Here is a 144,179-nt window from a genome sequence, read left to right on the forward strand (position 1 = left end):
AGGCTAGTAAGTGCCCAAAAAGGCAGGGTTCTGTGGTGTACTTGGGACACTTGCTGGGGAGTGGCCAGGAGGCATCCCTACAGCCAGAAATAGAAACTATTCTGGCTTGAGAGCCTCCCAAGACCTAGACAGAGGTGAGGGCCTTTTTAGGCCTCACTGGCTATTATAGGAGGTTTATAAAGGGGTATGGCACCATTGTTGCTCCCTTGAATGAGTTGACTTCCAAGAAGCAACCAAAGAAGGTGATCTAGATGGTCATTATGACATTGGCGGTGACTGTTAAAGTGGCGGTAATACCGTCTACAGGCTGGCAGTAATTACCGCCAAATTATGACCATGGTGGTGATAACTCCCATAGACAGCCAATGTACCACATCAATCGCCAGGGTGTTAACACCACTGACCACGGCGGTAGCTATCAACATCCAGGCAGATGACAAAGTACCACCCACCATATTAAGACATTGCAAACTGAGATAATTTCTGGGACAGTACCAACGCCATCAAAAGCCTGCCAGAAACAGAACACAGAAGCTGAAAGACTCATCATCAGAGACACAGAGAAGATCAATGCCACCATGGAACCGGAACTTCAAGTCTTCCTGATGCTCTTCTACGCCATGCTCCACCTGGAATACCAACACAGACGAAGATGATGACGGTGAATACAGCCGCCTAGCACACAAGGGAGGGAGGGAGGAAAAGGTGAGTGACACACACACACACAGCACACACCATTCACACACACACACACCATACACACAACCAGTATGTAGAGGAAAAACAATGTCACAGGACACATGTCACAATAATGCAAGGACAACAGTTAGGCAGTACTGATATTGTAATTGTATGCCTACAGCCGTCATATTGTCCATATGACAAAAATACTTGATTCACTGTTCCAAAAGGGCCAACGGCCAGTCCAAAGTACAAGAGGCCCACATGGCACAGTCAAAGGCCCACCTCGTTCCCTGCCATAATCCGCACTACACTGTGCAGGGGCATCATGTTGTGAATGGCCAGGCATCTAAGGAGGGAGGGGGGTGGAGGGCAACTCAGCTGAAATGGGGGACTTGCTCACTGGTTCTGGAGGGGGCTCCATGTCCATCACAATTAGCTGGGGAGTTCAGGGTCACAGTCTCTGAGTTGGGGGATTTGCCCACTGGTTCTGGAGGGGGCTCCATGCCCATTACAACAGTCCCTGGAGGGTGACCTACATGCCCTCTGCTGGTGGTGAGGGCTGCCGTTTTCCAGCTCGAGGTGAGGTCTGCTGTGTCCCTACTGGAGCGGAGGACTGCTGTTTTCCAGCTGGAGGTGAGGACTGCTGTGTCCCAGCTGGAGGTGAGGGCTGCTGTGTCCTAGCTGGAGGTGAGGGCTGCTGTGTCACAACAGGAGGCGAGGGCTGCTGTTTTTCAGCTGGTGGTGAGGGCTGCTGTGTCCCAACTGGAGGTGAGGGCTGCTGTTTACCAGCTGGAGGTGAGAGCTGCTGTGTCCCAACTGGAGGCGATGGCTGCTGTGTCCCAGCTGGAGGTGAGGGCTGCTGTGTCCCAACTGGAGGTGAGGGCTGCAGTTTTCGAGCTGGAGGTGAGGGCTGCTGTGTCCCAGCTGGAAGTGAGGTCTCCTTGCCCACTGCTGTTGGAGGGGGCCTCTTGCCTCTCTTAGTTGGTGGAGTGGGAACCTTCCCTTTCCTGGGTGGTGTAGTGGGATTCTTCCCTCTCTTGGGTGGTGGAGTAGGATCCTTCCCTCGCTTGTGTGGTGGAGTAGGATCCTTCCCTCTCTTGGGTGGTGGAGTAGAATCCTTCCCTCTTTCGGGTGGTGGAGTGGGATCCTTCCCTCTATTGGGTGGTGAAGTGGGATTCTTCCCCCTCTTGGATGGTGGAGTGGGATCCTTTCCTTCCCTGCCTCCATGACTAAACGGTGCCTCCACTGTCCCCGTGGACTGTTTGGCTGAGGTGCTGGGCTGGGTTGTTGTGACCCTGCCCTTACGGGCAGGACGGGGAGGGGGAGATGGAGTGGGAGGGAAGAAGTCAAGTTGGGCAAGGAAAAGCTTCTTAGGGACGGTGGGGTGGGATGAGGGAAGAGGGATGGGAGTGGAGGTTGAGGGAGTCCTTTTGGAGGTGTATGTCCGTGACTTTGGGTGCAGGTGCATGGGCAGTGTGCTGATGTGAGGTGGATGGCTGTTGGGTGTCTGAGTGTGTGCATTTGTGTCTCTTAGGAGGGGGGCAGACAGGGTGGGAGAGGACACAGGGGACACGTGGATGCATGTTGTGGAGGTGACTGCAAGTGAGGTGTGGGTGTCGCTTGGTGTGGTGATGGTGGTGGTGGCTGTTGATGCACTGCATTCAGGTGGGAGTGCGGATGTGACAGTGAGGGAGGCGGAGCAGGAGGGGGAGACAGTGGAAGCAGTGGATGTTGTTATGTGTGCAACTGCCGGTTGTTTGTGTGAGTGCTTGTGGCATGACGTGTGCTGCCTGTGTTTGTCTGTGACACTTTTGTGTGATGTTTTGTGTGAATGCTTGTCTCTATGTGTGCATGAGATCGGTTGTGGTTGAGGAGATTGGGACTGGGAAGTGATAGTTGGAGGGAGGACAGTAGGAACAGGGACAATGGCTGCCATCAGAGAGTAGGCCAGAGCCTGGAACGATCTCTGTTGGACCGCCAATACACAGTGAATGCCCTCCAGGAATGTATTGTATTGCTGCAGCTGGGATGCCAGCCCCTGGATGGCATTCACAATGGTTGACTGCCCTACAGAGATGGATCTCAGGAGGTCAATAGCCTCCTCACTCAAGGCAGCCGGGCTGACTGGGGCAGGGCCGGTAGTGGCTGAGGCGAAGGAGATGCCTACCCTCCTGGGTGAGCAGGCACGGACTACTCGGTGAGGGGCTACTGGGGGTGGTGGCTGTACCTGTAGCTGGGGTGGTTCCAGAGGTGTCCAACACTATCAGGGAGCTTCCATCGGAAGAGGTATCTGATTCAGTGTTGTCAACTCCTGTCTCCGCCATGGTGCTCCCCTCGCCCTCCGTCCCATTGGTCCCCTCGGCATTGGCGGACTCTGCCTCCTGGGACCTTTGGGATGCAGCTCCCTCTGTTGCTGGTACCCCTGCTCCTCCGCCAGATGATGCTAATGCAGACATGGACAGTATGACAGAAGAAAAAAGGGGGGAGAGAGAGAAAGGGAGCACTGGGTCAATTACAACACCAACACACAGATGGCGTACACATTACCGTCACACACAGGGATCAGGTTTGAGACCATGCATCGCACTGGCATTACATTTGCTAGGTACCACAGCAAGATGAGAACAAAACACTGCCAACTGCACCCCTCCTGGGAGTCCCTAAGCCCTGTCTGACATGGAATGCAACCTAGCTAGGTTACCAGATTTAGCAATACAACCATTACCCTTGAGCTGGATCACGCTGAGTTCTCTGAGTTGGCATTAAGGGGCACCCACTAACTGACACCAACCAGCAGGTTCCCATGCCACCTACCAATCATAGTTGTAACACACACTGTACCTACTCCCTTGTGGCTGCTGTGATGCCCTCAAGCGCCCATCCAGCTCTGGGTAGGCCACTGCCAGTATGCAGGCCATCAGGGGGCTCAGGTTCCAACGGGCACCCCACCTTTGTTGGGAGGCAAATCTGTCTTGACCTGTTCCCCTTGGGAAACAGTCCAGCCCAAACTGCCAAGCCAGGCCCTCCCTGGACTGGAAACAAGCATACTAGGACCAGTTTCACGGTATCACCTTTCATCAGCCAGAATAACTTGACTCATGTGGTATGGGGGAGCGAGGGACCCACGTATAGGCATACCCTACCCAATTGGGGCGACAAATGCAAAAAAGAAGAAGTGTTGGATGGAATGCTGAACAATGTCAAACATTCACCCCAGTACAGAGACCTGGGCCTAAATCCATCGTTTTTTTGCCACCCATGCCATTCCAGTTTGGACCCAGCCATATGCAAATCAGTCTTGACCCTGTTCCCCTTGGGAAACAGTCAAGCCCGAACTGCCAAGCCAGACACAGATCACAGCAGCACACGCAGTGTATGTGTTGTCCGGTGGAAAGTCAGGAAACAAGTGAGGTTATAGGCAGAAAATGGCAGGCACATATGCAACGGTGTACACCGTTACCGCTGCCGGTGATCCCCATTAGTCACTGTGCTCCATAGAGCCCCATGTCATCCAATGAGGAATAGCATGGGAGTGCAAGACCACCTTCCGCCATGAAGCGCAACACCTGTGGAGTTAGCTCACTTCCACCTGTCCCTACATACAGGACAGGAGGTCGCCATTTTATGGTGGTGGACAATATTCAGAAAATCGAGAGCTGCGTCATATCTATAATTTGCACATACATTGCCATTACCAATGTCCCATCACAGATCTGCTCTATGTACATTGAGGTGGTGGTTCCATTGTCCAAATTTTGACAGCCTGCTTACTCTTGTGTCCCTTAGATTCCTACCACTGTGGAGGAATCGGAGGAGTAGGCAAGACCTTGTGTACAGAACCATTGTGGACTTGGCTACACTGGAAGACAGGCATATAGTACTCACTAAACACTGGACAGAGCCACAATCACAGACCTGTGTGCTCAGTTGGAGCCTGATCTGATATCTGCTATCCGTCATCCCACTTTGATTGCCCCTTTTGTGCAGGTTCTATCTGTGCTTCATTTACTGGCAACTGGCTCTTTCAAATTGACAGTGGGCTTGGCAGCAGGAATGTCACAGCCAATGTTCTCAATCGTGTTGACAAGGGTTTTGTCTGCCCGGGTGAAACACGTGCAGCTACATTGCTTTCCCCCAAGTGGAAGATTTGGCCACTGTGAAGGCAGGAATCTATGCAATGGGACATATACCTAACATTATTGGGGCGAATGACGGTACACATGTTGTGTTTGTCCCCCCCTGCCAGAATGAACTAGTGTTCAGGAATCGGAAGAGTTTCCACTCACTCAATGTGCAAATGGTATGCCTGGCTGACCAGTACATCTCCCACGTCACTGCCAAGTATCCTGGGTCGGTGCATGACACCTTCGTCCTGAGGAATAGCAGCATCCCAAATGTGATGGCACAACTACAGAAGCACAGGGTGTGGCTAATTGGTGAGCCTGACTCCCCACTCAAGGTATGTCAGTGTATGCCTTCTGGTGTTGACCCTATACCATTGTGCAAGGTTAATATTTGTCCCTCAATACTTGCAGGTGGCTCTGGCTACCCAAACCCATCGTGGCTCCTGACCCCTGTGAGGAATGCCAGGACAGGGGCTGAGAATCATTCTACTGATGCACATGGGCGAACCAGGAGAATTATTGAAAGGACCTTCGGCCTCCTGAAGGCCAGGTTCAGATGCCTCCATCTGACAGGTGGATCTGTGTGCTACTCACCAGAGAAGGTGTTCCAGATAGTAGTGGCATGCTGCATGTTGCACAACCTGGCCCTCAGACAACATGTGCCTTACCTGCAGGAGGAGGAGACTGGGAATGTCCCTGTGGCAGCAGTGGATCCTGAGGACAGTGAGGATGAGGAAGCAGAGGATGAGGATGTGGACAACAGAACATCAGTTATACATTAATACTTCCAATGACACACAGGTGAGACAGTGAAACTGACCATTCCTCTGATTAATGATGTTTTCTGTGTGGCTGTAGCAGGATGGCATTCACTTCCTTTGCATATCTACTTACTGTCCCCTATGGCTTCTCATTTTACAGATGTTGGTGATATGACAACAGTGTACTGATGTGATGAGTACAGACAGATACAGATACAGGTCATACAATGTATGCTATCACAGTGTTCAGATCATTTGCACATGATGTGACTGTTTCCATATATGCACATTTTCATCACATAAAACACTGCCTCTTAGGTTGTGTTCAAGGGTGTTTATTGTAGTGCAAATTATTGATGGAAAAGTGCAATGGAATGGGGTGATGGTTGAGGAAAGTCCAGGGTATTGTTCCGGTCTGTATGTAGCACAGGTCCAATGTCCAAGGGGCCATAGGAAGGGGAGCAATGGCAGTTCAAAATGGACAAGATGACAGAGTGGAACACAAGGGGGCATTCAGGAGGGTATCATTTCCTGACGGTGGTCTTGGCCTTGGCAGGTGTCTCCGGCTTCTGTCTGGGTCACAGGGAACATTTGCAGGGTGGTTCACCTTCTGCAGGAGGAGGGGTGCTGGTGGCCTGTGGGTCCTGTGGCAGGGCCTCCTACCCATTAGCTACAGCGGAAGTGGTGGTCTGGTCAGTAGACTGGCTAGTGGTAGGGGCCCACTGGTGTGCTGTCCATTCCCTCATGATGTTGGCCATATCTGCCAGCACCCCTGCTATGAACACCATGGTGGTGTTGAGGGCCTGCAAATCCTCCCTGATTTCCTGATGGTATACCTTCTGCAGCCACTTATTTTCCTGCATGTTGGTAAGGATCTGGCCCATCTTGTCCTGGGTTTGTTGGTAAGACCCCAGGACATTAAGCAGTGCCTCCTAGAGAGTCGGTTCCCTGGGCCTGTCCTCCCCCTGGTGCACAGTGGTCCTCCCAGTGTCCCTGTTCCCCTGCGCCTGTCACCTGAACGGTGTGCCCACTGCCACTGACCCCAGGTCCCTGATTGTCTTGGGGGTGAACTGTGGACTGGTGTCCCTGTATAGGTGGGCACACTGCTGATTGACGTGTCCTGGGGACAGAGGTGTGGGGATGTTGGATGGGTGCTGTGGTGTTGGATATTGATGGGAGAGGCTCTGTAGTGGACTGTGAGTGGGCTGGGGTGGCCGACTGACGAGTGGTACTTGATGGACCAGGTAATTCATTCAGATCTTGAAGTCCATAGTTACTGTCATCACAAGGGGCATATTGTGTTGGGGGACTGGTTAGTAGTGGCACCTCCTCACCACTGGGATTGGCTTGGGCACCTGTGGGGATGTAAGTGATGTGTTATCCTTCATGTCTATGACATATTGTACATCCTTTGCTTCCCCTCTATTGTTGCTTTTGCCCTGCCACCGTTGTTTGTGTATGATGATGGAGTGTGGGATTGTTAGTTCTCCATGCTGTGCATGCTTTGGTGATGGGTGTGCATGGACGGCTGGGAGGGCTGTTCATGCATTGGTATAGCATGCAGGGCTTGGCATTGGGGTTAGTCGGATGTGTAGGTGTAGTGTGTGGGATGGAGTGGAGTGATGGGAATGAGGGTGAGGGGGTGTGATGCCATGCAGGCATGGCTGGGGATATGTAATATATCTTGACTCACCAGTGTCCAGTCCTGCGGTAACTCCAGTGAGTCCCTCAGGAAGCAGTATTGCCAAGACTTGCTTCACCCATGGTGTGGGATGTGGGGGAGGAGGTGGGGGTCCACCGACAGTCCTATGGATGGCAAGCTGCTGCCCTGCTGCCACAGAATGTACCTTCACCCGTAGGTCGTTCCACCTCTTCCTGATGTCATCCCTTGTTCTTGGATGCTATCCCACAGCATTCACCATGTCCACGATTCGCCGTCACAGCTCCATTTTCCTGGCAATGGATATTTTCTGTACCTGTGCTCCAAACAGCTGTGGCTCTATCCTAACTATTTCCTCAACCATGACCCGTAACTCCTCATCAGTGAAACAGAGGTGCCTTAGTGGAGACATGGGTGTTGTGTGGTGTGTGCTGTGCAGAGGGTGTTAAGTGATGTGGTGGGGTGTGGGAAGTGGGGTGCGTGACGGATAGATGGGTGTTCGTGGTGGATGTGCGTGGTTGTCTCAGTGGTTTTCGTGTTAGTCTTGTGGCGCATTTTGGTATTTGTAAAGGGTGGTGTGTAATGTGGGTGTGTATTTTAAAGTGCTGTTGGTGTATTGGTGTGGTGTGTGTATGAGTGTCAGGTGTGTGTTTCTGGTATTGGCCAATGTTGTGTTGTTTTGTATTTGGGTGGCCATTCTGAGTGCATCAGTGTGTACCACCAATGGTTTACCGCCATTGAATGTCCACTGTGGTGATTCGTGGATCATAATGTGGTTGGCGTTGTTTTGTTGGCGTAACTGTATGGGTATTCGTACTGCCACTTTGGAACTGACTTTTGGGCTTTCGGATTTGTCTATGTGGCAGTATTCTGTTGGTTTAGTGTGTGTGTGTGTCATAATATGGCGAACAGATATTCGCCACCACGCCGGTATATTGGCAGCCGTCACCGCGGCGGTAAGAGACATTTACCGCCAATGTCATAATAAGGGCCATAGTCTTGCCAGACAGCTTTTGATGCCCTGAAGGCTGCCATGTGCACAGCACCTGTGCTGAGGGCACCTGATTTCTCCAAGGAGTTTGTTGTGCAAACAGATGCTTCAGAGCATGGTATAGGAGCAGTGTTATCACAGCTAAATGAAGAGGGCCTAGATGAACCTGTAGCCTTCATTAGCAGGGGGTTACTTTCCAAGGAACGTAGGTAGATTCCAATTAAGCGTGCAGCTTTTGCTGTGGTCTGGGCATGGAAGAAGCTAAGACCCTACTTGTTTGGGGCACACTTCTGGGGTCAGACAGAACACAGGCCCCTCAGATGGTTAATGCAGATGTGGGGTGAGAATCCAAAAGTGTTAAGGTGGTACATTTCCCTACAGGAGAAGGACTTAACTATGGAACAACACCCTGGCACAGAACACGCCAATGCTGATGGTCTGGCCAGATTCTTCCGCCTTAGTTGTGAGAACTCCCATGAGTTTGAGTAGTTTCTCCACACTTTCAGATGGGGGAGACACATGTTAGACTTGGTATCCTTGGCATTGTCTCCCCTAACATTTTGCCTCTGCTTCCCAGGTTGTTGATTTGTGCTGGCCTCTGTTTTTGCTGTTTTTGACTGCTAACCAGTGCTAAAGTGCAAGAGCTCCTATGTAAAATGTATGTGTAATTTGCTTATCCATGATTGGCATATTTTATTTACTAGTAAGTCCCTAGTAAAGTGCACTAGAGGTGCACAGGGACTATAAATACATGCTACTAGTGGGCCTGCAGCACTGGTTGTGCTACCCACATTAGTAGCCCTGTAAACATGGTACAGACCTGCCACTGCAATGTCTGTAGGTGCAGTTTTAAACTGCCAATTTGACTTGGCAAGTGTACCCACTTGCCAGGCATAAACCTTCCCTTTCTATACATTTAGGGCACCCCTAAGATAGGCCCTAGGTAGCCCCATGGCTAGGGTGCAGTGTAAGTTAGGGGTGGGACATGTACTGATATGTGTTTTATGTCCTAACAATGAAATACTGCTAAATTCAGTCTTTGCTGTTGCAAGACCTATCTCTCGCATAGGTTAAGATAGGGGCTGTCTTAAATACTATTAAAGTGCAGATTCCCTTTGAGAGCAGATGGACATTTGGAGTTTGGTGTCTCTGAACTCACAATTTAAAAATACATCTGTTAGTGAAGTTGGTTTTTAGATTGTTTGGTTGAAAATGCCACTTTTAGAAAATAGGCATTTTCTTGCTTAAGCCATTCTGTGACTCTGCCTGTTTGTGGCTTTCCTGTCTGGGTCAGTTTGATAGTTGGGCTGTTTGTGAATCCCTTCTAGACAGTGGGACTAAGGGAGCTGAGGTATAGCATGCATATCCCGATGAACCATCTGTGCTAGAGTGGAGGGAGGAGTGGCCACCTACACCTGAATGGACTGTGCCTGCCCTCTCACAATGCAGTCGCCAATCCCTGGTGTGTGTCTGGGGCCTGGGCACGGCAGGATCTTGCAAACAAGAGAGACTCCCCTTTGAAGTTTGCCAACTTCAAAGGCAGAAAGGGGCATAAGTAGTGGACCCAAAACTCCAGAATTTAGATCATTTCTGGATTCAAGAGGAACCTCTGCCAAGGAGAAGAGCTGAAGAGCTGAGGAGGACTACTGCCCCTGCCTGTGACTGTGCTTTGTTGGGCTATCCTGTAGTTGCTGCTTCTGCCTGTGAAAAGGGACAAAGACTGGACTTTGTTGTGCATTCCTGCTTGAGAAGAACCTCCAAGGGCTTGAACTGAACTTGCTTCCTGTTTTGAAGTCTCAGGGCCATCAAAGACTTCCTCTGGCAGCAGCTAGACTCTCTGCTGAGACTCCTACCCTGCGAAGTGGTGTCATATCCAGTCCATGGGCCCTTGAAAGTTGAAGTTGGCAGAACAAGAGCTGAAAATCCACGCACAGAATGCCGTGTGACAAAAGAAAACAGACGTTGATTGATTGAAGTCACTTCAGTTACTTGTACTTGTTTTTTAGCATTCTTTGAGTTTCTGTCAGGCAGTTCAGACCTGTGTTGGTTTACTCCAATTTTGGTATTTTTTGTCTAGCGTTTCTGCTTTTTCCTATTGACAAGATGATGACAGATGGTTCTCCAATGAACAACAACTTGCCTAGCAGTTACTCTGAAGATCAGGTACCTCACAGGAAAAAGAAGGAAAGTATAGTATGGACCTTCTTCACTATTCATGAAGGGGGGGAGAAGGTGAATGTAAAGAAGGTGACTTGAAGTCTATGTAACAAGGTGTGCCTTGGTACTCAGATCGAAAGTACTCTTGTGGTCCCTCTCCTATGAAGAAACGCCTTCTGAGTGTGCACAGTGCTAGACTAGCTTGACTACAAAGAGAAAGAGACCTTGCCCTTGGAAGTCATACAAGCCAGGATCCTCAACTGGGAACATCTGCAGGATCTGATATGCCAACTACTTTGACTAGACTGTGCCGGAGTTTGCTGGTATAGAGCAGTATTGTATAAAGTACAAATGCACATTGTGCGTAGGTGAAGAGTCTAGTCAAACAATTTTGAATGCCATCAATGCACACAAGTGCTAGATTTTTGTTTTGCTTTAAAAACAACGTTTGCGTTATTTTTGTTTATAACACTACAGCTTATTTTGTTTTTGTTAAAAAAATAATCACAAAATTAACCAAAATTATTGTAAAAAAAACACAACAAAAAATAAAAACCTTATAACCCCTCACCCCCCCGCCCCCCCCCCCAAAAAATGGTTCTTTTCAGAACTCCTATACCTGTGAAAAAAATAATAATTATATGTTATGTTTTTATTTGTTATTTCTATCTATTAGAGTGTATGTGTGGGTTAGTGAGAGTTTACATGAGTGACTGTATGGGTGAATTACTTTGTGCATAAGTGTTTGAATGGGTGTCTGAGTAGCCGCATGGGTGACTCAATGGATGTGTGAGTACTTGTATAGGTGAGTGAATAAATGCATGATTGACTGTATCGGTAAGTGACTGGTTGTGTAAGTGGGTGTGTAGGTGAGTGAATGGGTAAGTAGTGATGGCATAGCTGAGTGAATAGATATGTTAGTGTCTGTATAGCTTACTAAATGGGTGTATGAGTGACTATCTGGTTGAGTGGCTGGATGCGTCAGTGGCTGTATGTGTTAGTAAATGGCTGCATGAGTGATTGTACATGTGAGTGATTTGGTGTATAAGTGGCTCTATGGCGGAGTGAATGGGTGCATGAGTGGTTGTATAGGTGAGGGAATGAGTGCACGAGTGACTGTATAGTTGAGTGACTAGATGCATCAGTGGCTGTATTGGTGAATGAATGGCTTCATGAGTGACTGTATGGGTAAACAACAGTGCATAATTGGCTGCATGGCTGAGTCAATGTGTGCTTTGGTGGTTGTATAGGTGAGTGGATGGTTGCACAAGTGAGTGTATTGTTCAGTGATTGGGTGCATCAGTAAATGTGTGAATGAGTGAATGGGAGCATGAGTGACTCTATGGGGGAGTGATAGGCTGTGACAGTGTCTATGGGTGAGTGAATGGCTGCATGAGTGACTGTATAGGTGAGTGGTCCTGTGCAAAAGTGGCTGTATGGCTGACTAAATGGGTGCATGAGTGGCTTTTCAGGTGAGTGAATGTGTGCATGAGTGACTGTATAGTTGAGTGACTAGATGCATCAGTGGCTGTATGGGTGAGTGTATGGCTGCATGTGTGACTGTATGGATGAGTGACTTGGTGCATACGTTGCTGCATGGCTGAGTGAATGTGTGCTTGAGTGGTTGTGTAGGTAAGTGAATGGGTGCATAAGTGACTATATGGGTCTGGGACTGTGTGTGTCAGTGTCTGTATGGATGAGGGAATGGCTACATGAGTGACTGCATAGGTGAGTGACGGTGCATAAGTGGCTGTGTGGCGGACTGAATAGGGTCATGAGTGGCTTTATGGGTGAGTGAATTTGTGTATGAATGACTGTATAGCTGAGTGACAATGCATCAGTGGCTGTATGGGTGAGTGGATGGCTGCATGAGTGACTGTACGGTTGAGTGACTGGATGCATCACTGGCTGTATGGGTTACTTAATGGGTCATTAGTAAGTGTATGGGTATCTTAGTGGGTACGGAAGCAGTTGTACAGGTGAGTGAATGGGTGCATGAGAGGCTGAATGAGAGCATGAATGGGTGCATAAGTGTCTGTAGGGTGGGTGACTGCCTGCATTATAATATGTATGGATTATCTATTAAAAAATAACACTTAATTACTTACTTGCCAAAAAAGTCTTTCGATCTGTATTTGAAGAGAAAGAAGAGAAATAATAGATCAAGTTTGATATAATTATTATATCTATTAAAAACATTTAGGCCCTGATTCTAAGCTTGGCGGGCGGCGGTCATTCTGGGTTTCCCACTGGGCTGGCGGGCGACCGCTGAAAGTCCGCCCGCCAGCCCAGCGGGAAACACCCTTCCCACGAGGAAGCCGGCTCAGAATGGAGCCGGCGGAGTGGGAAGGTGCGACGGGTGCAGTTGCACCCGTCGCAAATTTCAGTGTCTGCAAAGCAGACACTGAAATTCTTTGTGGGGCCCTCTTACGGGGGCCCCTGCAGTGCCCATGCCATTGGCATGGGCACTGCAGGGGCCCCCAGGGGCCCCACGACACCCCATACCGCCATCCTGTTCCTGGCGGGTGAACCGCCAGGAACAGGATGGCGGTATGGGGTGTCAGAATCCCCATGGCGGCACAGCAAGCTGCGCCGCCATGGCAGATTCCCATGGGCAGCGGAGAGTCGGCGGTACACCGCCGGCTTTCCGCTTCTGGCCGCGGCTGTACCGCTGCGGTCAGAATGCCCGGCGGAGCACCGCCAGCCTGTTGCCGGTGCTACCGCCAACCTCCGCCATGGCGGTATTTACCGCCAGGGTCAGAATGACCCCCTTAATCTGCAATATAAAATATATTTTTAATAACAAAGCACAAGCAACCTTTGTTGTTTTATATAGCAAGTATGCATATTATATAGACATATTATGTTCCCTTGTCCACTATCCTCAGCTGCTATACTTTTTCACTATAAAAGATGTGTGTATAGCTGCTCATCACTGAACAGGGGGGGAAAAACACTCATATAGACTTGAAAATAACCCATAAGCACATAGCACAGTATATAAGATTAACTTTACTATGTATCTTAGTTGTAACTTCACAGTATTTCACTCCAAATATGTGTGACTGTGAATTACACTCACTAAAATTTCTGCATAAATGTACTTAAGCACAATTACTAGCCTAAAAAAAAGTATGGATGCTAACAACTTGTTGCTTATTTATATACCTGGTACAAAAGTATGAAGAGATATAATCAACCATTAAAATATTTCATTTACTTTTGTACACAAGTCCCAGTAGGCTGAATATTCTGTTAAAGAGTTACTCTCTATGTACACAGAAGACTGTATAGGTATTTTTACTTAGAAATAGTATCACCATATTCATCCACAGTTTATTTGTCCACAGTTTTTATTAATATCAACCTTGATAGGCTGAATGAAGTTTTAAGCAGTGATGATTGATGTACAGAGAAGGCTGAACACCCCTTTTGTTCCTTAAAACTATTTGAACACAACACTTTTGACATCCTATTTTAGACACCACCCTTGTTAATGAATAATGTCTTAAGTAGTAATAATCCATAGATAGAAGACTGTATCTAATATTTTGCCATTCATCCACCTTAGAACTTTGGTTAAAGAAATAATAAATAAGAATTAGGAAACTTGAAAGGTAGTTTTCTCTTGAATTGCAGACTGCTATCATTACATTCTCGCCAGCCAGTTTGCGACTTTAAATATACAGTATAATGTCCAAATGTAATATTAACGCCATTATGGAAGATGATAGCCAACTTTTAGTATGTTTTCCCAAAAATAGATGTTTGTTCTGCTTAAAATTTGTAATCTCAGTGTTCAATTTTGATCTATCTGCTGTACATCATTAAAACATTTCTATAATGTATTTGCTACTCCATTGTATAAGCAATGTAGACAACACATTTGATTTACAAGTTGGGCACGTCATGTTTTGATCACTTCTTTTTATTAGTTTATCAAAAGAGATACTTTTACAATCTGGCAGAGTTAAGCAGAGAAATCGCTCAGAGTCGATTTCAGTTGTAGACGAGAAAGAGCAATCTTCACACGCATGGTTCCATATATAACTAAGTCCAAATATATCATTAGTATTTACATTTTCTTCTTCTAAAATTCCAAGTATCACCATAATAATTTCCTGTGTGTCTTGTTGAGCATTTAGAGTAAATACTATAGATCCACTATATTTGTCTACTAATTCTCGAAATCCTGGTGCTGATTGTATTGCAGTTCTGTTACGAGATAAGTGTTGAAGGCAATTAAAAAGTGCTGTACACAGTGTGTTCTGTGTTTTTTCTTGGATTGTATTTACAACATATGGTAGATAGACGAGAACATCGAGAACATAAGCATAGCAGCTAACATCAGTAGTGTTATCCAAGTGTTTTCCAACAATATCTCCATCTTTTCCCAGTTTTCTTTTCTTCACACCTTCTTCTTTAGCTTTAGTTGCTGCCTTTTCTGTTATCTTTTTCGACTCCTTTGTCAATTTTCACTTAGGACATGGTTTTCATAAACAAAGTACTGTCCCAAAACAGGAGCATATGTACTTCTTAATCAGTTGTACTCTCTCGCACATTATACATCTGCATTCAGCTTCTTCTCATCAAAATCAATTAGAAACAAACCAGCTAATGTTCAAACTTGTGACAATGCAACATATGACATTACTTCTTTAAAAACTGTACTTCCAATATTAATAAACTCAGCATCAACACTCAAGCTCTGAGGCTTGTGGATCATTATGGCATATGCAAGATAATTTGGAAACTGTTTTATTACGACATGCAAATTTTCACAAGCAAAAATTGTGCAGCGCATCTTCCAATTTGCTTCACGTCATCGACCTGATCAAACTTTACAGCTACCAATTCAACCTCATCATGGTTAGGGAAATTAACAAAATCAAACTAGAAAAATCAACAATTTTACCCATGGAACTATTTAAAAATCTTTCTTCAACATTTAAATTATGTCTTAAAATTATTCTACAGTTCTTGCAGAAATGTAAAGACTTTTCTAGTCCAACAGTCCTAGAAAGAGATTTCTCCAAAGACTTCAACTTATCTTGTAATTATTCTCTGAGTAGTATAGTGACTCCTTGATGTTCTATTTTGTCAACAACAGTAATCTCCAACATGTTTTCATTTTCTAGCTTTAGTAATTATTCATAAAGGGCAGCACACTCTTGAATTGTAAGCATCAAATAAACTACATGCTTTCCCTCTTTACAAAAGTTATACATTAGGGCCCTCATTCTGACCTTGGCGGTCTTTTCGCAAGACCGCCGAGTTACCGCCGCGGTGAAGACCGCCGACCGCGGCGGTATGCCGCTGTGCGCATTCTGACCGCTGGGAGCGTTCCGCCGGAAAACCGCCAGCAGCCACACTGGCGGTCGGCGGGAAAGTGGAGACTGGTCAACCTCCACCGCCACGCCAGCAGAACACCGCCCACAGAATTACGACCCACATTTCTGTGTGGCGGTCTTCTGTTGGCGGTCTTCTGTTGGCGGTCACCTCCCCATGGCTCCCGTCGCCTCCCGGAGGACCAACGCACAAGGTAAGTTGACCGTCCGTGAGGGGAGGGGGTGGGGGGGTGTTGTGTGATGTGGGCGTGCATGGGGGTGTGCGTGTGAGTGTGTAGAGGGGGTGTGTGAGTGCGTGTATGCGGGCGGGGGGTGCTGCTGTGTCTATGGGTAATGTGTGCTGTTCGGCAGGTGCGCATGTCTGCATGTATGTGTGCGGGTATGTGTCCCCGTTGTGTATGTGTGTGTAGGGGGTGTGTATATGTGCATGTTGGGGGTGTGTGCATGTCGGGGTGCATGTATGTGCATGTCGGGGTGGGGGTGGGGAGGGGGTTCGTACCACCTCTGGGGGGTGGCAGGGGGGTGGAGGGTGTGGGGGGAGGACTCGGGTGGGTAGTGGGGGGTGGGGGAGACCCCTATCAGTGCCAGGGAAGGAATTCCCTGGCCCCGATAGTGCTTACCGCCATGGTTCGCACGGCGGTTCCCGCCCGCAAGAAACCGCGGCGGTAGGCAGGGTCATAATACCCTTGGCGGTCTTGGGACGACCGCCGGGCCGGAGTGCGCAAACTCCAGCCCGGCGGTCATGACCGCCGTGGCGGTCGGAGTGGAGAAGTGGCGGTCGGTCGCGGCGGGGACCGCCGCAGTCAGAATGCCATTTTTAATACCGCCGGTCTGTTCGCGGTCCGACCGCCGTCTCTCCGCCGACCGCCAGGGTCAGAATGAGGGCCTAGGTCTGCTGCTGTCTTCTTAGAGGGAAACAGTTTTTTTTAATAAGTCAACTTCCCAACATCAATTTTCCCTCCTGTGTCAGAGCTCCCATTATGATGTCCTTTGGAATCTTTCCATAGTCTATGTCAGAAGGTTGATGCATATTTTTCAAAAGTTCCTTTTTTTGAAAATATTGCAAAATGTTGACACAGCCAATACTTCCTAGTGAGGTTCAAGCCTCATCTGTGAAAGAGTTTTAAAAACATAGGCCCTCATTCTGACCCTGGCGGTCGGCGGAGAGACGGCGGTCGGACCGCGAACAGACCGGCGGTATTAAAAATGGCATTCTGACCGCGGCGGTCCCCGCCGCGACCGACCGCCACTTCTCCACTCCGACCGCCACGGCGGTCATGACCGCCGGGCTGGAGTTTGCGCACTCCGGCCCGGCGGTCGTCCCAAGACCGCCAAGGGTATTATGACCCTGCCTACCGCCGCGGTTTCTTGCGGGCGGGAACCGCCGTGCGAACCATGGCGGTAAGCACTATCGGGGCCAGGGAATTCCTTCCCTGGCACTGATAGGGGTCTCCCCCACCCCCCACTACCCACCCGAGTCCTCCCCCCACACCCTCCACCCTCCTGCCACCCCCCAGAGGTGGTACGAACCCCCTCCCCACCCCCACCCCGACATGCACATACATGCACCCCGACATGCACACACCCCCAACATGCACATATACACACCCCCTACACACACATACACAACGGGGACACATACCCGCACACATACATGCAGACATGCGCACCTGCCGAACAGCACACATTACCCATAGACACAGCAGCACCCCCCGCCCGCATACACGCACTCACACACCCCCTCTACACACTCACACGCACACCCCCATGCACGCCCACATCACACAACACCCCCCCACCCCCTCCCCTCACGGACGGTCAACTTACCTTGTGCGTTGGTCCTCCGGGAGGCGACGGGAGCCATGGGGAGGTGACCGCCAACAGAAGACCGCCAACAGAAGACCGCCACACAGAAATGTGGGTCGTAATTCTGTGGGCGGTGTTCTGCTGGCGTGGCGGTGGAGGTTGACCAGTCTCCACTTTCCCGCCGACCGCCAGTGTGGCTGCTGGCGGTTTTCCGGCGGAACGCTCCCAGCGGTCAGAATGCGCACAGCGGCATACCGCCGCGGTCGGCGGTCTTCACCGCGGCGGTAACTCGGCGGTCTTGCGAAAAGACCGCCAAGGTCAGAATGAGGGCCCTAATGTCCTATTAAAGGAGTAAGTTGTAGTATGTCTCCAAAAACAAATACGTTTCTCCAAACAAGATGTCATATTCAGACTTAAAATATCTTGCATTCGGAGTTGGACAAAGGCAATCATTAGATTCGAAACCTAGCTTACCTCATCAATAATCAAAAGCTTCATTTTCTTCAAAACTCTTGCTACCTGATGACAAGCTTCTCCAGGTAACTTCTGGTTTCCAATTTAATGGCTTGTTCTACCGATAGCATTGGTAGTCTATGTAATGTTATTCCCTTCATATTGAGTGCAGCTCATCTAGTAGGTGCTGTTATGATACACAGTAAGTTTGAATCTGTAGTTTTTTGTAAATAAGTAATTATAACTTAGATTAAAAAGTTTTTTCCAGTACCAGCCTGACCACTAATATGTAATAGTATTTGCTTGAATGATGAGCAATAGCATCCCGTTTTCTCATGTCATAATCCATGTTCTATTTTATCTTTCACTTCAACGTAAATCTCTTTCTGCTCATTGTTTAGTTGTCCAACTAACTTACCTAGGTCTACTGATTCCAGTCTAGCTTGTTCCATGGTGGTTTCCACTTCATGCACAGCTATTGCAGTTTCATTTTCAATAATATTTTTTCAACAGGATCCTGATTTGAAGGTGCTGAACTTTTTGAGAAGTATCCTTCGCTACCTCAAGAGCAATCATTGCTTCTTGCTGTATCTCATCGTTTCACATTTATAAGTAGTTTTTGAACATGGGACACTGAATAATATCTTTTACAGCATTAACAAATTCTTCATAGCAGTCACTGTATCCAAATAATTCCAATTCAGTGTTTCAAGGTTTGAACAGTTGAAGAAGTACTAAATAGAAACATTTTCTGTTATCATGAGTTTGACAGCTAGGTTTGCAGTGGGTAATTACATTTCGTTTTACATGTTTGACTAAGCATCCATCACATCCACAAAGTGCACATTTTCCTTCTTCTATATTTTAATAACATTACTTTTATATCTGTAGTTTTGAAGAATTTCATAAAGGCATTTGTCTTCTAGATGTGGACTTCTTCTTGGATAGTATGTATCGAAAATGTTTGATTTTACAATGTCTGTACTTGATCAATCTCTGCTAGGTACTGAATTTCAGTTAAATAATTCAATATTCTGTTTCTTGTACTAGATAAACCAAGACTTACCAAGGCAATTCCTTTTGATTTTGAGAGCTACTTTGCTGAATTGAGTCTGTCACATGCCTCATAGGACCCCATTTTCCTACGGGAAAGCATTTTAAAACTAAAATCATACAATTTCTTGCTAAGTGTCTTCTCTGCCAAAATCCCCTCCCACATCTCCTTCATCTCAGTTTTTTCAGATTTGACATACTCAGCCACAGCAGTGGAGTTGTCTGCAACAAATTGAATGCCCATGTAAGCATTCAACATTTTTATAATGACTGGATTGTAGTTATTGGTGTATTTGTATTCTTCTGTTCTTCTTAAGTTATTTGTGTTCTTTTGTGATTTCCTTGTCAGTGTATGTCTTACAGATGACAAAAAGCTGTTTACTTTTCCTTTTGAAATGGCAGGTCATGGAAATCCAAATCAACATCTTGTGTAAAAATTTCCTTTGGACCTGTATGTACAACAACAATACTTTCCACTTCTATGTGTTTGGAAATGCAATACTTGCTCTCTGAGACCTTTTCCACCAGTCTGTTTTGGTATGCTACATGTCACGTTGTGTTCCATAAAAGACAACACAGACTCATCACTTTCTGAACCAAATTTTGGTGCGCCTTTTATCCACAGTAGCATGTGAATGTGTGGTGCACCTCTTGCTTGGTACTCTTTCTGCCCAAAAAAATCACTTACTTCTCCAAGAGGAGGATTGCTCTTGATGCAGATAAAAGCAAGCATAGCTTGGAACCAGTGGTTTAAATATCCACAGACATTAGCAGGATCTAATGACGGCAGTTCTCCAGCTGTTATTACATTGATGTCTTGTATATTAGAATTTGCTGCTCTGAAACATTGAATCAGGTCATCACCCCTATACTTTTCACACCTCAATGTCAAAAACCAGGTTGGTGGTGCTAGGTCTCTCAGTATACACTATAGGTCCCCATGACCCCGGAACCAATATTTGTTGGTACCCCGTTGGCACATCATAAACATTAAATTAATCAAGTTGTATCCTAAGTTCTCATCCTGTTCATGAACTTTGTTAACAAAATCTCTTGCAGATATATTTTGTAGATTAACTCCTGTTTTTAAAATGTGATTTACTGCATACGGAATTCCAGACAAATCACTCTCAAAGAGATGGTGAAATATGTATGGAATACACTGTCTGAACCTTGGATCCTCTGAATATAATCGGGTTGATCGGTATTCAGCTGCTGGTATTTGTATGAGCTGGTCATCATACCGACCTTCTACTCCAGTGGGAAACAAGTATGGAAAACACCAAGCCTCTAAATTGTTTCCCACAAACTCGTGGGGGCTCCTTTAGCTTGCTACATTTGGAAAAGGGCAATAGCATCTTCAGTGACCTCTTTGGAATGTAATGAATGGATGCAGTAATGCTCATAAATTTGTTCTGATCAGCATGGATCTACTTTTTCTATTTGCCCACTTCCTGGCAAACTGTCATCATCAATGTTTGGTAATTCAGGTTCTACATTGAGATTCTTACAATAAAAAATATTTTGTAACAGGTGTAGCATTGCTTGTTTAACTTTATTAACATCTACTAACTCTTGCCAAATTTATTCTTAGTTGGTACACCATTTAATAGGATAATATGCAGCTCTTCTTTATCTTTCTCTGTTCCTATAGCTTCAACATTTTTTTTAATTCTAGTGGCAAATATACTATTCTTCCTTTAAGGCCTTTCAATAACTCTGTTGGATGCAATTGACCTGTTTTTGGTTCCAACCATATGATCACTTGAAATAAATGTGCAGATTGTATAAGGATTGATTCATATACATATATGTCTCATAGTTGTTCTGGAATTGTCTCAAGTTCTAACCTGTTGCACACTGCTCTAGATGGTGTTTTCTGATCCTCTAACTTATCATAGCAGGACTTACTTATAGTCTGCTGAGTGGACAAGTCAAAACGTTCCTCTAAAAATAAATAAGCAGGAAAACCTTACCACTTTTCTCTGTTTTCCACTTCAGTTTTGGAAAACACATCTACATTTCGTGTTTGACTTTTACAGTGAGCGCGTCTACAGCAAATGCAAACATAGTTTGGCTTTTCAGAACATAGGTCCTGATTATGACTTCAGCGGACGGAAAAGCCTGTCTGCCGAGATTCTGATGGGTAGGTTGCGCCAGTGTGGCAGCCTCCTCGCCTGGGCCATTACGAGTTTCCTGCTGGGTCAGAGGGCGGAAACTCAGTTTCTGCCTGCTGGCCCATAGGGAAACAGCCTACAGCATTATCTCCGACTCATAATAAAACCAGCAGCAATGCTGTAGTGCGTAGGGTGCACCAGCAATGTTCACTGTCTGCAAGGACCCCCTGCACCCTGTCTCTGTCAGCCTTTTCATGGCGGTGTTACTGCCATAAAATTGCTGGCGGAGAAGGGGTCGTAATCCCCAGGGCAGATCTGCTTGCAGCACTGCCCTGGCAGATTAGGACCGCCAGCACTGTAAGACCATTGTGTAGTCAAAATCTGGCAGTGCTGGCGGCCCAATGGCGATGCTACAGCCGCAGTCATAATATGGCACCCGGACCGCTGCAGTGGCATAATGAGGCCCATTGTGTAAAAAACTTTATAATCTCTTGTTCAAAATTGTCAGTAGCAACAGCTGTGCTCTGTTCCTTAATAGCTATACCTACAAATTCCTCATCCCCCTAAATTCCTCTTCAGGGCCAAACAACCAAAACTACACAACATCCCAAACTTTTTCTACCTCTTCTATGGCACCATGCCAAAGTACTGTATTCATTTCTTCTAAACATAATGCTGGACTCTTCACAAAGTAAAGACTTCTACTAAACTTCCGATTTTTGAATGATGAGCAGCCAACATCCTAAAATGCTGAAAGGTGCTTTAGCACACTTTTTTCGAGAAACTTGCTAATGATCATCCTTTTAAATTGGTATTCTTCAAGGTCATGGTTGTATAAATTGGGTGCCTTTCAGGTAATCCCCAGTGGCTTTAGTGATCATAATCCACTGGCCATAACAATTTATAATAGCTTTAAGGAAAATGTTTTCAGAAAATGGGAGGTTTCATCAAACAGCAAAGGAATAAAGGTGTGCTATGCAAATGGCACCAGGTGGATACAAAGGTTCTCTTATCATCCATAGTGGCCAATAATTTGACACGTTTTGAAGTCTGTTTAAATATTGAAGTACCTCCAGCCCAGGTCTAAAGTGCTTTTGCAGATATCTGTGTGCCAGAAAGAGCGCATCTAATCCTCCAAATTTACTCTAATAAAGTCAAACCAGTAAAGTGGTTTGACAGAACATGCACACATGCTCATGCTAACCTCATACGAGCGATAAATGCTATCCCGAGGGATCAGACAGACATTATAAGATGTAGAGCATAATATAAGAAGGCAGTTGCACTAAGGAAAAAGGTGATTAGAGAAGAGGCATGGGAGCAGCTAGTAGATGCATCAGCTGCAAATGTTGGGGCTCAGTTTTGGAAAGTAGTTAATACTACTTTCGTCACCCCTGATACAAATGAGGGAGTTGAGGAGCACATTCCAGAGGATAGCTGGATCACTCACTTTACAAAGATGTATGCAAGTAACGTGGAACAGTGTGATAACACTGCTGTAAATGGTCTCAATAACCCCAGTTCTGAGAAACTGGACATACAATTAAGTGAGGTGATAGCAGCAATTAATGGATCACCCTCTAATAAGACCCTGGGACCAGATGGTGTCACAGTTGATCTCTTTAAAAATAATTTAGAGCTGTCCTTAGCTCTGCCACTCCTCTAACATGGTCCAAAGCTATCATTGTCCCAATCTTTATAAAAGGGGAATCGGAATGACCACACATGCTATCGCCCCATTTCCCTAATTGACGCCACTGCAAAAATATTTTTGAGGGTCCTTTTGGACCACCTGGAAATGTGGGCTTTTGATAACAATATAATTTCAGAGTCCCAGTATGGTTTCCGGAAGGCAGTGAGGACAGTTGATCAATGTTTTTATATCTTCATTTGCTTGGAGAAAAGTATGTGGGGGGTAAACAAGGTTGTTTATATTTGGGATTTATGGACCTCTCAGTGGCGTTTGATAATGTTGTGAGAAGCAAATTATAGGTAATGCTGATTAACAAAGGGGCAAACCCAAAGATAGTATCTCTGCTGGCCCAACATCACAGTAACGTGGAAGCTAAGGTTAGATTTGGACAACAGGGAGAATGTACCAGCTCATTTAAGGTTGGTAAAGGGGTTAAACAAGGATGTGTCTTAGCCCCCTTTTTGTTCACACTTTATAGAAATGGCCTTGAGGAAGGCCTGATAGATGAAAAAGCAGACCCCCCTAAGATTGCTGGTAGACCTCAACCAGTCTCATTGTATGCTGATGATTGTGTCCTTATGGCCAGAACAAGGAGGGTCCTTCAAAAATTGCTAAAAAAATGTGTGGAGTTTATGACTTCGCTAGGTTTAACTACTAACAAAGCAAAATCGTACTCTATGGTTTGAGGCTGCCCGGAAAGTAGAGTGCCCCCAGTTCTGCTTTTCAGGCTCCTGTCATTCACATACTTGGAGATCCCCTATGATAATTAGAATAAATGGAACCATCTCAGAGAGATTAAGAACATGCAATACAATCATGCGGTTGTACCTCTGCGTAAATGTATTTAAAAACTTGGCTGTTCTCCATTAAAGCCTATTACTACCATCTACTGTATTAGGCAAGGTCGACATTAATTACAGATATGGTGCCAGGGTGTGGTGTTACGTGGGTACACCTGCGTTGCAAATCAAAGAAAATAAATTCTTGAGAAGTTTACTCTCACTTCCCTCCAGTGTACCTGCCATTCTTCCACATGAAGAATTGGGACTTCTTTTTATTGGGGATTTGATTAGGTTGGCCCCTTTATCCCTTTGGATGTCCGTTTGGATTAGACCCAAACCAGCCCTTACTCAGTCATTGCACACGGAGTGCATGAGACTGAATGGAGTACAGAGGTGCACGTGGGTCATGTATGTTAAAGATAGCCTGGGCAATGTTAACAGAATAAATCTATTTCTTAACCTTAGGTGTATAACTAAACAGGACATTATAGTGCTTAAAAATACATTTCATGAAAAAATGATGGATGATAGATGGAGGCGAGAGCTGGGGAAAGGTATGGTGGCAGCCTATGTTCCCCTTTGCACTACGCCAACGATTGAACCCTGTCTCTTAGTTGTTCCACGCCATTATAGATTTTATTTGATGAGGTTTTGTTTGGGGCTGGCTCACTTCTTGGTGGCTTATCCACCTAAGGTATATCGCCCAACAGATTTAATGCTCTGCCCATGTGATAGACGTTCAGAGCAATCACAACTGCATATGCTTCTATTTTGTAAGTTTTATTAAGAGCAGAGAAGGGATTTTTTAATTCCAACACTTAGGCTTTTAAATATCAGGATGTGTGAGAAAGCAATTTTTTACCTGCAGTTACTGCAATCTGATACGGTGTGTACGGTTGTTTACCATTTTATTGTTGCAGTGATAAAAGAAAGGAAAACGAGGGGATCTAATTTGTAGATTTTGGTATTTCTGCTGGCTATGTGCACACTGTGCTATGATATTTATGATACTCAAATCTGACATTGTGACTTTTTAAATAGATAGAGAAAGAGTTTTTGATGGCTTTCAAATGCTTTTAAATTTTGAGTATGTACTAAAAAATGTTTTAAAATGGTTCTTATGTCTTCTGTATGTTTCTTTTATGGATATCTTAAAAGATCTGAATAAAGATTATGACCGACTGAATGATTAGTATTCTTCTCACTTTGCATGGATCTAATCCCTGCAAAATATTTATCTTCTGCTTGAGACTTCTACATGGCAAGTCACATACATTCTTAATAAATCTATGGATTCCTGCAGAATTCTGCAAACACTGCTACAATTCCATTTATAAACAAGGCCTTTTTTATGCCTTGCCTGAAACTCTTCAGCTATTATCTCTTCTATATCTCTAGGAACAATCTCCTCTTTTTCAATGGGACTCCCGCCATGCTTCTCAGAACATTGAACAGTTGAATCAACTGCATGCACTAATGTGTTCTTCTGCAAATATCCTTTTTCATTAAACAATGGTTCTGTTTTGGGGGTGGAGCTAACTGCAGAAGATGGCAGCAGCATAGAGGAGTATCTCAGGACCGGCCCTCAATGAATCCTGAAACCCCTGGTGCCACTCTCGGCAGAGCAATGCAGCAGAAGCGATAGAGGAAGCTGGAGGCCTGAGCTGACCGGGGAGTGTTGGCGGCAACCCCCCAACCGGGGCACAGAAGCAATAGAGACACGCTGAGCTGAGGCGGTGCCGCCACCCAATATGGCGGATGCACAGTGGCACTAATCAGATGCGGGCACTGGACACGGACAACAGATTCGGCCGTGGTGCTGGCACCCCAACACTTGCAGCCCCACAGAGCGGAGGATGCCGGGGCCCCCACCACTCGTTGGCGAGGTGGCGAGAGATTGATGAGTGGTGAAGGAGGCGGAATGGACCTGGGGAGTAGTGACCTCTCAACCACCCCATTCCCCATAGCAGCCACACTGAAAGCAAGTCACGTGGTGGTGAGAGACACTCAACATACAGGAAGTGAGGCATGCCAGAAGCAGTGCATGACCGGTGTGGCCTACTAGGAGTGGCCTTAATGCAAAACACTATCAATAGAATAAACTACACCTCTCAGATCTCTCAGGGGAGGACACGGCAACCAGAGGGGGGGTGATGCTGGACGACAATATTCCCTGGAGCAGGGGGCAGCATAATGAGAGAGTGCCCCAACCACAGGAGTGAAATAAGGGGTGGCAGGCGCACCCACGGGAGCCCGGTAATGCAGAGACGGGCGATGTTAGGTGTGGATGCCTCCTATGAGATGGGAATTATATGCTGAGGGACCCTACTTCACCAGGCCGCATCCAGATGCTGGCCGGAGAGTCAGGGTGAGGCAGCGCCAAGCAACAGACTAGGCAAGTGTTGGCATAACTAGGAGGAACTCCCCCTAGGAGAATTAACTGAGACTGGCGAAGACAAAGGGATGAGCAAGGGCTACCACCTGTCTAGAGTACCACAAGGCTAGTAATAGCAACCAGAGACGTCTGCAAGGACACTTGGGCAGTGGGTTCAGAAAGTCAGAGCCCCACAGTGTAGGGGAGCTCAAAGAACTGCTGGGTCATTGGGAACCCCTAACGGCAGAGAGGGGGCTAACATTGGTGGCAAGAGGTCCCCCTCAAACCTGCACATGAGTACGCAGACTAGAACCAGTCAAACACTGCAGAGTGATCCTAATGGGGAAGCTGCGCCCTAAACCTCAGGGGTCAATAGCGGTTAGCCCAGAAAACGGGCAGAGTGCCAGAACAATGACGCTGCACAACTTGTAGGAACTGTCATGGAGGCATGTAAAAAGTGAGAATTGCCCTGCTCTACTAGGGAGGCATTGGTGATACCCCTTCCAAAAGGTAAACAGCACGGGACGATGGTTGCCGACTTCCGCCCACTCTCAATGCTAAACATTGACTTCGAAGTGCTTAGCAAAGTGCTTGCAGACCAATTGCTCCCACAGATGCGAGACCTCATTCATGAAGACCAAAATGGGTTAATCCCTGCACGGAGCACATCACGCAATCTACGGCAGCTCTACATGCAACTCTATAACGACCGACACCCTCCTGACCCAACAGCAATGATAGTATCAGTAGACTTGGAAAAGGCCTTTGAGACAGTACGGTGGGACTACCTGGAGTCTGTGATGTTGCACATGGCCCTGGGACCTGATTGGGGAGATGGATTAATTTACTCTACACCCGCCCACAGCAGAAGGTCAAGACCGGGAGCGCAATATCCAACAGTTACGATATCTACAGGGGGACCGGACAGGGCTGCCCACTCTCACCCTTGCTGTTTGCTATGGCCATTGACCACTAGCGGAGAGTTTCAGGGCAAAGGGACGGTAAGTGAGGCTTATTTAGTGGAGGGGTCGCACACATCATCCCCTTTTACACAGATGACCTCCTTATATATGTAGAAAATGGGACTGCTGTGCTACCCCATGTACTCCAGATGCTGGAGGACTTTGATAGGCACATGGGCCTACGACTCAACAGAAGGAAGACCGTGTGTTTTCGATGATCGAAGGAGTGGCACACTCACTTTTGTGCCCAGAAGACGCACTCTGGGCTCCCCATACATTTCGATATCTGGGAATTCAGATCTATCACGATCGAAGGGACCTTAGAGAAGGCTACCTGGGTGGGGTGTTTTACGCACTGAAAGCTGTGGTGGCTTTCTGGCACTCGTTAAAGTTATCTGCCATGGCAAGAGTCACACTTTCCAAGATTGTGATGCTCCCAGACTCCTTTACTATTTTACCAACCTGCCACTACACATCCTGGCATCATGATTGCCAACCCTATAAGCATTACAGTGTTAATTGATCTGGGATGGGAGACAACACGGGTAGCGCTGGGAACTGTCCGCCTGTCACCAGAGAGAGAGTGGGACCTGGAGTCCCTGACTTTGAGCTATGCTACCTGGCGGCTCAACATCAGTGGTCGGTGTGATGGCTAAATGGGATAGACTTATTAGAGACCACCCTGGACAAAGAAGCTGAGTGGGGAAAGAATTCTTGACACAAATGGTCCGAGGATGCAAGCACCCCCAGACCAAACATATTGCTAAATTGTCCACATATTCTCCCTTTTGTTTCTCTCTTCCAAGTGGATATGTTTTCCTCAGTTTCTTACACCTTTCTGTTTTTTGGCATTGTAGATGCATGTTTTTATTGCAAATAGATGACTAAAAAAATATAGATATTACAATTTCTGCATTTGGATGTATTACTGTTCAGTAATATGAAATAACCATGCACATGTTACTTTTTATGTTTGAAGCAAACTATACAAGCCTCTGCTCTTAATGGAATCAGTGTCAAATTCACTGTTTCAGTGTATGCATCAGTATGTGCTTGAGTATGTCACTATGTCGATGAATGGGTGCCTCTAACTCACATCATATCCATCACTATATCTGCAGGCAAATTAGTGCATGCAGAACTGTGGTTCTTGGTATTTCACCATATGAGTACATATGTTCCTGGTTGTGCCAGTTAACACATAATAATTGTGTATGTTACTGTTTTACTGTATGGATCACTATGTCCTGAGTTTATGACTGTATGTATAATTCTGCCATTATGTATGCTACTGCAAACATGACTTTATCAGTGATGTCTCCGTTTAGTCGTCAATATCTGCTTATATGTATTATAGTAGATAGGAGTGTCTATGTCTGTATCTTATAGTACAGTTTCTAATTGTATGCATCAATGTGTGTCTGAATGTCTCAGTTAGTATTTCCTGCATAAATAAATCTGTACTTCAGGGTGTAACTGCATGGATCAGTGAGTCCCTGAACACTTTATCACATGCATCACTGTCTGTCTGAGTACATTTCTATGTTCATAAGTGACATTGTGTGTCTCTGTGTATCTTAGTCTTAGGCCCATATTAATACTTTTTTTAAGCGCTGCATTTGGGTAATTTTCTTACACAAAAGTGGTGCAAACTTACAAAATACAATTATATTTTGTACATTTGCGCTGCTTTTGCATCAAAAAATGATGCAAATTCTGCACAAAAAAAGTATTAATGTGTACCTTGGATAAGTGTTTGCCTGGCCGTCTTAGTGTTGGAATCAATATGTACATATATATCCTAGTGCAGACAAGACTGTATGCATGCCTTGTAAAGGCCTAAAATACATAGATACCTCTCATGCATAATATTGTAAAAAAGTTTATTTCATTTTTGTTTCTTGGGGTATTCACACTCAACAGATATAGAATATATCACAAGTTGGTGTATTCCCAGTTTAACAGACATAGAAATGTAACCTTTAAAGTGTGGTGGAACAGTGTCTACATTTCTGCTAGGTGCCAGTTTCTGTACAAAACAGGGTAAAATAATAAGTATACATCATGCCTTCTTCGTATACAGCAAACCTAATATTTTCATTGGACACAATGCATTGCTGAAAAACGATGTGCAGAACTACCCTTTGCAAAAAATTACAAATGAGGTCTCACACTGCAGAACTGAGAAAATATTAAATCAAACTTTACCTCTTACCTCATATACCATATACCCTCCACAAACCATAATTTAAATTTTACTAATTGTATCTAAAAAATAATATAGGTGTTCAAAACTGTTTAGACTTATACATTTAAGTTGCCATTGAAAACAAGTTAAAGTATGAAAAAATCATAGTTTGCAATTAACTAACATTCTTTATTTTGTCATGCTGTAAATGTATTACTATACATTTAAATTACAAGTGCAAAACACGTCACTTTCTCTCTCAAGCACTATACATTTCTGTGTCTTTTACAAGTTATTGCCCATCTTATTTATGCAGACATGTATGTTTATACATACAGTATAAAATATTTACTCTAATTTGCATACCTCTTAAGCAGCTTTTGTTGATAGTTAAAATAGTCTCACAATATCTTTTGTACTCTTTTCTTTGCGTCATCTTCATATCTCTTCATAAGAACAGTACTCTACTCTCACACCAAGGGAACCTTAATGGCAACCTTTTCGACAATGCTCTGACTGGTATTGAGGTGGTTGACACATCAAAAACTGTTTCATATTTATTTTCTTTTAACAACATGTGAATGGTTACTGTTTGTTAAACTCTCCCATAAAGAAGCCCAATATGCTATTTCATACTAATCGAGTTGAGACTCCGTCACGTCTCTCAGCGCGGCCCCCCGGTGTAAATTCATGATGAATTTACGACTCTAGGCGGGGGTTCAAAAACATACTAACAATTCTTTTAGAATGATTTTGTATACGCATATAGTATATAGTTATAATAGAGTTGGAAAAAATCTTCTTTTCCAACTCATAATCTGCTAAAAACAAGTTGTTTTCTGCTATTGCACTATCCTTCAATGCACCTCCCTTTCCCCATAGTCTTCTGCTTCTGCTGCCATAGCAACCTTCTTAACAACACTCTACTGTGCCAGATGTTCAAAAGCTCACAGCACTGTCTGTAAGCAGCATGCTAGCTTTTAATTTCTTCTGTAGCAGGTGTGGTTGACTGTTACTTCAAACAAAAGGAGGGGATAGGAGGATTAATGGTCCAGTGTATGTCCTCCAAAGAGCCTAATAATAGAATATGATACACTGTTCCAAAAGAATAGGGAGAAGGAGTAAAAGAGTCCTGATCATCAGGAGCAAGAGTCCTCACACACCATACTTGGTGTCATGCTTCATCATCGGACAGCTCCTCGTCAGACCAGCGCTGCAATGTCTGACGGGCTCCCCCCGAAGGGGGGCTCTTTGCCGGAGGTCTTTTGTTTTGCCGATGATGCCGCGGAGCCAAGTGTGGGTCCGTGTTGAAAGGAAATACAAGAGTAAAGGATAAAATTGGCTCAGGACCCTCACTAATTATTTTTATTCTTTGATGTTGGGAGATGGCCAAGATTAAAAAATGGCAAGGGAGTGCAAATCGAGGTAATGCTCAAGCACTCACACAAGACAATACAATAGAGGAAGTCGGTAATTATCCGAAATTCCTTAATATGCGGTCGACATGTTTCGCGTCTTCTTATGGTCCCAAAAGGATCCTATGACGCTTCTTCAGGACCTATTAAATGATTGGACTTCTTCAATTGAAACCAAGGTGAAAAAATGTATATGTATAGACTCCTGCAATCTATCGTTTACAGTCAAGACGTCATCAGTCACTTACTAGGATGAAACAGGACTGGCTTTTTCCTATCAATCACCCATCTCCACTAGAGAAGGGGCTTCATGGGATCACGTAGGCCTGATGCCCGATACACAACAATTTTGTGTATGTGTCGGTGTCCTAACGCAGCACCTACCCTCAGGCTCCGTTCCTGGTTGACTGCTAGCAATTCTAAGCTTAGCCAAAACTCCATAAGGTTTCTGTGAAATAATGTCACCCAAACAGAGATCTACTAACTTAATACTCTAAATGACTACTTTCAATCACTAACCAATTTTCAACATCCAATCAATTTTGTACTTTTTTCTTAAACCTAGTGCTTCCCTCCATTTTAACCAGCTCACATTTTGAAAACTCTTTCCGTCAGCTGCAGCCCTCTCCTTAGGGCTACTGCTCCTACTATTCAAAATGCTGAGTGTGGGTGGTGGATCACAGCTATGTTTTTTGAGCAAGTGAGTATGCTAGGAAGGGTGGCATTAACAGGGGCCTGCGGTTGCCTAATGTGGATATAACTTGGGTTGGCCAGAGAGGGTTAAAGTGACAGCAATTGCCTCCATTGCTTGAAAACATTAGAGATTGCCAACCAACCAACCTCATGATTGTGCACTGTGGTGGTAATGACCTAGGCACACTGACTGAGTTAGGACTGGAAATGCTAATGAAGGATACCTTTAATCAGTTAATGAGACATTTCCCTCACAGAACATTTGTGTTCTCAAACATATACCAGAGACAGAAATGGAACTGGTCAACTACATTCTGGCCACAGATTGACATAGCCAGGAAATATGTTCATAAAACTGTTTCAGTATATCTCAGAGACCATAACATGGGTTGTATTTACAATAATAACCTGCACATTCACATGCCATGAATGTATAGAAGAGATAATGTTCACTTTACAGATGAAGGCAACAGGGTACTTCTGAGCAACTTCAAACTCTGCATCCGCTCTTATCTGTATCAATCATGTGCACACATTTAAGACAGAGGCTCTTTTTAGAGCCACCTTAGTTTGTAAACTCTACTTAATTATGTTTAAAACCTTAGTTTTTTTCCCCCCAAACTTTTGGGTTGCAAACTCCATCGCGGCTTAACACTGGGGGCCAAGCTGAGCGCCACAACAGAGTTGCGACTCCAAGATCATGACCAAAAAGAGGCTTCAATCTTTTTAAAACAAACAAGGGGTCCTTCAGACACCCTTTAATAACCCCATTTCCACACCTCATGACCATGCCCTGCTTCATAAGATGGTGGCCACAACTTTCACAACAGGTAATGGCCAACCAATTACAGCATATATATGTATACCTCACTGTGTCTGACTAGGCCTGAGAGTGGCTGCATGAGTGTATGAGTGTGGCTATGGAGTGGGTGACTGAGTGCATGGATCTGAGAGTGCCTGCATGTCTAAATGTGTGTGTGAGTGAGTCTCTGAATGTGTTTGTATGTGGGTGTGTGAGTCTCTGAGTGGGTCTGTCAATGAGTCCGTGAGTGTCTACGTGGGTCTGTTAGTTGGTGTGGCTGAGTGGGTCTGTTAGTTTTGCGTTAGTGTATAAGTGGGTGTGTGATAGGTGTGTGACTGTCTGAGTGGGTCTGTAAGTCTATAAGTGGGTATGAGAGTGAGTGCATGACTTTGAGTGGGTCTGTGAGTCAGTGAACAAGTCTTGCAGTGGGTGCATGAGTGTCTGAGTGGATCTTTGAGTGTATGCATGAGTGTTTAGATGGGTCTGTAAATAAGTGAGGAGGTCTCTGAGTGGATCAATGAGTAGGTGCATCAGTGGCTGAAAGGGTCTGTGTTTTCTTTTAATTTTTGTCACAAATTTGCAACCCCATTGTGAATTTGTGACAATAATTTTTTTTTATAGGGATATTTTGCCCTGGGGTTTCCCTCTTGGACCCCAGCACGAGAGCTAAGGGGTCAGGATGTCCCTACACTGGCTTCTTTTCTTTTTTTATTATTTTTTTCTGGGCAGCCAATCAGACCTCAGCACAAGATTGAGAGGATTCACAAAGCCTTCATGCTGCTAGATATCTATATATTTTTTTCTTTCAATATCTCAAAAACTACTAAATGAATTTACACCAAATAACATAAACTGTAATCTGCATACAGAATCCTTCCTTTCTGACAGATTTGGTGTGATTCTGTCAAGTGGTTTGGGCTGTAGTTGTGTTCAAAGCTCCAATAGGAAGTAACATGGGAAATGCACTGTTTTGACCCCCCCTTTTTCTCTGCCCCCGCTTAATGGATCACCTCAAAACTTCTCATACACAACAAGATTCATTGATACACTTTTTTTTAAAGAAAATTTGGTGAAGACTCATCAAACAGTGCCAAAAATATAGGCAAGTCAGAAAGCCTTTGACTCCCTGAAGGAAGCCATCTGCACGCCCGTGCTCAAGGAGCCTGACTACTCCCAGGAATTTATTGTGCCAACAGATGCCTCAGAGAATGGCATAGGGGCAGTTCTAGCACAGCCAATGAGGTGGGCCTAGACCAAACAGTAGTCTTGTATTAGCTGAAGACTGTTACCACGGGAACCGAGGTGGAGTGCTATTGAGAGAGAAGCATTTGCTGTGGTCTTGGCACTGAAGAAGCTGAGACCATACCTCTTTGGGACTCAATTCCGGGTTCAGACAGACCAAAGGCCCCTCAGATGGCTCACGCAGATGAGGGGTGAGAATCCTAAACTCTTGAGTTGGTCCATTTCCCTACAGGGGATGGACCTGTGGTGGAGCACCTCCCGGGGATTGACCATGCGAACAGTGATGGGGTCTCCAGATACTTCCGCCTTAGCAATGAGAGCTCCCAGTAGGTTGAGTAGCTCTCCCCATTTTCAGCTGGGGTGGTCACATGTTAGACCTGACAGCCTTAGGGTGGTCACGCCTAACTTTTTGCCTGCCTCACTCCACTTTTTGGACACAGTTTTTGCTGGTTTTAGGACTCTGCTCACTTTACCACTGCTAACCAGTGCTAAAGTGCATATGCTCTCCCTCTTAAAACATGTTGACATTGGTTTATACCCAATTGGCTTATTCAATCTACTTGTAAGACCCAAGTAAAGTGCACTACACGTACCCAGGGCCTGTAGATTAAATGCTACTAGTGGGCCTGCAGCAATGATTGTGCCACCCACATAAGTAGCCTCTTAACCATGCCTCAGGCCTGCCATTGCAAGGCCTGTGTGTGCAATTTCTCTATCACTTCAACTTGGCATTTAAAAGTACTTGCCAAGCCTTAAACTCCCCTTTTCCTACATATAAGTCACCCCTAATTAGGCCCTAGATAGCCCATAGGGCAGGGTGCTTCGTAGATAAAAAACAGGTCATGTACCTGTGCAGTTTATATGTCCTGGTAGTGTAAAACTCCTAAATTTGTTTTTACACTGCTGTGAGGCCTGCTCCTTTCATAGGCTAACATTATGGCTACCCTCATATACTGTTTGAGAGATAGATTCTGATCTGAAAGGAGTAACAACGTCATATATAGTATGGCCAGAATGGTAATACAAAATCCTGGTGACTGATGAAGTTGGATTTAATATTACTATTTTGGAAATGCCACTTTTAGAAAGTGAACATTTCTCTGCACTTAAATCCTTCTGTGCCTTACTATCCACATCTGGCTGGGTTAGTTGACAGCTCCCTTATGCATTCCACTCAGACAAACCCCAAACACAGGATGCTTAGTCACACTTGCACACATCTGCATGTTGAATGGGTCTTCCTGGGCTGGGAGGGTGGAGGACCTGACACTTACATGACAAAGGACAGTAGCCTGCCCTCACACAAAGGACTGCCACACCCCCTATTGGGACCCTGGCAGACAGGATGGAACTGAAAGGGGACCTTGTGCACTTCTAAGCCTCTCTTCGAAGTCTCCTCCACTTCAGAAGCACATTTGGGTATTCAAGCAGGGTCTTCGCACAACCTGCAAGAACCAACGCACAGCCTGCATCGCGGTGAGTAAATCATCGCACGCCGTACGGTTCGACACAGCCTGACTCCCCAAAGAGGAGAATGACGCAGCGCCGGCGTGGTGAACGGAAATTTGACGTACAGCCCACTGGATCAACAGAAATCCGTACCAGAAGGACGCAGCCTGACTTCCTGAGAGGAATCAACACAGCAACTGCTGTGCAGTAGAAATTTCCACATGTCACCCACCGGATCATCGCAGCCTCTGTGACCTTGTCCTGCATGCTCAGAATTTTAACGCATCGCCCCCGGGCAACCGAGAAACCCGCAACCCAAAGAGGATCCCAGTCCACATGCCAGAAATTGATGCAAAGCCTGCCCTCTGTGAAAACTCACTGACCCATCATTTGTGTGCGCCGGGAAAATCGACGCACACCTCCCCGTTTTCCATACATCTCATCCTCTGTGGTCCCTTGCGGAGAATTTGAGCGCAAGCTAGGTACTTTGTGCTTGCAAGAGACACTTGTTGCTTTTTAAAGACTACAGACTCATTATATACATTTTTACTGTTATATTTCAACATATACTTATTGATTCCTGATCGTTTTGACCTGCATTTATCCAGATAAATATTATATATTTTTCTAAACACTGTGTGGTGTATTTTTGTGGTGTTATACTGTGTTATTGCACGATTTATTGCACAAATACTTTACACATTGCCTTCTAAGGTAAGCCTGACTGCTCAGTGCCAAGCTACTAGAGGGACATAGTTAGGACCTCCTATTTTCTATAGATAAAATGTTTTTTGTTTTGCCAATAACTTTGGTGCCGTTTGATGAATCTTCATCAAATTTTCTAAACTTATACTTTTCGAAGTTCAGCTTCTGTCTTAAAGGTTTCAGGGTGATCTGTCAAGTGGGGGCTGAGAAAAAGGGGGTCCGGTCCCAAAATACATTTTCCCCATCCATTTTTTTCATTGGAACTTTAGACACACATACAGCCCAAACCACTGAACGGAATTACGCCAAATTTGGCACAAATGTAGATTCTGTTGCACAGATCACGCATTTTGTGATTTGGTGTAAATCTGTTCAGTAGTTTCAGAGTGATTTAAGGCCAACAAATATAGATAAATAGGGGCACAGATCCTCCACTGATCCACTGCATATCCACACTCCACTAGAAGAATCTGATTGTCCGCAACGTAACAGAAATGTTGTGGCCACCATTTTCATTGGTCACACCGGCTTGGGGTGGGTTAAGAAGAGAGAAAAAACACATAAGAGGTCAGGATACAGGTATCCTGACTCCATAGGACACATAGAGTGGTCCCTCAGAGCCCCTTAATGGGTAAAAATTGCCCATTGTTTTTATTTCGAGTTTTGGACACATAGAGGGGTCGCTTAGGGCCCCCTCATGGTTCACAAATTGGCCAATTATTTTTTTTGTCCGATTTGTGGATCTGTGGATCCATTGATGGATGCACGGATCCTGGAATTGCGAATCCAGAGAAAAAATTGAAAAAAACCCAGCACCCATTGTATCCAAATTCATGCTGCACATGGCCGCTCTTCCTATTATCGGGACGGGTTGCGAATCCTTAACCTCCCTATAAATAAAATTTTTTATACTCTTTAATTTCTCAAAAACCACTGAACCGATTTACACCAAAAAAAAAAAAAAGCTTGCTTTTTGGACCAGGACCTACCTTTCTGCCAAATTTGATTTAATTCCGTCCAGTAGTTTCAGCCCTATCGCTGTTGAAAATCCCCATGGAAAAATAAATGGGTAAAAAGCGTTTTGGGACCCTCTGTTTTTCTCAGTCCACCCCCCACCCCCTCCCCCGGTTGGATCACCCCAAAACTTTCCAGGCAGCTGCTCAAGTGAGGGTTGCATTTTCTCAGAGAATTTTGTGAAGATTAGTCAAGCGGGACCAAAGTTAATAGCAAAACAAGAACACTCTTTCTATAGAAACTTGGTCTTAACTATAACTACCTAGTGGCGACCGCCACTAGGTGATATATATATATATATATATATATATATATATAATCCAACAAGAATTGCTGCACTCCCAGAGGTATGGATTAGCAGATTCCATTTAATCACAGAGCAGCACATCAAACACCACAACGCATTTCAACATTTCTTCTTCCTCAGGTGGTTTCAGTTTGCATGCATACATGATTCTCATTTATCTGTCTGATGTTTGTCTGATTAGCCACAGTGAAATAAGGACTCTGAAAGCGGCACTTTGAACTTTAGCTCCCAGAATGCCCTAGTGATTGCAATAGACAGATAAATTAGTGCATTCTTTGGGAGCATGGCAAACTGACCTATTTTTAGGTTGCTGGGTTTCTTTAGTTGGTACACGTTGTCCTATGATCTGAAAGGTGGACTCTAAAACTCAAAAGCTTCCAAATGCACCAAATTCATGCTTCCTTTTAGCATGTTGACAATTTGTAAGTAATTCAGAGATGAGGGTGAACCTAGGCAGAGTAGCACAAACCATTTATAAGTAAGGTTTATGTCATATGTGGATGATGTAACTTTAATCTCTTGCTTTGTCTTCTGTATTTTGCCCACACACAATTTTAGTGAACTGCTGACATGTCCCAAGTCAAATTTGAGTGTGTCATTCGTGCAGCACAGATTCAAGCTAGCCTGGCTGATGAAGGGTGAAACCCTGAAACCGGTCCTGGCAGTTCCCTGAGCCCAAGGAGTCCAAAGAGCGGTAAGAGGACCAGGGCTGGGACTGGGAACAACTGAGCCAGCCTAGAGAGCACCCGGATTACAGCACGGATGCTCTGACTGCAGGTGGCCGCAGGAGCGAGGTGGGGGCAGGGGGAGAGCGAAGTGGAAGTTCGCAGTAGCGGCGGCAGCAGCGGCGGGCTGCCGGAGCTCCGGAGGACCGGAGGACCGGGGGCATCTGTCTCCCCCCAGTGCGTCAAGGGGAAAAACAGAGCAGCAAGCAGCAGTGAAGGACGCCGCGAACCACTGAGGTCCCGTGGAGGTGCAGTGAAAAAGACACCGTCACAGGGCACAACAATGCGAGAAAGATCACAGAGGAGCAGGGTGGTGGGGACCCGCCAGTTTCGCTGCATCCTTCTGTGGGGGTACAAAGCGCAGCCGCACTAGAGAAGAAATCCACAAACTGCTGCCAGCAATTAGCAGAAGGTCCCTTTCTTCTCTGGACCTTCCCGTTAGATTGGAGCTGCCTTACTCCAGGACAAAGAACACACAATAAACACAGCAAAACTCAGAGACTGTTTGGGAACTGGCAAACTAGCAGCAAGCCAGTGATCACGAATCACCTAAAGCACTTGGCTGCACGCCACCCTTCCAGCGCTGAAACAGCCAGAAATAGTCCATCAGGACTAGCACGCACCCAACTTTAAATCAATCACCAGTCGAAATCACCCAGACATTGCCTGTAGACCCAGGGGTTGCAGCAAGGATGACATTAACGCGTAGAAGGAAAAAAGTAGTAAAGAGGCAAAGGCAAGGCTCCCCAGGGGAAGGCCAGCACGAGTCAATAAACAAATCAACAGAAAGGGAAGTACCCCTAAATCCAGCACAAACAAAGAAACCGCCTTGCAAATCTCCAAGCAAGGGAAAAAAAGCAGAACATAAAATCACAGACTTTTTGCTTACTAAAAAGGAATTGAATCCCACCAGCGCCCTAACGGGTATAGCTCCTGCCAACGACTCCGAGACAACATGTACAGCTGAAGTGAAGACTGCACAGGACACTGAAAAGACCTGTGCGGACCTGGGAAAAATCAACATGCCAATTCCCCAGCCAAATAAAACCGGCTTAACGATCAGCGCAGACATCCACAGATGTTACCTAGATGACACTTTTTCTACTTTAAACCTCAGTAACTGGAACAACTAGGGTGAGAGCCTGTGCAGTACTCCTTTTTCCAAACAACCCTCAAAAGTAGAGAATGACACAGACTGTATCATAATTGAGGAATTTCCGCTGATAGACCTCTCAGATACTCAGATGCACCTCGGGGCACTCAGACTGCAAACAATAAAATACAAATGAGAACTACCTGTAGTACTAGCTCACCACGAACAGATCTCTCACCTTGTAATATAACAACCACAACAACACTTGACACGCATGTATCCCCAGCTGTCATGGCAATGGAGCAACCAGAGCAATTAGAGGAATTTGAAGACTCACTAGACCACACAATGGGGGCTAAAGCAAATGTAGTACCATCAACACCTGGAGACTCGTGGAAGGCCTTGTTAGCAACAATGGATGCGATATCAGCAGCCATCCAATTTCAAGAAGACAAGCAAGACACTCAGGTAGATTTACTTAACATCCTGGCCATCCACATTGTGAGCATTGACAATAAGCTACAATCCTTGAACGATCCGATAAAGAGGGCTCAAACCCACTCATACACCCAGCAGGTGACATGTCAGTGCTCCATCACAGGTGATAACTCACAAAGATCCCTGGACATCCTTAACAACATCTTGAAAGAGGTAAAAACCCAGACCCTTAGAACTGAACTGAACTGAACTGAACTGAAGAGCATTTTAGCAGTACAGGCGAGAAGATCCCCAAAAACCTAACGAATAGGGAACACCCACAAAATGCAAAGAAATCCTATGAGGAAAGCAATAATATCAAGGATATTCATTCACCCTGACAGGGAATGCCTCAGAGCAACACAGAGGGCAGATCATGCCTTAGTATGCAAGAAACTTAACTCTCAACAACTCAATAGCGGAGGAGACATCTCTCACGAAACGGGAAGAGAAACGAAAAAGGAAGGCACGGAAAAAAACAAAGGGGATCCAGCAAAGCTGCATATGGAAATCATTTGCTAAATTAAATGGTACGCAGTCTAAGAAAACAGAATGCACTGAAAACAGAAACAAGAGCTGCCAATCAAGACAGATCAGGTCAGAACAGCCTGCCAGCGAGGACAATTCTACGGGCGAACCAAGTGCTTTAGCTAATGAATCAACATCACAGCAACAGTCTCCAAAAACCCCCTGTTCCAGTAATAAGCCGGGTAGCAGCCTTTTGCACGGAGAGATGGCCTTAAGAGAACTCCAGGGAAATAGAACAACCACCAGGCAGTGCCCAGAACAGGCAATTCAGCGGTTTACTGACAGACAGGAAACTGACAAACATAAGCTCCGCACATAACATGATCATAACAAATCAACCTGCAGGCAACAACAAACAAATTCTAGATCATGGTTACCATCTTTGGTCAGATGACTGAACAAACAGTGCGGCACAAAAAAGAATCCCAGGACACCAGATAACGCAGGACAATGCGGCCTCAGAGGAAAACAAATTACTTTTAATTCCTTGCTATAATTCGAAGGGGGCTTTTGACATTCTAAATAGAGGCACCATACTGAACTGAATAAATGCGATTTTGCCTCTGGTTCACATTTCAACAACAGAATTGATGACTGTGGAGTTCACTCCACATCCAAATAATAAAGAAAAGGAGGCAACGCTGACATCCTGGGCCACGTCCGCCATTATTGATCAAATTCTAGTACATCAAGATACGTTTAGCGCATGGGGCATCGTCCTGCAAAAACTAGAACCGCCCAGATACCCTAACCTTCTGGTACCGCAACAAAAGAAGGGTGGCTCAATCTTAAAAGGGGCCGTGGGAGTAGAAACCTCCCCAAGCAGTTGGGACCGCATAACAATTGTAAAGCACCAAAGCATGCTCCATCCTGGCACGCGCCAACAGATCTTCATTGGTACTTCCACAACAAACAGGCTGGAAGGCAAAATCTAACAGACAACAATCACAAATGGTCCTGACGAAAAGCCAGAATATATCCATATTTGCTCTTGGAACACTTACGGCTTAAAAAATTTGGTTACCGACAGGGCGGCTCTGAGTTTCCTTCAGCAGTTTGAAATCGTCATGCGGCAGGAAACATGGTGCATGGAGCCAATACAAATTTCAGGCTATTCTGGGATAGACATCTCTGCTAAACAACCTCAAAAACATGGACACCCCAAGGGGGGCCTCACAACGTATTGCTCCACAAAAATCACCTGGGTGATCAAACAGATCGACCTGTGAATCGACTGGCTGCTACCAATAATACTGGAACACCGGGCGCCACTAGGCAACAACAGAACTCTGCTGTTGATCAACATATACATACACCCTAATAAAACCCAAAACAGTGGAAACATTGAAACATTGACCAGTATTTTAAAAATGCTGCAGAAACAAAACAAGGACGCAACCCTCATTTTGTCTGGCGATTTCAACCTTGATTTGAGAGAAGGCAGCACAAAATACCCTAACAGGACATGCACAAATACAAAGCTGGAAACCCTGGGTTTGCGCTGCCTGGCGCCTCTCCCTGAGGATGCCTCATCCGCACAAGTAACCTTTTCAAGTGGCACAAAAAAATCCAACATTGACTTTACAATAATAAACTAAATCGCATTACCACTGGTCTCAGCATATAGGATCCAACAACGCACAGAGAGCGATCACTTTCCACAACTTATCAAGATCCGGAATGAATGGAATCGGCTCCCCACCACCAATATCATAATTTCAGCCCCAGTGACTTATGATACAAAAAACTGAAATGGAAGGGGCCGGGACTCGATAAAGTAATGGAAGAAGAGTACCGCTGTGCAGGTACAAATAAAGAGCTCAAAGAATTGCTAAGAGTGCAGGAACTAGAAGCCCACCCCCAAGGAGAACGAGTGATCGCTTGGAGGTACTTGTGTGACTCCTTAATAAATACATTTTCCATCAAAAAACGTCTCCCAATTTTGATCATAGAGCCAAAAAACAAAGTCAAGAGTCGCACAGAAGGAAAGCCATGGTTCAACAGGACATTGCGCCATCAGAAAAATCAAGTCTCTAGAGAATAAATAAAAGTCCTAAAGGATGTACACTGAGGGAGGAAACCTGACAACACAAGGCTTTCTGAACTAAGAGCCAAATATAAGAAAAACTGCTGGATGGCAAAACAGAGTCATCACGAGGACCTGTGGACCAAGCTGCTTAAGTCCAACAAATAGAAAAATAACAAAAAGTTCTGGGAACTAATAAATGCACTAACTAAGGGAAAAAATTGACACACGAATGCAGGTATCGATGCAGCCACATGGGAAGCCCACGTACAGACAATGTTCTCACTTCCAGAGCACCATGTGAAGGAGGAGGCCACACAGATAGCCAACGACTTTAGCAAGATTAATTTTGCCTTTAGAGTTACAACGCAAACAGACTCATCTCCAAACAGAAACGAAGGAAAGCACGCATTAATGACCATTGACGTAGAAATGCTGATAAACCTTATAAAGAAACAAAAAATGGAAGGGGCAGCTGGTCAGAACGGTATTCCGAATGCCTTGTTTAGAGGAGACCCTTCATTCTGGGCGCACTATTTGGCGTTGCTTTATAACAACCTCCAAGGCACCACTGGTCTTCCAGATGCATGGAAAGGCAGCATTATTCACCCTATATACAAAGCAGGTAACCCCGCAAATCCTTCAAACTACAGGCTAATTGCATTGATAGACGTGGAAGCAAAACCCTACGCATCCTGTCTACTGCAACAACTAGCAGAATGGATTCATGACAGACAATTAATTCCACAATGCCAGACAGGCTTCAGAGCTGGTATGGGTGCTTCCACCAACCTGGCAACCCTGGCCCTGCTGGGAAACAAAGCCAGGCTTAAGAAAAAAGGTTACTTGCATGCTTTATTGATCTAAGGGCAGCTTTTGATTGCGTACCAAGATCCCGCCTATGGGAGAAACTGAAAGGTTGGGGCCTAACATGCAGCCTTCTTGGCGCAATGATGGACTTGTACACAGGTACTTGGGCGTAAGTAAAAATCGGAGAGGGCAGCTACCTCACCAACAGAACATTAACAGCAAAAGGACTTAAACAGGGGTGTGTATTGGCTCCCACGCTGTTCAACTACTTGCAGACCTAGCCGAGGCTCTAGCTCCCGTAAATAGCCACCCGCCAGTGTTGGCCAAGAAAGGAATTGCATGGCTACAGTACGCAGACGACATAGTTCTACTCAGTCAAACACCTGTTGGGCTACAGCATAGTATCAATGCATTTTACACATATAAAACAATACAAGGCCTAGAATTGAATTTGAGTAAAGCTAAGGTTGTTCGCCTAGTTGACAGGAAGTTTAAATCTGCTTCATGGTTCATAAATGGATCCCGGGTGGAGGTTGCACCCACATACAAGTACTTGGGATTCACTATGGACCGTCTCTTGACTTTCAAGCCGCAGCTTGCTGTCGCTCAAGCAAAAGCCCTCTCATTGACCTACGGTTTTAAAGTTCTAAAACAAAAACTGAGCTGCCCCTCATACACTCACCTGCTTTCAGTCACGGCAGCGCGGCTAATGCCCACCATCACTTAAGGTGCCGAAATCATGCTGGGGAAGGAGGCAGTTTTTATCAATCAAGTCCAGACAAAGGTTTACAAAACAGTTTTACGGATACCACGACCGGTATCTCCAGCTCAGGTACGTTTAGAATTGGGTCTGAAAAACTATGAATTTCAGAGTAGATATGCCTTCATTAAACTATGCTGGAGGATGCGTACAGCTGAGGCTGGTACACTAAACAACTTATGTTGGATGGAAATTGAGGAGCAACAGCGTCACAATGATAAAAGCACCTGGGGTCATCACTTAAATAACTGCATTACAGCACTAGGTTTGCTAGAAACCTGGGTCCTGAACTCGGACAAAAAGGAGTTTTTTCGGATGGTAAACCCTGTCACTAAGAAGAAATTTTTAAATTCCGACAAACAAAAACTGGCAAGCAGACAGCATGCCTGGACTATAAAAACATCATACAAAACCTTACGGGCACAAGAATACCTAGCAGCAACCTTCAACCAGTCGCTGAAACATCGGTTCATGCTTTTCCGCTTTGGGTTGATGGAAACAAAGGATATGGTCCCTTCATGGAAACAGAAGGACCTGACACATTCCTGTTGATTGTGTGGGTACAGTCAAGAGTCATTAGAACATATTTTTGGTGTGTGCCCGGCTTTGCTAAGCCACAGGACATTTTATCTGAAAAACACTTTTAAGACACTGAACATACGCTCATTTAGACCGGCCATTATTAGCTGGCTTAGCGGACTTTCAATCCCATTTTCTTGTTTAGGGACCAAATTCATGGTACAGGCCCAGAAAGAATTAGTGAATAAAGCTGAAGCCGAGTGTGCAAGGGCCATCATCTTATGATTAGTTCCAAGCCAGGAAACAGCCCTAGGTACTATTTAGGATGCCCGCTCAGCTTCACTCATCTACTATTATCGTGTTCATAAGGGAGCAAGAAAATCCTAAGGTTAAGTTTAAGACTAAGGTGGTCATTACAACCCTGGCGGACGGTGTTAAAGCTGCAGTAATACCGCAAACAGGCCGGCCGGACAAAAAAAGGGAATTATGACCGTGGTGGAAACGGCTAACATAGACAGCCACTTTAACACTCTGACCGCCATGGCGGTACAGACAAGCAGCGCGGCGGTCACCGCCAACAGACAGACGGGAGACAATGTACCACCCACAGTATCACAACCCGCCAATCCGCCACCTTTTCTGGGGCGGATTCACCGTGGATAAAAACACGGCGGAAACAGCTTTTGCAATGGGAAAACGCTCACCTTAACACACTCCACGATGAAGGAGCCCACCATGGAGCCCGAACTACAAATACTCCCTGCGCTTGTTTTCCTGCTCCTCTACGATCACCAGCAACGTACGTGCCGAAGACAACGGTGAGTACTGCACCTACGACATAGGGGAGGGGGAGGCAAAAGTCAGGGGGACACACACGCAACACCCCCACCCCCAACCCGACCCTCACCCACTACAACACACACACCAATGCATGTCTGAACATCACAGTAACAACCCCCAACCCCTCTGGATAAATGCTAAGACAAAAGGAAATGATTTCAAACATTGTAATGTATCAAAAATCAGTAAGCACATAGATACATCAATATATACACATTCCAAATATATACATCACGAATAGTAGTACAGGTATGTACATTTCAATGTCCGTGGACCACTGGGCCCAAAATGCATGGGTGAGGCCCACACACAATACCTGTCCTGGAACGGAGAGAACACTGCAGGGGCATCAGATAGAAATACAACAGGCACCTCAGGGGGAAGGGAAGGGGGGGCACATCAGCCGGATGACAGCACCACGCCAGATCCACGACGGGGCTCCATGCCCATTGATGTATCCTGGGGAGTGCAAAGCCACAGTCTCTCAAGTCTCTACAGTGGGTGGCTTGCCCACTGTACCATCCTGGGGAGTGCAAAGCCACAGTCTCTCAAGTCTCTACAGTGGGTGGATTGCCCACTGTACCATCCTGGGGAGTGCAAAGCCACAGTCTCTCAAGTGGATGCAGGTCTCCCCTGGTTCTGGAGAGGGACTGGTGCCCAGAGTGCTTCATCCTGTGAAGGACAGACAGAGTGGACGCAGGTCTCCACTGGTTCTGGAGGGGGACTGGTGTCCAGAGTGCTTCATCCTGTGAAGGACAGACAGAGTGGATGCAGGTCTCCACTGGTTCTGGAGGGGGACTGGTGCCCAGAGTGCTTCATCCTGTGAAGGACAGACAGAGTGGATGCAGGTCTCCACTGGTTCTGGAGGGGGAATGGTGCCCAGAGTGCATCACGCTCCCCGTGACGGTCCCAGTTCCGTCACTGTCCCAGCTGCACATGGGCTAATGATGCTTGATTTGGCGGTGCTTTGCCCTGTTCAGCGGTCTTCACCATGGCGGTGCTTTGCCCTGTTCAGCGGTGCTTGCCTTTGCTGTCTCGGACCTGTTCAGCGGTGCTTTGCCCTGTTCAGCGGTCTTCACCATGGCGGTGCTTTGCCCTGTTCAGCGGTCTTCACCATGGCGGTCTTTGCCCTGTTCAGCGGTCTTCACCATGGCGGTCTTTGCCCTGTTCAGTGGTGCTTGCCTTTGCTGTCTCTGACCTGTGCAGCGGTGCTTTGCCATGGCGGTCTTTGGCCTGTTCAGCGGTGCTTTGCCCTGTTCAGCAGTCTTCACCATGGCGGTGCTTTGCGCTGTTCAGCGGTGTTTAGCCCTGTTCAGCGGTCTTCACCATGGCGGTCTTTGCCCTGTTCAGCGGTGCTTGTCTTTGCTGTCTCTGACCTGTGCAGCGGTACTTTGCCATGGCGGTCTTTGCCCTGTTCAGCGGTGCTTGCCTTTGCTGTCTCTGACCTGTTCAGCGGTGCTTTGCCCTGTTCAGCGGTCTTCACCATGGCGGTCTTTGCCCTGTTCAGCGGTGTGTGGCATTACAGTCCCTCAGTGCCCAGCGGGGCTGTGGCTGCCCGGGCCCTCCAGGGCACTGACTCTGGCGTTGGTCTCCGGACCAGTGACGATACTGCTGCCCTCCAGGGCACTGACGCTGGCGGTTGTCTCCGGACCAGTGACGATACTGCTGCCCTCCAGGGCACTGACTCTGGCGGTGGTGTCCTGACCAGTGACGATACTGCTGTCCTCCAGGGCACTGACTCTGGCGGTGGTCTCCGGACCAGTGACGATACAGCTGGCGGTGGCTTCCCGGCCGGCGGGGAGGATGGAGGCCTTCTCCGCCGTGCTGCTCTTCCCAGACTTTGGAGACTTCTTCTGCCCCTTCACCACCTTGGGAGGAGTCACAGCTGACTCGGCACTCCCCCCGGGACCCTTGTGAGCTGTTTTGCCGGCAGGAGTCTTCACCCTCTCCCGTCGGCCACTTTCCAACTTAAGGTGCTTTACAGGGGTGGACTGGCAGTGCTTTGGCTCCGTGTCACACTGGCTGCCCTGGTGGCCGGTGCATTCCACACACCTTTAACACGCACCACTGGTACCAAACTTTTTTTGGCTGAGGTGCTATTACGGGACCTATGAATTGAAGGGGTGGGGGTGGTGGGAAAGAGGTCAACGTTGCTAAGGGAGAGTTTTTGACGAACACTGGGATGGGTAGCTGGAGGGGGTCTGGGAGTGGAGGAAGAGGAGGTGGTTGTAGGAGGTGTAACTTTAGGTGATTTGGGTGCAGGTACTGGAGGCTGTCGTGAGGTGGATGGATGTTGGGTGTGTGGGTGCCCGCGTTTGTGTACTTTGGGAGGGGGCGTCACAGACACACTGGGAGTGGACACAGGGGACGTGTAAATGGTAGTGGGGGTGGTGAGTGCAGGTGAGAGGGGTGTGGTGCTGGATGTTCTGATGCGAGTCCTAGTGCCTGTAGATGTAGTGCATGCAGGTGAGAGTGTAGACGAGACTGGGAGGGAGGAGGGAGACGACGAGGAGGGGGACACAGTGGAAGCAGTGGATGTTGCTGTGTCTGTATGTGGGTGATGCTTGTGTGAGTGCCTGTGGGTTGTGTGGTGCCTATGTTTGCCTGAGCTACTTTTGTGTTTTGAGGTGTGTGCATGCTTGTCTGATGGTGTGCTTGGGATAGGCTGGGGTACAGGGGACTGGGTCTGGGTGGAGGAAGTTTGAGGGGGGAGGCTAGACACAGGGACAATGGCTGCCATCAGTGCTGAGGCCAGAGATTGCAGGGTTCGATGAAGGGCAGCCTGACCAGAATGAATGCCCTTCAGGAATGCATTACCGTGTTGCATCTCCCTTTCTACACCCTGGATGGCATTCACAATGGTAGACTGCCCAACAGTGAGTGACCTGAGGAGGTCAATGGCCTCCTCACTGAGGTCAGCAGGGGTGACAGGGGCAGGGGCTGAGGTGCCTGGGGCGAAGGTGATGCCCACCCTCCTGGGTGAGTGGACACAGGCGAAGGCTGAGGGGCTGCTGGGAGGGTGGTGCTGGTAGGGGGGGTGGCGGCTGTACCTGTAGAAGTGGGGGGCACAGATGGTGCCGCCACCACAAGGGAGCTCCCATTGGCGGACGAGTCTGTGTCGCTGTTTGGTGATCCGGTGACCGACGTGAAGCTCCCCTCGCCCTCCGTCCCACTGGTGTATTCAGAGTCCGTGGTGTGGCCCTCCACGGCCATTTGGGATGCAGCTCCCTCATGCTCCGGTGCCACTGTACCTCCGCCTGATGATGCTGATGCACAAAAGAACAGGGAGAGCACAAAAAGGGGGAGGGGCGACAGAAGAAAGACAGGTTGAGTGCATGGCTTACCGCTACCGTTGGCGGACAATACAGACACAGCAGCCCCCTGGAAGGCACGGAAAAAAACAAAGGGGATCCAGCAAAGCTGCATATGGAAATCATTTGCTAAATTAAATGGTACGCAGTCTAAGAAAACAGAATGCACTGAAAACAGAAACAAGAGCTGCCAATCAAGACAGATCAGGTCAGAACGGCCTGCCAGCGAGGACAATTCTACAGGCGAACCAAGTGCTTTAGCTAAAGATTCAACATCACAGCAACAGTCTCCAAAAACCCCCTGTTCCAGTAATAAGCCGGGTAGCAGCCTTTTGCACGGAGAGATGGCCTTAAGAGAACTCCAGGGAAATAGAACAACCACCAGGCAGTGCCCAGAACAGGCAATTCAGCGGTTTACTGACAGACAGGAAACTGACAAACATAAGCTCTGCACATAACATGATCATAACAAATCAACCTGCAGGCAACAACAAACAAATTCTAGATCATGGTTACCATCTTTGGTCAGATGACTGAACAAACAGTGCGGCACAAAAAAGAATCCCAGGACACCAGATAACGCAGGACAATGCGGCCTCAGAGGAAAACAAATTACTTTTAATTCCTTGCTATAATTCGAAGGGGGTTTTGACATTCTAAATAGAGGCACCATACTGAAGTTAATAAATGCGATTTTGCCTCTGGTTCACATTTCAACAACAGAATTGATGACTGTGGAGTTCACTCCACATCCAAATAATAAAGAAAAGGAGGCAACGCTGACATCCTGGGCCACGTCCGCCATTACTGATCAAATTCTAGTACATCAAGATACGTTTAGCGCATGGGGCATCGTCCTGCAAAAACTAGAACCGCCCAGATACCCTAACCTTCTGGTACTGCAACAAAAGAAGGGTGGCTCAATCTTAAAAGGGGCCGTGGGAGTAGAAACCTCCCCAAGCAGTTGGGACCGCATAACAATTGTAAAGCACCAAAGCATGCTCCATCCTGGCACGCGCCAACAGATCTTCATTGGTACTTCCACAACAAACAGGCTGGAAGGCAAAATCTAAAAGACAACAATCACAAATGGTCCTGACGAAAAGCCAGAATATATCCATATTTGCTCTTGGAACACTCACGGCTTAAAAAATTTGGTTACCGACAGGGCGGCTCTGAGTTTCCTTCAGCAGTTTGAAATCGTCATGCTGCAGGAAACATGGTGCATGGAGCCGATACAAATTTCAGGCTATTCTGGGATAGACATCTCTGCTAAACAACCTGAAAAACATGGACACCCCAAGGGGGGCCTCACAACGTATTGCTCCACAAAAATCACCTGGGTGATCAAACAGATCGACCTGTGAATCGACTGGCTGCTACCAATAATACTGGAACACCGGGCGCCACTAGGCAACAACAGAACTCTGCTGTTGATCAACGTATACATACACCCTAACAAAACCCAAAACAGTGGAAACATTGAAACATTGACCAGTATTTTAAAAATGCTGCAGAAACAAAACAAGGACGCAACCCTCATTTTGTCTGGCGATTTCAACCTTGATTTGAGAGAAGGCAGCACAAAATACCCTAACAGGACATGCACAAATACAAAGCTGGAAACCCTGGGTTTGCGCTGCCTGGCGCCTCTCCCTGAGGATGCCTCATCCGCACAAGTAACCTTTTCAAGTGGCACAAAAAAATCCAACATTGACTTTACTATAATAAACTAAATCGCATTACCACTGGTCTCAGCATATAGGATCCAACAACGCACAGAGAGCGATCACTTTCCACAACTTATCAAGATCCGGAATGAATGGAATCGGCTCCCCACCACCAATATCATAATTTCAGCCCCAGTGACTTATGATACAAAAAACTGAAATGGAAGGGGCCGGGACTCGATAAAGTAATGGAAGAAGAGTACCACTGTGCAGGTACAAATAAAGAGCTCAAAGAGTTGCTAAGAGTGCAGGAACTAGAAGCCCATCCCCAAGGAGAACGAGTGATCGCTTGGAGGTACTTGTGTGACTCCTTAATAAATACATTTTCCATCAAAAAACGTCTCCCAATTTTGATCATAGAGCCAAAAAACAAAGTCAAGAGTCGCACAGAAGGAAAGCCATGGTTCAACAGGACATTGCGCCATCAGAAAAATATAGGCCCTCATTCTGACCTTGGCGGGCGGCGGAGGCCGCCCGCCAAAGTCCCGCCGTCAGGTTACCGTTCCGCGGTCGAAAGACCGCGGCGGTAATTCTGACTTTCCCGCTGGGCTGGCGGGCGGTCGCCTTCAGACCGCCCGCCAGCCCAGCGGGAAAGAGGCTTCCACGATGAAGCCGGCTCGGAATCGAGCCGGCGGAGTGGAAGCTGTGCGACGGGTGCAGTTGCACCCGTCGCGTATTTCACTGTCTGCGCAGCAGACAGTGAAATACATGTAGGGGCCCTCTTACGGGGGCCCCTGCAATGCCCATGCCAGTGGCATGGGCACTGCAGGGGCCCCCAGGGGCCCCGCAACCCCCCCTACCGCCATCCGGATCCCGGCGGTCGGACCGCCGGGATCTGGATGGCGGTAGGGGGGGGTCGGAATCCCCGCGGCGGTGCAGCAAGCTGCGCCGCCGTGGAGGATTCAATGGGGCGGCGGTACACTGGCGGGAGCCCGCCAGTGGTGCCGGTCCGACCGCGGCTTTACCGCCGCGGTCGGAATCCCCATTGGAGCACCGCCGGCCTGTCGGCGGTGCTCCCGCGGTCCTCCGCCCTGGCGGTCTTTGACCGCCAGGGTCAGAATGAGGGCCATAGTCTCTAGAGAATTAAAAAAAAGTCCTAAAGGATGTACACTGAGGGAGGAAACCTGACAACACAAGGCTTTCTGAACTAAGAGCCAAATATAAGAAAAACTGCTGGATGGCAAAACAGAGTCATCACGAGGACCTGTGGACCAAGCTGCTTAAGTCCAACAAATAGAAAAATAACAAAAAGTTCTGGGAACTAATAAATGCACTAACTAAGGGAAATAATTGACACACAAATGCAGGTATCGATGCAGCCACATGGGAAGCCCACGTACAGACAATGTTCTCACTTCCAGAGCACCATGTGAAGGAGGAGGCCACACAGATAGCCAACGACTTTAGCAAGATTAATTTTGCCTTTAGAGTTACAACGCAAACAGACTCATCTCCAAACAGAAACGAAGGAAAGCACGCATTAATGACCATTGACGTAGAAATGCTGATAAACCTTATAAAGAAACAAAAAATGGAAGGGGCAGCTGGTCAGAACGGTATTCCGAACGCCTTGTTTAGAGGAGACCCTTCATTCTGGGCGCACTATTTGGCGTTGCTTTATAACAACCTCCAAGGCACCACTGGTCTTCCAGATGCATGGAAAGGCAGCATTATTCACCCTATATACAAAGCAGGTAACCCCGCAAATCCTTCAAACTACAGGCTAATTGCATTGATAGACGTGGAAGCAAAACCCTACGCATCCTGTCTACTGCAACAACTAGCAGAATGGATTCATGACAGACAATTAATTCCACAATGCCAGACAGGCTTCAGAGCTGGTATGGGTGCTTCCACCAACCTGGCAACCCTGGCCCTGCTGGGAAACAAAGCCAGGCTTAAGAAAAAAGGTTACTTGCATGCTTTATTGATCTAAGGGCAGCTTTTGATTGCGTACCAAGATCCCGCCTATGGGAGAAACTGAAAGGTTGGGACCTAACATGCAGCCTTCTTGGCGCAATGATGGACTTGTACACAGGTACTTGGGCGTAAGTAAAAATCGGAGAGGGCAGCCACCTCACCAACAGAACATTAACAGCAAAAGGACTTAAACAGGGGTGTGTATTGGCTCCCACGCTGTTCAACTACTTGCAGACCTAGCCGAGGCTCTAGCTCCCGTAAATAGCCACCCGCCAGTGTTGGCCAAGAAAGGAATTGCATGGCTACAGTACGCAGACGACATAGTTCTACTCAGTCAAACACCTGTTGGGCTACAGCATAGTATCAATGCATTTTACACATGTATAACAATACAAGGCCTAGAATTGAATTTGAGTAAAGCTAAGGTTGTTCGCCTAGTTGATAGGAAGTTTAAATCTGCTTCATGGTTCATAAATGGATCCCGGGTGGAGGTTGCACCCACATACAAGTACTTGGGATTCACTATGGACCGTCTCTTGACTTTCAAGCCGCAGCTTGCTGTCGCTCAAGCAAAAGCCCTCTCATTGACCGACGGTTTTAAAGTTCTAAAACAAAAACTGAGCTGCCCCTCATACACTCACCTGCTTTCAGTCACGGCAGCGCGGCTAATGCCCACCATCACTTAAGGTGCCGAAATCATGCTGGGGAAGGAGGCAGTTTTTATCAATCAAGTCCAGACGAAGGTTTACAAAACAGTTTTACGGATACCACGACCGGTATCTCCAGCTCAGGTACGTTTAGAATTGGGTCTGAAAAACTATGAATTTCAGAGTAGATATGCCTTCATTAAACTATGCTGGAGGATGCGTACAGCTGAGGCTGGTACACTAAACAACTTATGTTGGATGGAAATTGAGGAGCAACAGCGTCACAATGATAAAAGCACCTGGGGTCATCACTTAAATAACTGCATTACAGCACTAGGTTTGCTAGAAGCCTGGGTCCTGAACTCGGACAAAAAGGAGTTTTTTCGGATGGTAAACGCTGTCACTAAGAAGAAATCTTTAAATTCCGAAAACAAAAACTGGCAAGCAGACAGCATGCCTGGACTATAAAAACATCATACAAAACCTTACGGGCACAAGAATACCTAGCAGCAACCTTCAACCAGTCGCTGAAACATCGGTTCATGCTTTTCCGCTTTGGGTTGATGGAAACAAAGGATATGGGGCCAGATGTAGCAAAAATAAAAATTGCGACTCGCATTTTGCGAGTTGATGCGACTCGCAAAATGCGAGTCGCAAATTGGAATGCCAGAAAAAAAAGCGATCCGATTTTGCGACTCGCAGCCGGACTCGCAATGCTGTGTGCGAGTCCGCAGTTTGCGAGGTCGCTGTTTGCGAGTGTGCAAAAACGAACTCGCAATTAGCGAGTGGGTGTCGCAAATTGCGAATACATTCAAAATTGCTTGCAGATGCAGCAGAACACTCCAGAAAGCATACCAGAACACCCTGGAAACACTTCCTGGCACATGATGTTGACATCACAGCCAGGAAGTTAACAAATACACCTGGGAGGAGGGCTCAACAGTGAGCAGTGTCTCTGCCACTCACAGTAGGGTGCTGAGGAGTGGTAGGCACAGCACCATGGACGCAGCAGGGACCAGCCAGGCTGGCAGGAGGGGCAGGAGATCATAGATAACAGCCAGGACAGATTCATGTGGCACATGGCGTTAATGTGCCACATGACTGTTTGGCATTTTCCTGCCCATGGACAATTTCAACTTGTATATAGTTTCTTCATGACATTAATAAAACAGTTATTTTTGTTCCACTTAACAAATGGTTAATAGGTGAGTATGGTGGGAGTTGACACGTACCGTCCAGAATATTGCGTTGCAATGTGGTCCCGTCTCAGTCTTCTTTGATTAGCTAGACTCCAATCCCCATGATGGCGATGTGGTTGTTCTTGCTCTTCATCATCAGGATCTGGGTCTGCAGGGGTGAGAGGTAGCCCACGTCGGGTGGCTATGTTGTGGAGGATGGCGCATGCGACCACAATTTTGAAAGCGGTAATGGGGGTGTATTGGAGGGCGCCTCCGCTGCGGTGGAGGCATCGGAATCTTGCCTTCAGGAGTCCGAAGGTGCGCTCTATAGGGTCCTGGTCCTCTTATGCGCACTATTTGTATTGCCTCTCTGAATCATTGCTGGGTGTTAAGAATGGAGTCATGATCCATGGCCTTAGAGCATATGCACTGTCACCTGTCGGGCACAAAAGTACACTGTTAGTAAGTCCAGATAGTCGTGCACAGTGACCTGTGTGTATGTCTGCAAGGTGTATGCAGCTCTACCTAGGAGGTATCCGTCTCCAAACTCCCCACGTTCCAGGCGTTGATGTATCCCACTATGTCTAAAAATGTATGAGTCATGGGTACTGCCTGGAAACTTAGCTACGATGTCCGTGATGACGTAATGGGCATCACAAACAACCTGTATGTTGAGTGAGTGGGTACACTTTCTGTTGCGGAAAATATGTTCCAGATTAGCGGGGGGCATATTTGAATGTGTGTCCCATCTACACATCCAATGACATGGGGGAAGTGGGCAATGCGGTAAAAGTCCAGCTTCGTGCTGTTAATTTCTGCCTCATTCCTTGGTAAGTATATGAACTGAGACCTGTGCGCTACTAAGGCATCTAGGAATGCCCTGAGGAACCTTGACACTGCACTTTGGGATACCCCACCTGCCACGGCAATGACCCCCTGATAGCTCCCTGAGGCCAAGAGGTGCAGTGCGCATAGTACTTGCACATGCGTAGGGATGGCGCAGCCACGCAGAGTCTTGTGTTCTAGCTGTGGTTTTAGTAAATCTATTAATTCTAGAATGGCAGCGCTGCTAAGGCGGTATTTATCATAGATCTCCTCTTCAGTTTGCTGGAAAAGGGTCTGCCTTGTTCTATATATCTTCTCCTGTCTGTGGCCCCTCCTCCTCCTCTGCTGGGCTGCGTAGACTCTCCTCCTCACTGCTATCAGGTATATGACCGCCATCTTGAGTGACCCAGATGCCTTCTGGGTCTCCTTTTATACTTTGATAATGGTTACCACCTGCTCTGAGTTAGTGGTAAATGCGACTTGCAAACTGGGCTTTTTGCGACTAGTCGCAATTTGCGAGTTGCAATTGCATAAGGTTTGCGACTCGCAAATTGCGACTTGCAATTTGCGGGTCGCAAAATGGGGTCGCAACGGATGCGACTCGCAAACGGGTCCCATCGCTTTTTGCGAGTCGGAAATGGGCTTTTTGCATCCCATTTCCGATTTTGCACTGTCGCAAATTGCGAATCGGCCCGTTTGCGAGTCGCAAACGTTTGCTACATCTGTCCCATGGTCCCTTCATGGAAACAGCAGGACCTGACACATTCCTGTTGATTGTGTGGGTACAGTCAAGAGTCATTAGAACATATTTTTTGTGTGTGCCCGGCTTTGCTAAGCCACAGGACATTTTATCTGAAAAACACTTTTAAGACACTGAACATACGCTCATTTAGACCGGCCATTATTAGCTGGCTTAGCGGACTTTCAATCCCATTTTCTTGTTTAGGGACCAAATTCATGGTACAGGCCCAGAAAGAATTAGTGAATAAAGCTGAAGCCGAGTGTGCAAGGGCCATCATCTTATGATTAGTTCCAAGCCAGGAAACAGCCCTAGGTACTATTTAGGATGCCCGCTCAGCTTCACTCATCTACTATTATCGTGTTCGTAAGGGAGCAAGAAAATCCTAAGGTTAAGTTTAAGACTAAGGTGGTCATTACAACCCTGGCGGACGGTGTTAAAGCTGCAGTAATACCGCAAACAGGCCGGCGGACAAAAAAAGGGAATTATGACCGTGGTGGAAACGGCCAACATAGACAGCCACTTTAACACTCTGACCGCCATGGCGGTACAGACAAGCAGCGCGGCGGTCACCGCCAACAGACAGACGGGAGACAATGTACCACCCACAGTATCACAACCCGCCAATCCGCCACCTTTTCTGGGGCGGATTCACCGTGGATAAAAACACGGCGGAAACAGCTTTTGCAATGGGAAAACGCTCACCTTAACACACTCCACGATGAAGGAGCCCACCATGGAGCCCGAACTACAAATACTCCCTGCGCTTGTTTTCCTGCTCCTCTACGATCACCAGCAACGTAGGTGCCGAAGACAACGGTGAGTACTGCACCTACGACATAGGGGAGGGGGAGGCAAAAGTCAGGGGGACACACACGCAACACCCCCACCCCCAACCCGACCCTCACCCACTACAACACACACACCAATGCATGTCTGAACATCACAGTAACAACCCCCAACCCCTCTGGATAAATGCTAAGACAAAAGGAAATGATTTCAAACATTGTAATGTATCAAAAATCAGTAAGCACATAGATACATCAATATATACACATTCCAAATATATACATCATGAATAGTAGTACAGGTATGTACATTTCAATGTCCGTGGACCACTGGGCCCAAAATGCATGGGTGAGGCCCACACACAATACCTGTCCTGGAACGGAGAGAACACTGCAGGGGCATCAGATAGAAATACAACAGGCACCTCAGGGGGAAGGGGAGGGGGGCACCTCAGCCGGATGACAGCACCACGCCAGATCCACGACGGGGCTCCATGCCCATTGATGTATCCTGGGGAGTGCAAAGCCACAGTCTCTCAAGTCTCTACAGTGGGTGACTTGCCCACTGTACCATCCTGGGGAGTGCAAAGCCACAGTCTCTCAAGTCTCTACAGTGGGTGGATTGCCCACTGTACCATCCTGGGGAGTGCAAAGCCACAGTCTCTCAAGTGGATGCAGGTCTCCCCTGGTTCTGGAGAGGGACTGGTGCCCAGAGTGCTTCATCCTGTGAAGGACAGACAGAGTGGACGCAGGTCTCCACTGGTTCTGGAGGGGGACTGGTGTCCAGAGTGCTTCATCCTGTGAAGGACAGACAGAGTGGATGCAGGTCTCCACTGGTTCTGGAGGGGGACTGGTGCCCAGAGTGCTTCATCCTGTGAAGGACAGACAGAGTGGATGCAGGTCTCCACTGGTTCTGGAGGGGGAATGGTGCCCAGAGTGCATCACGCTCCCCGTGACGGTCCCAGTTCCGTCACTGTCCCAGCTGCACATGGGCTAATGATGCTTGATTTGGCGGTGCTTTACCCTGTTCAGCGGTGCTTTGCCCTGTTCAGCGGTCTTCACCATGGCGGTGCTTTGCCCTGTTCAGCGGTGCTTGCCTTTGCTGTCTCGGACCTGTTCAGCGGTGCTTTGCCCTGTTCAGCGGTCTTCACCATGGCGGTGCTTTGCCCTGTTCAGCGGTGCTTTGCCCTGTTCAGCGGTCTTCACCATGGCAGTCTTTGCCCTGTTCAGCGGTCTTCACCATGGCGGTCTTTGCCCTGTTCAGCGGTGCTTGCCTTTGCTGTCTCTGACCTGTGCAGCGGTGCTTTGCCATGGCGGTCTTTGGCCTGTTCAGCGGTGCTTTGCCCTGTTCAGCGGTCTTCACCATGGCGGTGCTTTGCGCTGTTCAGCGGTGTTTTGCCCTGTTCAGCGGTCTTCACCATGGCGGTCTTTGCCCTGTTCAGCGGTGCTTGTCTTTGCTGTCTCTGACCTGTGCAGCGGTGCTTTGCCATGGCGGTCTTTGCCCTGTTCAGCGGTGCTTGCCTTTGCTGTCTCTGACCTGTTCAGCGCTGCTTTGCCCTGTTCAGCGGTCTTCACCATGGCGGTCTTTGCCCTGTTCAGCGGTGTGTGGCATTACGGTCCCTCAGTGCCCAGCGGGGCTGTGGCTGCCCGGGCCCTCCAGGGCACTGACTCTGGCGGTGGTCTCCGGACCAGTGACGATACTGCTGCCCTCCAGGGCACTGACTCTGGCGGTGGTGTCCTGACCAGTGACGATACTGCTGTCCTCCAGGGCACTGACTCTGGCTGTGGTCTCCGGACCAGTGACGATACTGCTGGCGGTGGCTTCCCGGCCAGCGGGGAGGATGGCGGCCTTCTCCGCCGTGCTGTTCTTCCCTGAATTTGGAGACTTCTCCTGCCCCTTCACCACCTTGGGAGGAGTCACAGCTGACTCGGCACTCCCCCCGGGACCCTTGTGAGCTGTTTTGCCGGCAGGAGTCTTCACCCTCTCCCGTCGGCCACTTTCCAACTTAAGGTGCTTTACAGGGGTGGACTGGCAGTGCTTTGGCTCCGTGTCACACTGGCTGCCCTGGTGGCCGGTGCATTCCACACACCTTTAACACGCACCACTGGTACCAAACCTTTTTTGGCTGAGGTGCTACTACGGGACCTATGAATTGGAGGGGTGGGGGTGGTGGGAAAGAGGTCAACGTTGCTAAGGGAGAGTTTCTGACGAACACTGGGATGGGTAGCTGGAGGGGGTATGGGAGTGGAGGAAGAGGAGGTGGTTGTAGGAGGTGTAACTTTAGGTGATTTGGGTGCAGGTACTGGAGGCTGTCGTGAGGTGGATGGATGTTGGGTGTGTGGGTGCCCGCGTTTGTGTACTTTGGGAGGGGGCGTCACAGACACACTGGGAGTGGACACAGGGGACGTGTAAATGGTAGTGGGGTGGTGAGTGCAGGTGAGAGGGGTGTGGTGCTGGATGTTCTGGTGCGAGTCCTAGTGCCTGTAGATGTAGTGCATGCAGGTGAGAGTGTAGACGAGACTGGGAGGGAGACGAGGAGGAGGGGGACACAGTGGAAGCAGTGGATGTTGCTGTGTCTGTATGTGGGTGATGCTTGTGTGAGTGCCTGTGGGTTGTGTGGTGCCTATGTTTGCCTGAGCTACTTTTGTGTTTTGAGGTGTGTGCATGCTTGTCTGATGGTGTGCTTGGGATAGGCTGGGGTACAGGGGACTGGGTCTGGGTGGAGGAAGTTTGAGGGGGGAGGCTAGACACAGGGACAATGGCTGCCATCAGTGCTGAGGCCAGAGATTGCAGGGTTCGATGAAGGGCAGCCTGACCAGAATGAATGCCCTTCAGGAATGCATTACCGTGTTGCATCTCCCTTTCTACACCCTGGATGGCATTCACAATGGTAGACTGCCCAACAGTGAGTGACCTGAGGAGGTCAATGGCCTCCTCACTGAGGTCAGCAGGAGTGACAGGGGCAGGGGCTGAGGTGCCTGGGGCGAAGGTGATGCCCACCCTCCTGGGTGAGTGGGCACGGGGCGAAGGCTGAGGGGCTGCGGGGAGGGTGGTGCTGGTAGGGGGGGTGGCGGCTGTACCTGTAGAAGTGGGGGGCACAGATGGTGCCGCCACCACAACGGAGCTCCCATTGGCGGACGAGTCCGTGTCGCTGTTTGGTGATCCGGTGACCGACGTGAAGCTCCCCTCACCCTCCGTCCCACTGGTGTATTCAGAGTCTGTGGTGTGGCCCTCCACGGCCATTTGGGATGCAGCTCCCTCGTGCTCCGGTGCCACTGTACCTCCGCCTGATGATGCTGATGCACAAAAGAACAGGGAGAGCACAAAAAGGGGGAGGGGCGACAGAAGAAAGACAGGTTGAGTGCATGGCTTACCGCTACCGTTGGCGGACAATACAGACACAGCAGCCCCCTGCACTACGCCGTGCTCTTGGCCTCTACAGATGCAATTCCTGGAATCTGGCCTACATGGCTATGGTGGACATCTGCACACATAGATGACTCAGGGGCATGTATACCTGTACTTGGCACTCTACAGAGGTGGGGTGGAGTGCCACAAGGCCTGCATTCCGGAGGGGCCAAGCCTACGGAACTCGCCCTGGCCTAGGGACACCCACAGCCCTCCTCCCCCACCCAGACCCCTCCACTGCGCGCAAAGTCTGCTGAATGATGTTGTACTCACCCCCTTGTGTCTGCTGTGATGCAATCAAGTGCCCATCCAACTCCGGGTAGGCCACCACCAGGATCCGGAACATCAGGGTGGTCATGGTGCGACGGGCACCCCTCCCATGTTGGGAGGCTATCCCCAGCTGAGCCTCCGCCGTCTTCTTGCTCCAGTGGCGAATGTCCTCCCATCTTTTACGGTAGTGGGTGCCCCGTCTCTGGTGGACCCCCAGGGTCCGGACGTCCTTGGCGATGGCACGCCAAATGTCCTTCTTCTGTTGATCACTGACCTACATGACATGTACAGGGGAAGAAGAGAAGTCATTACCAACTGCACCGTCGAAGTGAGTGGCCCCCATCCCTACCCTTGCCATGTGGCACATGCATTCACACTCCTTCATGCTCGCTGAAGTCTGCCCCCATCCTTCTCACAACCAGCCCTCTCCACACAGGCATAGCCCATACAAGGTGCTCCCTGTGTACTTACCTGTTGGTCTGGAGGACCGTAGAGTAGCGTGTACTGGGGGAGGACCCCGTCGACTAGCATCTCCAACTCCTGAGCAGTGAAGGCAGGGGCCCTTTCCCCAGACGCAGCAGCCATTGTCTCTTCCAGACCGAGGCCAATGCAGCACTTGCAGTGTAGGTCCTCTCCTGTCGAAGATCAGGTATCGAGTGATTGAACAGATAGAAAATGGCGGTTAAGTCCGCGGCGGTGACGTCCGCGGCAGTGCGTATCATCCCTGCTGGCGCACTTCATCATTGGCTCCTGGGACCGATAGGGTCCACTGTTAACCAATGCAGCATTGCACCGCGGTCTACGACCGCCTACCGCGATGGTGTACAACGCCAGCGCAAATACCTCACGTCCCATTGTCCCAGTTTAGAGGTCAGGCAGTGCCATTTCAGGGGCCCACATGGCTTCATTTACTACTGCGTCACACATACCTAGGCCTACACTCAACACACATACAGGAAGAGTTTTGTATTTGGTGTCGTGTTCTGTGTAGCTGTGGGTACATACCTGGGAATTTGTTGACTCTGGGGTCGCTGTTGTCCTTCTTAGGCACCGTCAGCTGGGACATTTGAGGAGATGGTGGAATCCTCCGGTGTACCGACCGCTGGTGGACCTATTAACAATGGAGGAGCGACATTTGATCATCACCTACAGGTTTGACCGTGCCACAATCCAGGAACTGTGTACCCAGTGGAGCCAGACCTGATCTCACCAATCCGCCATCCCACAGGAATACCCCCTGAAGTGCAGGTGCTATCAGTGCTCCATTTCCTTGCAAGTGGGTAGTTTCAGACAACAGTGGCCATGGCATCAGGGATGTCCCTGCCTATGTTTTCAAACATGTTGTCCAGAGTGTTGTCTGCCCTGCTGAAACACATAAGGAGCTACATCGTTTTCCCTCAGGTGAAGGATTTGGCTACAGTGAAAGGTGACTTCTATGCCCTGGGACATATCCCCAACATCATAGGTGCTATTGATGGCACCCATGTAGCTCTGGTCCCCCCACGCAGGAGTGAACAGGTGTACAGGAACCGGAAGAGTTATCATTCCATGAATGTACAGATGGTATGTTTGGCAGACCAGTACATCTCCCAGGTAAATGCTATGTTCCCTAGCTCAGTGCATGACGCCTACATCCTGTGGAATAGCAGCATCCCGTATGTGATGGGTCAACTCCAGAGGCACCGGGTGTGGCTATTAGGGGACTCTGGTTACCCCAACCTGTCACGGCTATTGACCCCAGTGAGGAATCCCAGGGCAGAGGAACGCTACAATGAGGCCCATGGGCGGACTAGGAGGGTGATCGAACGCACCTTCGGCCTCCTGAAGGCCAGGTTCAGGTGCCTCCATGTGACAGGTGGTTCCCTATTCTACTCACCAAGGAAGGTGTGCCAGATCATCATCGCCTGCTCGATGCTTCACAATCTTGCTTTGCAACGCCAGGTGCCTTTTCTGCAGGAGGATGGTCCAGATGACGGAGTTGTGGCAGCTGTGGAGCCTGTGGAGCCTGTGGAAGGTGATGAGGAGGAAGCTGAGGAAGAAGACATAGACAACAGGGAGTCAGTCATACAGCAATATTTCCAGTGACACACAGGTGAGAACAATTGTTTTACTATTACATTCACTTTCACACTTCTACCTCTATCCTGTCTGTCAATTAGTAGCAGTATTTAGTAACTGAGTTGTACATTTCCCTTACGGTTTCAGAGGTGTGGTTACCAACGTGTGTCATCTGCTTGCATCCTTCATGGACTTGTGATGTGTGACATAGGTATGTTGGCATTACATTTGAAAACACATTTTGTCACTGTCATTGCTAATATATATTTTCCAAATCACAGACAGACTCCAGATTGTTTTGTGGTTCAAGGGTGTTTATTGAAGTGCTAATTATTGGAGGGGGTGGCAAAATGGTGATGGGTGATGGTGGAGGAATGTCCATGGCAGAGTCCAGTCTATAAGTCTCACAAGTGCATTGCCCATATGGGCATAGGAAGTGGAGCTGGGGCAGTTCCAATCTGGACAGGGTTACATAGTGAGACAGTGGGAGGACAATCAGGGTGGTCTCATTTCCTGGCGGAGGTCTTGCCATCTTGCTCTGTCCTGTTCCTGGATCTCAGGGACCGCTTGCGGGGTGGTTGTCCATCTGCAGGGGGTGGGGTGCTGGTGTGGTGGTCCTGTGGTAGGGCGTCCTGTCCACTAGCGCCAGCGGAGGTGGTGGGCAGTTCATCGTCCATGCTAGTGTCAGGGGCCCCTTGGAGTGCCACGGTGTCCCTCATGGTCTTTTGTATGTCCTTCAGCACCCCTACGATGGTGCCCAGGGCGGAGCTGATGGTTCTGAGCTCCTCCCTGAACCCCAAATACTGTTCGTCCTGCTGGCGCTGGGTCTCCTGAAACTTGGCCAGGACTGTCGCCATCGTCTCCTGGGAGTGGTGGTATGCTCCCATGATGGAGGAGAGGGCCTCGTGGAGAGTGGGTTCCCTTGGCCTGTCCGCCCCCTGTCGCACAACAGCCCTCCCAGTTCCCCTGTGTTCCTGTGCCTCCATCCCCTGGACCGTGTTCCCACTACCACTGCCCCCAGGTCCCTGTTGTTGTTGGGGTGGTGGTTACCCTGGGTTCCTTATAGTGGTGGACACACAGCTGATTGACGTGTCCTGGGTACGGAGGTATGGGCCCGCTGGGTGGGTGCTGTGCTGGTGTTACCAGAGGGTGGAAGGTCAGTTTTGGGCTGTGCCTGTGCAAGGGGAACCGACTGTCCCGAGGCCCACGATGGTCCGGGCTGGTCATCTGGATCCAGTTGGCCAGAGCTGCTGTCGTCACTGTGGGCCTCTTCCGTGGGTGGAGTGGAGATGTCTGGACCCTCCTGTGTGGTGACGTTACGTAGTGGTCCTGCAGGTGTATAAGAGCATGATTATTGCATGTGTGTGTGTCATGGTGTGCAATGGGTGGGGGTGCGTGTACCCCAGTGCAAGCATTCCTGTGTGGGGGCTTGTGTGATGATGGTTAGGGGTTGTTATGGGTATGTGCAGTGAGCATGCGTTAGTGCTGGGTGTCCATGCTTAGTTGTGTCATGCAGGGCTTGGTGTTGGGATGTGTGGTTTGTGTTATTAGTACATTAGTGAGGAGTTGGAGTGATAGGGGAGGGGGTGACGGTAGGGGTGTGTGTGATGCAGGTAGGGTAGGGGATATGATAGTTAAGATTTGACTTACCAGTGTCCATTCCTCCACCGACTCCTCCGAGGCCCTCAGGATGCATGATGGTCAAGACCTGCGCCTCCCATGTTGTTAGTTGTGGGGGTGGAGGTGGGGGTACACCACAAGTCCGCTAAATCGCAATGTTGTGCCTGGAGACCACTGAACACACCTTCACCTGTAGGTCGTTCCACCTCTTCCGGATGTCCTCCCGATTTCTTGGATGCTGTCCCACAGCGTTGACCCTGTCGACGATTCTTCGCCATAGCTCCATCTTCCTGGCTATGGAGGTGTTCTGCACCTGTGCTACAAATAGCTGTGGCTCTACCCGTAGGATTTCCTCCAGCATGACCCTGAGCTCCTCCTCTGAAAACCTGGGGTGTCTTTGGCGTGCCATGGGGTGGTGTAGGTGATGTGTGGGGTGGTGTATGTCTTGATGAGTGTGGTGATGTGTGGTGGTGTGGGGTGTTTTGAGCGTGGATGTTGTATGGGTGATGGTGTTGTGTGCCTCTGTGTGGTGGAGTTGTCTATTGCTGTAGTCTCTCTCTGGCCTTCTTTCAGATTTTTTGGTCGTAGGGGTTAGTGGGTGATGTGGGTGTGTGTTTTATATTGTGTTGGGTGTGTGGGAGTGGTGTTTGTATGTGTGTCAGGTGTGTGTATTTTGAATTGTCCAATGTGGTGGTGTTTTGGAGATGTGTGTGTATTTTGAGCGCGGCGGTGTGTACCGCCAATGGAATACCGTGGTTGAAAGACCACCGCGTGGATTCGTGGGTCGTGATAGCATGGGCGTGTTTCTGTTGGCGTGACGGTGGAGGTTTTGTTTTCGCCAGTTTATCACTGACCTTTGGTGTGGCGGACTTGTGTGGGTGTCTGAATTTCGGCAGATTCCGAGATGTGGGTTATAAAAGCTGTGGCGGTATTCCACGGCCGCGGCGGTGTATTGGCGGTCTTCTGCACGGCGGTAAGCGCCTTTTACCGCCAATGTTGTAATGACCGCCTAAGTTTTGGAATTAGTGATTAACATTTTAGATATGCACAACTCTTTACCATGCCATGTTTTAGTTTTAAAATAAGGTTTTATGTTTTTATGGGTCTCTAATAATATAATGAAAAGGCAAAGTTTTACGTCATTATGTATTTTGGAATTGCGATGGTTTTAATTAACCGTGTTAATAAACTTAAACTTTCAAACTTTCAGGTGTCAAGCTATCTTAAAAAGTTTAAGACAACTTAACGGACAGGGTATCAGTATTTTGAAGTACATAACTTTGGTAAGTCTAAATTCTACTCAGAGATGGTTGGTAGATAGTTGATTGTAGATTGTCACGTGGTTTGTATGTGGTTGATCATTGGTTTCGCAAGTTTAAACTTACAAGTATTAACAGAACACACACACACTGGTCAAAGTTTTTTTTCTTTAGTGTGAGCTGCTCTAATTCATCAATTGTTTTGGTTACAATGTTGTGATAGTGGATGGAGAGGATATTTATTTTGTTCCTTTGGCCTACATAAGAGATGCTGGTGATGGCTTGATGACCTCACCCAATATTGTAACAAACCACCATAGGGAATGACTTCATGTGGGTTTTGATGTGCACTGTGCATTGTTCTACAAATAATGTCCTTCTCTTTGGAGAGTGGTAGATGATATATTTAGCATCATAACTTGAGATACCATTAAGGAACATTTACACTGCGCAGACCGTGAATGGTGGCTCCTGACATGGATATCTATGTTCTCTCATGAGAGGAGTCTTTAGTTGCTTTTTGAACTAAAGGTGAGTACGAGAAGTACTGATTAGAAATGGAATGTTATTCCAGATTCTCAACGCAAACGAAATGGGGTGATGTTGCAGGCTTATTTCCAGCAATAAGTCTAAGGAATATTTACTCAAGATTCTATCTTTCTTATGGTGTTCTGGGATGATTTTTAGATGTGCTCTGGTTGTTGGTTTATTATTTCATCACTGTCGTATCTGATTCTCCTCTTTGACACTGAAGTAAGCTGGTAACTATGGTTTGTACATGAAATGGCCTCTGGCTATTTTTCCCCTGTGCTCTTACTACTTCACATAGATGTTCTCATTTTTTGTATTTGTATATTTTGTCATTTATACAGGGCGTATGGCCTTCAGTGCATTAGGACTCTTTAGACTGAAATGTTCAAAAGCAACAGGGATTACATCCAGATAGAGGGAAGAAGAACATGAAAGTAGTTCATAAGTGTGAAGAACTATGAAGACCCACATGCATTTTTTTTCTCCAATTTTCGGCATGCATTTTTAAGGGCGTTTTGTGTTACTGTATTTGAGGTGTAATGATATTGCTTAGAGATCACCCATCTTGCAGGGAACCTGGAAGGTCGATGAGGTGAAACATTAAGGCCTGCTTTGTTATCAGCTGGATGAGATACTGGCGTTGGAGCTTTGCATTAAACGAGGAGGTCACTGATTTCTGAAGACTGGGGCATGTGAGCATTGGTATTTCTTTGTGCAGATAATACTAGATAACACATGGTATGACGTTGACTTTAGTTAAAATAAATAAAAGGGATCTCTCTGGAGCCAGCAGTGTTTGACGGTACAATGGCAAGGTTAATAAAAAATGTTAATCAGTCCAATCTCTTGTGTCTAATCAGCAACTGGGTTGGGTCATTTTCATACACTTTTTTGGAAGCAAGAAAAGCACCACTGGGGTTTTCTCCAAAGAAATCATATCTGCGCTTATATGTGTATTAATTATGAAATGCACACACTTGCAATATCACGCATAGGATACCAGTAAGTGAACTTTATTTTTTGCACAACGAAATTGTTCTATCATAAATGTCAGTGTAGGCTTTCAATAACTTACCTTTCCTGTTGGGAACGCCGCATAAATTGCCAAGCTGAAAAAGTCAAGTGATTTTGCAAAGGTACCCTAAGCAATCACAAAAACACAATGTAGTGGGTCCTGGAAGGCACAGTACAGGACAACAAATTGCGAATTTCCCTGACAGTCACAGAATGTAATTCCTCCCCTTCTGTGTCTACTTGGTGTTTAGATCAGACTGTAGTGATAGGTGGTTTGCAGAACTGGAAAAGTAAAGGGACAACATCGTCATTACAAAGCAGGACATCATTGAACTAAAATTAATTTTAAATACGCCTGAAGCTTAGACACTTCTCACTTAAAATAGGCATCAATTCCTGCTGAAGTGTAGCCTGTCATTCTCAATTAGACATCAAAAATTAATTGACATTTCACTAATTTGGCCAAAAGGCGTGACGCGAATCATATCCTGTTTCTGTGTATTTCTCTTATATGGGCAATATACAAAGATGTGCAGTGCTCCGGATAAACGAAGCATGCCTAAATGCCTGTTTTAGGGTATCTGAGTCATCAGTGACAGAAGAAGGGAGCAAATCAACGAGTCCGGTAAAGAATTGCAAAATACTAGAAGGATACAAGAAGGTGAAATCGCCCAGGTGGATAAGACCTGTGAATTTTGCCACACACAAAACAATGGATCAAGTAGTACTATGCATCTCACAGAGCTTCTACTACTGGTGCTGATCACGAGTTCACACTGGCAGGGTGCAATTTCCGCACCCATGAGACCGGTACCGTGTGCAAAGCATCCTGCCAGCATTGTTCCTTTTCAACTTAATCCTCTTGGAATGGGGAATAACCTGTTTTTTGGGTCAAATTATACAGGGAATTTCCATTTCCACGTGGATGTCCCTCCTGTTTTCTAACTGCTCTCTACAGGTGTAAATGGGAGTGGAGGGTAGTGTAGAGTGAGGAAGGGAGTAGAGAGAGTATCAGTTAGCAGGAGAGGCTGAATCTCAACAGGGCCCCTCATTCATGAAGAAAGGATTGGGTTGGGATGGGTTGGTTGTATTTGTGTCTGCAGCCGCTAACCAGCCCAATTCGGATTCTATGGATTTTGCTGGACATATTTTATACACCAGTAAAATCGTGCTTGGTGTTCCTGCATCTGAAAAATCTGGGAGTAGGAAAACCTGGCCAGTTGCGTTCAACGAGAACGGTATTCCACCCAGGTGTACTGCTATGCCTGATGCATAATCAGATCCATTGTATCCAGGTGTACCGCTATGCCTGATGCATAATCAGATCCATTGTATCCAGATGCACCGCTATGCCTGATGCATAATCAGGTCCATTGTATATCAATTGATGTATTTCTCCATAAAAAACATTACTCTTTGTATGCATCCTGCCACTAACGTATAATTCATGTAGTGTGACCAATTAATAAGATGGGGCTTTAACCTATTAAGACTTCTACCAAGACCTCTGATCTAAGAGGTTATTAAGAGTTTAGCGGATGTGGGACAGGAAAAGAATGGCTCTTTCCCTTGCTTTAATATTGCCCAGTGTAGGTAGCCAACTACATAGCATTTACGTACCAATCCATTCCTTATGTTGGCCTTTCATGCTAAGGCATTGTGGCACTGAGCCAGTGGGTCTGTGAAATTTGATCTATAGGAGGAAAAGGTAAAATTATGGGTATCATACAAGTGGTCATGCCATCAGTTAAAGACTGAGCTGAATCAAGCATTGCTGTAGGGAAAGTGAGGGATACAGGGGTACCAATTCCAAACACTGTGTAAGGTCAAAGTGAGGCAGTGCTGGCCACCACCCATACACGTCTAAACACTTCCCCAATTAAAACACCCCACACCCTAGCAATTACTAGCAAAGGAACAAATGAGGTCACTGTGGGCGGGAATAGGAACAATGCAACATGTTCAACTGCATCCTACCTGGAAGGCCGTCCCTCAAATGGAGGATTTTTTTAGCAACCAAAGAGAGCCTTTGAAAAAGAAAGTTTATATATATTTATTCACTATTAAATCATAGCAAGTAAGGGACAGGCACAACCACACTATAGGCAAAGAGGAGGGCAGGAGGCCAAGTCATTAATCAAAATAAAATAATACCCTGAACAAGGCCCTACACTATGGAATTATAACATAAATGTATAAAATGGCTGCAAAGTGAATGGGGTCATGGGGTATTATATGACATAAAGGCCCAGATTTGCTAAGCCTCATGCAGCACACACAATTTTTGTGCATCATGGATGCACCTTATTTAGTATACAGTGCACCATGGCACAGGGCCGAGTGTTGCATCATGCAGCATGGCGCAAGTCTGCAATTCCAGTGCACCACGCTATAACACAACAACTACCAGCATGGAGAAGAGCTGACTTGCATGCCATAAGACACCTTTATGTGCTCCAAGTCAGATTTGTGTAACTCAGGAGGAAGATGTGTGGCGCAAAAGTTCACAAAGCCACTGAGCTTCAATCAATTGTTAATTCCAGCACACCACCTTTTCGGAGACAAGGAAGGAACATCAGGAAAGCGGGAGGGCAACAACCCTGAAGATGGGTCTGCCATTCAGACCAAAAGTAAGAGGAGGGTCAATGTCGCAGAGGAGGAAATATTGATCACTCAGGTGCCAAAAAATGAGTACCTTTTGTTTTTCACCTCTAAATTACCATTACCCAAGAAGGATACTTTATGGCAAGCAATAGTGGACAAGATCAACTGTGTGACACAACAAGAAAAGCTGAATATGAGAAAAGGTGGCATGATCACAAACGCAGGACAAAAGCAAGACTGGCCAGGAACCTGACGGCTGCAATGAGGACTGGAGGAGAACCAAATGTACAGGAGTAGTTGGTCCCACCGGAAAAGCAGGTGGCATCACTCATTCCAACAAAGTTAGTTGGTAGAGTCAAGGACATAGACAGTGATGAGACTGAGGCCCAACAAGAGGTATAGGGTGAGTAATAACCCAATGCATGTAATATATATGTTTTCATTGGCAATATTTTCACTTACAAAGGGCCAGATTTACAAAGATGTCATACAACCCAACGCAGTAAGACAACCTGCTGTGCTGTGTGACAGGGAGAAAGCAGGAATGAACCATATCTACTAAAATATGACACATACCTGCTCCCTCCCTGTGCAGGGGCACTAAGTGCAGCCTAGTGCCAATGCAGACATCTTTGCACCATGGTGCAAGGGTGCCTGCATTACAGCAGGATTGTCTTGGAGCATGAAGGGACACCTTCCTGCACAAAAGCAATCCATAGAGGCAGTATCCTCTTGCTACATACGATGGAGTATGCAGCTGAAGAAGAATTAGAAAATATCAAGCAGAAATAAACATATTTTCTCTTGTGACACCTCTGTTGTGAAGGCGCACTATGTTGATGTATTCCCAAGTTTACAAGTCTTTGTAAAGCTGGGAATATTCCAAAATCCATGGGTTGGTAGATGAGAACACCAATGCTCTACCCATGGAACACCTTCCCAATGCTGAGTAATGCAATTCAGCTACTTGTGCTAGCTTGTGTTAACTTTGGATTTATGAAGCCACGCAAGATGGCTTTGTGTGGCTTAGTTAATTCCACTAAAGTGATTGCATCACATTGCGTGACACAAGGGCAACGCAGACCCTTTCTAAATCTGACCCACAGTCATTTAGAACGGAGTGTATAGTACCATTTAAAAATGTCTGACACAGGTCCACAATCCATATACCTGTTTTCTGTGGTGCATTGTGTGCTGCAAGCTACATATCTGACACATCTCCCTCAAATTGCAAGAGTGCTTGTACTGCAGGCTTGTATGTGTGTGCAGGTTTGACTTATACCTTCACAAATGTCTCATGTATCCAGCATACACATAGGTCACGGCACTAAGAACCAAGAGATGGCCTGGCTTATCCTCACTCATGACACAGAACACTTCATTACTTTAATATTTGTCACATGTTCACAATGACACAGGTATGGGTGTGTTTTAAAGAAAAAACATACTGGTTGCTATTTTTAGGATTACATTATTATGGAATGTTTATAGATGGTAAGTTAGGAAACATGACCTCTCAATTCACCTCAACAACATAACGTTGAAGTAGAATTCCTATGCATCTTAATGTAAAATAACTCTCAATATTGTGCAAAATGTTAAATGTAATCAACTCTTACAACTCCTGTAGGAAAATCAATCTCAATTTTAGTGTTGAGCTGAAGGTAAGTGTGTTGAGCTTGAGTTAGCACTATTTACTCGTAAACTATTTAATTGCTATCATCCATCATGATGCATCTCTGTGGTGTGAAGAATGGTAAGTGTAGGATAAATTGGGGAATCTTTTTTAATCTTTGTGTGTGTTATGGTCACACATGTGGGGATGGAAATAATCCAATCATATTTCTCAGTAATAATGTTGAATAGAAATGATGTCTTTGGTAGCAAAAAATGCTACACAAAAATAAAGGCACAACATAGGTAGAATACTCTAATAATGTAATGTTTTGCTAACGTTTCTCAATATTTGATGAACATGGTGAGAATAGAGATCTATTATCAAATGAGTATAAGTATGGGTCTATAAATTGCAGGGAATGTAAAGGTTTTTTTCTACCAATATCCATAGTCATTTAAGAGAAGTGTGATATGAAATCCAATTTTGTTGGAAAAATGATGTCTAAGGTATTTGTTGTGGGATGGTTATCATGTTTGAACTTTAAACTATGTAGTCATGCATATGCATACCTAATATATGTGTCAACATGGTATTGTTGTGACACTAATTGAGGGTGTGAAACCACAGAACATGCACATACTGATGACTTTGGCCTACACATCAATATGCCCATACTGACATGTTGTGGTGTTATAGATAATTGTAAAATCCCTGTGTATGAGGAAATACAATGAACATCTGCTGTAATCAATGTAAGATTCTTTCTATCAAATACAACCTCATAGAATGCTAACATGACCCACTTCTTTTCCACAGGAAAGAAATCCTCTTTTGTACAACAGCCTGTCCATGATGACCAACCTATTCTTGGTCTCTCCCCTGCCCTCCATGAATGAAGACATCTTCAACCAACTCCTGGACACAATTGACAGTACTTTTTCAACCTTGGTAAGGGAAGAAGATACTGTTAGGTCTCCAAATGAATCAACCTAAACTGTGCCCCATGTACCTGCTCTTTATTGCCAGCAAGGACTCTGATGACCCCTAAGTCAAGTTTCAATGGAGAGTGGTAGGGGTCCATCAGCGTTTGGGAGAAGAAGTCAAGTTGAGGATGAAGACTTTAGTGGGTACTTGTGAAGGAGTCTGGCGGTATCTTAGCCCCAATAAGAGGGTGTCAGAGGCAGCACGAGACACCCATTCTTGGCTCCATGAAATTTATGGCTCCTCATTTGATTTCACTGTGGTTCACCCTTGAACATTAAGCACCAGTGATGTTATCAATTAGCTAGGAGCCATCAATATATCCATCCCGTCCTAACAACAATGACTGAAGGCTCTAGTCAACTGATTGGAGGCCATGATGGACTCCTCTCTGTCAACAACCAGTGCCCTCAACAGCAATGTCATTGCTGTGTTGTAAAATGAGCAGGCCCTTTGCCAGGGAATATCATTGAACCTTAGTGGGTTTCAAATAAGGCTGTTGGCAAATTTGGACACACATCTTCACCTTTTAATGTTTGTGGATCAGAGCCATCTACCATCAATCCACAGAACTGCCCAACAACAAAAACAGGAGGTTGAACACTCAGCAGAGGATGAAGATGTACAGTTCCAAAGTTTGAAATCCACAATTTTCCATTGAAAATTACACTCTAATTTCTGGGCAGTTATTTATTTTCTCAAGACACCTTCTTTCAAACTACTGTAGTCTTCAGTTGATGACATGAAGTTGATCTTATTTATCTGTTTTTTTTTATAAAGCATCCTTTTTAGCTAATGGTAATGCTCTGTATTTCTTTCGCACTTTCGAATTACTTACATGTTGTTTGGCTTTTCTCCTCTACATCAAACTTTCATATCATTATGAACAAATGAGGGTGTTAGACCTGCCATTCTTAGGATAGTCTTCCCCTAAACCTTTCCTGCTTACCTCCCCTGTTTTCTGAATCATTTTGCTCCAAGACCCTGAGCAATTTGCCATTGCTGACCAGTGCTAAAGTACATGTGCTTCTCCGCTAAACATGGAACATTGAAGCATACTCAATTGACAGATTTAATTTAATTGTAAGTCCCTTGTGACGTGGTATACCACATACGCAGGGCCTGTAAATGAAATGCTACTAGTGGGCCTGCAGCACTAATTGTACCACCCACTTAAGTGGTCTTTTAAACATGACTCAGGCCTGCCACTGCAAAGCATGTGTTCAGTTTACTGCCACCCCCACTTGGTATTTAACATCCTTAGTCAATCCTTAAACTCCCCTTTTACTACACATAAGGCACTTCTAAGGTAAGCCCTCTCATAGGTTAACTTTGGGAATTCCTTTACACATTTTTAAGCTGTAATTATTGATTACAAATTAGTAGTAGTGTCATGTTTCATATCTTTTGAATGGTAATGATAAATCCCTTTTACTGGTAAAGTTAAATTTAACATTACTATTGTAGAATTGCCACTACTAGAAAAGGGACATATCTCTGCTCTTTGAGCTCTGTGTGCCTGCAGCCTGCCTCCAATATATGTCTGTGGTGGGTGACAGCTAGACTTTGTGCATTCCCTCTAAAAAGCCACAAACAAAGGAAGATTAGGTGTGCTTGAGTGCTAATCTGCATTTATCTGCATTCTGATGGCCCTTCCTGGGCAGGAAGGGCAGGAGGGCTGACACTTACACCTGAATAGTCAGTGCCTGTTCACACACAAAGGGCTGATAACATCTTACTGATAGCCTGGAGCCAGGGCTGAGAAAGAAAGGATACTTGTGCACTTGAAAGTCCTCTCTTTGAAGCCACCCCCACTTCAAAGGCACATTTTGGTATAAGTACTGGGTCTCTGACCCCACCAAGTCAGTCACGTCTGAACCTACAACTGTACTCTGTCCGAAGAACTGCTGCGCTGTATCAAGGACTGTTACTCTGCTGGACTGCTGACCTTGAAGGAATGGTTTTTTGCTGTGCTGTGCTGTGCTGCTGCCTGTTGCTCTCTGACCTGCTAAGGGAGAACTGGCCTCTGCTTTGCACCCTAACGTGATCTACAAGAGCTTGTTGGCTTGCCTCCTGTTGCTAGAGACTCCTGGATATCAAAGTCTCTACCCTTGCTACTGTGCTGATTTCACTGGAAGTGGACCCAGATTCTTGCATCAGTGAAATCAACACATCTCCTGCCTGCTAGAACCAGCAACTAACTCACTAACCCTGTGCCAGGAGTAAAACTGGTGCATCGCACTTGGCACCCGAGCAGCCCCTCTGGAGCTGCCACATCAACTGATGCATCCCCTGCCTGATGTAAGTGGCACCCAGTCTATCGGCATCAATGCAGCACTAAAACCATTGCATTGCCACCCTAACTGAAGGAAAGATCGACGGACCCCTTTGACAGCGTGGAGAAATCCAGAGCATTGGCTTCTAAATCAATACATTGCAGCTTTGACGCTTATCTTCGGAAACCCACGCATCTCCATCAATGCATGTGAAAAATCAACGCATCCCTCGACTGCATGAGTAACATTGATGCATCTACCGACACATCGACCCCGCATCTCGTGCTTGTGATCAGGATCAAGGTACTCTGTTACCCAGGCCTGGATCACTCCAGTACCCAGCCCGTGCTCCATCATAGTCTGCTTGAACTGTTGACTTTGCCCCCCCCCGGTCTAACATGACCTCAAGTTACCCCTAAAACACTATTGGCTTCTGAGTGCTATTTTTATACTTACTTTTCTAAAATTCATAACTCAACTTCTACTCATTGGATTTTTGTTGTTTTGGTCTTGATCTATTCATAAAATTATTATCTATTTTTCTAAACCTGTGTGGAGTATTTTTGTGGTGTTTTCATTGTGTTACTTTGTGTGTTTGCATTGCACAAATACTTTACACATTGCCTCATTAGACAGGCCTGACTGCTCTGTGCCAAGTTACCAGAGGTGAGCACAGGTTATCGTTTAGTATGTATATGACTTACCCTGACTACAGTGGTGGTCCCTATTTGAACTAACCTTGGCCTGCCAACTAGAAACCCCATTTCTAACAGAGGGTGACAGGAGAATTAAGAACAAAATCACATTTTCCTAACATGGCAAGAGTGTTTGTGTCTATTTATATTTATGTTGTGTGTTATTTCAGATTCATTGACAAGACACTGTGATGCTTCAGCAGAATGGAGATTCTGCACTCTACCATGGTACCGATGATTCAGCCACATGAAACAAGATTGTACAATTTTGTCAGGTGTAAGTGTCATTTCTACCTCAGGTACAACATCATCAGTGATCATACAGATGACAACCAAATGTAAATAAGTAGCAAAATCACCTTTGTGTGGACTTCACAATCATCATTTACTATCCTGTGTACTGAGTACTAACACAGAGATCAGTATTTTCCAGCTACGGGATAGAAAATGTAAACATTTTAAGGACATATTTTGATTACTGCAAATAGGAGCAACACAGAAAAGAGGCCTTGAATTATATGCAGTGTCAATGTGACGTTGTTTCTTTCACACAAGTCAAAGGAAGGAACTATATATGTATCCATTGGAGCCATTTCGCATGAGAATAACAGTCTGTGCTGGTGGCCATTTTCTTATAGCATTGCAAAGAGTTAAATTCATTGGCCAAGTTGTGTAGGATGGTGTAACATTGCTAAATGTGTTTACTACGTGGATTCTGCATGGCCCTTCACAATAAATGTACAAAGTCAATGTGATAATACTGTCATAGTGTAATAGTGTACTACATTTTAAGTCACTATCTGTCACAACATTCACAGTGCAGGTAACTATGGAATCATAATTCTAGAATTTACTTCCATCTCTGTTGACATATGTGTAGGTTTGGCCAAAAAATATGAGCATTGTCAGATGTATTCCAAATGTGCCAGAGCGTGAATCTATTTCTTCAGTACTAGGATTGATAATCCCAGTCCATTCACAATACCCACAAACACCAACAATGAATGTTGTTGTTTTACCACTAAGTGATTCACAGTGTACCACTCCCATTATAATCTAAAAATTGTACCTTTCTAACATTGTAATAAAAGGTTATCTACTCTGAAGTTCACACAATGTAGCAAATTAACCTGACTATTGTGACTGTGTTGCCTTACAGTCTACATTATATTTGCATATGTTCAATAGAAGAATATGTGTGATCAAATCGTCATATGTACACATCATGCTGAGTAGGTACATAACTGCTCGCACTGCAGTTTTACATTTGAACAAATAACTTAGGTCACCATCAAATGATATGCTTATTGAGCAGTAACACCCCCCCCACCTTCCCCCAGCGCCTTGAGACCCTACCGGGTGAGTAGTGCGCTTAAGAAATTTTTTGATTTGATTTGATTAGTGGGTATTCTAAAAAATAAACATATGAAGCACTCAATTAAAAAAGCAAAATATTTATTAAAAACACAGCACACTATAAAATTATTAACCCCCACTAAAACTAGTTTACTTCATCTAATATAAAATTTAATATACATAATTTAAATCTTAAAACAACTTATATATGTCTAACACAAAACATCCTAAACATCAACCTCAAACTCCTTAAAATAAATACATCTACATACACAATACTTACACATACTATAGCCTACACATATATTAACACATATATTACCTGAACCTTAATTACTAAACTTATTTTTTTTGTATGTTTGTATTGTAATATTATCTCCCTCCCACCCACTTATTTATCCTACTCAATTCAAATATATATTGTGTTGCAAATACCCAGCTACTTAACTTAATATTACCTATTCCTAATACCAAAAACTACCTATCTACTTAATATGAATAAAATCACAAAAAATAAAGATTTAAGGGGAAACACAGATGGAGAGTCTGTTGCTCTATGATGTATAGAACCCAAAGGCACCCATGAAACAGCCTACCAGTGTTGTGTAGCAGCGTGTTGTTTTTTTCCATTTTCCTGCTCAGGCTTTCAAGAGCCTTTTGCTTCTTGGCCATGAGTCTGTAGAGAATAAGTCCCTTCTTGCTCTTTTTCTGGCTCTGTGCTGGCTGTCCCCTCATTGTGCTTCCTGTTTGAGTAGGTTTTGATGTGGCCTTTGTTCTAACATGAGGGGTAGCTCCCCCTGTGGAAATTGATGTCTGGTGGGCAATGCCATATGAAGCCTAGGTTTTGGCTGCCTTTTTCCCCTTATAGTGTCTCACCATTTTACGCAGTCCACAGGTGGCTTTCTGGGACTGTTCCAAGCATGTTTCTCTGGCCCCAAAACCCTTCCATTCATCAGCAGTCATATTTGCTAGATAAATGTAATAATCAAATAAATATGCAATATTCTTCAACAATAATTTTAACAAAACAGTGCAAGCATGTCAAATACATACATGCTGCACCTTATAATTATGTCCAAAACACTAAAATCTAAATGTATGCAATTGGTCGAGGAACATCTACTTGCAAGTAGTAGAAAACATTACTTGTTGCTTTGTTGTATTCATGCAAGTCACAAGGCCATACCGGTAATGTGAATCATCTAAACATATTTAATGACATATATATATATATATATATATATATATATATATATATATATACATATATATATATATATATATATATAGCACACTATTTGGTGTATCCATGTGTCAGGTCCACTACATTCACAGATGATAATCCAACTTTTACTATGACCACTACTAAGTCATGTACATACTTCTCTACACATATATGCATGCATTGAAGTGTTAATGCTTGAAAACTCACCCATCATATGGGGTTCTCTCTAGATAGGATATACAATAATGGGGATGACCTCACACATGTGATAGACATAGGCCAGGAACTCAAATTGGATTGATGGTACAGAACAAGAAAAATAACATTTTTGATAATATTTGATGATGAATATTACAAACAAACTCAAACCCTAGCCTCTGGATTATTGTGTTTTCTCTGAGTAATCCATGCTAACATACATGATAAAAATGATAACTGCCAACTATATGGTGAGAGAATCAAAGATATCATTTTAGGGAACCCCCTTTACGAGGAGGATAAACATGTATGTGGTGGATTGTGAGAAATGTATTAAAAGTATTACATTATCACCTTCGTAAAAAGCATCTAGGTGTATTGTTTATCCTTTATGCAAAGTTCAAGGATGCACTCCTTCATTCACATACACAAAGCAGGTATTAATTTTGTCAGACTTACACCAGGGAGTTCGACTGCCTGTGTGCGAGATGTCCAGCTTGGTTGCATGACTTAAAAATACATTGCCTTTACAGCACAACTTTTACTCGCATATGCCTTCACCTCAAATGCCATTACAATGCAAGGTAAGTAAACATAAGGTAAGTAACATCCATTCATAATCTCCCAAAAACTTTTCAAAAAAGTGTTCTTTTGTGCCTGGTCTTTTGGCTAGTTTGCAGGTGGAAAGTTTTTGATCCATCAAGTGGGGGGCAAAGAAAAAAGGCGGTCGCAAAATGCATTTTCCCCTTTCATTTCCTCATAGGAACTTTAGACTAGAGGTAGGTGATAAACTCCACACTGCTGGCAGAGTTGGAGCAGTTTGCCCACTCTGCACTCCACTTGCACTATGGAGTTTATCAAACTCCATCAGCCAACGCAGAGTTTATTGGCACCATGGAGAGAAAAACTATTCCTTTCACCTGCCCTGCCAAGCCATAAGGTCAGAACTCTGGTTTGACTGTACAGTATTGTGCATTTGGATGGTTGTGGAAGGCTGGCCCAAGTGTGGCAGCCAATGGCTTATTTGTTTCCTGGCATCCAGATCCAGGATGGTGGTACCGAACCCCGGCCCAGTGTGTAAGGAGGAACCGGTGAAAAGGCAGCAACGGGGTACCTGTAGCTCCATTTCAAGCTCTGCAAAATGGTAGCCTACAATGACAGGATTAGGCAGTTTTGAAAGTGGAGCACTAAGCTGCCCGGGAGGTGAGAGGGAGCAAAATTGAGAGGAGGTGAGAGAGTGTGAGAAAAAGGTCCCTTGAGAAGGAAGGAAGACACTGAGAGGTTTATTTTCGATGGCGAGGGAGGCACTGACTGATGAGAAACTGCCAATGTGTTGGTGGATGGTTTCAGGAAAAGGTCCTGATCAGGTCAGTTAAAATTGCTCTTTCACAGCCATTCATGGTGACTTGTTGAAATTTATCTGATGGTGCAGACTTCCACACACAGTAAATGTCGGGCCCAATGAACTCCATACCTCCTTGTCATCCCTGCACAAACCAGCATTTTCAAATATCATAAAATACTGGAGCAGTCGTAATGGAGGATATAGGTCCTTTTGGCCTCTACCGTAACATATTGAGCTGTCTTAAAATGTTTTCAGTGAGGGATAATGTAAACCAAAGCAGCTTGTCTATGTTATTGTTATAATGTGCCCTCTACCCCAAAGTGCATTTCCCTTGCCAATACCATAAGGGTGTGGGTGGTTTGTAAAAGTAAACCATAAGCATGTCCTATGGGCATGACGAGAAAGCAGACTGGGTAGTTTCAATTCTGACCGAGCTGAAATACAGACACACCGAAAAGAATCTCTGGGATGCACCTATTAGTCGATAGAATACATTTATTAAATCACTCTGTAAGGCTCATAAAGGAAGGTCAGTACAAATGAAAGTGCACATTTCAAATGTACGCAATAATGCAATGAAAACATGTACAAAGAATCTTCAATCTATAAACACTAAATATATATGGAAAGATACAGATATATAAACATACACAATGCAAAGCAGATAATAAATAAAAACTCATCTTCATGGGGCACAGTTGCTCCTTCATTTTTCTTACAGTAGCTTCAAGTCGTAGACACCCCAGCTCGACTGTGAAAAGAAAGAGAGATCTACCCTCACAGGATGACAGGCGTCAGCGTCCTGACCCTGCCCGAGATCTCTGAATCCTCCACCGTCAATCCTGAGTCTCTTGTATACCTTAAACAAGTCAGAGAGAAGATTTTCCAGAACTCCCCCATTGCTGTGCAATGTGTTGTTAAAAAATGCTGGCTACTTCAGGTCACTTTTGAAAGGAACGCTTTAGAACTGGCCAGGCTCCCAAAGTGCTCTTCCCAAAACCAAACCGTTCCCTGCCATACCATAAACCTGCCTTACCATAAACATCATCCTAGTACTTTCTTAACTTTCTGTCTCCCCCATGTTATGCCTTAGCCCTTAATGAGAAAGAACACACAGACACGTATAGTAAAAACATGAGCGAAAACATGTTGTGAATGGAAAAATACTTGCAGTTTTAACATGGCGGTGAAGCTAACGCGAAGATAAATACAAAATGGAGTATGTAGTTGGTGACCGCTACTGTGATGTGGCCAAGCCAAGTTAAGTGCGAAGTAGTGCAACATGGAGTCAGTGGACAAAATACAAATGCCATTACACTGACATGCACTGCAGCACCCCTGTCCACTCCCAAAGATGCTCGATGGAAACTCTAGGCAACTGTGGCATTAGACTGAGCAAACATACTAATAGTGAAGACAGATAGTGGCTATGGTACTAACTTAGGACAGAGATTCCTATCACTGTAAACTGGACTAACCATGCAGAGTTCTTCTGATGCAGCAGTATTTCCCAATGGGAACAACACTCATGCTGTATCACTGGAACCTGTTTGGTAAAGATTTACTTTACCCTCTCACGAAACTCCTCTTTTTTAAAAACTCCACGGAATTCTGCAGAGTGAAACTCTGCAAGCTCCGTCCACCCCTACTTTAGACACAATTACAGCCTCAAGCACTGAACTGATTCGTATCAAATTTGGCAGAAAGCTAGATTTAGGTCCACAAAGAGTGCTTTTTGTGTTTTGGTGGAAATCTGTTCAGTAGTTCTTGTTTAATGAAAAAATAATACATGTACATGATGGAATCGTCTAAATTTCATATTTCATTAGCAATACATGTACTAAGCACTTATATAGGCACCATCTTAATAAAAATAACTCATTTTATCATTCCATATACCTGAAAAATATCAGGGTTCACAATCTACTTCCGCCCTAATTCCTTTGTATCATTCGTCTGCAATATAGTTTTGACAAACATTGTTGTACAGTTCGCAATTCATCACTCGATAGAATTTAATAATGGGATCATATACACCACCTACTCTGTAGGTCTCAATCTGTATTTTACTCTCTACTCATTTATTATCTATCTCAAAAACAAAAAAGAGTGATAACGTACCATCTATTAACCTATAGGTTGAATGTATCAATGTCCTATACCATATCATGAATTGCTTAGTAAAAAATCTCATATCTTAAAAGAAACTGTGTAACCACTCCAAAGTTTGTGTTCTCCATCAGCATATTATATCAGATCTATCTCATAGGCTATCCTCTTGAAAAAAACATCTCAATGATGTTGGTCATCTCCCATGTTCAAAGAACCAGTGCTATCTAATTTACAGCACACCCAACGTGATATGAAGGATAAAAAAACATATCAAAGATTTTTTTCTTTTTTTTAAACTACCTTGTCATAGAGGAAGCCTCCTACAAGCAAATAATTCATTCATAAGCAATACCTGACTGACACTTGATTCTAAATAAATATCTTGATAGTATTCATCTATTAATGTAAATGTGCACTCAAATCTTCATTGAGATTAAGCCCACTTGGCATAAGGGTTTGTAAATCTATAATGTCTTCTGACTCTCTTTTCCGTAACTGTGCTGCCCGATTACCCCCCCTCGGGTTAATAGGAATCTGTTCAATGACATAAAATTACAATTTGGTGCAATCTTTCAAATGATATTCCTCAAAGTGTCTTGCTACGGGATACTTTTGATCTCCATGTTCTACAGCACGCATGTGCTCCAGAACTCGTTTTTTCACTGTACATGTTGTACTTCTCACATATCTCGTAGAGCAGGGACATTCCAACACACATATCACATACTGTGTACTGCACTTTATAAATTGATGGGCCGTGTATGTGTACCAAAAGTTCTATACTCATTTTTGATCTAACTAGCTTTACATGCTTTACACATTCTACATGGGAAGAAGCCTTGTAATCCAAATCTGGTATCCATTTGTTTTACAGTGATTTCACTGTGTACCAAAACATCACGTAATGATCTAGCCTTATGAAACATGATGCTAGGTTTCTCTCGTAACTTGGGACCCAAAATGTTAGCATTCTTTACAATATCACAATATTTGGACACACTTCTCTTAACTGCTCTTGCATTATTATTGTAATTAAAATTAATGCAGTTGTTGGATTTTCATTCTGTTTAGATTTCCTCTCATTGGAAAACAGAATTATGTATCTGTACATATATTCCACCTTTTTGCTAGCTTCAAGTAATACCCAATTAGGGTATCCCCTGTCTTTGAATCTCTGTATCATAATCTGTTTTACAATTATATAGTCTTAATCTGTACTAGAGTTTCTCCTAACTCTTAAAAGTTCACCATACAGTATACTCCATTTAAGATTATTGGGATGTCCACTAATGGCATGCAGCAGGCTGTTGCCTTCCGTTGATTTTCTAAACAGACGAGTTTCTATTCTGCCATCTTGAATTTCAACAACTACATCTAGAAACTCAATACTTGTCCTGCTGACAGTCAAAGAGAAAATAAGATTTTTTTTGTTGTTATTTGGGCTACATACAAAATCTTACACTTCCTTCATGGAACCTTTCCATATCATGAAAACGTCATCAATGTACTGCAGCCATAAAACAACTTGCTCACATAATGTTTGCGTCTCATCAGTGTTAGATATTTTCTCTTCCCACCATCCCAAAAGGAGATTCACAAAACTTGGAGCAAAACATGTACCCATCGCTGTCCCAAGAATTTGTCGATACAGTTGCCCATTGAGAAGAAAAAAATTATTTTCGAGGCACAATCTCATAATTTCTAGGATCATATTGGTATGTTCCAACATCCTAACTGGTCTAGCTCTCAAAAAATGATAACATGCTTCTATACCTTGTTCATGTTCAATGGCCATATATAAGGACTTTACATTTAGTGTTACTAATAGAAAGTCTTCCCAGTTAATCCTTGTGATCTTTCCTAAAAAATCTTTAGTATCTTTCACATATGAAGGGAGAGTAACCACATAATCTTGCAGGATCGAATCCACATATTTGGATATATTCTCAAATGCACTATCCCTTGAAGAACCAATAGGTCTGCCTGGGGGATTGCGACTGTATTTACGAACTTTAGGCAAGAAATATAGAACAGGTATTCTGGGATATTCTATTTTTAAATAAGTATACTCCTCCCATTCGAGAACACCCTTGTTTCTTCAAACCAACAATTTAACCCACAAAGAGATTATACCCTGTGTATATATTTCTCTTCTGGTCACTTCATAAGCCTTTTTGTCCTGTAGTTGTCGATTCGCTTCCAATATCTACTGTTCACGACTTTGGATCACGATATTTCCACCCTTATGAGCCAGACGTATAATAATGGTTGTATCACCTGCAAGTGTCTCAAGGGCTGATTGTTGTTCTACAGTGATATTGTGATTCATCCTCTCCTTCTTAGTTGTTCTAAGTTTGATCACATCTTGAATACCTAATTCTTGGAAAGTGCCTATTTCATCATGAGGCATACATGGTAAAAAAGTAGAGGGTGGTTTACACTTACTGGGATAGGAATCATCATATACCAGTCCAAGAGCATCTAATACCCCATAAGGCTTATCAGAGTCTGTTTCAAATCCTCGTAATTCATGTAGGATTGATAATGTTTCTACAAATTTAATCTGGGAAAAAATCTACATCTTTAAAGGGTGCGACCCTTGACCCTGCTTTCAAGCAGGTCACTCCCCTGCACCATGTGCCGGTTGCCGCTGCTCCAGGTTTCCTCCTTCAATTTTCAGGCTTCCTCACTTTTTATTTTTTGATCACTACCCCTGCCGCTGTGTCCCTGCCGCCCGCCCCCCACACTCTTCCTCGATTCCTTTTCCCGCTGCTGCATCCCTACTGCCTCGCCCCCACTTGCCCATTTGCCGACCTGCTCCCACCTCCCAGCTGCCCCTCCCACCTCCCCTTATATGGCAGCCGCTGCGTGGTGAAGGGAGCGACCCTTGACCCTGCTTTCAGACAGGTCGCTCCCCTGCACCTTGTGCCGGTTGCCGCTGCTCCAGGCTTCCTCCTTCAATTTCCCAGCTTCCTTACTTTTAATTTTTTTATCACTACCCCTGCCGCTGCATCCCTGCGGCCCCGTTCCCCTCCCTCTTCCTCGATTCCTTTTTCGGCTGCTGTGTCCCTGAGGCCCGCCCCCCCACTCGCCCATTCGCCAACCCACTCCCACCTCACAGCTGCCCCTCCCTCCCACCTCCCCTTATATAGCAGCCGCGCAGCGTGTGCACCAAAGGTGCACCGAAGCCCCGTCTGAGGCAAGCCCATCCGTGCCCAGGCGCCCAGAACACGCCCAGCGCCAGGACCCCTGTTCCCCAAAACCGCCATGGCAACCAATGCCTCAACACCACCAGCACCCTCCTCGCACTCAACACCGGACCAGCACACGCCTGCTTCCTGCCCTCCCATAAGCACACCCAGGGACCCTTCACCTGCTGGAACTGCAGCTTCGCCAGCCTCCAAATCGACAAACCACCTGCCGAGACAGACCGCAACTACCTCCGATGCATCCTACTAAACACCTGTTCCGCACACAAACACGCCGTCGAACTCTGGGACCTACTTGACACCTCCACCCTGGATGTCGCCTTCCTGACGGAGACCTGGATGAACGCCTTCTCGGCCCCAGACATCGCCATAGCCATTCCGGATAGGTACAAGATCACCTGCAGGGATCGCACCAACAGAGTCGGAGGCGGGATCGCCATCGTCCACAAGAACACCATCAGGGTCATGACCTGCACCGACGACACCCTCAGCACCACCGAACACCTGCACTTCCAGATCCACACCACCCATAACACCACCCTCAGAGGAATGCTCATCTACAGACCCCCCAGACCACGGCCACAGTTCTGTGACTCCATCGCCGACCTCGTCAGCAGGCACGCCCTAGCCTCCGCCGACTACATCCTCCTCGGCGACCTGAACTTTCACCTGTTAAATAGCCATGCCCCCAACTCCACCATCCTAATTGACAACCTCGCCACCCTAAGACTCAGACAACTCGGCACTAATCCATCACACTCCACCGGGCACACGCCGGACCCCTTCTTCTCTGCTAGCCTCCACATCACCTTCAGCCACACCACCGAACTCCCGTGGACCGACCACCGCTGCATCCACTTCACTTTCTGTAAACCCACTGTGCACCACCGCACCCATCAGATCCCCCGCCGCAACTGGAGCAAAGTCAGCCAAGACCAGCTGAACACCAGCCTCACCTGAAAACCATCCACCGAACCCACCAATCCCGACCTCGTAGCCTGCAAGCTCTGGCGCTGGATCAAAGACTGCGCCAACACTATCGCCCCGCTCAATAAACACTCCAACAGAGGCGCCAACAAGAGAGCCAGCTGGTTCACCTCGGACCTTCGAGCCTCCAAGCAAACCTGCCAGAAACTGGAGAGAAAGTGCTTCCTCGACCAGACACCGGACAACCATGCTGCCTTTCATGATCACCATCCGCAAACACCATCACCTCATCAGATCTGCCAAGAAAACCTCCTTCAAAGACCACCTTGACAGCAACGCACACAACAGCAAGGAGCTCTTCAACATTGTGAAGGAACTCTCCAACCCCAGCTCCAGCACAAACGACATCCCACCATCACAAGACCTGTGCAACTCCCTCGCCACCTTCTTCCACCACAAGATCACAGACATCCACGACAGCTTCAACAGCCAGACCACCCCGCCAACCACCGACTGTAGGAAAGTACCATCTTGCCTGGCATGTTACCCCCATATTGCACTGTATATATGTTGTTTTAGTTGTATGTGTCACTGGGACCCTGCCAGCCAGGGCCCCAGTGCTCATAAGTGTGCCCTGTATGTGTTACCTGTGTTATGACTAACTGTCTCACTGAGGCTCTGCTATCCAGAACCTCAGTGGTTATGCTCTCTCATTTCTTTCCAAATTGTCACTAACAGGCTAGTGACCAATTTCACCAATTTACATTGGCATACGGAACACCCTTATAATTCCCTAGTATATGGTACTGAGGTACACAGGATATTGGGGTTCCAGGAGATCCCTATGGGCTGCAGCATTTCTTGTGCCACCCATAGGGAGCTCTGACAATTCTTACACAGGCCTGCCACTGCAGCCTGAGTGAAATAACGTCCACGTTATTTCACAGCCATTTACCACTGCACTTAAGTAACTTATAAGTCACCTATATGTCTAATCTTTACCTGGTAACGGTTGGGTGCTAAGTTACTTAGTGTGTGGGCACCCTGGTACTAGCCAAGGTGCCCCCACATTGTTCAGGGCCAATTACCCGGACTTTGTGAGTGAGGGGACACCATTACACGCGTGCACTATACATAGGTCACTACCTATGTATAGCTTCACAATGGTAACTCCGAATATGGCCATGTAACATGTCTAAGATCATGGAATTGCCCCCCCAATTCCATCCTGGCATTGGTGAGACAATCCCATGATCCCACAGGTCTCTAGCACAGACCTGGGTACTGCCAAACTACCTTTCCCGGGGTTTCACTGCAGCTGCTGCTGCTGCCAACCCCTCAGACAGGTTTCTGCCCTCCTGGGGTCCAGCCAGGCTTGGCCCAGGAAGGCAGAACAAAGGACTTCCTCAGAGAAAGGGTGTTACACCCTCTCCCTTTGGAAAAAGGTGTCAGGGCTGGGGAGGAGTAGCCTCCCCCAGCCTCTGGAAATGCTTTGATGGGCACAGATGGTGCCCATCTCTGCATAAGCCAGTCTACACCGGTTCAGGGATCCCCCAGCCCTGCTCTGGCGTGAAACTGGACAAAGGAAAGGGGTGTGACCACTCCTTTGACCTGCACCTCCCCTGGGAGGTGCCCAGAGCTCCTCCAGTGTGCTCCAGACCTCTGCCATATTGGAAACAGAGGTGCTGCTGGCACACTGGACTGCTCTGAGTGGCCAGGGCCATCAGGTGACGTCAGAGACTCCTTCTGATAGGCTCCTTCAGGTGTTGCTAGCCTATCCTCTCTCCTAAGTAGCCAAACCTCCTTTTCTGGCTATTTAGGGTCTCTGCTTTGGGGAATTCTCTAGATAACGAATGCAAGAGCTCATCAGAGTTCCTCTGCATCTCTCTCTTCACCTTCTGCCAAGGAATCGACTGCTGACCGCGCTGGAAGCCTGCAAACCTGCAACAAAGTAGCAAAGACGACTACTGCGACCTTGTAATGCTGATCCTGCCGCCTTCTCGACTGTTTTCCTGGTGGTGCATGCTGTGGGGGTAGTCTGCCTCCTCTCTGCACTAGAAGCTACGAAGAAATCTCCCGTGGGTCGACGGAATCTGCCCCCTGCAACCGCAGGCACCAAAGAACTGCATCACCGGTCCTCTGGGTCTCCTCTCAGCACAACGAGCGAGGTCCCTTGAACTCAGCAACTCTGTCTAAGTGACTCCCACAGTCCATTGACTCTTCAGTCCAAGTTTGGTGGAGGTAAGTCCTTGCCTCCCCATGCTAGACTGCATTGCTGGGAACCGCATGTTTTGCAGCTACTCCGGCTCCTGTGCACTCTTCCAGTATTTCCTTTGTGCACAGCCAAGCCTGGGTCCCCGGCACTCTAACCTGCAGAGCACGACCTCCTGAGTTGTCCTCCGGCGTCGTGGGACCCTCTTTCGTGACTTCGGGTGAGCTCCAGTTCACTCCACTTTGTAGTGCCTGTTCTGGCACTTTTGCGGGTGCTGCCTGCTTCTGAGTGGACTCCTTGTCCTGCTGGACGCCCCCTCTGTCTCCTCATGCAATTGGCGAGATCCTGGTCCCTCCTGAGCCACAGCGCATCCAAAAACCCTAACCGTGACCCTTGCAGCTAGCAAGGCTTGTTTGCTATCTTTCTGCACGGAAATTCCTCTGCACGACTCTTCACGATGTGGGACATCCATCCTCTAAAGGGGAAGTTTCTAGCCCTTGTCGTTTGTGCAGAATCCACAGCTTCTACCATCCAGTGGCAGCTTCTTTGCACCCACAGCTGGCATTTCCTGGGCATCTGCCCACTCCCGACTTGATCGTGACTCTTGGACTTGGTCCCCTTGTTCCACAGGTACTCTCGTCAGGAAATCCATTGTTGTTGCATTGCTGGTGTTGGTCTTCCTTGCAGAATTCTCCTATCACGACTTCTGTGCTCTTTGGGGAACTTAGGTGCACTTTGCACCCACTTTTCAGGGTCTTGGGGTGGGCTATTTTTCTAACCCTCACTGTTTTGTTACAGTCCCAGCGACCCTCTACAAGGTCACATAGGTTTGGGGTCCATTTGTGGTTCGCATTCCACTTCTAGAGTATATGGTTTGTGTTGCCCCTATCCCTATGTGCCCCCATTGCATCCTATTGTGACTATACATTGTTTGCACTGTTTTCTATTTCTATTACTGCATATTTTGGTATTGTGTACATATATCTTGTGTATATTTGCTATCCTCATACTGAGGGTACTCACTGAGATACTTTGGCATATTGTCATAAAAATAAAGTACCTTTATTTTTAGTATATCTGTGTATTGTGTTTTCTTATGATATTGTGCATATGACACTAGTGGTACTGTAGGAGCTTCTCTCGTCTCCTAGTTCAGCCTAAGCTGCTCTGCTAAGCTACCTTTTCTATCAGCCTAAGCTGCTAGACACCCCTCTACACTAATAAGGGATACCTGGGCCTGGTGCAAGGTGTAAGTACCCCTTGGTACTCACTACAAGCCAGTCCAGCCTCCTACATTGGTTGTGCAGCGGTGGGATAAGTACTTGCAACTACTTACCACTTTGTCATATTGTACTTTTCATAAGAGAAAAATATACAAAACAAGTTCAGTGTATGTACACCTAACCAAAAAGTTTTGCTTTTCTTCTCTTACTCTTTTTCTAAGTGCTGAAAAGTACCTCTAAAACTTTCAAAAAGTTCTTAAAAAGTTTTAAAAGTTTTTTTTTCTGTTCTTTAAAAAGTTCTGAAACTTTTTTTCTTTCTTTTTCTGTCCCTTAAAAGTTTTCTATAATGTCTGGTACAGGCCAAACTGTTGATCTGACCAAACTTGCTTATGATCACCTTAGCTGGAAAGGAGCAAGGAGTCTCTGCATTGAAAGAGGTTTAGGGGTAGGGAAGAATCCCTCTAGAGAACTGTTAGTTAACATGCTCATTGAACAAGATAAGACCTTAGTTGGCACTTCTGTTGAGAGATTAGCTGATGGTTCCCACTCTGATTCTGGGGCACCCCTATGAAAGGAGTTAGAAAGGAATCTTCCCAGCCTGCCCCCTAGCAAGCCACCTAGCATGGCTGGTACTATTGTGACTTCACATCACAGTAAGAGTGTTACTTCTCATCACAGTAGGAGTGTTACTTCTGTAGGTCAGAATGTTAGAGTGCCATCTGTTAGGGACAGGTCTCCCTCTGTTCATTCACACCATTCTTCTGTGTCAAAGCATGCCCAACCCACCCTCCCTGAAGACAGAGTGTTAGAAAGGGAACTCAATAGATTGAGAGTGGAAGAGTCCAGGCTGAAGCTTAAAAAGCAACAGCTGGATCTAGACAGGCAAGCATTTGACTTAGAAAAAGAAAGACAGAGGTTGGGGTTTGGACCCCATGGTGGCAGCAGCAGTATTCCAAATAGTCATCCTGCAAAAGAGCATGATTCTAGCAATCTGCACAAGATAGTTCCCCCTTACAAGGAGGGGGATGACATTAACAAGTGGTTTGCTGCACTTGAGAGGGCTTGTGTTGTACAGGAGGTCCCTCAAAGGCAGTGGGCTGCTCTCCTATGGCTATCTTTCAGTGGAAAGGGTAGGGATAGGCTCCTTACTGTTAAAGAAAGTGATGCCAATAATTTTACAGTTCCTAAGAATGCACTCCTAGATGGTTATGGCTTAACCACTGAACAGTACAGGATGAAGTTCAGAGAAACCAAAAAGGAGTCTTCACAAGACTGGGTAGACTTTGTTGACCATTCAGTGAAGGCCTTGGAGGGGTGGTTACATGGCAGTAAAGTTTCTGACTATGAAAGCCTGTATAACTTAATCCTGAGAGAGCATATTCTTAATAATTGTGTGTCTGATTTGTTACACCAGTACCTGGTAGACTCTGATCTGACCTCTCCCCAAGAATTGGGAAAGAAGGCAGACAAATGGGTCATAACAAGGGTGAACAGAAAAGTTCATACATGGGGTGACAAGGATGGCAAGAAGAAGGATGGTAAGTCTTCTGACAAGGGTGGGGACAAATCTAAAAATGAGTCTTCATCAGGCCCACATAAACACTCTGGTGGGGGTGGTGGTCCCAAATCCTCTTCAAATCAAAACAAAGAAAAGAAACCATGGTGATATTTATGTAAAATAAAAGGCCATTGGACAACAGATCCCAGTTGTCCAAAGAAAAGCACCAAGCCTCCTACCACTACAACCCCTGCTGCTACACCTAGTGCCCCTAGTAATAGCAGTGGTGGTGGGAGCAAACCTACTAATAGCCAATCCAAGGGAGTAGCTGGGCTCACTTTTGGTAATTTAGTTGGTGTTGGTCTTGTTAGGGAGACCACAGAGGCTGTGTTAGTCTCTGAGGGGGCTATTGATTTAGCCACCTTGGTTGCTTGTCCCCTTAACATGGATAAGTACAAGCAACTTCCCCTAATAAATGGTGTTGAGGTTCAGGCCTACAGGGACACGTGCCAGTGTTACCATGGTAATAGTGAAACTGGTCCACCCTGAACAACACCTACTTGGTCACCAGTACCAAGTAACTGATGCTCATAACAACACACTTAGCCACCCCATGGCTGTTGTAAATCTCAACTGGGGGGGGGGGTTACTGGTCCAAAGAAAGTTGTGGTTGCCTAAGATTTACCTGTAGACTGTCTACTAGGGAACGATTTTGAGACATCAGCTTGGTCAGATGTGGAGTTGGAGGCTCATGCAGCTGGGCATTCCAGGGCATATTTTTGCTTTAACCAGGGCTCAGGCCAAAAAGCAAAAAGGACAGGGTGACTTGGATCCTGGAAGAATGGGCCAAGTGCTCCCTAAAGCTAGGGTTAGTAAAGGTAAAACACTACCTACTATCCCTCCCTCTACAGTGTATTCAACTTCTGAGGAAGAAGAATTTCCACCCTGTGCAGAACCTACACCAGAGGAGCTGGAAGCAGACACTGCTGAGCTTTTGGGGGAAGGAGGGCCTGCCAGGGAGGAGCTGAGTGTGGCACAGCATACCTGTCCCACACTAGAGGGTCTAAGGCAGCAAGCTGTCAAACAAGCAAATGGGGATGTCAGTGACTCTCACAGAGTTTACTGGGAGGACAACCTTTTGTATACTGAAGCAAGGGATCCAAAACCTGGAGCTAACAGGAGATTGGTGATTCCTCAGGAATACAGAAAGTTCCTCCTAACTCTAGCCCACGACATTCCCTTAGCTGGACATTTGGGGCAAATGAAAACTTAGGACAGGCTTGTCCCCTTGTTTCATTGGCCTAGAATGTCAGAGGACACAAAGGAATTTTGTAAGTCCTGTGAAACCTGTCAAGCCAGTGGCAAGACAGGTGGCACTCCAAAGGCACCCCTTATTCCACTGCCTGTGGTTGGGGTTCCCTTTGAAAGGGTAGGGGTTGACATAGTTGGCTCCCTTGACCCTCCACTAATAAAAGATACCTGGGCCTGGTGCAAGGTGTAAGTACCCCTTGGTACTCACTACAAGCCAGTCCAGCCTCCTACACCGACTCCTGAGACTCTCCTCCCACCCTCAACTACGACCCCCTGCTCCTCTGGGACAACAAAGACGACACAATCAAAACCATGAGCACTATCCTCTCTGGATCTCTGTCATACCCATGTCCGCACCACATCTTTAACAAAGCAAGCGCCACCATCGCACCCCACCTCCGCAAAGTCATCAACATCTCCTTCGAGACCGCAACCTACCCCGAGAGCTGGAAGCATGCTGAGATCAATCCCCTACTCAAGGAACCCATGGCGGACCCGAGAGACCCCAAGAATTTCTGCCCCATCTCCCTGCTACCATTCCCGGCCAAGGTCATTGAGAAGATCGTCAACAGACAACTGACCCACTACCTCAAAGAAAACAACATCCTGGACCCATCCCAGTCAGGGTTCCGCAGCAATCACAGTATCGCAACTGCCCTCATCGCTGCCACTGATGACATCAGGCCCATGCTTGACAACGGCAAAACTGCGGACCTCATCCTCCTGGATCTCTCTGCCGCCTTCGACACCGTCTGCCACCGCACCCTACGCACACGCCTCCACAGCGCAGGGATCCATGACAAAGCTCTGGAGTGGACCACCTCCTTCCTCTCTGGCAGAACCCATTGCGTCTGCCTCCCCCTTTCCAATCCGAAGCCACCAAGATCATTTGCGGCGTCCCCCAGGGATCATCCCCCAGCCGTATGCTGTTCAACGTCTACATGGCCCTGCTCGCCCACGTCGCCCGGCTACACAACCTCAACATCATCTCCTTTGCCGACGACACCCAACTGATCCTCTCCCTCACCAAGGACCCCCTCACTGCCAAATCCAACCTCCACGAAGGAATGAAGGCCGTGCCGAATGGATGAAGAACGGTAAACTGAAGTTGAACTCAGATAAGACGGAGGTCCTCATCCTCTGTGCCAACCCCTCAGCCTGGGACAACTCCTGGTGGCCGACCGCTCTGGGAGCTACCCTGACACCCACCGACCACGCACGCAACCTGGGTGTCATCCTTGACTCAGCACTCTCCATGACCAAGCAACTCAGCGCCGTCTCCTCATCCTGCTTCAACACCCTACGCATGCTCCGTAAGACCTACAGATGGATCCCCACAGATACAAGGAGAACAGTCACCCAGGCCCTCGTCAGTAGCGAACTTGACTATGGAAACGCCCTCTACGCAGGAGCCCGGTCCAAACTCCTCAAACGACTGCAACGCATAGAAAATGCCTCAGCGCTCCTGATCCTCAATGCCCCCCGCCACAGCCATCTCACTCCCTATCTGAGAGACCTACACTGGCTCCCCGTCAACAAAAGGATAACCTTCAAGCTCCTCACCCACGCACACAAGGCGCTCCACAACACCGGTCCAGCCTACCTCAACAGATGACTCACCTTCTACACCCCGTCCCGCCAACTCCGCTCAACCAACCTTGCTCTCGCCACTGTCCCCCACAACCGAAGAATGACCACCGGAGGCAGATCCTTCTCCCACCACGCTGCCAAGACCTGGAACACCCTTCCTTTGCCCCTGCGACAGACCGAAGACCGACTGACCTTCAGGAAACGCCTCAAATCCTGGCTATTTGAGCAGTAGCAAGTACCCCCCCTCCCCTCAGCACCTTGAGACCCTTACGGGTGGGTAGTGCGCTCTAGAAATACATTGATTGATTGATTTAATCTGAATCTGGTTTGATAAATCATTTTGCTCATATTTTATAGTATTCATATCTTCAGAACGGCCCTTAGTAAAGTGCCATTTCATCAGTTTCAGTTTCCTCACAAACATAAACAGATCAATTTGTGTCCCCACATAGTCAAAGTTCTTTTGAGACAGAATTGTAAACCAAAACATAACACTTCCTTCTCTGTCTCAGTCAATATCCTATCAGATAGATTAATAATGGTATTCTCAATCATCTCTTTATCCATTATGTTTCCGCATCTGGACTCCCTCTTGTTACCATCCATCCTGTTGGTTCTTCTTCTCTTCTTGTTGTTTCTATGTCATAGCCTTTCTTTCCTCTGTTTGCAGCGCCCCTTCCTCTTCTCTTCCTCTTCCCCTGTTTTGGGACCAAGAGCTTTTGCCCTGATTCGTTATGTTTGATGTTTCCAAAATATTTGAACGTCTTTTCCTGAGGAGCCGGTATTGTTCTAAAAAAGTGGCTGATCTCAATTTTTCTCATTTCCTGAACAACTGCTGTCAGTCAGGAAAGAGTTATCCGTATCAGACTCTGACATTGCACCTTTGTCTGACAGATCTCCACTTTTAGTTATCGTTATAGTAGACTTCACAAAACTATTGTTGAAATCAGCATCATATTTTCGATTAAAAGTAAAGGTTCTGCCACTTTCATAATCCTCAATGTCTCTTAGCCACTTTTCTTGTTTTCGTGTTTTAATATCATCTTCATGTTTCTTTAATTTTTCTCCATGTGTCTTCAACTCAGTCTCTATGCTCTCTATTTGTTTGAGAAGGTTCTCTATGTCAAGCCAGGCATATTTGATTAATATTTCCAACATTCGTCGAGCTAGTAGATGCATTTTCTGCCCATTCAACTAACATTTGAGGATTCGGTAATTCAAAGGCTGGTTTAATATATATTCGCAATCTCCTAGGTACCATGCCTTGTTCAACATAGTTCTGCAAGGATGTATCCTCTCACCATTTCAAAATTTCTGATCTTCGTAACTTCTCTAAATTTCTTAATTTTTGTCTTAATGACTAATTTCTTTCCCCACTCTCAGATGATTTCCCCTCTTTGGTAGAGTCTTTTACAAATAAGACTAATGCAGCTGTTTCCGCAGTTCCATAGTCTGCTCCATTCTGAAAATGATGCTTCTTACTTGCCGAGAGGCAGATTCAAAATATATTCTAAAATGCGCTGGGCAAACTTTCATCCATCAAAACGGATGACACTCCTTCATGTGACTTCGTCTCCTGGAGAGCGTGATTCAATTAAGTGCTACAGCCACAATACGGTTCTAGGTTTACCACGTGTGCTACCACGAGCACTCACCTCATATTTACATGCTCAGAATGGAATGAGGGATATATCAAGATGGCGCCCACAAAAGCGTGAAATGTAGTCTGAGATGTAAGTCCGTCATCATTGTTTATGCAATAGATGTGTATTTTACAAGAGGTGCACAACACAGTGATTGTGTGAGCAAGGCCGTCGGAACGGCCGAAACGCATCATGAAGGAAATAAAATCTTCCATTAAGTATCGTATCCTTGCCTGAGTGGGTGCTGTGTGGTAAAACTTTGGACTTATGATTTGTGGGACCAGTGCGCTCATCTGGTCAGGCACCTCACCCCTCTTCGGGAGCTGTGGTTCATGTCGAGCAGGACTGTGATTTATATGGTTAAAGGACCACGCTCCGGCCGTATCTTTGGAAAACATTATTGGTTAAATGAAGTGCCTGGGAACTTGTTCTCCTGCATAATGGGACATGCTTCCTGGAGGAAATGACGATGAAAAAAGATGTGCTAGTGAGCATGTAAATATGAGGTGAGTGCTCGGTGCCCCTTTATCGGTTAAAGTCAAGGCGGGTGGGAGCACACGCGATATACCTAGAACCGTATCGTGGCCATAGCAGTTACATGAATCACCCTCTCCAGGACACAAAGGGGGTCATTCTGACCCTGGCGGCCGGTGACCGCCAGGGTCACCGACCACGGGAGCACCGCCGACAGGCTGGCGGTGCTCCCTCGAGCATTCTGACCGCGGCGGTTCAGCCGCGGTCAGAAGCGGAAAGTCGGCAGTCTCCCGACGAATTTCCGCAGCTCGGGGGAATCCTCCATGGCGGCGGAGCGCGCTCCGCCGCCATGGGGATTCAGACACCCCCTACCGCCATCCTGTTCATGGCGGGAAACCCGCCATGAACAGGATGGCGGTAGGGGGTGCCGCGGGGCCCCTGGGGGCCCCTGCAGTGCCCATGCCAATGGCATGGGCACTGCAGGGGCCCCCGTAAGAGGGCCCCGCAAAGTATTTCAGTGTCTGCTATGCAGACACTGAAATACGCGACGGGTGCCACTGCACCCGTCGCACCTTCCCACTACGCCGGCTCAATTCTGAGCCGGCGTCCTCGTGGGAAGGTTGATTTGCCCTGGGCTGGCGGGCGGCCTTTTGGCGGCCGGCCGCCAGCCCAGGGCAAATCTCAGAATCACCGCAGCGGTCTTTCGACCGCGGTGCGGTGATCTGACGGGGTTACTTTGGCGGGCGGCCTCCGCCGCCCGCCAAAGTAAGAATGAGCCCCAAAGTCACTTGAAGGAGTGTCATCCGTTTTGATGGAAGAAAGTTTGCCCAGCGCGTTTGTGAATATATTTTTAATCTGCCTCTCGGCAATCAGGAACAACAAGGCAAACGGACACATTTGTGATCGGGTCAGGATCCGGTAAATGTATTTGATGCAGGTATTGTAGGAAGCAACATTTTCAGATTGGAGCAGACGATGGAACAACGGAAACCAGCTGCATTAGTCTTATTTGTAAAAGACTCTACCAAAGAGGAGAAATCATATGAGAGTGGGGAAAGAAATGAGTCATTAAGACAAAAATTAAGAAATTTAGAGAAATTACGAAGATCAGAAATTTCGAAATGGTAGGAGGCTACATCCTTGCAGAACTATGTTGAACAAGGTATGGTACCCAGGGGATTGAGAATATATATTATGCCAGCCTTTGCATCACCGAATCCTCAGATGTTAGTTGAACGGTCAAAAAATGCAGCTACTAGCTCAAAACAAATGTTGGAAATATTAATCGAATATGTCTGGCTTGATGGAGAGAACCTTCTTAACCAAATAGAGAGCATAGGGACTGAGTTGAAAACACTTATGGAGAAAGATTATGTTATGGAATTTACAACAGATATGAATGCACATTTAAAGAAACATGAAGATGATATTTAAACACGAAAAAAAAACTAAGTGGCTAAGAGACATTGCGGATTATGAAAGTGGCAGAACCTTAACTTTTAATCGAAAATATGATACTGATTTCGACAATAGCTTTGTGAAGTCTACTATAACGACAACTAAAAGTGGAGATCTGTCTAACAAAGGTGTAGTGTCAGAGTCTGATACAGATACCTTTTCCCTGACTGACAGGAGTTGTTCAGGAAATGAGCAAAATTTTAGATCAGCGTCTTTTTTAGAACAATACTGGCTTCTCAGAGGAAGCCATTCAAATATTCTGGAAACATCAAACATAAGGAATCAGGGCAAAAGCTCTTGGTCCCGAAACAGGGGACGAGGAAGAGGAAGGGGTGCTGAAAAAAGAGGAAAGAAAGGCCATGACATAGAAACAACAAGAAGAGTAGAAGAACCAACAGCATGGATGGGAACAAGGGGGAGTCCAAATGCAGAAACATAATGGATAAAGAGATGATTGAGAAGACCATTATTAACCTATCTGATAAGATATTGACTGAGACAGAGAAGGAAGTGTTATGTTTTGGATTATCATTCTGTCCTCAAAAGAACTTTGACTTTGTGGGGACACAAATTGATCTGTTTATGTTTGTGGGGAAAGTGAAACTGATGAAATGGCACTTTATTTATTACATTAGTAGATGAATACTATCAAGATATTTATTTTGGATTCATTTGTCTGTCAGGTATTGCTTATGAATGAATTATTTGATTGTAAGATGCTTCCTCTATGGCAAAGTAGTTGTTTAAAAAAAATATATATATATATATGTTTTTTATCCTTCTTATCACGTTGGGTATGGTGTAAATTAGATAGCACTGGTTCTTTTAACATGGGAGATGACGGACATCATTTAGGTGTTTTTTTTCAAGAGGATAGCCGATGAGATAGATCTGATATAATATGCTGATGGAGAGCACGAACTTTGGGGTGGTTATATGGTTTCTTTTAAGATATGAGATTTTTTACTAAGCAATATATATATATACATATATATAGATAGATAGATAGATAGATAGATAGATAGATAGATAGATAGATAGATAGATAGATAGATAGATAGATAGATAGATAGACAGGGAAGCGAAGGCTCAGTAAATCCGATTCAAAACTGAGATCTGATTGGCTGCCACCACATTAACTAAGAAGTGGAAACAGCCATCTTAGGATGCAGTCCTGAAAAAAGGAGAACAATACTCTAGACCTGTCTGTGTTGTTAAGGGGGAGGGGCATAAGGTCCCCCTCCCGGGGACGTTTTCAGCGCTGGGGTCCCCAACCACTAGGACATGCCACGCTGCAAAGGGGTGGAATGTGCCCAACCTCCCAGGCCAGTTTCGGCCCTGGGAACCCCATCCCCTGGGACCTGACTGTTTTTCTGCAGGGGGAGAGGGGCATCCAACCACCATCCCCCGGCCAAATTTACCCCCATGGACACCATGTCCTGTGTCCTGGCTGAGCATTAAAGGGGAAGGAGGGATGAGCGGCTTCCCTCCCTAGGCTGATTACCCCCAAGAACCGCATCCACTGGGACCTCCCCGAACCTGCAAAGGTTAGAGCTATCTCAAGTAACTATAACTTGTGCCCTAAGTTAACTATAATTTATGGCTTTGCCATGCACTGTTAATTACCATACATATTACTTCACTCCTGACATCTTCTTTGAGACCATTGATAATATCAGTGTTGCTGACAAGGGCGAGAGTTATATTTATCCGAGGGCACGAGTTATTGTTACTTGAGCTAACTCTATAACTGGTGAATTTCAGTGGATTTTGGAGTTCAAAACTAAACATTTCTCCTAAGTATAAAGTTAATTTAACCTTTGTTTTTTCAGTGAACACACACACACACACATATATATATATATATATATATATATATATATATATATATATATATATATATGTGTGTGTGTGTGTGTGTATAATATAGTAGCCACTTCGTAGTTATAGTTAGAGTGACCATAATAACTTTGCATCTGCTTGAAGAATGTCCACAAAACTTTTCAGGCCTGCTGCCCCTGTTTCATTGTAGAAATACTGAAGCCCTGATTTAGACTTTTTTTGTGCCACATTTGTGTCGTTTTTCAGCGTAAAATTGAATTTTTGTCCAAAAAAAAGACGCAAATGCTGCACAAAAAAGTATAAATCAGGGTCTGAATGTTTTTCAGTGTCTGGACAGGGGAGGTGCAAGAAAGAAGGGGGGTCCAAAAACAGACTTGACATCCAATGCATTACACAAAGACTGTTGAATTTCTCTTAGTGTGAAAATGGCCAGTTAGATTTTGCTGAAATTTAGCACTGTCATATACTAGGGTGTGCAGCTGATTATTTTGGGTACTGCAAGTAAGCAGAGTATTTCTTTAAACATAAGGTTTTTCAACTTAGTTATATCTTGTAGCAGAACACCACTAAAGTTAACAAGGAAGCTAAAAAAAAATAGACTGCATAAGCAAAGTTTCAGATTTACTTCATGAACAAATGAAACACCCAATTTATGGTCACATGCTAATGGAAACCTATAAACAAATACATAACAAACAGAATATATCTTAAACTACATATCTTTTCTTTGCATGCTCTCTGGCTCACAAAATAAAACTGGAGCAACCAGCCCAACAAAACACTTATTCTGTATGCTCCACTGTTCAGGGAAATGAAAAATTGCTCTAGCTGTGAGCCACAAATACTACTATTTGGAGACCTGATAACTGGCCACTAGAAAAAAATAATAATAATCTCAATCTTTATTAGGGGTTGATGGAACTTGCAGAGTTTCACTCTGTGAGATTCTGCAGAGCTCTGCGAGCAGTATAATACTGTTCACACTGATTTTTTGTGCCGGGAGCATGTACTTTGCTGTACAATCTTCCCAAACGGCACCATGTGGTGTGCCAGAGGGTGATACTTCTTTCCACAGCTCGAGTAGATTTTCTACTCAAATGTCAATTTTTCAATGTGAGCAGCAGCTTTCTCAATCTGAACGCTAGACACCTGAAGCAACAGCCTGCATTGAGAAATCTCACTGGGAGGTGGTCTAGAGCCCTATTTTCTCACTCACATTTGCCAGCTTAACATTGACAAGCCATGCACGAAAAAAAAAAAACCTCTGCCACACAGCAGTTGGCAGAGTTTTTCCAGAACTCCCCTTGGAGTGGGCAAAACTTTACAAACTCCGCTGGAGGAGCGGAGTTTACCATCCACATCTAAAATGTTGTAACAGACCCAATGATTGCTTTTCATTTACTTTGGCCTTCATATGTAGCAAAATCTTAGTAAATGTAGCAAGGAAGATCAAAGAATAAGCTAGACTGCATATATAAAGTTTCAGATTTTCTACATGAACAACTGAAAGACCCATTTATGATCACATGCTAAAGGAAATCTATAAACAAATGGACTACATCGCACTCTACATAAGTTTTCTTTGCATCCTCTCTGGCTCACAAAAAAATTGTGCCCAACAAGTCAAACAAAACCCATCTTTCTTATGTACTCCTGTGCTACAAAATGGAAAAGGGTCCTAGCAGTGTGCTATGCAACCTATTATATGGAGGACATGTTAATTGGCCATTAGGAAAACAAAACTAATAAGCTTAATCATTATAACAATGATTGACTTTAATTTATTTTGAGCTCCATATGCAGTACAATCCTACAAAAAGGAGCAATGATGTCCAAAAAATAAACTAGACTTCATATGTGAAATTTTAGAATTACTAAATGAACAACTAAAAGATAGGGTCGGGCGGAGTTCTCTAAAATCTGTGTGAAATTCTGCAGAGTTCCGCATAGGTTGGAATGCCTCCTAGCCCTATTAAAAAAACCTATTCACGATGCAGTTGATGGGGTCAGCAGCCCCTCCAGTCGCTGATATCATGTGATTTAATGTCACTGTGCCTTTAACAGCCACTTTGCCGCACCAGCCTCACGGTATTTATTTCCTGTGGTTGACCGTGCCTGGGAAAATCTATTACGGGAGTGCCAGTAATCTGTGACTGCCGCCGTTTGCACTTTCTGTCTCCTCCATTTAATGGGCCTGTTCTTCTTGCACTCTGGAGGCATGCTGCTTTTCTCTCTTGATCAGCACTGTTTAGTTATCAAAATATTTGATGCAAAAATTGACATTAGTTCGGAAGGCTTCGCCCCTACTCTGTTACTCCCCTAGGGCTCCTGGTAACAAATGTTGCACACACCGCTTCTACCTGAACATAGTACATAAGTTGCACAATCACTTGCTTGTCCAAGCAGCCGCAGATGAGAGCCACTGATGCAGACCTTAATTGAGGGCTGGAACTGCCATTATTGTGCCTAAATGTTACAGATATGGAAACTGTCATATATTCATTGTCACGGAGCAAAGCCAGGCACATTTCCCAGGACACGAGCAAGAAATTGAAGCATTTTGCATTGCATTGGACTAGGAAAGTCCTCGAGATAGATTCTGCAGTATAGCATTGTGAGCAATTCATTCTGCAAGCAGGACACAGTGACACAGATTCACACCCAAGGCAGTGTGTTTGGTCAGGATGGAACTGACATTTGAAGGGCAAATAGGCATTAGGTCTCCAGATGTGATTACATGTTCAAGACTGTAAAACGTATGTTTTTGATACCAATGTGACAAATGTGTGTGTGTGTGTGCGCACGTGTGTGTGTGCAGGTGCGTGCATGTGTGTGTATGAGAGAGTCGTGTAAAAAATAGAAATTGCCCCATTCCTGCCAGTGCACCGTAAGTGCAAGTTACAACATAATAAACCACAATAAAGGCTCTCTCAGTCCACTCCACTGGAAAAAACACTAGAACTGCAATAACGTCCAAACTGCAGATGCCTTCCTCATTCTGGCTCAGGCATTGAGAGGCTGCGTTTTACACTGAAGTAGTACCTTTGTGCAGCAATCAAAATCTTAATATTAAGTGTTTGGCACAGAGTGACTGCTACAGCAGAAGCAACTTTTGAGCAGTGCAAATAATTTAGCCGAGCCATTCAGTTCTCCGTAGCTTCGCCTCAGAGATTTGTGGTCGATCGCTGATATGTTTTTCTAAACGGTGCATTTTGAACCCCTGGCTTTAGTAATGGGATAGAAGTGACAGTCAGTCACTGCACACATAACCTACCTTGTTCATCCTATTGCCCATAGTGCCTGCCGCAGGAGGAGGAGATGGCACCGAACAGCAAACTGGTATGATTGTCACTGGCAATGATACGGTTAGGTGTGCAGACACTAATTAGTGTGCATCGTCGCCTTTCCTTCAGCCCGTGTCTGCAGGGCCTCCTCCCTCTATACTAGTATATGTTCCCATTTGAATGGTCACTGGGACAAAAAGAGCCCCAACACCATGTATGACATGCAGCTGAACTAGTTCAGGGCTGCCCGGAACCACCTTCTCAACCCCATCATCTTCCCCTTGCCTCCTATGGCACGCATTGTTAAACCAGGGCCTGTACCGCTAGTGGGTCTTGTAGTTCATCCGCCTTAAGAGACAAACAGGGTGGCAAGTCGCACAGCTACAGTTCCAGGCAAAATAAACCGGTGGTCAGGGAAGTACGCCTTGCCCTCAAACAGCACATTCCTAGTGCGGTGAGAAATATAACTTGGGTCGGTGAGCGGCGCACAGGTGAACTCCGCTCCTCCGCTGGCTGGCGGACTTTTGTTTGCTGAACTCTGTGCTCTCCTTGAAGCGTGGAGCGCCAAAGCTCAGTGAACTCCACCAGCGGAGGGAAGTGCACTGCCCAACCCTTCTAAAAGACATATTTATGATCACATGAATATTTAAAGCATTATGCAAATACATAACAAATGCAATAGGTAAAAGGAAAGAAATCACCTTAAATCTGATTGCCACTCTGTAGTTATAGTTAGTATTCTCAAAGATGGGAAATCCTTGGGGATATTAGCTCCCTTCTAACTCTCTATCCATTTGACAAATCACCACAAAGCTTTCTAGACCTATAGAATTTTCTACATTTTGAGAGGATGTACATTTTTTGTGGCGAATCCCTGATGGAGTGCAAAGACAGAAAGGGGTCAGAAAATGCATTTTTCTACCAATCCATTTTCCATTGACTATTGTATTTGACGTAGTGCAAAAACTGCTGAATTGAGTTACATACAATTTGAAAAGATTATACATTATGGTGTAGACTTATGCTTTTTGTGTGCTGCAGTTAAGTAAGGTAAGTACTTTTTAAGTTCTAAGGCATTTAAACCTAGCTATATCTGTCAATGCGGTACTTTTACTGAATTTCACAGAAATGTGTGAAACTACCGCTGTACACGCTATTCCAGTATACACTATTCCACTCTACATCTCTCCACTGTATGCCACTCTACTCTACCTTACTCTACTCTATTATACAAACAGAGATCACAGCACACAGTATACAATGTAAGACAGATGAGAGTCAAAACAACATAGTCATTGAAGGATAGAAATGAATAGAACAATCGAGCACATCGGTGTTCATATCTTGTCTCCATAGAAGAGTTCATTTATTCTGAACAAGCTGGTGTTCCATATAACAGGGAATCATTTTTCTATAACAAGAAACAGCCAACACGTGTTTCGTCACACCAGTGACTTTTTCAAGGCCGAAAATGACGGGAAGGTTCCATACTCATAAAGTCAGATGCGGCTCAGTGATAGTAAAACGTCAGAGACACAGATAAATAGTCTCATATATAGTCCAAAGGTCATGCGAAGCAGTCCATCAAAAAAGAACCCTGGTAAGTCCAACACGTATGTGTCGTAAGTCAAGAAACTACAGTCCGGCCGTGTGACGGCATCTTTGTATCTGAAGACTATTTATCTGTGTCTCTGACGTTTTACTATCACTGAGACGCATCTGACTTTACAAGTATGGAACCTTCCCGTCATTTTCGGCCTTGAAAAAGTCACTGGTGTGACGAAACACGTGTTGGCTGTTTCTTGTTATAGAAAAATTATTCCCTGTTATATGGAACACCAGCTCGTTCAGAATAAATGAACTCTTCTATGGAGACAAGATATGAACACCGATGTGCTCGATTGTTCTATTCATTTCTATCCTTCAATGACTATGTTGTTTTGACTCTCATCTGTCTTACATTGTATACTGTGTGCTGTGATCTCTGTTTGTATAATACTATGTGTGTGATTTGATCACACATTATTGTTGCCCAAGGGTAGTAGGGCATTTGATCACGTGCACCATTTCCTGCTCATCAGACTATACAACATTTATGTACGAATCCTTCTGAGTGCGGCCATCTCTCACCCTTACTACCCGATATAGCTATTTACTCTACTCTATGCTGTTCCACTTTATGCCACTCCACTGCATGCTGTTCCACTCCATGGCACTCCTCTGTACTCTCCTCCACTTTATATAACTCCACTCTACAAAGCTCTACTACCCTCCTTGTCACTATACTAGATTCTACACCACTCTATTCCCGTACACTTGACTATCCAAATTTGCATTCAACTCTATGTCTGTACACTCTACTCCACCCCACAACAGTTTCCATTACTGTATGATACAATACTCTACTCAACTATATGAGACACCACCCCAATTTATAACAACTTCCTCAACTCTATACTACACCAATTTAATATATGCCACCCCAATCTTTGCTAATGCACTGTACCCTACTCCAATCTATGCCACTCCACTGTACGCCAATCCACTCTATGCATTTGAGTTTTCACTCTCTGCCACTCCACTCTTCTACACTCCACTGTACATTATTCCACTGTACTGTATTTCACTGATTGCCTCTCCACTTAATGGTAATCTACTGTATAACACTATGGTGTATTCCACTCCACTCTAACCTGCTCCATTGTCTGACACTCTCCTAAACTCTATATAACTCAACTCTATAAAAGTCTACTACACTTCATGGCACTTTCGACATTCTACTCCACTCTGTCCATGTACACTCCACTGTCCAACTCTATAATCCACTACACTGAAATGCACAACACACTATTCCACCATGCAACACTTTTCTATACAGCACTGCAAACTGCTGTACTGTACAAGACCCCTATCCAATGTATATCAGTTTCTCACCCATGCTATGGCTCCAATCCATGTTACTGTACTCTACGACACACCAATACACTCTATTGTACTTTACTCCACACTATGTTACACCACTCCACTCAACTCTTCTCCACTGTGTGATACTTTATCTCTCTCTATGCTAAGCAATCCAATCTATACAGCTTCACTGTTTCAAACACTGCTGTACTATATGCATCTAACTCAACAACACTCTAATACAGTGTATGGCACTCTACAACACTTTACTCCCATATATACCCCTACACTTCACTGTACAATACTGTACTATATTGCATGCTACTCTCCAACTCTTTACTCCATTCTACTCTACAATACTTCAGCCCACTATACAATACTGTATGCAACTCTTTGTATGCCACTGGACCCCACAATCCTCCACTCTACTCCACTACTCCACTGTACACCACTCGACTCCAACACACTGAAAGCCTTTGTACTCTATAACACTGTATGCCAATCCTCTGAACCACACTCTGCAACACTGTACTGCACTTTACACCAATACACTCTACAAAAAACAAATGGACTGTATGCTGCTCTGCTCCAATTTAGCCTATATCACTTTCCGATATTGTACAACATTCCACTATACTCTACTGTACAACAAGATACTCTGATGTATAACACTTTACTCAACTGTAAGCTACATCACTCTACTCTACTGCACTCAACAACACTATAGTCTACAACACACCATGCCACTCTATTCTATGCCACTTTACTCCACTTTATAATACCCCATTATAGTCTTCTCCACTCCACTATACTCAACTCTACTTCATTTTATCCCAATCTATGCAACTGTTCTTTACCCCACTTTACAGCATTCCATTGTATGCAGCTTTACTCTACAACACTGTACCACACTCTGACACTCTATAACACTCCTCTCCACTCTATGCCCATCAACTCTCCACCACTGTACTACACTGTATGACACTCAACAACACACCACCCAAGTTCACACTAGGATAAGCCACTCAACCACATGGCCTGGATTTACACTCTATGACATAAACTTCCACTGTACTCTACAACACTCCACTTGACAATACTCAACTCTGTGACACTCTATTTCACACTACTCAACTCTAAAACACTCTAAGAGGGTCAATGACACGTTACTCTATCGTTCGACACACCATTCCACTGTAGAACTTGGTGCTACACTCTTACACTCCATTCCGTGATGCAACACAACACCCTCAACCCCTCCACTGTATAGCAATTTACTCCATTGTACATGTTGCCACGCCACTCAGCAATACTCCACTCTACTACACTAGACTCTATGACACTCTCCTTCACTCTTTTGTACTCCACTCCACTTTACGACACTCCAATCAGTGCCACTCCACACTGCGATTTGAAACACATTTTTAATTAAAAATAAAAACCATTAACTTACAATGAAAAACCCAGACGTTAAGGGTAATTTGTATTTAGAAATACCTTATGTGTTGTTTCCATACAAAATATTACAATGAAAAAACAAAGGTTAATGACAATTTAGAGTTAGAAATACCTCAATGTATTGTTTCTATACAAACCCAACTCAAAATACAGAAACATTAAACGTTGTAAAGTTATAAATATAACTTCAGTTTATAATTTACACAGTACCTTCACATTGCCATAAGTTGTGCACATCTGAAACAGTCTTGTCACCACACTACATTAACTACAACTCATGCCTTTTCCATGCACTATTTATACCTCTGCATACTGCATCATTTATAGCATGTGAAACCATAGCATTCATAACAAAACTATGTTTTTTTGCTAACTATAACGTCCCTGTAACATTTGGTTTTGTAAGTGAATTTCTATATTTTTCTTTAATTTTATTTCCTAACTATAACATCCTTGTAACCTTTGTTTTTTTAAGTGAATATGTGTGTGAACATAACTGCAGCCCAAACCACTGGACAGAATTACAGAATTACACCAAATATTGCAGAAAGGTAGCATCCGCTATGAGATTATGCTTTTTGGTATTTGATGTAAATTCATTCAGTAGTTTTTGAGATACTAAAAGAAAAAGAAATATAGATAGGTAGAGGTGCGAAGGCTTTGTGAATCCTCCTGATCTTTTGCAGAGATCTGATTGGCTGCCAACACATTAACAAGGAAGTGCTGGCAGCCATCTTGGGACTTGTCTTCAGCTAAATCCCATAAAAATGATAAAAAAAGATAAGGGGCCAGGGTAGGGACACATTGACTCCTTAGCTCTGGTGTTAAGGTCCCAGGGGGACGCCCCCAGGGTAATAACACATTTAAAAAAATAAAAAAAAAGATTTCGCCTCAAATATGTGACTGTGTCGCAAATTCGCAGCAAAATATAACAAAAAAGCAAAACAAGTGTGGTCTCCCCCATGTGGGCTAGGTCCCGGAGGCATATCAAAAATAAAGGAGGGGGGGCATGGGGCCCCCCTACAGCTCTGGGGACCACCATTTCCCCAGGGCTGTTTAAATGTTGAAGAGGGCCACCCTGCCCCCCTCGTGGAGCCACCCCAGGGCCATTATTGGCTCCACGAGGTGCCCACTCCCAGGACATAGCTGTTTGCGCTGACTTGGCTGGAGTTTTGACAGCTCCCGCCAAGTCAGAGCAAACAGAATTCCACTCCCAGTAAGTGAGAGCTCTCAAACAGCGTTCAGTTGTTGGGAGCGGAGGTTTCCTCTGTTTCCCTTCTCAATGACATACAGGAAGGGAAACAGAGGAAACAATTGCTCTCACAGACAGGGAGCTGCATGTTTAGCATCCCCCTGTCTGTAACAGCACTGCCGGCTCCTGTGGGAGGCAGGGAGCCGCCTGGGACCATGGGGGCTTGAGGCTCCCCCCACTGTCCCATTGCACACTGGGTGCCCTAGAGTGCACCCTGGAGAGATGGCTAGGCCCGGGTTATGGGCTCCCTGGGGTTGAGATCAGCCAGGGAGTGGTGCTGCGCAGCCCCCTCCTCCATTTAATAGAGGTGGGCCCCAGGGGATGGGGTCTCCAGGGCCGAAATAGGGCAGGGGATTGGGGCCAAGGGGTCCACCTTCCCTGGAGTCCATGGGACTCCCTTTAAATTGCTGAGAGTATGCAAATATGCAAATCACCTGCAAGCTGCGCCTGCTTGGCCCTTCACCGTCTACCTTAGTAGTATGCATACATCTTCCCCCCTTTTGCCAGGATGATGGACAGCTTCCTAAAGGGCCCCCCTGTGTGGTTCCCACTGATTTCTATAGTGTGTTCTTCATGCCGAGGAATATGAGGACATCTCCGCAAAACAAAGATTCACTTCCTTCATATAGAGGAAGGATCCTGGTTTAGTGGAGATTTACGTCTTTGTAGGCTTGTTGACCTCTCTATAGGAGGATTCCTATTATTACAGCATTCTGGAGAAGTAGGCAACAGTAACAGTCATGTTGACAAAACGCACACAAGGTCACTGGTGACATTTCCTTGTGCTCCATTTTACAGCTGTAGTGTAGAATACACACAGGACACTTACCCAAGGAGGCAGAAAGAACTCCACTTGGGTAGATATGTCATACAAAGCTGTCAACTCTTGTAGAATAAAATGGCAGGTGAGGTTCCTTTGTGGCAGAGTCACTCACACAGCTACTGTCACACCCACATAGGTACTCACATACCCACTCACAGACTCTCTCAGACACTCAGGGACCCCCTCACAGATCCACTCAGAGATTCATGTAACCACTCACAGATTCACTCAAACGCTCATGCACCCACTCACAGATCCACTTATACAGTCCTACACCCTCTCACAGACACACTCAGGGACTATGCACCCACTCACAGATCCACTTAAACACTCCTGCACCCTCTCACAGACACACTCAGGGACTATGCACCCACTCACAGACCCACTCAGAGACTCACACACTCACTCACTGACACACTCAGAGACTCACGCACTCCTTCACAGACGCACTCAAAGACTCATTGTTAGAAATGGGGTCTCTAGTCAAGATAAGGGATTGACCCAGCTCAGATAACCCCTGCTCACCCCCTTGGTAGCTTGGCATGAGCAGTCAGGCTTATCTCAGAAGCAATGTGTAAAGCATTTGCACATAACACACTACAAAAGGACACCACACCAGTTTTCGAAAAATAGCGAATGTTTATCTGTGTAAAACAAGACCAAAATGAGAAAAATACAAGATTCAGTGATAAAGATATGAATTTTAAAAGATTTAACCTAAAAATACAGTTCCTTGAAGTCGATAGCTCCACCTGGGGCTATCACGGTGTCATGATCAACAAAATCAACAATTCAGGCTGTCTGCGGCATCGCAGGCCACCTACGGTCTGGGGAAGACCCGCAAACAGTACCTTGGAATTGCACGCCGTCGTGATCATCGTGGTAAGCTTTGGAGAGTGGCGTCGTTGGCATCCGGGTGTCGGTTCCAGAGGTAGGTGTGGTGGTTGTCAGGCCTATTGAAGTCACTTGCGTTGCGGATCAAACTCCGGGCTGATGAAGTCAGGAGCACTGGCATGGATGCACCGGGGCTGCGGTGCGAAGCGGGACAATGCAATGTGCGGTGCCCACAGGTAACAGTGCAGACAGCGGCTCGGTGCCGGCATCCTGCGGTGTCTGTGAGACCAGGGCTCCAGTGTGAAGTGGGGCGGTGCAAAGTGTGGTGTCACCAGGTCACGATGCAGGCAGCGTCGGCATCATTTTGTTACTGAAACGCTGTCGTCAGTAGGCCCAAGTCGGCGGTGCGGGACGGGACGGGCTCAGTGCTGTGTCCATGGGTCATGGTGCAGACAGGGACATCTGTTGACGACACTAGAGTTGATGGTGCTGACGTCGGTGGGCCGGGGCTGTGGTGCAGGACGGGACGGTGCAGGACGGGACGGTGCTTTGTGCTCCTCACGAGTGATGTCCACATGCCAGGGTGCACGCAGTGGAGCCAGTGTTAGCAGCAGCATCGTCGTCAGGGATGCCCAGGCTGCGGTGTGAGCACGACGATGCCAGAGTGCAGGGCCAACAGGTCGCAGTATGAGCAGCTGCTCGGTGAAGTCATCCGATGACGATGTCGGTGAGACCAGGGTCGCGGTGTGAACCTGGGCTGTGCGGCTCCTTGCAACACCGACAGGTCACAGTGCAGGCCAGGAGACATCATTGAGAGCATTGCAATGGTTTTTCTCCTCAAACAGCACAAAACAAACAGTTCCCTGTGCTGTAGGAACATGAAACTGAAGTCTTTCATAGCCCTGAGACTTCCAACAAGAGGCACGCTCTACTGCAAGACCTTGGATACCTTTTTCCATCAAGATACACAGCAAAGTTCACCCTTTGCTCTCTTTTAAGGCAGAAGCAGCAAATGCAGGCCAATCCAGCAAAGGGACAGTACTCCTCCTCCAGCTCTTCAGCTCTTCTCTCCTTGGCAGAGGTTCCTCTTGATTACAGAAAGATTCTAAAAGTCTGGGGTTTTGGGTTCAATACTTATTCCCCTTTCTGCCTTTGAAGTTGGTAAACTTCAAAGGAATGTCTCAGTTCTTTGTAAGATCCTTCCTTGTCCAGGCCAGGCCCCCAGGCACACACCAGGGGGGTGGAGACTGCATTGTGTGAGGGAAGACACAGTCCTTTCAGATGTAACCTCCGTCCACTCTAGCTCAGATGGCTCATCGGGATATGCAGGCTACACCCCAACACCCTTTGTCTCACTGTTTAGAGAAGAGTTGTAAACAGCCAAACTGTCAAACTGGCTCAGACAAGGAATCCACAAAAAGGCAGAGTAACAGGATGGTTTAAGCAAGAAAATGCCTACTTTCTTAAAATGACATTTTCAAACTAACAATCTAAAAAACAACTTCACCAAAAGATGTATTTTTAAGAGACCCCAAACTCCATATTTCTATCTCTCTCAAAGGGAATTTGCACTTTAAAGTTATTTAAGAGCAGCCCCTATATTAACCTATGAGAGAGATAGGCCTTGCAACAGTGAATAATGAATTTAGCAGTAATTCACTGTTAGGACATGTAACACACATCAGTACATGTCCCACCTTTAACATACACTGCACCCTGCCCATGGCACTACCTAGGACCTACCTTAGGGGTGCCTTACATGTAGTAAAAAGGAAGGTTTAGGCCTGGCAAATGGGTACACTTGCCAAGTCGAATTGGCAGTTTAAAACTGCACACACAGACACTGCAGTGGTGGGTCTGAGCCATGTTTACAGGGCTACTCATGTGAGGTCACAGTAAGTGCTTCAGGCCCACTGGTAGCATTTGATTTACATGCCCTGGGCACCTCTAGTGCACTGTACTAATCAGGAAATCAAAGATGCCAATACTGGATAAACCAATCAACAGTGCAATTTATATAGGGAGCACTTGCACTTTAGCACTGATTAGCAGTGGTAAAGTGTGCAGAGACAATAAACCAGCAAAAACAGAGTTCAGTACACCATAAAAACAGGAGTTCAGAAGGAAAAAAGACAGGAGAGCCATGCCAAAAAGCTGCCAGGTCTAACACATGTCCCATCCAGCTGAGATTAGGTGGAACTACCCACCCCTGGGGAGTCCTCCTCACTAAGACAGAAGAACCTGGACAGACCATCAGCGTTGGCATGTTCTGTGCCAGGACTGTGCTCTACCATAAAGTCCATCCCCTGTAGGGAAATGGATCACCTCAACAGTTTTGGGTTCTCACCCATCATTTGCATTAACCATCTGAGGGGCCTGTGGTTGGTCTGAACCCGGACATGAGACCCAAACAAGTGGGGTCTTAGCTTCTTCAGCACCCAGACCACAGCAAAAGCTCATCATTCAGCTGTGAAAGTACTGCTCCCACACCATGCTCAGAAGCATCTGTCTGTATCACCAGCTCCTTGGAGAAGTCAGGGGGCAGCAGCACGGGTACCGTGCACATGGCCTCCTTCAGAGTGTCAAACGCAGTCTGGCACGCCTTAGTCCAGCTCATCTGTCTAGGCTGTTTCTTTGAAGTCAGCTCTGTGAAGGGGGCAAGAATGGTGCCATACCCCTTGACAAATCTCCTGTAGTATCCGGTGAGGCCTAGGAAGGCTCTCACCTCTGTCTGGTTCTTGGGGGTGCCCAAGAACAAATGACATCAATCTTGGGTTGTAGGGGCGCCACTTCTAGGAAGCTGGCCTGGTTTGTAGTGGGTACCAAAGGTACTTAAACCTTATACCAGGTCCAGCTATCCCTTATTAGTGAAATGCAGTTAGTGTCTAGAAACCAGGCTGTCTAGAGGTAGCTGTAGGCAGAGCAGTCAAGGATGAACTAGGAGACATGCAAAGCTCTTGCAATACCACTGTAGTCACACAGTACTTACACACATGAAGGCCATACTCAGCGTTACAAAAATAAAGGTTCTTTATTTTAGTCACACAATGCCAAAAATACTTTGTAGGCTATACTCCCTTAGGGGGTAAGTAAACCACACAATATATACCCTAGTAACCAGATACAGGTAAGTACACAGTAGGAAAACATTGCAAATAGTGAAAACCGCAATAGGTTGCAACGGACCTAGGGGGAACACAAACCATATACTAAAATAGTGGAATGCGAAGTCGTTTTCCCACCTAGGCAAATGTAATGTGTAGAAGGGCCCTGGGAGTGTAAGAAAACACCAAAGGTAAGTAATGTACCCCATCCGAGATCCCAGGAAAGCAGGAGTAAAACACAGCAAGTTTCGTAAAACACATTAGAAGTCTTGATAGAAGGTAATGAAAGAACCAGAAGAGGCTGCAAGACACCAACAATGGATTCCTGGACCTAAAGACCTGTGGAAGAAGGGGACCAAATCCAAGAAGCACTGAAGAGTCCAGGACTCCCTACTAACCCCGGATGAAGGTTGAACAGTGGAACAACTGGTGAGAAAACAAAGTCAGTATTACACCAAAGAAGACAGATGCGGGTTCCTGTTGGGGTGCAGAAGATGTCCCACACAGGATGGATGAATGCAGTCTGGTTTGCGTTGTTGGAGTCCGCCAACAAGCCTTGGCACATACAAAGCTTGAGGTTAGCGGAAACTGGCACTGCCCTGGACCTCGAGGGACCTGGTGGCCTCTACGCAGGAGGTGGAGAGAGGGGGGGCTCACAGCAACTCAGAGAGCCCTCAGAAGACCAGGCAGCATGCACAGGAGTCACACAGCATGGGGACAAAGAAGGTGCAAATGGAAACCGATGCAGCACTTCACAAAGCATTCCTACGCCGCCGGAGAACCACTCAGGAAGCTGTGCATGGCAGGATGGAGCGCTGGGGGCCTAAGCTGTGCTGGGAATGAAGAACGTATGGGAAGGTCACACACAAGCATTAGCAGCTGCAAGCCACACAGTGCACAGGGGTACTGACTTGAGTGGGGTGGCAAGCTCTTACCTCCACCAAAGTTGGATATCTGGACACTGGGACTGCCAGAGTCACTTTAGTCCATCACCCGCATCGCTGGATCCACTCCTATTGTGTGGAGAGGTGGTCCAAGCCACTGGTCGTTGCTGCAGAGATATGCCTGCTGAAGCAGGGAAGTGATTCTGTCACTCCACGGGAGATTCCTTTGGTTCTTCTGGTGCAGGCTGAAGAAAGGCAGTCCTCAGAGGATGCACGACCTGAAAACTGTTGCAGTTGCTGGCAGGAGCTGAAGATACAGGCCCTCATTACAACCGTGGCAGTTGGTGTTAAAGCGGAGGTAATACTGCCAACAGGCCGGCGGTAAAAAAATGGGATCACAACCACGGTGGAAACTGCCAACACAGGCAGCCACTTTAACACTCCGACCGCCATGGTGGTAGCAACAAATACCCCAGCGGTAACCGCCAACAGACAGGCAGAAGACAATGTACCGCTTACCCCATCACAACCCACCAATCCACCAGATTTTCCAGGGCAGTACCAACGCCATCAAAAGCACGGCGGAAACAGAACACAGAAGGGAAACAACTCACCTCTCGATACTCAACGAAGAATCAGGACGCCATGGAGCTGAGTTACAGGTCCTGCCCATGCTGGTCTACCTACTCTTCTACTAGGAATACCAAAGGCGGTGGTGACGACCACGGTGAGTACTGCACCTAGTACACAGGGGCGGGGGGGAAAGAGAGTGACACACACACCCAACACGCAACACCCCCACCCCCAACACCACACACACAAACACATGCAGCAACATTACATTTACACCCTGTAACCCCCTGGAAGAACACAAGGACTAAAGGAAAAGAGTCAAATCAATGATATTTTAGAAATAGGCAGATATACGTAATTAATATAAAAACAGTATTTACAAAAATATACAATGGGGGTCGACGACCACGGAAGCACCGCCAACAGGCTGGCGGTGCTTCCTTTTGTATTCCGACCGCGGCTGTGAAGCCGCGGTCGCCCAGCCGGGTCCGGTGGTTTCCCGCCGGATTACCCCCGGCTGGGAGAATCCTCCATGGTGGCGCTGCTTGCAGCGCCGCCATGGGGATTCCGACCCCCTTCCCGCCAGCCTGTTTCTTGCGGTTTTCACCGCCAGAACCAGGATGGCGGGAACGGGTGTTGTGGGGCCCCCTAACAGGGCCCCAGAAAGATTTTCACTGTCTGCATCGCAGACAGCGAAAATCGCGACGGGTGCAACTGCACCCGTCGCACCCCTGCAACTCTGCCGGCTCCATTCAGAGCCGGCTTCATTGTTGCAGGGCCTTTCCCGCTGGGCCGGGGCGGCGGGCGCTCCTTTGGCGGGCGCCCGCCGGCCCAGCGGGAAAGCCAGAATGGCCCCCGCGGTCTTTTGACCGCGGAGCGGCCAAGTGGCGGTTCCCGTTTGGGACTCGGAATGAGGGCCAATGTGTACATAAGGCCGCACATTGTCCTTTCCAAATGTCCATGGGCCACTGGGCCAAAAATCATGGGCCAAGCCCACATTTGACTCCTGCCTCAATATGGAGAGAACACTGCAGGGGCATCAGGTCGAAAACACACAGGCATCTCAGGCTGACGGGGAAGGGGGGCACCTCAGCCAGAAGATGGTACAAGGCCACTGCTCCTCGAGGGGGCTCCATGCCCAATGCTTTGTCCTGGGGAGTGCAAAGCCACAGTCTCTCACGTGGGTGGTCTGCCCACTACTTGTTCCTGGGGAGTGGAAAGCCACAGTCTCTCAAGTGGGTGGTCTGCCCACTGCTTGTTCCTGTTCCTCTAGTGGATGGCTTCTCCACTGTTTCTGGAGGGGGCTTTGTGCCCAGTCTGCTTCATCCTGCCAAGGAGGGGCTGAGTGGATGCATATCTCCACTGGTTCTGGAGGGGGCTGTGTGCCCAATCTGCTTCATCCTGCCAAGGAGGGGCTGAGTAAATGCATATCTCCACTGGTCCTGGAGGGGGCTGTGTGCTGAGTCTGCTTCATCCTGCCAAGGATAGGGTGAGTGGATGCATATCTCCACTGGTTCTGGAGGGGGCTTTGTGCCCAGTCTGCTTCATTCTGCCAAGGAGGGGCTGAGTGGATGCCTTCTTCCAGTGGTTCTGGAGGGGGCTTTGTGCCCAGTCTGCTTCATCCTGCCAAGGAGGGGGTGAGTAGATGTATTTCTCCACTGGTTCTGGAGGGGGCCTTATGCCCAATGATGCAGCACTTGGTGTGTGACATTTCACATTCCCTCACCTGGGTGTCTGAGTCATGAGATTTGCAGGGACAAGGTTGCATGATAGTCCATGGAGGCAGGGCTAGACTCCATCCTGTGGCGGCTAAGGCTGCAAACTGGTGGTAGCACTCGTGCTGGTAGGGGTCATGCCAGTGGTGGTGGGAGGCTCCAGCCTATCTCCTGTAGCCTCGGACGGCCGCCCACTGAGGCTGTTGCGTCTGGTAGTGGTCCTACTGTCAGCAGTGCAGTTGGCAGTGCTTGTGGCAGTGCTTGCGGCGGAGCTTGTGGCGGTGCTTGCGGCGGGGCTGCTGGCGGTGCTGGCCGTGGTGCAGGTGCCGGTGCTGCCAGTGGTGGAGGGAGGCTCCATCCCTTCTCCTGCAACCTCGGACAGCTGCCCACTGGGGATGTTGCTGCTGACAGTAGTGGTGCTAGCGGCGGTGCAGGTGGTGGTGCTTGCGGCGGGGCTGCTGGCGGTGCTGCACATGGTGCAGGTGGCGGGGCTGGCGGTTGTGCTGGTGGGCACCAGGCCTTCACCTGCAGCCTCCAACGGCTGAAGTGCCTTACCTTGGGTTTTCTGACCCTTCCTCAACTTGCAGATGCTGTTGTGACCTTGGCTCTGGCAGCTGGAGTTTTAGAGGAGGCCTTGCTGGGTGGGTCGTGCTCCTTGCCCTTGCTTGATGCTGTCCCCTTCTTCACCTCGGCAGTTGGCGGAATGGTGTGGTCCTTTGCAGGGGTTAGTGGCACACTGGCTGGCCTGACAGGTGCCCCCTTTGAGCCTCTGTGAGTTGCAGGTACCACAGCAGACGCCGACTTGGTGGCTGAGGTGCTGGCCTGTGTTCTGGACACCCTGGCCCGAGGGGAAGGATGGGGTGGGAAGGGTAGGGAAGAGGTCAATGTTTGCCAGGAAAATCTTTTTAGACACACTGGGGCAGGAAAAGGGAGAGGGTTGGGGAGTGGAGGAAGAGGGAGCGGTTGTAGGAGGTTTCTGTCTCCTGAGTTTGGGTGAAGGTGCAGGTGCTGATGCTGTTGTGAGGTGGATGGCTGTTGGGTGGGTGGGTGCTTGCATTTGTGTACTTTGGGAGGAGGGGTCACAGACACACTGGGAGGGGACACAGGGGACGTCTGCATGAATGTGGGGGTGGTGACTGCCAGTGAGGGGTGAGTAGTGATGGGCGTGCTGGTGATCGAGGTAGTGGATGAGGATGTAGTGCATGCAGGGGTGAGTGGAGATGATACTGGGAGGGAGGTGGATGACGAGGAGGAGTGGGACACAGTGGAGGCAGTGGATGTTGGTGTGTCTACATAGGGATGGTGCTTGTGTGAGTGCACGTGGGATGATATGTGGTGCTTGTGTTTGCCTGAGCCACTTCTGTGTGTTGATTTGGGTGAATGCTGGTCTGAAGGTGTGCTTGGGATAGGCTGGGGTTGAGGGGATTGGGACTGGGAGGAGGAAGTAGGAGGTGGGAGGCTAGACACAGAGACAAGGGTTGCCATCAGGGAGGAGGCCAGAGCCTGAAATGCTCTGTTGGGCCACCACGCCAGAGTGAATGCCCTCCAGGTATGCATTTGTTTGTTGCAAATGCCTCTCGACACCCTGGATGGCATTCAGAATGGTTGACTGCCCAACAGTGAGGGATCTCAGGAGGTCAATAGCCTCCTCACTGAGGGCAGCAGGGCTGACTAGGTCAGGGCCTGGGGTGAGCAGGCATGGGAAACACGCTGAGGGGCTGCTGGGAGGGTGGTGCAGGTAGGGGGGTTGGCGGCTGTACCTGTTGTTAGGGTGGGCAAAGAGGTGTCCACCACCGACAGGGAGCTTCCAACGGAGGAGGAGTCGCTGTCCGTGGTCTCCCCCCCTGTGCCTGTCGTGGTGCTCCCCTCACCCTCCGTCCCACTGGTGCCCTCACCCTCAGTGGATTCAGCCTCCAGGCCCATGTGGGATGCAGCTCCCTCCGTCGCCGGTGCATCTGCTCCTCGGCCAGATGATGCTAATACGCACAAGGACAGGGTGACAAAACAAAAAGGGGGGGAGACAGAGGATACACTTGTTCAATGCCAGCAACACCACTACCGTTGGCATACACAACACACAGGGAGCAACACTATGCACTAGGCCATGCTCAACCATTTACTAAGATAGTCACCAGCCTACGGGGTACAATGGCTAACGCCATCAGCTGCACACCTGAAACCCACAGGACCCTGCCCAGTAGTAGATGGCCACTATTGGGGTAGGAGTGCTTCAGAGCCTGACCAATAAGGGACCTACCCTGCCATCTTCGCCGTGGCCTAGGGGCACCCATAACCCACATTCCCCACCCAGGTACCTCTTAACGCATGCAAAGTCAAGATTCTGAATCTGTACTCACCCCTTGTGGCTGCTGTGATGCCTTCAATCGCTCATCCAACTGCAGATCGGCCACCCGAAGGGTGCAGAACATCAGGGGGGTCATGGTGTGACGGGCACCCCTTCCTCGTTGGAAGGCCAGCCCCAGCTTGGACTCCGTCATCTTCTTTGCCCAGCGGCGCAGGTCCTCCCACCTCTTGCGGCAGTGGGTGCTCCACCTGTCAAAGAGCCCCAGGGTCCACACCTCCTTGGCGATGGCACGCCAAATACCGTTTTTTTCTGGTGGGCGCTGACCTGTAGGGAAAAGACAGCAGAAAAGTGAATTATTCAACCATCCGGACTGTCAGACTCATGGCCCACCAGATACCTCCCATCCCCTGACACACATACATTGACCACCTTACATGCTGCACTCTGGCCAGGACACCTCTGCCCCCCCCACATGTGGCTTACATACACAGCACTCCATACATTCATGGCCCACGCATCATGCTCACAGTGTACTCACCTGTTTGTCTGGAGGACCGTAGAGTAACGTGTACTGGGGTAGGACCCCATCCACCAGTTTCTCCAACTACTCTGCAGTGAAGGCAGGGGCCCTTTCTCCAGACACATGAGCCATGATCAGTTTCAAACACAGGTCACAGCAGCACTTGCAGTGTAGGTCCTCTCCTGTTGAAGGTCAGGTAGCAAGTGAGTGGATAGATAGAAAATGGTGATGATGTTCATGGTGGTGCGTACCGTCACCGCTGGCGTACATCGGCATTGGCTCCTGGAATGCTAGGGCCCAATGCGAAGTTGCACGGCGGTCAGCAACCGCCTACCACAACGGCACACAACGCCAGCAGAATGACCTCATTTCCACTTGTCCTTCCTCACAGGTCAGGCAGCCGCCATTTCAGGGGGGCACAGGCCATGGCACCTAATTGCGTCACAGCAGACATTGGCACAGAAACTGATTGTCAGATTCACTTAAGGGTTCTGTAACTGAAGCAATTCATAATTAGTGCAATAGATGTGTGAATATGACCCTCTGCTCACAGTTTTCTTCCATAGGCTTCAACTGCTGAGGATGAATATGAGATGGCGGCATCCTCCAGTATACAGACCCCTAGTGGACCTTGCGACAATGTAGGACAGACACATTATCATAACATACAGACTTGATTGTGCCAAAATCCAAGAACTGTGTGCTCAATTGGAGCCAGACCTAATGTCAGCTATCCGCCAGCTCACAGGTATCTCCCCTCTAGTGCAGGTCCTGTCAGTGCTCCCTTTCCTGGCAAGTGGTTCCTTTCAAACAACAATGGCCATGGCATCAGGGATGTCTCAGCCAATGTTCTTCAACTTGTTAACCAGAGTGTTGTCTGCCCTACTGAAACACATGCGCAGCTACATCGTATTCCCCCAGGTGGGTGAATTGGCCACAGTGAAAGCTGACTTTTATGCCCTTGGACATATCCCCAACATCATTGGTGCCATTGATGTGGCATTTGTCCCCACCCTGGAGAAATGAACAAGTGTTCGGAATTGAAAAAGCTATAACTCTATGAATGTGCAGATGGTGTGTTTGGCCGACCAGTACATCTGTGCATGACGCCTTTATCTTGCGGAATAGCGGCATCCCATATGTGATGGCACAACTCCAGAGGCACCGGGTGTGGCTAATAGGTGAGCCCAAGGTCCCCACACAGTATAAGTTGGTGTCTGTGTATGGTGTTTTCCCTAAGGGTTAGTATGTGTCTAACAGTTGTCCTTCGATATTTGCAGGTGACTCTGGTTACCCCAACCTCTCATTGCTACTGACCCCAGTGAGGAATGCCAGGACAATGGCAGAGGAACGTTACATAGAGGCACATAGGCGTACAAGGAGGATTATTGAAAGGACCTTCGGCCTCCTGAAGGCCAGGTTCCGGTGCCTCCATCTGACAGGTGGATCCCTGTACTTCTCACCCAGGAAGGTGTGCCAGATCATCATTGCATGTTGCATGTTGTAGAACCTGGCATTGAGATGCCAGGTGCCTTTTCTGCAGGAAGATGAGGCTGGAGATGGTCGTATGGCAGCGGTGGACCTTGTGGACAGTGAGGAAGAGGATGCAGAGGAAGAAGATGTTGACAATAGAAGCACCACAATACTGCAGTACTTCCGGTGACACACAGGTAAGACACTGTAACTTCACTTAACTTATCAGTTATCTGTTGGACATTGTACATGGCAGCCTGATTTGGCTATGTCTATGGCCACTTACTGTACCCTTTGGCATCTCTATTTTCAGATCTCAGTGGCCCACTCTGGCCACTGCTATGTGTACTGCTGCCCACCTAAGGTCATTTAAAAGTGTATATGACTGTACATTTGACTTGCAATGCTTTGATTATGTAGAAATAATACATATTTGAATCATTTGACAGACTCCAGATTTGTATTTGTTCCAAGGGTGTTTATTTACGTGCTAATATGTAGAGGGGGATGTGCAATGGGCTTGGGTGATGGTGGAGCAAAGTCCAGGGTAGAGTTCAGTCTATTGGTCTCACAGGTGCATTGTCCAAGGGGGCATAGGAAGGGGAGCAATTGCAGTTCAAGGTGGACAGGGTGACAGAGGGACAGAAGGGTGACAATCAGGAGGGTCTTATTTCCTGGCAGGGGTCTTGGCAATGTTCTCTGGCTTCTGCCTGGATCGCAGGGACCGTTTGCGGGGTGGTTCTCTTTCTGCAGGGGGTGGGATGCTGGTGGCCTGTTGGTCCTGTTGCGGGGCCTCCTGCCCACTAGCTCCGGTGGAGGTGGAAGGCAGTTCATCAGTTTGGCTAGTGTCAGGGGCCCATTGGTGTGCCACTGCCTCCCTCATGGTGTTGGCCATGTCGCCCATCACCCCTGCAGTGGTGACCAGGATGGTGTAGATGTGCTTGAGGTCATCCCTGATCCCCAGATACTGTCCCACCTGCAGCCGCTGGGTCTGCTGCAACTTGTACAGTATCTGGCCCATGGTCTCCTGGGAATGGTGGTATGCTCCCAGGATGTTGGTGAGGGCCTCCTGGAGCGTGGGTTCCCTGGGCCTGTCCTCCCCCTGTCGCAAAGCAGTCCTCCTAGTTTCCCTGTTGTCCTGTGCCTCTGTCCCCTGAACTGTGTGCCCACTGCCACTGACCCTAGGTCCCTGATCGTCCTGTGTTTGTGGGGTTGCCTGAGGTCCCTGTAGTGGCGGACACACTGCTGATTGACGTGGCCTGGGGACAGTGGCTTGGGCCTGCTAGGTGGGTGCTATACTGGTGTTTCCTGAGGAGGGAGACTCTGTATTGGGTTGGGACTGTGGCAGGGGAACCGACTGTTCAGAGGTCCTGGATGGGCCAGGTTGGTCATCCTGATCCAGGCGTGCAGAGCTTCTGTCGTCACTGTGGGCCTCTTCACTTGGAGGGCTGGATGTGAGTTGTGATTTTGTGGGCTGGGATAGTCTCTCTACTGGGCATGCTGTGGTGATGGGTGTCCATGCAGGTCTGTGATGGGGGTCCATGCATTGGTGTTACATGCAGGTCTTGGTATTGGGATGAGTGGGTTGTGATGGATGGGGTATGTGTGAGGTGGTGGCGTGATGGGGTGAGGGTAGGGGAAGGAGTTTGTGATAGCATGCAGGTAGGGTGTAGGGGATAAAGTAGTAAAACTTTGACTACCAGAGTCCAGTCCTCCTGCTAATCCTGCGAGGCCCTCACGATGCATTATTGCCAAGACTTGCTCCTCCCATGTTGTTAGTTTGTGGGGGAGGAGGTGGGGGTCCACTGCCAGTCCTCTGTACGGCTACCTGGTGTCTTGCAACCACGGAACGCACCTTCCATCGTAGGTCGTTCCACCTCTTCCTGATGTCATCCCTTGATCTTGGATGCTGTCCCACGGCCTTGACCCTGTCCACGATCCTCCACCATAGCTCCATCCTCCTTGCAATGGACGTCTGCTGCACCTGTGATCCAAATAGCTGTGGCTCTACCCGGATGATTTCCTCCACCATGACCCTTTGCTCCTCCTCTGAAAACCTGGGGTGTCTGTGGGTGCCATGGATGTGGTGTGAGTGATATGTGTGAGAATGTGTGGGGTGATGTGTGGGGTGATGTGTGGGGTCTGTGTTGTGGTGTGTTGTGTGAGGTGCGTGGATGGTGTATGGGTGATGGAGTTCGGTGGCTCAGATGGAGTGGGTGCTCCTAGCTTGTGTCTCTCTCTCTGTTGGCAATCTTTTTTTTCAAGGAAAGGGTTGTAGGTAATGTGGGTGTGTGTTTTATATTTGATTGGGTGTGTGGGTGTGGTGTGTGTATGTGTGTCAGGTGTGTTTAGTTTGATTTGTCCAATGTGGTGTATTTTTGTAAATGTGTGTGCATTTTGAGCACAGCTGTGTGTACTGCCAATAGTTTACTGTGGTTGAAAGACCGCAGTGGTGATTCGTGGGTCGTGATAATGTGAGCGTGTTCTTGTTGGTGTAACGGTGTGGGTTTTGCTATCGCCAGTTTAACACTGACCTTTGGTCTGGCGGACTTGTGTGGGTGTCTGTATAGTGGCAGATTTCTCAGTGTGGGTCATAATACCTGTAGTGGAATACCGCTGCGGTCACGGTATGTTGGCGGATGTCAGCACAGCGATAGACGGCATTTACCGCCACGGTTGCAATGAGGGCCACAATGTTGTAGAAGTCATCTTAGCTTCTTTGTTGCAGTCTTGTAGAGTTCCCGGAGCAGGCAGAGATTGATCTTTCAGTAGAAGATGAAGTAAAGGATGCAGAGGATTCCTGCTGAAATCTAGTAATCCGAATCTGAAGAAACACCCAGAGGAGAGACCCTAAATAGCCCTGAGGGGGATTAGGCACCTAACCAAGTAAGCACCTATCAGGAGGGGTCTCTGACATCACCTGATGGCACTGGCCACTCAAATGCTTCCAGAGTGCCCCACCACATTGGAATCCAAGATGGGAAAACCCAGAGACACTCTGGAGGAGGTCTGGGCACCACCCCTGGGGTAGTGATGGACAGGGGAGTGGTCACTCCCCTTTCCTTTGTCCAGTTTTGCGCTAGAGCAGGGACATGGGGTAACTAAACCGGTGTAGAATGGATTATGCAAGGAGGGCACCATGTGTGTCCTTCAAAGCATTTCCAGAGGCTCTGGAAGGATGCCCCTCCCATGCCTGTAACACCTATTTCTAAAGGGAGAGGGTGTAGCACCCCACTCCTAAAGGAAATGCATTGTTCTAGCTTCCTGGGATTGAGGTGGTCAGGACCCAGGAGGACAGAAGCCTGTCTGTGAGGTGGCAGCAGCTAGGGCTGCAGTGAAAACCTCAGAAGACTAGTATGACAGTACTGGGGGGGCATGGTGGAGCCCCCAGAGTGCATGGGATTCTGCAACTAATATTGGGGTACAATTCCCAGTTGTTAGACACCTTACATGGCCATATTCGGAGTTCTCATTGTGAAGCTACATATATGTATTGACCTATATGTAGTGCACACTTATAATGGCATCCCCGCACTCATGAAGTCTGGGAAAATGAACCTGGATGATGTGGGGGCACATCTTCTAGTGCAGGGGTGCCCTCACACACAGGCACTATGCATCTAGCCTTCAGGGTCTGAAGATTAGACATATATGTGACTTATAAGTGACCTGGTGCAGTGAACGTGGCTGTGAAATAGTGCTTACACTATTTCACTCAGGCTGCAATGGCAGTCCAGAAGAAGTGTTTGCATGAGCTCCTTATGGATGGCACAAGAAATGTTGCAGTCCATAAAGATCTCCTGGAACTCCAATGCCCTGGGCACCTAGGTACCATACACTAGGTACTTATAAGGGGGGTCCAGTACACCACTTTGGAGTGAAATACTAGGTTACCAGTATGTAAGTACAAATTTGGAACCAGAGAAAGGACAAGCACTGGAGTTCTGATTAGCAGGACTCCAGTGACACAAATCCAGCATACTTACGAAAACAGTGAAACAGACTGACATGTAGGGCACTAACTATAAGTACTGGGGTCCTGACTAGCAGGATCCCAGAGACACAGTCAAAACATACTGACAAACAGGACAAAAATGGGGGTAACCATGCTAGAAAGAGGCTACTTTCTCACACCACCCAGCCCCTTCCTACCTGGTGTCCCAAGTACACCACTGACCCCTGCCCCATCTGGCACTTACTGGCCTTGATAGTGAGGCCTGCGGCTTGCAGTGTCTTCAACACTTCCCAGAATTGGTGCAAGTGGTCCTCCCAACTGGAGCTGAACACGGCAATGTCGTCAAGGACCTGTTTGACCAACCTCTGGAAGGTGGCAGGGGCGATCTTCAACCCGAAGGGCAGGACCTGGAACTGGAAGTCCCCCTCTGGTGTTTAGAACACTGACCTCTCCTTGGCCCCATCAGTTAAGGCAATCTGCCAATACCCCTATGTTAAATCAAACGTGCTGAGGAACTTGGCTGCCCCCAACCGATGAATGAACTCATCAGCTCTGGGGATGGGGTAGGCGTCAGTTTTGGTGATGGCATGAAGCTCCCGGTAGTCCACACAAAACGGAAGTTCTGGTTTGGCACCAGGTGCAGCAGCCTTGGGTACCAAAACTACTGGGCTGGGTCATGGGCTGCTGGAACGCTCAATCACCCCTAAAGACAACATTTTGGAGACCTCATCCTTGATGCTGGCCTTCACTCTGTCAGCCAAACTGTAAACCTTGTTTTTCACAGGCAGACTGTCTCCAGTGCCACATCATGCATGTATAGATGGGCAACACCTGGAGTGAGTGAGACCAGAGTGCCAAAGTGTCCCAGTAACTGGCGACACTCACTCTGCTGCTCTAGAGTTAGAGAAGGGGAGAGGACCACGCCTTCTACTGACCCATCCTGCTCCTTGCAGACAGGAGGTCAGGGAGAGGTTCACTCTTCTTTTCCCCCCATCAGCTGTAGCCAGAAGCAGGGGGGTTCCTTGGAGTCTGCAAGTCCACCAAATAGGTGACATCACTCTTGCGCTCCTTCACCTCAAATGGCCCTGACCAACTATCCTGCAGAGCACAAGACTCTATGGGGGCCATGACCCTCACTTTCTGGCCAGTCTGAAACTCAAACAGAGTGGTATTCTGTTGTACCAGCGTTTCATGTCCTCTTGTCTTGCCTCTAGTTTCTCTTGTGAGAGTTTCCTGAAGTGTGCAGTTTGGTTTCTGAAGGCCAGCATGTAATTAAATACATCCTGGGATGGCTTCCTAGGAGCTTGCTACTAGCCCCATTTCACCAGACCCACAGGTCCTCTGACTGGGTGTCCATACAACAGCTCAAAGGGGCTAGAGCCAATCCCCTTCTGTGGTACTTCCCAGTAGGCAAAGAAAAGGCATGGTAAGAGGATGGAGTCTGACAGACCCCCAGTCATGCCTTGCAGAGTTTGGTTGAATCTCTCAACCAACCCGTTTTTGGGGGGTGGAAAGGAGTGGTGAATTTGTAATTCACTCCACATTCCTTCCACATGGCCTTTATGTACATGGACATAAAGTTGGTACCCCTGTCAGATACCACTTCCTTGGGGAAACCCACTTGGGTAAAGCTCCTCGTCAGTGCCAGGGCCACAACGGGAACTGTCACTATCCTCAGAGGGATAGCTTCCGTGTACCAGGTGGTATGGACCACCATGACCAGGATGAACCTGTTGCCCAATGCTGTCTTGGGGTCCAGAGGCCCTACTATGTCAAAGCCTACCTGCTCATAAGGGGTGCTCATGACAGGAAAGGGTTGGAGGGGGGCTTTGCATTTTCCTTCACTTTTTCCACTTGTTTGTCAAAACTGACAGGATCTACAGAATGCATCTGAATTTTATTCTTATTTGGAGCCAATAGAAGCGTGTGACAAGCCTGTCAAAGGTGTTGCCCTGCCCCATATGTCCTGTAAGAGGCATATCATGAGTCAAACCCAGTAGGAAGGCTTTGAAGTGCTGGGGTATCACCAGCACACGCGCTGCCCCAGGCTCAGCAGCCTTAGGCTCACTATACAGGAGATCATTTTTCCAATATATAAGGTGATCCTTGGGCTCAGCACCAGCTGCCTGGTCCTCAGCCTGCTGCATAAGACCTACAAGAGTAGGGCACACCTTCTGCTCTGTGCAGAACTCCTCCCTGGTGGGCCCCCCTTCTTGCTGCTTATGGGTCAGCTCAGGTAGGTCTCCCAGTACGGCCACTTGCTCCCCTGTAAGTGCCAGGGTGTCCTCCTCGAGGTCAGCCTCCTCCCAGCCTGTGGGAACTTCTGGGATGGGTTTCCCGCACCCATTACCCTTTCTCTTGGCAACACCTAGGCCACTGATTCAGGCTCAAGTTCTGTCTGATCACCCTGTCTGGATGCCATGGACCGAGTGGTCACACATGCCCACTCTGGCAACCCCAAATTTCTAGTGCGACCTGAGCTCCACCTCGTTCCAGGCAGAAGTCTCCAGGTCGTTGCCCAGCAGACACTCAATTGGCATGGTGGGACTCACAGCTACCCTCTACACTGGCACTCAGAGTTGTCCACTCCAACTACTTGGAGGGTACCACCAGGGACTATTTGCTCTTCTGACACCAGGTGACACCAGACCGTGGTCACACTGGCTCCAGTATCTCTCAGATCTTCTACCCTCTGCCCATTGATGGTCACCCACTGCCTGTATTTCTTAGTGTTATCAGGCATTAGGTTTCTCAGGACCATCTCACTGTCCCCTAGTGAGACAAGGGTAATCTCTGTGGGTTATCCCTCCCACCTGGGACCAACTCCACCCCAAGTGCTACACTGGCCAACTCCTTGGTCTGCCCACAGGTGGGTGGCTGTGTCTACTTTGGACATTTGGGATCTCCCTTCATGTGACCCACCTGGTTGCAAGCAAAGCACTTAAGGGGTCCCGCCTTTGAAGGCTTTCCTGAAGAGGAACATGGTTTCTTATCTCCTGGAGGTGGGAATTTTGTACCTGGGTTACCAGATTAGGGCCCTTTGGAGAACCCCTTTTGTTTACCCTTGACCCCTAACTCTGCTGCTGGGAACCCTGCCCACCTTTGGCAGAGTCCCCCCCATTAGCCTTATTATGGACCCTGGTACTCACCCAGTGGTCCACCTCCATAGCAAGCTTTCTGAGGTCAGTCAGCTTACTATCAGTCATGTGCTGGCACAGCTCTACTAATCACAGACTAGACAAGTCCTCCCTCACAATCAAATTGTACAGCAAAGTGCGGTACAACTTGGCAGGTCCTAAAAATCTAAGAGTGTGTGTGGACGGAAATTATGGCAGACTAAGTGTAACCATAGCTACCGAGTATAAAGACCCAAAGCTGAGGAACCACTTTGAGCTCCTCTTTAACTCCTTTGATATCTTCAGCGGGGGGAGCTGAGTGATTTGGACTAGGAATTAACCTCTTCGCACAGCCATCTGATTTTTTCCTGGAACTTGAGAGGCTATAAAACAAACTTAAAACAAGACCTATTTGAAGGAAGGCTAGACAATTGTGAGATAGAGTGTTTCCAGGAAACTTGGTTGTGCGAAGAACCTGAACCAGTAGATGGCTTAATAAGGCTCTTTAGGGGTGTCACTCGGCAAGGCAAGGTCTAATTACTTTGCCCTCAACCAGAATAGCCAATAGACTCACAACACTCACAACACTCGCCTCATTACAACATTGGCGATATTGACCACCTACCACCATTGCAACAGCTGCCAACATACCGCCACCGTGGCTACCAGCCATCAACGCGTACCAGCGTCAACGCGTATTATGACAGCCAACGGTATTCTGACAGTCTTTTGCCATTGTTTTGCTGGCGGACGCTGCTGCTGACAGCAGCGCCATGGACCGTCTCCAGTCGGAGGACACCCCTGAGGGTGGGGGTGTTGTGTGTATGTGGGGGGGTGTATGTTTTGGTATGCGTGCATGCGGGTGTGAGTCGTGTTGGATGCATGCATGAATGAGTGATTGTGAGTGTTGTGTGTTGTGGATGCATGTGTATGACAAGCTATGTTGGTGTGCATTATGGTGTTGGTATGTGTGTGTACATACGTGGGTAGTGGTGGGTATGCGTGTGCGCATGTGTGTATATGGATGCGCGTGTGGGTGTGCATATGTGCGGGGGAAGGAGCAGGAGGGGGAGGGTGGGGGAGGACTCTGGGGAGGGGCAGGGGTGCGGGGGAGACCCTATCAGTGCCAGGGAAGTAATTCCCTGGCACTGATAGTGCCTACTGCTATGGTTTTTGTGGCAGTAAGTTTTGCACGAAAACCATGGCAGTAGGCAGGGTCTTAATCCCCAGGGTGGGATTGTGACGACAGCTGGGCTGGAGACCGAAGTCTCCTGCCCAGCGGCCGTTACCACCCTGGCGGTCGTGTGTGTTAAAGTGGCAGTCTGGATGGCGGTAACCGCCAGGGTCCAAATACCATTTTGTTTACTGCCGGCCTGTTGGTGATATTACCACCACTTTAACAGCGACCTCCAGTGTTGTAATGAGGGCCTAAATGTTGCTGGCTACTAGCGGGTCAAGTAGACCTTTATAATAATATTGGAGGGTCAACACAGCTCATGATAATCAATGTATATATACAGCCAGGAATGACTATTGATTACGATATTCAGCTGGGTCTATTTGAGGAAGATCTGGAACCGATATGTATAGGTAAAGCGGAACAACTGATTCTAATATTGGGAGATTTTAACCATGAACTTGATCCTACCAGTAGCGATAAATTGTATAAGGAGCTGCTAACAGCTGCACGGATTCCACATAGTATTTTCTCAAAGACAGAAGGTACGGCCCGGGACAAATACCCAGTAAGAATCTTAGGATCTCTAGGTCTGTTCTGCATTAATGAACACATGAATACAGATCGCCCCGCAAAGCAGACTTTTCGAATAGGCAGCCAGGCATGTCCTATTGATTATGCCTTCATAAACACTTGGCATTTTGGTGAAGTATCGGACTTGGGATTGTGCACCTAGAGGGCAACATTCATTGGCCTCTAAAGTTATCAATCAGGTCAGTAAGTAACGCCCAAAGAGAAAGAGAAAAAGTGGTGGCACTGCAGGTAGAGTATCCACGTAGGATAACTACCCGAATCACAGAAAGTAGCCTAAAAGTACTTAATGAACTGATAGTAAATTACAGAGCTCTTAGGGTGGAGGAAGACCCCAATTACATTTTTAGGGGATACAGTAGGGTAAATGAGCTAATAGTAGATTGTCTGAAAGTAAAATTAAAAACAACACAGGAATAAAAGACGAAGGGAGAAGTAAGATGGGCCAATAAAAATACCTGGTAGAATCAGGAGTGTAGGAGCCAGAAGCGGAAGGTGCGGAAACTAGAAAGGTAAGTCAGGAAAAGAAGCATTATTGAAATAGACCTGAAGCTCCGCCTAGCAAAGCAAGGTTATAAAACAATCTTAAGGTTGAGGAAATGGGAGTACATAAATAGGAATTGGGAGGCAATGGTAGATGTGATAGGAAAACAAAACATCAGGGGGTTCTGGCAGTTGATGAGAGAGGGAAAAGTCACTGAGACTATGCTGTGTTTGGTTGGTGCGGATGACTGGAATGAACATCTGTGCAATTTATACAGAGGAAAGGATGCTGAGGGAGAAAGTGGAATTAAAGTGAAGCTGGGGGGTGTAAGATCAGCTATCTCCTTGCAAAAGATAAAAGAAACAATTTCAGCGCTTAAACTACCTAAAGCAGCAGGACCAGACAACGTTTTAGCCATGATAATAAAAAATAATATTGATTGGTGGACCTCTTTTATGTCACTTTTCATAAAATTCTTGATTCCAGCTGTCTCCCTGAGAATTGGAAGGGTGCCATAATTAGGCTGATCTATAAAAAAGATGACCCAACCAAAAAATTATCACCTAATTAGTTTACTAGATGTAGGCGAAAACATTTTTGCAAAGTTATTGCTTGGTCAAATTAAATCCTGGGCAGAGACACACGACTTGGTCCCAGTAGAGCAAGGCAGATTTAAAGAAGTTCACTCGATAATTGACCACTGTTTTAGTCTTTGGTCATTAGCAAAAATGTCAATTGAAATGCAAAGGTGTCTATTTGTTCCTTTGTTGATTTTCGTGCCGCTTTTGATTTGGTGGATCAGAATTTGTTATGGGACAAGATAAAACGGCTGGGGGTCAGTCCTAATCTACTTTTTCTCCTTCAGGGTCTGCATTCACAAAATAGGACCCAAGTAATTTTACATACAAATGGTTCACTCTCAAAGAAGATCCCTATAATGAATGGATTGTGCCAAGGTTGTGTTCTGGCCCCACTATTGTTTGCTATATTTCTGTCAGACTTGCCAGGTTTACTAAAAGAGGCTAAAGGCCTGTACTGAAAAACGGATGGGGCTCATATTTCTTATCTATTATACGCGGATGGCCTAGTGGTAGTCGATGTGACGGAGTTGGGGCTGCAAAGAAAATTAGATGGTTTTAATTCTTACTGTCAAAGGAAAAAACTTATAGTAAATCTGGATAAAATGAAAATAATGGTGATAGGGAAAAAGAAGAGTGAATTTTCATGGTATCTGGGAGTAGAAAAAGTAGAAATGTTTGAAAAATACAAATATGTATGTATGTGGTTTGACTCTGAATTAAGATGGAAAAAGCATATTGAGGCCCTAAAAACCAGAGCTTTAACATCAGTATGGGGTTTAAAACAGTTTAGCAGGAAGTATGGAGGACCGTCCCTTCGTCCTGTACTTTCTGCTTTTAATGCCATGGTATGTCCTCAATTTCAATATGGGGTATAAGTCCTAACACTTTTTGGGAAGTTAAGCTGGGAGGTGGAAGAAAGCAAATGAGTAAAGCACTTGCTTTTGCTGCCTCCCTCGAGTATGATGCAAGCCATAAGGGCGGAGTGCCACAGCGTGGAGTTACCAGGGGACGCAAGCAGCATTGAATTCTGGTTGAGCCTGATGGATGAGGAAATTTCTAAAGTTGCAAGATTATGTAAAACGAAATAAAGACAAGCAAGTTAAATTGGGCATCCCAAGTGAAGGACAGTTAGGAAAGATTGGTGTCCTCTTAGGCTTAACCGTTAACCAGTGGCGCAGAGAACAACTTCTGGAGAAGAACCCGAAATTAAGAAATGCGGTGCTAAAATTCACAGTCGGGTTAAACCCCGGCTATATGGACCCCAAAGTAAAAGCCACAATTAGGGATGACCGGGGCCTATGTATATGCGGCCTACAACAAAAAGGTAGTGCCCAACACATTTTATTGGATTGCTTATGGTTTTTAGAAGTATGTAAGAACTTTTTTAAACCAATCTTTGGGCTCACTACAACCCTGGAGGCCGGCGGTAAGCTGGCGGTAACACCGCCAACAGGCGGGCGGTGTTACTCCAGCTATTATGACAGTGACGCAATAGCCACGGCCATACCGCAGGCCCCTCCACTATACCGCCAGGCTTTCGCCTTGCGGGCATAACCGCTGCCCTGGGGATTATGAGTCCCTGACCGCCAGCCTGGCCACGCGGTAAACACCGCCATGGAAAGGCTGGCAGCAAGGGGGACTTGTGGTGCCCCTGGGTGCTGCCTTGGCATGGGCAGTGCAGGGGCCCCCAGGCATAGCCCCGTGGTGCATTTCACTACCCGAATTTCGGGCAGTGAAATGCGCAATGGGTGCTACTGCACCCGCTGCACATCTGCATTGCCGCTGGCTCTATTCCGAGCCAGCAGCAATGTTGATGTGACTTTTCCACGGGCCAACGGAAAAGTCATAATAGGGAGCCAGAAATACTGCCGGCACTGGCGGTACTCTGTCTCCCGCAGCCTCTGCGGTCTTTTTGAAAGACCGCCGAGGTTGTAATGAGGGTCATTATCTTAAAGGAATGTAATATTAATAACCGGGATCAAGCACTTAAACTACTGGTAGATATGAGATTTTTTAATGTGACTTGTGTGCTAGGCTGATTTTTAATTGAAATATGAGGTGTCCTAGCGGGACTCACAGGGCCTTCGCAAAGTTTAAGAACGTAGTATGTGAGATTTAAACTAGAGATGGCACTTTTTAAGATAAATGATGTTATTACAAATTGACTGCTTTTATATTTATACTGATTGATTGTAAATTTTTATAAGTTATATTTGTTATCCCCGCAAACTATAGGACAACTGATTTATTATTACATTTAAAAAAAATTAGAACTAGGTTTAAAGTAAAGCACTGTCACTTTATCTAGACTTCCACCATCTGTAAATCATAAGAACTCTTGTTTCATTAGGAATATAACCGGGTTAGGCCGGTATGCACAACACACTCTGTAAAATAGCAGATAAATGAATCTTGAATAAGGTGTTAGTAAAATAATACCGATCTACATTAGGAGGCCATTATAATCGTGAAATGTTATGAATTAAGAACAACCTGGCGGGTGTAAGCTGTGAGACAGATTAATTTTATGAACCATTGTATTGTGTGTTTGTGTGTTATGCTTTTTTGGTTTTAAGCCAAATAAAGAATGTATTTAAAACAAAAACAGAAACTGTCACGTCACTGCCCTTCACCCAACCATTGAGTGCTCTACAAAACTAATCTACACACTACAACCATGTCTAAGACTCATTTTCTTACTCCCTCTAAACTGATCCCTGTACTTGTCAGGAGTGAGACCATACCTGGTGAGAAGGGCTTCCTTCATGTCACCGTAGGTGAGGTTGTACCCCTTACCCAAAGCTAGCAAAGTGTCCCTCCCCTCCTCTGTGTAGTGGTTCCACAATCCTGCCCCCTAATTCTTATCAGGGACCCCATTCATGTGGCTGGATGCCTCATATCCCTTGAGCCACCGCTGTATGTCGTCTCGCTTCTTGTACTCTATCTCTACATGTAGGAAAGTAGCCTCTTGCTAGCTTGGTTACACCCATTTTTGGCCTGTTAGTCAGTGTGTTTGACTGTGTCTACTGGGATCCTGCTAACCAGGACCCCAGTAGTTATGCTGTTGTCCCTACATTTAGTTGTTGGTAACTGTTATCACTGTATTTCAGCCACAATTGGCACATTGGTGCCCCATTATAAGTCCCTAGTATATGGTACCTAGGTACCCAGGGCATTGGGGTTACAGGGGATCCCTATGGGCTGCAGCATATATTTTGACACCCATAGGGAGCCCAAGCACAGGGTTCTTCAGGACTGCCATTGAGCCTGTGTGAAAATGTGCAAGCACCCTTTCACTGCCACTTTCCACTGCACCAGGTCACTTACAAGTCACCCCTATGGCAGGCCTTCCAGCCCAGAAGGCAGGGTGCCAAGTACCTGTGTGTGAGGGCACCACTGGACTAGCAGAGGTGCCCCCATGAACTCCAGGACCATTTTCCCGGACTTCGTGAGTGCAGGAATGCCATTTTGTGCATGTACTGGACATAGGTCAATATCTATGTCCAGCTACAAAATGGTAACTCCGAATATAGACATGTTTGGTATCAAACATGTTGAAATCATACCCCAAGGCTATTACAAGCATTGGTTGTATGATTCAATGCACTCTGGGGGGTTCCTTACAGGACCCCCAGTATTGCCATTACAGCCTTCTGAGGGTTTCCAGGCAGCCCAATCTGTTGCCACCACCGAGACGTTTCTGCCCTCCTGTTGCTTGAAAAGCTCAGGCCCAGGAAGGCAGAACAAAGGATTTCCTCTCCATTTAGAAATAGGTGATACAGGCTTGTAACTCTGTTGTGAAACTGGACAAAGGAAACAGGAGTGACCACTCCCCTGTCCATCACCACCCCGGGGTGGTGCTGAGAGCTCCTCCAGAGGGTCCCTGGGTTTTGCCATCTTGGATCCAAGGTTAGCAGGAAACTCTGGGAGTATCTGAGTGGCCAGTGCCAGAAGGTGAGCCCCCTCCTGATAGGTGGGCGTCCAGGTAGGTGACCAATTCTCCTTTCAGAGCTATTTAGGATTTCTCTGTTGGGTAGTTCCTAAGTTTCAGATTGCAAGACTCTAGCAGTAATATGCTACACCCTCCACTTCGACTTCAGACTGAAGAAACTGCATCTGGACTCTTCAGGATCCCTCAAACTGCAACAAAGAAGCAAGACACCTTCTGCAACACTGTATCCATGGCTTTCTCCAGCAACTGCAACACTTCCTCAGTCGTGCTTCCTCTGAGGACAGCCCGTCTTCAGCCAGCCTGCATTAGAATGAAGAAGGTATCTCCCTTGGGGTGAAGGAGTCACTCCCCTGCTTCTGCAGGCACCAACTACGATGATGACCAGCTGCGTGGATCCCGTCTCCTGCTGAGCTGCGTAGATCCAGCATCACGGGTGGTGGACTGAAGTGATCCCGACAGTCCTTTCTTCCAACTCTCCAACTTTGGTGGAGGTAAGCCCTTGCCTCCCCACGTGAGACAGTACTCCCGTGCACCGCATCCCTTGCAGCTGCCAAACCTTGTTGGCATCCTTCCTCCAAGATCTTTGTGCGTCTTGAAGCTCCAGCTCCGAGCACTCCTTCCTGCAATGCACAGCTCCCTGAGTGGTTTTCAGGAGGCATGGGAACATTTCTCATAGTGCTGCATGGGCCTCTTCTGCAACTTTGGTGTCCCCGTCCTGTGTACTCCATTGAGCACCGCCTGGTCTTCTGTGGGCTCTCTGTGTTGCTGAGAGCCCCCTCTGACTGGCCCTCCTGGGTAGAGTCCACCTGGTCCTTCCTGGTCCCCGGCAGCGCCATTTTTGTTTAACCGCAACCTTTGCGTGTGCCAAGGCTTGTTAGTGGACTGTGACAAAGCAAACCAACTGCAATCCTCCTTCCGCCGTGGGATATCACCTGCATCCTCCAAGAACCTGACTTTGACTTCTTGGGTGCAGGGCTGACACTTCTTCCTCACTGGTGGTTCTCTTCTTGCCCCTTCATCCTGGGGGGTAGGGGCTTCTGCCCGTCCTGGGCTCTTCTGTGCTTCCCGTACTTCTTCCCCTTTTTCCACAGGTCTTCTTGTCCAGGAATCCAGTGTTGGTATCTTGAAGTCTCTTCTGGGGTTTATATAGTTATTTTCTTCTGTGTGTGTGTTCTGGGAAACTGTAGGAAAGTACCATCTTGCCTGGCATGGTACTCCCATTTTTACTTGTATGTACGTTTGTTTTTGCCTGTGTCACTAGGATCCTGCTAGCCAGGACCTCAGTGCTCATAAAGTGTGCCCTGTATGTGCTCTCTGTGTGGTGCCTAACTGTATCACTGAAGCTCTGCTAACCAGAACCTCAGTGTTTATGCTCTCTCCGTTTTTAAAATTGTCACTGCAGGCTAGTGACTAATTTTACCAATTCTAATTGGCACACTGGAACACCCTTATAATTCTCTAGTATATGGTACCTCAGTACCCAGGGTATTGGGGTTCCAGGAGATCACTATGGGCTGCAGCATTTATTTTGCCACCCATAGGGAGCTCAGACAATTCTTACACAGGACTGCCACTGCAGCCTGAGTGAAATAACGTCCATGTTATTTCACAACCATTTTACACTGCACTTAAGTAACTTATAAGTCACCTATATACCTAACCCTCACTTAGTGAAGGTTAGGTGCAAAGTTACTTAGTGTGAGGGCACCCTGGCATTAGCCAAGGTGCCCCCACATTGTTCGGGGCAATTTCCCCAGACTTTGTGAGTGCGGGGACACCATTACACGCGTGCACTAAATATAGGTCAATACCTATATGTAGCGTCACAATGGTAACTCCGAACATGGCCATGTAACATGTCTAGGATCATGGAATTCTCACCCCAATACCATTCTGTTATTGGGGGGACAATTCCATGCATCCCCGGGGCTCCAGCATAGAGCCGGGGTACTGCCAAACTAACTCTCCGGGGATTTCTCTGCTGCTACCGCTGCTGCCAACCCTCAGACAGGTTTCTGCCCCCCTGGGGCTTGGGAAGCCCAGTCCCAGTAAGGCAGAACACAGGATTTCCTCTGAGAGAGGGTGTTACACCCTCTCCCTTTGGAAATACGTGTTAAGGGCCTGAGAGGAGTAGCCTCTCCTGGCCTCTGGAAATGCTTTGAAGGGCACAGATGGTGCCCTCCTTGCATAAGCCAGTATAGATTGGTTCAGGGATCCCCTCAGCCCTGCTCTGGCACGAAACTGGACAAAGGAAAGGGGAGTGACCACTCCCCTGACCAGCACCTCCCAAGGGGAGGTGCCCAGAGCTCCTCCAGTGTGTCCCAGACCTCTGCCATATTGAATGCAGAGGTGTGAGGGCACAATGGACACCTCTGAGTGGCCAGCGCCAGCAGGTGACGTCAGAGACCCCTCCTGATAGGTGCTTACCTTTCTCTGTAGCCAATCCTTCTCTGAGGGCTATTTAGGGTCTCTCCTGTGGGTTTCTTGGCAGATAACGAATGCAAGAGCTTACCAGAGATCCTATGCACTTCTCTCTTCGACTTCTTCCAAGGATCGACCGGTGACTGCTCCAGGACGCCTACAAAACCGCAACAAAGTAGCAAGAAGACTACCAGCAACATTGTAGCGCCTCATCCTGCTGGCTTTCTCAACTGTTTCCTGGTGGTGCATGCTCTGAAGGCTGTCTGCCTTCACCCTGCACTGGAAGCCAAGAAGAAATGTCCCGTGGGTCAATGGAATCTTCCCCCTGCCAACGCAGTCACCAAACATCTGCATCACCAGTCCTTTGGGCCCCCTCTCATCCTGATGAGCGTGGTCCCTGGAACACAGGAGATAGATCCAAGTGTCCCTCACAGTTCAATGGCCCTTCTGTCCAAAGTTGGTGGAGGTAAGTACTTGCCTCCCCACGCCAGACAGTAATCCTGTGTGCTGAGTGAACTGCAGCTGCTAGGGCTTCTGTGCACTTTTGCAAGACTTCCTTTGTGCACAGCCTAGCCCAGGTCCCCAGCACTCTGTCCTGCATTGCCCAACTCACTGAGTTGGACTCTGACTTCGTGGGACCCTCTTTTGTTGTGCTGAGATGACTGCTGTGCTCAGATCTTCTGAACACCTGTTCAGGTGCTTCTGCGGGTGCTGCCTGCTTCTGCATGGGCTCTCTGTGTTGCTGAGCACCCCCCCCTGTCTCCTCTTCCAAGGGGCGACCTCCTGGTCCTTCCTGGGCCCTGGCAGCACCCAAAACCTTCAACTGCAACTCTTGCAGCTAGCAAAGCTTGCTTGCGGTCTTTCTGCATGGAAACAAATCTGTATCCTCCAGCACGCCGTGGGACATCTTCTGAACAAAGGAGAAGTTCCTGGCACCTTCTGTTGTTGCAGAATCTTTGGCTTCTTCCACCTAGAGGCAGCCCTCTTGCACCTTATCTGGGGTTTAGTGGGATCCCGCCCCCCGGACACTTGCGTGACTCTTGGACTTGGTCCCCTTCCTTTGCAGACCCTCAGGTCCAGGAATCCGTCTTCAGTGCTTTGCAGTCAGTTGTTGCCTTTGCAGAATCCCCTATCTCGACTTTCCTGTCTTTCTGGGGTAGAAGGGTAACTTTACTCCTACTTTTCAGGGTCTTGGGGTGGGGTATCTTGGACACCCTTAGGGCCATATTTATACTTTTCGACGCACAACTGCGCCAACGCAGTTGTGCGTAAAAAAATCTAACGCCGGCTAACGCCATTCTGAAGCGCCATGCGGGCGCCGTATTTATTCAATGACGTTAGCCGGCGTTAGCCGGCGGAGCTGCCTGGTGTGCGTGAAAAAAAATGACGTACACCAGGCAGCGCCGGCGTAGGGGAATATGGAGCTTGGGCGCCAAAAAATGGGGCAAGTCAGGCTGAGGCAAAATTTTCGCCTCAACCCGATTTGCGCCATTTTTTGGGACTCCAAACCCCCCTTGAAATGACTCCTGTTTTAGCAAAGACAGGAGTCATGCCCCCTTGCCCAATGGCCATGCCCAGGGGACTTCTGTCCCCTGGGCATGGTCGTTGGGCATAGTGGCATGTAGGGGGGCACAAATCAGGCCCCCCTATGCCACAAAAAAATAAAATAAAAATTACTTACCTGAACTTACCTTATGTTCCCTGGGATGGGTCCCTCCATCCTTAGGCGTCCTCCTGGGGTGGGCAGGGGTGACAGGGGTGGTCCCTGGGGGCATGGGAGGGCACCTCTGGGCTCCTTCCGAGCCCACAGGTCCCTTAACGCCTGCCCTGACCAGGCGCTAATAAACAACGCTAAAACGGCTGGACGTCCTTTTTTTTGACCCGCCCACTCCCGGGCGTCATTTTTGCCCGGGAGTGTAAATACGGCGCACATGCCTCGGAGTCAATTTTTTAGACGGGAACGCCTACCTTGCATATCATTAACGCAAAATAGGTGTCCACGCAAAAAAATGACGCAAACTCCATGGACTTTGGCGCTAGACGCGTCTAACGCCAGAGTATAAATATGGAGTTCGTTTTGCGTTGAATTTGCGTAAAAAAAAACCACGCAAATCCGGCGCAAACGGAGTATAAATATGCCCCTTAGTGTTTTCTTACACTGCCAGCGGCCCGCTACACACTTCAATAGGCCTGGGGCCCATTCGTGGTTCGCATTACACTTTTGGAGTATATGTTTTGTGTTGCCCCTAAGCCTATTGTCTCCTATTGCATTCTATTGTGTTCTACAGTGTTTGCACTACTTTTCTAACTGTTTACTTACCTGATTTTGGTTTGTGTGTATATTTTGTGTATTTTACTTACCTCCTAAGGGAGTATATCCTCTGAGACACTTTTGGCATATTGTCACTAAAATAAAGTACCTTTATTTTTAGTAACTCTGAGTATTGTGTTTTCTTATGATATAGTGCTAAGTGATATAAGTGGTATAGTAGGAGCTTTGCATGTCTCCTAGTTCAGCCTAAGCTGCTCTGATATAGCTACCTCTATCAGCCTAAGCTGCTAGAACACTTTTAATCTACTAATAAGGGATAACTGGACCTGTCACAAGGTGTAAGTACCACAAGGTACCCACTATAAGCCAGGCTAGCCTCCTACAGAAACGTACTGTGATTTACTCCTGTTTTCCTGGTCACTGGGGTGGCTTGTAGTACTTATCTTTGGACTTCCTAGTACCCCCAGCTCCCCTCTACGCACTGCACCTGCCTAGGTGGGGGACCGACTTTCGCATTCCACTTTCTTCGGATATGGTTTGTGCTCCCAAGGCCTCAGTATTGTGATTTTCACTATTGTAATTTTCACTAATTGCACTGTTTTCTAACTGTTTTATGCCTATTACTGCAAACTAATGTATATAATTTGTGTATTACTTACCTCCTAAAGGAGTATAGTCTCTATGGTATTTTTGGTATTTGTGTCACCAAAATAAAGTACCTTTATTTTTGTAACACTGAGGCCCTCATCATGACATTGGCGGTAAAAACCGCTGACGCCCGCCAACATACCGCCATGGTGGCGAATATCTGTTCGCCATATTACGGCACACACACACCAAATCAAAAGGTCAGTGGTAAACTGTCGGTCCCAACACCTATACCGTTACGCCAATAGAACAATGCCCCATAGGAAAGTACCATCTTTCTTGGCATGTTACCCCCATTTGTACCTGTATGTCAGTATGTTTTTGCCTTTATCACTGGGATCCTGCTGGCCAGGACCCCATTGCTCATAGTTTGTGGCCTAATGTGTGTGTTGTCAGTAGTGCTTAACTGTGTCACTAAGGCTCTGTTAACCAGAACCTCAGTGCTTATGCTTTCACTGCTTTGAAAATTGTCACTGTAGGCTAGTGACTTCATTTACCAATTTCAATTGGCACACTGGACCCCCCTTATAAGTCCCTAGTACATGGTACCTAGGTACCCAAGGCATTGGGGTTGCAGGAGATCCTTATGGGCTGCAACATTTCTCTTGCCACCCATAAGGAGCTCAGATGAACCCTTTCACAGGATTGCCACTGCAGCCTGCGTGAAATAGTGCACACACTATTTCACAACCATTTTCACTGCACTTAAGTAACTTATAAGTCACCTATATGTCTAACCGTCATTTACTGAAGGCTAGGTGCAAAGTTGCTAAGTGTGAGGGCACCCTTCCACTAGCAAAAGTGCCCCCACGCAGTCCAGGGCCAATTCCCCAGACATTGTGAGTACAGGGACACCATTGCACGTGTGCACTTCTATATGTCAATACCTATATGTAGCTTCACAATGGTAACTCCGAATATGGCCATGTAAGGTGTCTAACATCATGGAATTGTACCCCCCATTTCAAAGCTGGTATAGCTACAGCTGCTGCCACCTCACAGACAGGGTTCTGCCCTCCTCGGGTCTGAGCAGCTCAGTCACAGGAAGACAGACAAAGCATTTCCTTTGGGAGGAGGGTGTTGCACCTACTCCCTTTGGAAATAGGTGTTACAGGCTGGGGCGAGAAAGCCTCCTCCAGCCTCTGGGAATGCTTTGAAGGGCACAGATGGTGCCCTCCTTGCATAAGCCAGTCTACACTTGTTCTGGGAACCCCAGTCCCTATTCTGGTGTGAAACTGGACAAAGGAAAGGGGTGTGACCACTCCCCTGTTCCTAACCACCCCAGGGGTGGTTCCAAGAGCTCCTCCAGTGTGTCCCATATTTAAGCCATCTGGTTTTCCAAGGTGTGGGGGCACTCTGGAGGCCTCTGAGTGGCCATTGCCAGCAGGTGATGTCAGAGACCCCTCCTGATAGGTCCTTACCTGATAAGGTAGCTATTCCACCTCTCAAGGCTATTTATGGACGCTCCTGTGGGTTTCTCTTCAGATTCTGCTTGCAAGATTCCATCAGGAATCCTCTGCAACTACTACTTCATCCTCTGACCTCAGATCGACCGCAGACTGTTCCAGAAACCGCTGTAACAGCAACAAAGTATCCAGAAAGGCTTCTTTTTCTCTGCAACTCTAACTCCAGCCTGCAACTGCAACAGTTTCCATGGTGTGCATGCTCTGGGGACTCCCTGTCTTCACCCTGCACCAGAAGGACCGAAGAAATCTCCTGTGGAGTGACAGAGTCACTTCCCTGCTCCTGCAGGCACCTTCAAGGATGACGACCAGTTCTCTTGGACTCCTCTCCTGGTGACGAGCGTGCTCCTTGGAACACAGGTGGGGGACCCCTTCGACACAGACTGTCCTAAGGTCCTGCTGTCCAAATGTGGAGGAGGTAAGAGCTTGCCTTTCCCGTTTGTGACAGTACCCCTGTGCACCGCATCATCTTCACATCCTTCGTGCACAGCCGTGCCCAGGTCCCCAGCACTCTATCCTGCATCACTCAACTTGCTGAGTTGTCCTCTGGTGGCGTGGGACCCTCTTTTGTAGTGCTGCAACAATTGCATTTGCACCTCCTTTGTCCCCGTGTCCTGGGACCTCCGTGGGTGCCTTCTGGTCATCTGTGGGTTCCCTCTGGTATAAGGAGGCCCCTCTGCCTCCTCAGTCTGAGTTGAGACCACCAGGTACATCATGGGTCCAGGCAGCACCACTTTGACGCAATCCGCAACATTGCTTGAACCAAGGCTGTTGGACGAAACCAGCTCCAAAACTCGCCTGCATCCAACATCTCCATGTGGGACATCCATTACATCACAAAGGAACCCGCAGTCATCTCTTTTGGTGCACTTCTGCATGCTTCACCCAACCTGGGATTCTCCTTTTGCACCCTTGTTAGAAATGGGGTCTTTGGTTGGCAGTCAGGTTACCCCCTGTCCAAGCAAGGACCCTCACTCTAGTCAGGGTAAGTCACACACATTCCAAATTATCCTGTGCCCGCCCTCTGGTTGCTTGGCACTGAGCAGTCGGGCTTAACTTAGAAGGCAATGTGTAAAGTATTTGTGCAATAAATCATACACTAACACAATATAGCACCACAAAAATACACCACACAGTGTTTAGAAAAATATATAATATTTATCTGGATGTTTGCAGGTCAAAACGATAAAAGATGCAATAAAAAATTGTAAAGATATCACAAAGATATCACTGGAAAGTGATATAGAGTGTCTTAAGTCTTTTAAAAAGAAAATAAGTCTCTTTCAAGCACAAAGTACCTGGTTGAGTGAAAAATCTCCGCAAAGGGCCGCAGAGGAGGAGATGCGTGGAAAATGGTGTGTGCGTCGGTTTCGCCCCTTCACACACGGACTTGCATTGTTATTTTCCACGTGGGGAAGATGTTGCATCGATTTCCGGTGCGCGGACGGGTCTCGGGGTCTGTGCGCGGAGTCCTGGGCTTGTTGACCAGCTCTGTGTCGTTCCAGTGGGCGATGGGGGGAAATTACTCCCTCACTGCAGCTGCTGTGTCGATTTCCCCTCTGGAAGTCAGGCGGCGCTGCCCAGGTGGGCCTTGCGTCAAAGTTCCGGTCGCACCGCAGGCACCACGTCGATCTTTTCCTCGCAAAGTCGAGCGGCGGCGTTCTGGTTCGGCGAGCGGTGAATTTTTAACTGCGGCACAAGCTGTGCGTCAAATTTTTCACTGCACAAGGAGTCCAGTTGCAAGAGAGAAGTCTTTTTGGTCCTGAGACTTCAGGGAACAGGAGGCAAGCTCTATCCAAGCCCTTGGAGAGCACTTCTGCAGCAAAGCAAAAGTGCAGCAAGACAACAGGGCAACAGCAAGGCAGCAGTCTTCTGTAGAAAGCAGTCAGGTGAGTCCTTTAGGCAGCCAGGTAGTTCTTCTTGTCAGGGTGCAGGTTCTGGTTCAGGTTTCTTCTCCAGGAAGTGTCTGAGGTGGGAGATCAGAGGCCCTGTTTGAAGTGGGGGAGACTTCAAAGAGTGGCTTAGAAGTGCACCAGGTCCCCTTTCATTTCAATCCTGTCTGCCAGGGTCCCAGTAGGGGTGTGGCAGTCCTTTGTGTGAGAGCAGGCCCTCCACCCTCCCAGCCCAGGAAGACCCATTCAAAATGCAGATGTATGCAAGTGAGGCTGAGTACCCTGTGTTTGGGGTGTGTCTGAGTGAATACACAAGGAGCTGTCAACTAAACCCAGCCAGACGTGGATTGTTAGGCACAGAAAGATTTAAGTGCAGAGAATTGCTCACTTTCTAGAAGTGGCATTTCAAAAATAATAATATTAAATCCAACTTCACCAGTCAGCAGGATTTTGTATTACCATTCTGGCCATACTAAATTTGACCTTCCTACTCCTTTCAGATCAGCAGCTACCACTTCAACAATGTATGAGGGCTTCCCCAATGCTAGCCTATGAAGGGAGCAGGCCTCACAGTAGTGTAAAAACTAATTTAGGAGTTTTACACTACCAGGACATGTAAACTACACGGGTACATGTCCTGCCTTTTACCCACACAGCACCCTGCTCTAGGGGTTACCTAGGGCACACATTAGGGGTGACTTATATGTCGAAAAAAGGGAGTTTTAGGCTTGGCAAGTACTTTTAAATGCCAAGTCGAAGTGACAGTGAAACTGCACACACAGGCCTTGCAATGGCAGGCCTGAGACAAGGTAAAGAAGCTACTAAAGTGGGTGGCACAACCAGTGCTGCAGGCCCACTAGTAGCATTTAATCTACAGCCCCTGGGCAAATATAGTGCACTCTACCAGGGACTTATAAGTAAATCAAATAGTCCAATTTGGTGTGAACCAAGGTTACCATGTTTAAAGGGAGAGAGCATATGCACTTTAGCACTGGTTTGCATTGGTAAAGTGCGCAGAGTCTAAAAACCAGCAAAAACAGTGTCCAAAAAGTGGAGGGAGGCAGGCAAAAAGTTAGGGGTGACCACCCTAGGGCTGTCAGGTCTACCATGTGTCCCCCCAGCTGAAAGTGGGGGGAGCTACCCAACCTCCTGGGAGCTCTCATCGCTAAGGCAGAAGTATCTGGAGAGACCATCAGCATTGGCGTGGTCAACCTTGGGCAATGCTCCACCCCTGTAGGGAAATGGACCACCTCAAGAGTTTGGGATTTTCAGCCCTCATCTGCATGAGCCATGTGAGGGGCCTGTGGTCTGCCTGAACCCGGAAGTGAGTCCCAAACAGGTATGGTCTCAGCTTCTTCAGTGCCCAGACCACAGCAAAGGCTTCTCTTTTAATAGCACTCCACCTCTGTTCCAGTGGTAATAGTCTTCTGCTAATAAAGACTACTGGTTGGTCTAGGCCCTCCTCGTTTAGCTGTGCTAGGACCGCCCCTATGCCATGCTCTGAAGCGTCTGTCTGCGCAATAAATTCCTTGGAGTAGTCAGGGGCCTTGAGCACGGGGGCCGTGCACATGGCTTCTTTCAGGGAGTCAAAGGCTTTCTGAGAAGCCTCTGTCCAAGTCACCAACCTAGGTTGCTTTTTGGATGTGAGTTCTGTCAAGGGTGTCACCATGGTTCCATAGCCCTTGACAAATCTGCGGTAATAGAAGGCTCTCACCTCTGTTTGGGTTCTAGGTGGTTGCCAGGCCTTGATAGTTTCCGTCTTGGCCTGGAGTGGCTGCACCTTGCCACCACCTACTAGGTGTCCCAAGTACACCACGGAACCCTGCCTAATCTGGCACTTACTGGCCTTGATGGTCAGGCCTGCCTGTTGCAGGGCCTGAAGCACCTCCTTGAGGTGGAGCAGGTGTTCCTCCCAGCTGTCACTGTAGACGGCAATGTCGTCCAGGTAGGCTGTACAGAAGGCAAACTTGCCAACTAGGATCCTGTTAACCAACCGTTGGAAGGTGGCAGGGGCATTTTTCAACCCAAAGGGCATCACCCGGAATTGGTAATGGCCCTCAGGTGTGGAAAATGCTGATCTCTCTTTAGCCCCGTCAGTCAAGGCGATCTGCCAGTGCCCTGATGTGAGATCAAAAGTACTGAGGAATTTGGCAGCACCTAGGCTGTCTATGAGCTCATCAGCTCGGGGGATGGGGTGAGCGTCAGTCTGTGTGACTGAATTGAGACCCCGGTAGTCCACGCAGAACCTAAGTTCTGGCTTGGCACCGGGGGCAGCAGCCTTGGGTACCAGCACCACAGGCCTGGCCCAGAGACTGCTAGACTTCTCAATGACCCCTAGAGCCAACATCTTGGAGACATCCTCTTTGATGCTGGCCTTCACCTTGTCTACCTGTTCTTTACAGGGGGACTGTCTCCTGTGTCAATATCATGGACACACAAGTGTGTGCGTCCAAGGGTGAGAGAAAACAGGGAGGAGTACTGTTCCAGTAACTGGTAGCAGCCCCCTCTCTGGTCTAGGGTCAGGGAGTCAGAGAGAATGACACCATCCACTGACCCATCACCTTCCTTGGCAGCGAGGAGGTCGGGGAGAGGTTCATTCTCCTCCTCCGCCCCCTCATCTGTCACCAGAAGCATGTTGACTTCAGACCTCTCAAAATGAGGCTTTAGTCGGTTGACATGGAGCACCCTTAGGGGGTTCCTAGGGAATTGGAGGTCCACTAGGTAAGTGGCCTCCCCTTTCCGCTCCTTCACTTCAAATGGGCCAGACCAGCGGTCTTGGAGAGCTCTAGGCTCTACTGGCTCCATTACCCACACTTTGTCTCCAGGTTGAAACTCTACCAGGGT

Source organism: Pleurodeles waltl, chromosome 5 (assembly GCF_031143425.1).
Source record: "Pleurodeles waltl isolate 20211129_DDA chromosome 5, aPleWal1.hap1.20221129, whole genome shotgun sequence".
Lineage (NCBI taxonomy): Eukaryota > Metazoa > Chordata > Amphibia > Caudata > Salamandridae > Pleurodeles > Pleurodeles waltl.